General features: G+C 50.8%; 1 protein-coding gene and 2 long non-coding RNA genes across 3 annotated transcripts; 1 reads left to right on the forward strand and 2 right to left on the reverse strand.

Annotated features, from left to right (window-relative positions):
* The first annotated feature begins 19,116 nt into the window (after nucleotides 1–19,116).
* On the forward strand, nucleotides 19,117–30,197 carry LOC127493929 (uncharacterized). Its single transcript, XR_007924511.2, has 2 exons — nucleotides 19,117–22,916; nucleotides 27,919–30,197. It is a non-coding gene; the product is annotated as an uncharacterized lncRNA (long non-coding RNA).
* On the reverse strand, nucleotides 29,875–77,892 carry DCLK3 (doublecortin like kinase 3). Its single transcript, XM_070072954.1, has 5 exons — nucleotides 77,696–77,892; nucleotides 47,737–49,565; nucleotides 33,294–33,426; nucleotides 31,723–31,890; nucleotides 29,875–30,447 (listed from the first exon to the last, which is right to left on the reverse strand). The coding sequence occupies exons 1-5, from the start codon at nucleotides 77,775–77,777 to the stop codon at nucleotides 30,257–30,259; spliced, it is 2,403 nt and encodes an 800-aa protein (XP_069929055.1). The 5' UTR covers nucleotides 77,778–77,892; the 3' UTR covers nucleotides 29,875–30,256.
* Nucleotides 77,893–81,321: 3,429 nt separating this feature from the next.
* On the reverse strand, nucleotides 81,322–98,010 carry LOC138849412 (uncharacterized). Its single transcript, XR_011388274.1, has 2 exons — nucleotides 97,543–98,010; nucleotides 81,322–83,881 (listed from the first exon to the last, which is right to left on the reverse strand). It is a non-coding gene; the product is annotated as an uncharacterized lncRNA (long non-coding RNA).
* Between the last annotated feature and the right edge of the window lie 29,183 nt (nucleotides 98,011–127,193).

Genomic DNA, 127,193 nt, shown 5'->3' on the forward strand with positions numbered 1-127,193 from the left:
TTGAAAACTATTAAACATAGCTTAAGGAAATAAAAGACACAATGTTCATAAATTTGAGCACTTAGTATTTTTAAATGTTTACTTTTTTATTTATTTGAAAGAGAGAGAAATATGTTTCATCTGCAAGTTCACTCTCCAAATACCTAAAACAACTGAGGCTGGGCCAGGAGGAAGCCTGTAACTCCATCAGTATTTCCCATGTGGGCGGCAGGGACTCAAGGACTTGGGCCACCATCTGCCGCCTCCCAGGATGTATTACATTAGCAGGAGGATGGACCAACGCGGAATGCAGGCATCCCAAGCAGTGGCTTAACACACTGCACCACAGCGCCTACCCTAGAATACTTAATATTATCAAAATGTCTGTAGTCCTCAAAGTAATCTACAGTTTAATGCCATCCCTATCAAAACTGTAATGATTTTTTTTGCAGAAGTAGAAACAAAATCCTAAAATTCATATAGAATCTCAAAGAACCTGAATATCTAAAATATTCTGAGAAAGCAAAACAGAGCCTAATTCTTCCTGAATTCAAAGCACACACAAAGTTACAGTAATCAAACCATTATGGTGTTTGACAGACAGATAGGTCAAGGGGACAGAAAAGAAAGCCTGGGAATAAACTCTCCTGAATACAGTCAACTAATAGCAAGGATGCCAATACTACACAATAGAGAAAAAGTGTTCTATTTGAAATATACTTCTGAGAATTGGGTATTCACATGAAAAAACATGTGATGATGAACTCATAATCTCACACCATATACAAAAATTAACGCAAAATGGGGTAAAAGACGTAAATACAGGACCTTAAACTACAAACTCTTAGAAGAAAGCATAGGGGAACAGCTTCGTGACATCAGAATAGGCAAGAATTTACTGAATATTACAACAAAACACAGGTAACAAATGCAAAAATAGAAAAATAGAAAGACATCAAACGTAACTTGTGCAGCAAACAGAAGCACCAATATGTTGAAAAGGCAATCTATAGGAGAAAACATATGCAGATCATATATTAGCTAAGGCATTAATATATAAATACATAAATAATTCCTACAACTGAATATCAATATAAAAATCTTTTATAAATGAGCAAGAAATAGACATCAGATAGACTGGAACAGACATGTCTCCCAAGAAGGAAACTGCCACAAATGGGAAAAGATGCTCAACACTGCTAGTCATCAACGAAATAGAAATCCAAAGCACAATGAGATCCTAGTTCAGAACCACCAGAACGGCCACTATTAGGACAGGCACTTGGCAAAGCGATGATGAGAGGCCCACACCCCATATGTGGTGCCTAAATTCAAGCCCTGTTTCACTTTTGATTCCAGCTTCCCACAGATGTGCACCTTGGGAGGCAGCAGATGATGGCTCAGGTTTTAGGACCCTGCTACCTAAATGGGAATCCCAAACCGAGCTCCTGGCTCTGGCCTGACCCAGCCTTGGATGATGCAGACATTTGAGGAGTGAATGAGCATATGGGAGACCACTCTTTCTTTCCTCTCTAAACAAAATAAAGGAAATTTTTAAAAATTTTAAAAGAATGGCCATTATCAAAAAGAAAGAAAATAGCAAGTCTTGGCAAGGATGTGTAAGAACTGGATTCCATGCCGGCGCCATGGCTCACTAGGCTAATCCTCCGCCTGCGGCACCCCGGGTTCTAGTCCCAGTAGGGGTGCTGGATTCTGTCCCAGTTGCTCCTCTTCCAGTCCAGCTCTCTGCTGTGGCCTGGGAAGGCAGTAGAGGATGGCCCAGGTCCTTGGGCCCTGCACCCGCATGGGAGACCAGGAGGAAGCACCCGGCTCCTGGCTTTGGATCGGCACAGTGCACCAGCCATGGCGGCCATTTTGGGGGTGAACCAATGGAAGGAAGACCTTTCTCTCTACCTCTCTCTCTCTCACTGTCTATAACTCTACCTGTAAAAAAAAAAAAAAAAAAAAAGAATTGGGTTCCTTGTAGAATATTGGTATTGTACAATCATGTAATTTGTATAGAAAACAGCAAGGACATTCCTGAAATAATTAAAAGTCATTAGAGTGGTGCCCCTTGATTGAATCCTGGTGGCTGGATAAGAAACCACTGAGACATGGATGGACAGGCGCACTCCCTGTTCTTGCTATGTGACACTCAATGCTACCTTAGCGCTATCTGCAAGAAGGTTACAATCAGGCGAGGATCCTAGACCTTGCACCTCCAAAACTATGAGCCTAAATAAACCACTCTTCTTTACAAAGTTAGCCTGTGTCAGATGTTTCATGATGGTAATGAAAAGCTGACTAGTAAACGTGGCATATTATTCAACCTTTAAAAAGAAAAAATACTGTCATAGGCTACAATGTGGGTGAACTAAGATGACGCTAAAATATATGAAAGAAACCAATCACACAAAAAATGCTGCATAATGTCTCTTCTTATAGGCATCTAAAGTAATCAAACTCATAGAACAGAAGTAGAATTGTGGTCATCAGGGATGGAGGCAGGAGAAACTGGGGTACTGTTCAGTGGGTATAGAGTTTCAGCTATGCAAGAGATGTGCTCTACAGCAATGTGTCTACAATTAACAATATTGCAATTTACACTTAAACATCGTTCAGTTGCAGAAAACTAGAAAAAGAGCAGAATAAGCCTAAAGCAAAGGAGAAAAATAATAAAATTAAAAGATAAATCAATACCATTTAAAATAGAAAATTGATAAAGAAAAACCAATAAAAACACATTGATAAGCCTCAAAAAGAGAAATAACACAAATTTCTATTAACAAAAATGAAAGAATTAAGTAAGACATCCCTACAGAAACCATGTATATTAAAGAGATAATAAATGAAAACTATAAAAATAACTTTATACTCACAAATTTGATAACCTAAATGAAATGGACCAATTCTTTGAAAGGCATACTTATCAAAAGTCACCCACACACACAAAAAAAAGAATTGGAATAGGCTTATATCTCTTAAAGAAATTGAATCAATGATTAATAACCTTCCAGAATGTAAAGTTGCCAGAACTAAATGGGTTCAGTGGTGAATTCCACCAAATATTTAAGTAAGAAATTATACCAAGACTTTCAGAGGACAGAAACAGAGGGACTGCTTCCTAGTTCATTATATGAGGCTGCATTACCTTAACCAAAAACAGAAAAAGACATAATCAAAGAAAACTACAGACCAACATCACTCACGAATCACTCATGAACATAGACACAAAATCTTCAACAAAGTATCAGCAAATTAAATTCAATAATCCAGAAAAAGAATCTTACACCACAGCCAACTGAGATTGACCCCGTATATGCAAGCCTGACTCAACATTTAAAAACACCTGATGTAATCCATCATATAAAAAGCAAAAGAAGAAAAACGTTACATTACCACATCAACAGATGCACAAACAGCATCTGACAAAAGGCAACATCCACTCATGATTGAAAAAAACTCAATAAATGAGAAATAGAAGGAACTTCCACAACTTGAGAAGGAATAACTACAAAGAAACCTACTGTCAACATCATACTTAAAAGACAGAAAACAGAAGCATTCCAACTAAGATCAGAAACAAGTAAAGGATGGTCCCTCTAACTACTCCTTTTCAACATCATACTGAAAATCCCAATTAAAGTAACAAGACAAAAAAAAAAAAAGAAAGAAAATCTGTACTGACTGAGAAGGAAGAAATAAAACTTTGTTCCTAAAGGACATAACTGTCTATGTAGAAAATCCAAAATAATCAAAAATAATAAAAACAAAAATGCCTGGGATTAATAAACAATTATAGCAAAGTTGCAGGATACGAGACTGATATACAAAAGTCAATCACTTTCCCAGCCAGCGCTGTGGAGCAGTGGGTTAAAGCCAGCACCAGCATCCCATATGGGTGCCAGTTGAGTCCCGGCTGCTCCTCTTCCGATCCAGCTCTCTGCTGTGGCCTGGGAAAGCAGCAGAGGATGGCCCAAGCCCTTGGGCCCCTGCACCCACGTGGGAGACCGGGAAGAAGCTCCTGGCTCCTGGCTTCGGATCGGCTTAGCTCTGGTGGTTGCTACCATTTGGGGAGTGAACCAGCGGATGGAAGACTCTCTCTCTCTCTCTCTCTCTCTCTCTCTCTCTCTCAAATAAATAAAATAAATCTTTTTAAAAAGCCATTCACTTTCCAATATACCAGCAATGAACATTAAAATTTGAAATTAAAAACACAATACCATATGTATTAGCACCAAGAAAAAACACAGGTATAAATCTAACAAAATAAATACAAGATCTATGAGAGTAAACTACGAACTTCAGATGAAAGAAATCAAAGAACTAAATAAATGGAGACATAGTCCATAAAGTTTATATTGAGTGCAAAGGACTCACGGTAACAAGTGCAATAGCGAAGGAGGATTTTTACTATCTGACTTTAAGTATTCCTATAAAGCTACAGTAACCAAGACGGTGTGGTATTAGTGAGAGCAGACAAATAGATTAACGGAACAGAATAGAGAAACAGATCCACATAAATATGGTCATTTTTCAAAAGAGGAAATCCAAATGGCCAACAGGCACATGAAAAATTGTTCAAGATCACTAGCAATCAGGGAAATGCAAATCAAAACCACAATGAGGTTTCACCTCACCCCGGTTAGTATGGCTCACATGCAGAAATCTACCAACAACAGATGCTGGCGAGGATGTGGGGAAAAAGGGACACTAACCCACTGTTGGTGGGAATGCAAACTGGTCAAGCCACTATGGAAGTCAGTCTGGAGATTCCTCAGAAACCTGAAGATAACCCTACCGTTCGACCCAGCCATCCCACTCCTTGGAATTTACCCAAAGGAATTTAAATTGGCAAACAAAAAAGCGGTCTGCACCCTAATGTTTATTGCAGCTCAATTCACAATAGCCAAGACCTGGAACCAACCTAAATGCCCATCAACAGTAGACTGGATAAAGAAATTATGGGATATGTACTCTTTAGAATACTATACCGCAGTAAGAAACAATGAAATCCAGTCATTTGCAACAAAATGGAGGAATCTGGAACACATCATGCTGAGTGAAATAAGCCAGTCCCAAAGGGACAAATACCATATGTTCTCCCTGATCGGTGACAACTGACTGAACACCAAAAAGGAAACCTGTTGAAGTGAAATGGACACTATGAGAAACGGTGACTTGATCAGCATAGCCCTGACTGTTAATGAACAACTTAATACATTATCCCTCTTAGTAGTTATTTTGTCTGTTCTACTTAATATGACTGGTTTAATTCTGTAATTAATACACAGTTATTCTTAAGTGTTGAAATTTAACTGAAATGTGATCCCTGTTAAACATAAGAGTAGGAATAAGAGAGGGAAGAGATGTACAATTTGGGACATGCTCAAGCCCCAAATGGTAGAGTTAGAAACATACCAGGGGACTCCAATTTAATCCCATCAAGGTGGCATGTACCAATGCCATCTCACTAGTCCAAGTGATCAATTTCAGTTCACAATTGATCATAATGAAAGGACTGAGAGTCAAAGGAAGCACATAAACAAGTCTAGTACCTGCTAACACTAACCGATAGAATAAATAAAGGGGAGAGTGATCCAACATGGGAAGCGAGATACTCAGCAGACTCATAGAATGGCAGATGTCCTAAACAGCACTCTGGCCTCAGAATCAGCCCTAAAGGCATTCCGATCTGGCTGAAGAGCCCATGAGAGTATTTCAGGCATGGAAAGCCAAGACACTCTGGCAAAAAAAAAAAAAAAAAAAAAAACCACACACAAAAAAACACAACCAAACCAAACCAAACCCTAAATGAAAGATCTCTGTGAGTGAGATCCCAGTGGAAAGAACAGGTCTTCAAAGAAGGAGGTACCTTTCTCTGAAGGGAGGAGAGAACTTCCACTTTGACTATGACCTTGTCTAAACAAGATAAGAGTCGGTGAACTCAAAAGGCTTCCATAGCCTTGGAAACTCATGACTGGTGCATAGGGAGATTACTGACGCCATAAACAGGAGTGTCAATTGGTAAAGTCAACAACAGGAGTCACTGTGCACTTACCCCTCATGTAGGATCTCTGCCCTTAATGTGCTGTACATTGAGACTTAATGCTATAATGAGTACTCAAACAGTATATTTCGCTTTGTGTTTCTATGGGGGTGCAAACTGTTGAAATCTTTACTTAATGTATACTAAACTGATCTTCTGTAAAAAAAAAAAAGAAAGAAAGAAATTAGCAATTCCCAACTTGACTCTCACTGGGATTAAACATGACAATAGGTCTGATCTGATTTCATCAGCATTTAAAAAATCATCTATTATTTTTCTATTTATGTTTGTGTGGGAGCAAACTGTTGAAATCTTTACTTAATGTATGCTAAACTGATCTTCTGTATATAAAGAGAATCGAAAATGAATCCTGATGTGAATGGAAGGGGAGAGGGAGTGGGAAAGGGGAGGGATGCGGGTGGGAGAGACGATATGGGGGGAAGCCATTGTAATCCATAAGCCGTACTTTGGAAATTTATATTCATTAAATAAAAGTTAAAAAAAAATATGGTCAACTAATCTGTGACAAAGAAGCACACATAATACAATGGAGCAAAGACAGTCTTTTTAACAAATGGTGCTGGAAAGAAAAATGAGGGTACACACACACCTTATACTTCTCACAAAAATTAACTCGAATATTCATACATAAACTTACGAAACTGTAAAATTCTAGAAGGTAACATAGGAGAAAATCTAAACGACCTTGGGTTTGACGATGACTTTTTAGATGCGCCAAAGGCACGTCCATAAAAAAAAAAGAAAAAGAAAAAAAAGAATCGATAAGCTGGACTTCATTAAATTCAAAAGTCTCTGATGTTGAAAGATACTATCAAGAGAATGAAAAAGCAGGTCACAGACTGGAAGAAAATTATTACGAAAAATGTACCTGATAAAAAAAATGTTCAAAATATACAAAGAAGATTGACAACAGGAACACAATCTGATTTAAAAATATGACCAATACCTCACCAACAAAGAAACACTGATGGCAAATAACCACATGACAAGGTACATGAAGTCATCAGAGGAATACATCAAAACAAGAGAAGGTACCACTACAAAAGAAATCATTGTTTCAGTGGCAACAGGAACAATGGTGGTAAAGAGGTCACAGTCCAAGAACTTGTGACTCATAAGTTATTTTTCTGTAGGCATTTTAGTAAGTTCTTCTTTCTTGTAGAAATATCCAATGATTTATTTGAACTGAAAATATTCATCATAATTCCACAGCATAGACTGGTGAAAATATATTTACATATTGCTACATCACTCTTTTAGTCCTTTCTTTAAAATCCAGAAAAAATACAAAATCCAGTGGGAAAAATACAACACGATTTGATATTCTCCCAAATTATTAAATTTGGGGAAAAAATAGTAATGGGAGGGAGGAAAGCGAAATACATTTTTCTTTATTGTTTCATCCTACAGCTGCAAAACCAAACAATATTCAGCACATGAAGGATTTGATTCACCTGGCTGGTGTGCAAGACTAATTCCTGTGTCTTCCTTTCACCACTAGCATTTCTGTCAACCCTGGTCTCCCACACATTTTTGTCACCATCATCTTATTTATAACACATGTGTGCTGGACACTATCCACCTGCTCCTTTCCAGCTCCTGTCCACCCTTCTCTCTCCGGCTCTGGTACCCAGAAGGCTGGCCATTGTGCAAGGCACCACCCAGGATCTTTTGCCCTCTGACTTCTGGTTGGATTTGTCAAGTGGCGTTGCTAAAAAGTAACTGACAGAAGAGAGAAGTTCTTTTGTCCCCCAACTCCCTTCCTGCTGCACAACATTTGGACAATGTGTGTGTTTTCTGCCCAAGTACCATCTCCTTCTAGGCAAGCCCTGTCCAACAGCTACAGTCCTTGCCAAGTTCTCATCACCATTCCCACACTGTGGAAGACAATCGCTTTACTGATTTGGGTCCTGTAGTGCCTTGGAACTCTGTCTCCCCATCTACATCTCTAAATACTCCCTCATTAAATTCACCTAAATTATATTTGTATGTATCACCTGTTTCCTGCAGAACCCTAGCTAATCCACTGCAGTTAGAATGAACTGAGCACAGAGCCACTTCAACAAGTACTTGAGTTGTAAGCAATAATTTTCCTTTGATCATGAAGCAAGCCCCAATATCAGTCTCCACACTGCAAATCATGCTTCCTCATTAATCTATCACATCATTTCCAATCTGCATGAGGAAAGCTTGTGCTAAAGAGAAGCGTCTGTGTTGTGCGAGCCTGCTGCAGAGGGCAGAAGTCGTATACAGGAAGAACTATTTCAACATCCACGCAGAACGAGGACGGCAGGTGTACCTCACTGGCAGGAGTCAACCTGCAGCAGGTGGTGTCGGGGGTCAGAACCAATCATGAGAGGTTAATTTGGGTTGTTCTGAATGGTTGACCCCAAGAAGACAGTGCAAGACAGGTGACACCCATGAGCATTTAGGAGGGGGATGAGTCTCATGGTGATTAATGAAAGTCTTAGCCTCTGCCTCCCTTAAACTCACAAAGAAAATTCAATTTCCCACAGGATCCCTCCCATGCCTGGGACTGGAAAAACCTGTTGTTCATCCTCTTGGGAATGCAGGTAGGAAGAGAGTCATCACAAAAAATACAACTACCTGGGTGTCAGGGGCTGCCCGCCTGCCCTGCTCTCCAACTGCAGAGCCCAGTGCAGGCAAGCAGAAGGGAGTCACCTAGGTCTCCCAGCACGTGCTGGGCACTTCACACATTGTGCATGGTGTGAGGTGACATTCCACCTTACACAGACAGACGGGGCCCTCCCAGGCTTCTCAACCAAACACAACTCAAAAGGCAAAGCTGCTCTGGTTAACAGGCCAGGACCACAGTACAGCATCCTGTCTTTCCTAATCCATTCAACAAAGCAGAGCAAGGGAGGGCTGGAGGAGTGGAAGGAGAGACGGATGAGCAGTGAGGCACTGGGCACTGCTTAGGGTGGTGAAACTGTTCTGGATGAAGCCGTAGTGCTGGCTATGTGTCGTTGTGCATTTGTCAAAATCCACGGAACTGTACAGAGTGATCTCAGTGTAAAGTAGAGATAACAGTTCACTGGTTCATGAATGGCACTGCATGACCACACCAACACATAACACACTAACACCAAATGTTAGCAATAGGAAACCGTGCTTGGGCTGGAAAGCAGTGGGAGGATGGGGACGTGGAACTCCCTACTACAATCTGCTCCGTTATTCTCCGAGCCTAAAAAAAAACTGTAGTAAAAAATAAAATCTACTAATTCTAAGATATGCCGCCCACTGAAAACCTGCCTTTGGCTATCGCCTTGGAGTGCATCTTGCCTTCTCCCAGTGGAAGCACAGGCGCCTCGGCCTCTCCATGCTAAGCGTGGTGATGACCCAATGCCAAAGCATCCAGCCACAGCTGGGAGTCACCAGATACCAAGAATTGGGTGGGAAACTTGGGAGTGAGCCTGCTGCAGAACCTGCTCTGAACTAAGGCCAATGCCTGCAGGGGCAGGAAGACTTCCTCCTGCTAAAGCTCCTAGCCGTTGGCAGAAGCGGGGTGGGGCTGCGAAATGCTCTGTGGCTGTGTCCGCTTTGAGGAGCAGGTGCTTCCTCATGAGTAAGGGCTTCGGAGGCAGGGAAACGGCGACACTGCCCCGGCTCCCATTTTCAACAGAACAGTCACAATGACACCAAAAATACTGAAGACTCGGAACCAGACCTGCTCTGGATTTTTTTTAAGCAGTTTCAGGAACCCAAGGGACTGAGGGGGCTGAAATGGGGACTGTGTGGCCTTGGTTCCCAGCAGCAGAAAGCCTAAGACTTGGGGGCCAGCAGCTTCTTAGGGAGGTGATGCCAGGAGGCAGAAGTGAGGACAGAAGAGAGGCTGGGGAGGCAGGCAAGCCAACAGGTGTACAGTGACAGGCCCCGGAAGCTGCCCACAATCAATCTCTGTGGAGTAAGAAATGATCAGACAAGACAAAAACAAGACCACCCTGTAACCCGGCAGGACACCTAGACAAGGACGCTGTGGAGCCACAGAACGACCAACACCCCTCTTTCCCACCTGAGAGAGACAGCCCTGCTTCCCCAACCAGGGAAAAGCCAGCTACACCTTATCCTGCCTTGCAGACAAAAACTACTAAACTATGCAGTCATCACACGGCCCCAGCACCCAAGCAGAAGAAAAGAAAAATCCAACTTCCTGAAATCCGCTGCGAAATCACCAGCACAACTCCTGACCATGGACTTCCCTCGCTCTCTCAGCTCCCCAGGCACAGTGTGGGCGCTCCTTTGTGGCAGCAAATACTGGGCCTAACTTCACTGGTCTCCAGACAGGGTGCTGTGGTCTTTGGTTGATGGACACTGGCTGCAATAAAAGGTGTGTCCAGGGTTTCTTCTGTGAACAAGAGGGAATGTGTTAAACAGGAGAATGGGGTTTCTGAATTATCAGCACCTTCAGGCCATCTTTTGTGGGATCCCGTGGGACAGAAGGCATGCAAACTCTTGTTTAGTCATGGAAATCTTACAGGGAACCTACAGCAGAGAGGAAAATCCAGTGCCTCCCCTACAGGAAGCTTCATGGCCTCAATTGGCTTCTGAGATCCCTCCAAGAATACCCAAGACTTGACAGAGCTCAAAGGAAATGAAGAGTAAAAGAGAATGGGAGGGGGCTGGTGCCGCATATGCGCAACAGTTTGAGTCCTGGCTGCTCCACTTCCGATCCAGCTCCCTGCTAATGTGCCTGGGAAAGAAGAAGTCTGTCTGCAACTCTGCCTTTCAAATAAATAAATAAATCTTTAAAAAAAAAAAGAGAGAGAGAGAGAGAAAGGGAGAGGGAGGGAGGGAGGAAGGGAGGGAGAAATGGGAGATGTGAGTCCTACCCGCAGCCGACTTCCGTCAGCCTATATCCTGAGTTAGTCACGTCACCGCTCAGGTCTAGCTGCCTTCTCTATGAGATGGGGCTCCTTCTGCCCTGGGGTTCCTGTTCTCCTTCACACTCTAGAGAAAACTCTTTTCCCAACCTACCACTGAGGGTTCAGTGGGCTGGCACACAGCTCCAGTGCTGTGGACAAAAGTCATGACTCACCTCACCCTCCCAGTGCAAATCCAGCTGTTCTAATCCTTATCATGTGTTGCCAGCACTGGCTGTGACAGCCCCGCCTTTGGTTATTTACTTACTAAAACACGCTATCTTGTGTCCCATGCGTCCTACTACAATAGGTGCATGGCTAAACACAAGAGCAAGGCTAAACAAAACCATCTCCTGCTTGCAATTTCCCCTGGAAAACAAAGCAGAAGGGCAGTGAAGCTGCATGGTCAGGTGTTAAATATCGAGCGTAAACTAGAGGGTTTCAGGAGCCCAGAGATGCAGAGACAGTGGGGAACATAAAAGACAGGGAAACTTCTGTGTGGTGAAATGGAAGGATGTCTGTGATCTGCTTAAAAATCCTCCCCACACAGGGAAAAAGTACACAGGAACCACGACTGGCGAACTGTTGCTGAGACGGTTCAAACCGGGTCCCAGGGACGAGGAGCTCGTTAGTTTTTCCACTTCAGGAAAAAGCTGAAATTCTCCATTATAAAAGGGTGGGTTTTCATCGCACTGTATGTGAAGCCCACCTTCAACACTGGACACATTCTCTTGTTTAATCATTAAAAAACAGAGAGCTAAGTCAGAGAAAGTCAGTAGTTTACACAAAGAGGGGTGGAGCCAGGACTCAGCCTGGCACTGTGAAGTTTGATTCAGAAGTTTGAATTGGTTCTTGACTTCCGGGAATGTAAAGGCATTTCTGAGAGGAAGCAGCTGGGACAAAGCCGCCGAGACAAGACCCACAGGACGGAACAGCCTCTTTAAGGGGATGGTTTTGCGACTCACAAATGCATATTTTGCTCTCCAGCTAATACAAGCCGAGTGTTTCATCACCTGATTGATCCTGAGTAAGCCAGGGGAGGTGCACCCATGAGGCTAAGAACCAGCTACAGAACAGAAGAATGATGGATTGGAATAACCAGGGAGACAAAAGGAGGACTTAGGAGGATGCTATGGGGCTGGCACTGTGGCGTGGCGGGTAAAGCTGCCACCTGCAGTGCTGGCATCCATATGGGCGCCGGTTTGAGTCCCGAGTGCTCCTCTTCTGATCCAGCTCCCTGCTGTGGCCTGGGAAAGCAGTAGAAGCATGGAAGACCCAGAGGAAGCTCCTGGCTCCTGGCTCCAGATCAGTGCAATTCCGGCCACTGTAGCCATCTGGGGAGTGAACAAGTGGATGGAAGACTCTCTCTCTCTCTCTCTCTCTCTCTCTCTACCTCTCTGTAACTCTCCATTTCAAATAAATAAAGTTAAAAAGAGAGAGAGAGAGAGAGAGAGAGAGAGAGAGAGAGAGAATGCCATGAGTTGCTGTCTCAGCTGCAAGAACAAAGGAGACTGACCACACCCACAGCTCAATGAGGCAGAGGCTCCGGCTCCTCTCAGCTTCGAGGGGACCAAGGTTCCATTCTCCTTTGTTACTCCTAGCCCCTGCATTTAAAAATAAAATAAAATAAAAACATTTACTGGCCCTTCATGACATCCTCCAAGAGCTCCAAGCCCAAACCAGCAGCCAGGAAAGGTGTTCCACACCAGCAATGTAAGCTCGGAGGAGGGGTCCGCCCAGCTCCGGCTGCTTACAGAGAGCAGATCCCACATTCCGCTAGGGAGCAAGGACAGACCTTCAGGCAAACAAGAACTAGAGGGGCTCCCCGGGGAGAGGAGGGCATGTTAAGACAGAGCACTGAGGGCCCTTTAGTGGAAGGTGGTGGAGGTGGTCACAAAGGGAGACCAAGGAAAGACTGTGCACCTGATTGTCAGGCTAAAAATAAGGCAAAGCCATTGAAATTATCTGACCAATACAGAGAAGTGACCCACACCCACCATCACTGCTACCTATGTCGTGTCCCTGGCACCTACACGGGAGCCCTGGATGGGGTCCCTGGCTCCCAGCACTTGGGCGAAGCAGTGGATGGGATATCTGTTCCCCAGCCCCTTAGCTATTGTAAAAGGTTAAGATAGTATAATCCTTCAACTACCATCAATTCTGTTATTAAAAAAAATAAATAAATAAAGGAACAACTTGAACTTGATTTTCAGTCCCAAGTCCTTATCTCTTCTTCGTGACAGCTAGCTCCAGGCAGGTTTGCGCATAGCAGTCCTAAGCACTTATTGTCCCCTTGGTCCAGAAAGCAAGGCTGTTAGCCAGTGAGAGAGGACAAGCGAGCGAGCGAGAGAGAGGGTTCATTGTCCCCAGGACTGACACCCAAACCCTAACAACTCTTTCCTGCTTACAGAGACTGGGCAAAAACTGACCCGGGCGCCCTGCAAGGCTCCAGCTGGCCGCAGCCTCCCAGGAGGCCCCGTGCCCTCCCCACCCCCTTCCTGCAGAGGGGGCTGAGCTGGCATCCCGGGTAACGCAGGAAGAGATGCTCCCGTGGCTGCAGCCGCCCACGGGACACATCAGGGCAGCTGTGTGGCAAGGCCCTCCTAACCTTTAGGACATGTTTATTTGGTCTCTGTTAGCATCGACAACCAAATGGCCAAATCAACATGAGACAAGCACTCTCCCGGGCCCCAGTCAGCCCCACAGCAGCCCCATCCCCTCCCCACCCTGGGCCAGCCACTGTCTGTCTCATCCCGCCCTCTGTGAGGAGAGGGGCAGGGCTGCACGCTGCCCTTACCCCCAGGCTTTCCACTGCCCTGAGCAAGAACATCTTGTTATGATGACACAGTCCTTATCTTGTCACACAGAAATATCTCATTCTGAGAAACTAAGCCCAGCAGGGCAGAAAATGAGAAAGATACCAGACCCAGATTGTCAGGGAAAGCATTTATCAGAAGCCGGTTTAGCAGCAGTCCCTCTGGTGTGGGGTTAGGGGGCAGGATCCAGACTCTGTCACTGCATGATCAGAGCCAAGCCCACTCCCTGGGCCAGAAACGCAGGGCCCAGGTGAGAGGCCGAGGCAAGGTTGCCAACAGCGCCACCTGGTGGCTCCTGTGACATGCTCGCCTGCAGAGCCCAAAGACCCCAGCAAAAGCTGAACCAAAGGGATGTCCCCTCCAGACCAAGCTTCACTCTGCCCTCAATTCTTCCTCTCACCTGCTCTCTCTCCCTCAACTGTCAGGTTTCTCTAGTCCTGGCAACGAGCACGACAAGCAGAAGCCCAGACAAACCCCAGCTCAATCTGAAATAAAGCAATTCCCTCATTATCTCTTCTGGGGCACATTAGATACCAACTCAGCCAGAACCAGGGTGGGCAGTGGGCCAGGCTGCACTCTTCCCTCCCAGCCAGGTGGAGGAAATGACCACTTCCAGGTACACGTGTGCACAAAGTCCCGGCCCCGGTAATCCCTGACCTCAGCTGAGGAATCCCTAGACAAAGGGCACACAGAACATTCTGGAAACCCAGGGACATCATAAGCAAAGACCCTGGGACATCACAGACACCAGAATACAGCTTTTGGGCTACCAACCTCGCTTTCTCCGTGCTGTCTTTAGCTCCTGGGATTCCACCCCCTCAGCCTTTATAATTCCCTGCCTCGGGGTGCTTCCCGCAGCACAGGGCACAGAAGCACCTGGGGTGGACTCCTGTCCTTGTGCTGCCTCTGTAAAGTCCCCCTGCAGTGGAAATACTGAGTGTCCCCAGGTGTGCTGGAGAGGGGGCGTCCACGCTGACAAGGAGAGAGAGCAGGCAGAAGCTCTGGTGTCGCGAGTCATGGAACGGTATCCCAGGGAGGCCACAAGACCTCAGGGGCACACTAGCGAGCTTCGGCCCCTGACCCAGAGCACCACGGCTCCTGACTGCACCACAGACGCTGGTGCCTGCAGCTGGCTCTGTGTAGGCACCGTGGGCTGAGACTGGGTGTCAGCACCCAGTGTGGAGCCATGCCTGGAGACGATTCCTCTTTTCTCCATGAATGACCCCAGGACCTTGGCACCACCCCAGGTACAGAGATGCCCACAGTAGCATCCACGCGATTCCTGTCAGCCCACAGAACGGAGCTTCACAATGAGAAAATAAAGACGGGGGTTCCCTCCTGCACACACTACCAGGAAGACTTGCATGCACACCATCCCACGCGTGTTGGCAGGAACAGGTCTGCAAAACCTGCCCCTAGGAGTCCAGGGGTCCAGGAGGAAACAGAAAATGGAGGTTGGAGACAAAGCCTCAGGAGTAAGGAATCAAAATCTACGCGTGGAAAACTCAGCCCCACACAGACACTTAGCGACAAGACAGTCCTGGTGTTCGACCACGGCTGTCAAAGCGACTCCAGGGTCTTAGTGAGGGCGCCGGGGAATACAAGCCGCAGCCTCAGATCAGCAGCCACGACCGCTGTGTGTGCTCAGCGTGCCCTTCGGGGGGCAATACACTGGCCCGGAGCGCCTTCTCCCACAAGCCGTGCGATCCGGGGAACCGCGGGGAGGCCGGCCAGAGGCTCTCCTTCCTTGAGCAGCCAGGAGACCTGGCAGGGCCGCTAGGAGCCCAGCCTTTCTCCCGTTCCAAACAGGTCATTAAAGCAATCTTCCTCTGCCTCTGGGAGAAACCGTGTTACTCCGTCCTCCTAAGACTCAGATCTGCTGTCCACTTTTGTTCTCAGAACGCAATCACTTGATTGCCAAAGCTCAGACTGAATACTTACAATCAGTGCATTTTATTACATGTTAACTAACCCTCAGTGCAGCACAAAAAAAGCAGTGCTCGCTATGAGAGTCCCTAAAAATCAGGAAATATAGACATGTATGTGTCACCGAAGACATCTTCAATGTAAAAATATACTCTTAGCTATACATTTAAAACTCCCTAGATTTGGATTAGGATATTGGAGACTGAATACATGATAAGTCCTCAAAAAGTTCACCAAAAAACACATATTATGGGGGACAAAAAAAAAACAAACTGTGCATGGATTTCAAGTTGTTTTGCACCAAAATAAATTTATCTTTCCATGAAGACTTTGTACGCAATATGCCCATCGTAGAGCATGAATTCAGCCAGCAAACCATCAGCTACCAGGCTGGGACCAGAGCTGCTGGAATAGCCTAGGGAAAAAAAAAAAAAAAAAAACACTGTGGCCCAAGGACCAAACAGCAGCCCAGTCACCTGCCTTGTGCTGCACTGGATTAAGCCTGGCTTATTTGGCCCAGATAAATATCAGAGAGGGTTTTTGTTTTTTAACATTGACAAATGTTAACAAAGCAGCAACCCCACTGCAATGCAACACCAGCAAACTGTATCCTACAGCAAATCAATACACTCCGGCCTGCAGGCCCCGGTGACACGATTCCAAATGTCAAGAGTGCCACCTGCTGTTCAGGCTGTGAAAGGTACTCTGAGGTGGGTCTGCAGGAGCGCAAGTGGGCAGGGCTTCTGAAGCCTTCGCCAGGGTTTTGCAGATGTCTGCATTTCCGTTTTTTAAAAGTTACTCCAACCACACGCCAGTGTATCCGGTTGAGAAAGGAAAGGAAAGCCATCAAACCAGGTTCCAGGCTTTCAGTTTGCATGGTGAGAACATTGCTAGGAGTTGTGTCAGACACTGCTATTTTAAGTCAATGAATCAATGCAGGTTAATGAGACAGAACAAACGTGGACTCACTTCTTAATGAAGCATTTCTACAACCGCAGATCCACTGAGATGACAGAAAAGTGACGTGAGAATCGAGTTGTGCAGGCTCACAATGCTCCACGCCTCCCTAACTCAACAGAACCTGAGACAGACCACATGTGTCCTGCAAAAGGCACGTTAGTGAAAGTAAAGCATCATCATTCATCCCATTAAGCTGGTGTCAGTTATTGATGCAGCTTTACGTGAAGTCGGTTTGCAACTCTGCCTTGCTTCCACGGCTGAATACAAAGACAAAGGTAAGAAATGGATAGCTAGTGATGCCTGAAATATTTCAGTTACAATATATGAAACGATTTAATTCCTCTGAGCTGGTATTCCTATGTCTATCTCATCCTCGTGTGTGTGCACATGCTCGTCACTTGTTGAATGGACTGAGATCAACACGCAGGGTTTGCTGCCATCTTCTCCCTCCTAAAGGAGTGACACACACGACTCAGCCGGGTTTTGGCTGCAATAGTGTCGTTTCGTGTAGCAAACAATGCCAAAGTGCCACAGAATCACATTAACAACCTCTTTCTTTTTCCTTAATCACAGATCGACAGGTCAGACAGGCCCACTCGGCTTCAGCGCACAGGCCACGTTTAACTCCGTCTCATCTTTGCCCCAGAGTGGCACGGCACAGGCTTTCTTTCGTGGCAGCTGGCAGAAACGCTAAGGAGCCAAGCTGGACAGGCTACACATTTAAAACCTCTGTTCCCATCGTAACTGCTCATGCTCCGTTGGCTAAAACAAGCCATGTGGCTAGCAGCGACACGGTGGGAAGGTGCAGTCCTCCCGCTAAAGATGGCCACAAGGAACGGGGGAGGGCAGATTTGTGGGCAAATTATACAATCGCTCTCAGATCCGCATTGCAACATTGCTTTTCAGGAAAGGAACCATCTATGTCCCCGTCACTCCCATTAAGAAATCATACATCCTCCAGTGCAACTGGCAAACTCAATGATGCCTTGTACTGTCTTCGCCCATTTCCAAACTCTCCATCAAAATGACGAAGAAGCCTTAGAAGTAAACATTCTAAATCATAAAGTTTCATAGCAGAGAAACAGAGAAGAGCAATAATCATGTGTTTAAAATTTAAAAGCAAAAGAGTGCCCTTAACTGAGACCCACCTGCTGCACAGGTTTCTAAGAAGGACCTAGCTGGACCCCTGGAACCTGGCCTTCACCCCAGCTCGGGGCCACAGTGACTGGCGAGGGGGTGGACGGTGTCGCCTGAGCAGTGAGAAAGTTGACATCCTCGCCCTGCGGCCTGCCACCCTCTGACAGAATGGGGCTCTCTCCGGAGTGACGTTGGTCAGAGACCATCCCTGCGTGACACATGGCCAGGGTGAGCTGCACGGTCCACGGGCCCTGCCAGGAACGGCTCCTGCCACGGAGAAGGAGGGGACCCGGATCCTGCAAGGTCCGGGCTGCTGAAATGGACACGCAGGGGAAACACTCAGAGATGGCGCTCTCCTGGGTTTGTGCCTCCCTCTGGGAGTGGGAGACCTCCAGTGAACCCTCAGGGGCTTCATCCATGTCCACGCCCAATACTATGCCCATCAGAATAATCACAGGCTGGGGGCCGGCGCCGTGGGGCACTAGGTTAATCCTCTGCCTTCGGCGCCAGCATCCCATATGGCCACTGGTTCTAGTCCTGGCTGCTCCTCTTCCTGTCCCGCTCTCTGCTGTGGCCCGGGAGGGCAGTGGAGGATGGCCCAAGTGCTTGGGTCCTGCACCCCATGGGAGACCAGGGAGAAGCACCTGGCTCCTGGCTTCGGATTGGTGCAGTGCTGGCCAAAGCGGCCATTCGGGGGGTGAACCAACGGAAGGAAGACCTTTCTGTCTCTCTCTCACTGTCTAACTCTGCCTGTCAAATAAATTAAAAAAAAAAGAATGATCACAGGCTGTACAGAACAACCCCACTGTGTAAAAGACACAGCCCATAGTCATTAAAACAGTGTGGCTCCGGCACATGAGTTAACACGGTAGTTACAGACCTAACGCATAAGAAAACGTAGTGTATAATAAACGAGGAATCATTTAAAAATTTTGTTAAATTGGAAAGTAAAAAAAAAAAAAAAAAAAAAAGTGTGCGGATACCTGGCTGCTACCTGCGGAAAAGAAGTTTTAATACTCACATTCCATGTGGCTGTGGGATGTGGGAGGCACCGTGTCTACACTGGAAGCCGGGAATCAGAAAAGGAGCACGCTTCCTCGGACCGGAAGCTCACCAGGCCAGCACCGACGGGCGGCCAGAAACAGACGCGGCACTCGCGCTGGCGCTGGCACACCGCTCACTTCCCGCCCATCGCGGACCCTCATCCTAGAAGCTCCGCTTCCAACTTACGCTCCAATGAACGGGCAGCCCGTGGCCCACGTGACCCGCCACTCCAGTCAGACACAGCTGATTGGTGGGCCCTGACCCAGGCTGAGCCAATCAGAATTTCCTTCCCGGGAGCCTGGGCCTCTGCACTCTGAGGCGATGGTGCTGAGGGAGTAGCGAGCCGGCAGCCAGGGTGGGCTCCGTGACTCCCGGACATGCGAGGGGGTCAGACGTGGGAGGCCTGCTGGTGTGCGCAGGCGCAGGGGAGAGCGCGCCTGGCCTCCGAGGGGGCGTCCCGCGGGGTCTCACAGCCTTTCTCTGGGGGCGTCGGCGCCGGCCATCTTCCCGCCACGTCCTGAGGGACGGACGCAGCGTGTGGGTCACGTGGCAGGCCAAGTGCATGATGGGAAGGCAGGCGGCTGAGGAGGGCCGCTGCGTGCTGCTTCTCTGACTTTTCAAACGGGCGGTGCTCAGCCCTGCACGGTTGTTGTCAAGGCTGAAAGGGCCAGGCCGGGCATCCCGAGAGCCCGCCTCCCAGGGACACAGGTGCAAGCCCGGAGCCGCCCTTACACGGTCCCCCCAGGGAGTGTTTGAAAAGAAGCGCAATAAAACGAGTCGCCCCTGGGCAGGATTCGGGCCTTTTTTCTAAAAATAGGATCCGACTTCACTGATCTCTCCTTGAAATGTGGTCTTTAATGGTACAAAAGTGCAGAGCAGCGTGGGGCCGCCAGCAAGGAGCAGAGCCGCAAAGAAATGAGGAAAGAGGAACCAAGAGGCGGCCCGCAGGTGGTCGGCTGCCATCAATGCTGTCGTGATTTTCCTAGTGCGGAAACTGTCGAGTTGGCCAGGTTTCCATGCCCATGAATCGGAGCTGAAAAACCATTGTAATTGCCAGTGATGCTGGAGGGGTCGGCACTGTGGCCTGGCGGGTGAAGGGAGCAGCTGGGACCTCAGCACTAACTCCATGGGAGCTGATGACGAAAGGCTGTGCCCAATGACTTTGCTCTTCACAAGATGCCACACCTGTAGCCCGATGAGGAGTGACAGCTGAGACCACCACACCAGCTGGCGAGATGGGTATACGCTGATGAGGTGAGTATGCACGAAAACTTAGCTAAATTTACAGAAAAGAAAGCTGTGCAGTAATTCTTGCACACCTGTGGTTTGGGACTAATATTAGTACCTCCTACATCCAAGTAGGAAAACCAAGGCCAAAAGGTAATTAAGCAGCTTGCATTAAGATTGGCAAACATCAATTTAAACACATCCATTTAAAATGACTTTAGGAAGAATGCCTATTAAAATTATACTTTCCATTTTCAGAGCTACTTCCATGACGCTCCTACATAAATCTCTAACTGTCAAATGCTTGGAAACCTTTGGTAATCTGGAGTTACCTGCCTTCCCACCCCACCTCCCACCATAGTTCTTTTGGGAAGTTGGAGCAGAGAATGTATGTGTATGCGTTTTTCTATCAGATCAGGAGACTAAGATCTCTCAAGCGAAATTCACTTTCAGATCATGATGAAGTTATTGGCTTTCTGTTGACATAAATTACATGGGAACCACAATAGATGATACATCATTTTCTCTCTGCTGAATGGCTTTTATAATCGCAGCTGGATTTCTGACTGTAATTTCTCTTAAGGTCAGGTTTTCTTCTCCAAGTATATTCAGTGATACACTTGGAGAAGATTTGTCAGAACAAATCTAGATATATCTTTATGTTCTTATTTTATTCGATTCCAAGGTTCTATCAGGAAAATAGCCAGGGAGAAAAACAATATCCCATTAACAACGTAATAAATGTCTGATGCTACTCTATATGGTGTCTGTGTAAAACACAAAGAATACAACGCCAGAGAAAGAGAGAAATTTCTGGTATTTTTCCCAAGTATCACTTTTTTCTGGAAAACAGGTACAGAGTTTTCTCTGTAATTTATTTCCAGATTCTAGAACACCATCACTACAAGATGAATCCAAGACTTAATAGAGCTTTCAAGGGGAAAAAGAAATTATATTAAGCATCCATCATTTGTAAAATCCACTCCAAGTAAAGAAATGTGAAAATATTCATGCAATGAAAATCTCTCCTAGAAACTCAGCTGTTAGTACCTGCCACAGAGGGGTGGCCATGATGCTCCTACACTGGAATCAAAGGCAGAGTCATAAAACTTGGGATCAAGACACAGTTTTGGGAAGAGAAGCTTTCCCAGGTTGTCTAGAAAGGGTGATATGGAGGAAAAATCCATGGTCTTTGATAATTATGGGTTCGGGTGAGGTCTGGCATTTACTATCTGTGTGACCTGGAACCTCCCTTGATTTCCTTATGGTAAATTGAGGATTGCTCTATACATGCAATGCATTTACTGTGAGCCTGAATTTTTCCAGCCACTAGGACAGGCACTTGGCCTAGTGCTTAAGGAGTCAGGTAGGACACCCTTGTCCCATGTCAGGTGCCTGCCTGCCATACCTTCTGGAGCTCCTGACTCCAGCCTCCTGTTAGTGCATACTCCAGGAATCAGCACTGTTGCTACCAACATGGGAGACCTAAATTGAGGTCCTGGCTCCAGCCTCTTGTAAGTGCACACCCCAGGAGTCAGCACTGATGGCTCAACTAATTGAGCTCCTGCTACCCACATGGGAGATCTAAATTGAGGTCCTGGCTCCTAGCTTTGGCCCCAAACCATTGCAGACATTTGAGGAGATGTCTGTCTGTCTCTCTCTCTCTCTAATAAATAAATAAAAATTTTACATAAAAACATAGTTAATATTTTCTGGGCACTGTTCTAGACACTGATGATAGAGACAAGACAAAGTTCCTCTTGGAGCTTACACTCTAGGGAGGAGGAGCAGACAATCTGATGGGGGAGAAGAGAACCGAAGATGGTTCCAGGTAGGAGGACACCAAAGGAAACATGAATGAGACTTCATCTAAGGGAAGCAGCCTCTCTGAGGAGAGAGCTGAAATCTCAAAGAACTAGAAGAAAACACTTAGAGGAAATTGCTAATACAAGGGCCCCCAAAGCAAATGAGGACCATGTCTGAGAAAGCCAGAGAAGTGTTTGTGTAACTGGAGCAGAGCTGACACTGGGGAGAGCGTGGGAGAGGAAATCCGGGAGGAAGGGTGGGAGGGCCGGAGCATTCAGCTCCAGAAGGCCACTGTGAGGACTTTGGTTGTGTTCTGAAGGAAAAGGAAAGCCATTTTACACTGAGGGCAGTGTGTTAATTTATTTTTAATCCACTCTGGCTTTGGTGATTCATGCAAGAGATGATGGGGTAGGTTAAGAGTCCCTATACTGTAAGTTGTTTGGGGATTCACTGAGAAAATGTCAAGGGCCTAGCCTGGTGCCCAGCCTCTCATACATGCTGTGATACTCGTATATATGAAGTTCTGTGTACACTGCCTTCATTCCATTCATTACATTGCATTAAATTGTCAGTCTAAGGGCCCATCTCCCAGGCAAGACTGAGTGTCTTGTTAGCAGACACTGTACCATATCCAACTCCTGTATTCCCACGGCCTGGTACAGCACCTGACTCATGAAAAGCACGTGATCATATTTGATAAGTAGGAGGCTGATTGCATGAATGGATGTTCTCCAGTGACTGGGGAAGGAAACGGACATAATCCCAGCCCCTCTACTGTGTGTGTGTATTGGGAAACAGAGGGACAGGCATTTGGCACTGTGGTTAAAATGCTGCTTGGGATGCTCACATCTCCTATCCATGTATCGGGTTTGAGCCCATCTCTGCCCCAGATTTCAGCTTTCTGCTAATGTGCACCCTGGGAGACAGCAGTTGATGATTCGTGTACTTGGGTCCCTCCCACCTACATGGGAGATGTGGTTTGAGTTCCTGGCTCCTGGCCTCAGCCTGGCCCAGCATTTAGGGAGTGAAGCAGCAGAGAGAAGATACCTCCCATCTGCACATGTCTTTCAGGTAAATTAAATAAATAAATTTTAGAAAGATATGAAGACTCGGGTTTAGAAAGAGTGAATTAGTGAGGAGGATGGTTAAAGCAAGGTAAATGGTAGCCCCCAGTTGTTTATGACTTCTCCCATCAAGAGGGATTTCTCTACCTCTTGAGTCTGAGATGGCTGTGTGAATCACTTGAATCAATAAAAGGCAATGGAAGTATTGTTATAGTTCTAGGGCTAAACCTCAAGAGATCTTGTAGCTTCTGATCTTATACTGGAAACCCTTCTCCCCCATGTTGTCAAGTCTGGGTTAGCTTTCTGAAGAGTGAGCAGACAGGTGCCATGAGAGCCCATCCATCCCACCTCTTCCAGCCAAAAACAGCAGAGCACAGGCTAGACCAGGGCTACTCAGCTGAGCCCAGCCCACAACCTATCCCACAGAACCATGAGAAACAGTAAGTTATTGTTTGAAATGGCTAAGCTTGCTTTTGTGCAGCTGACCTTGAGTACAGACAGAAGCAAATCAGCAGAGAAAGACCAGTTTGAAAAAGAGAACATCAAAGGCTGTGAAGAAGAAGGCATGAATCGGGACACTCCAGAATGCCGATGGCATGCCACTTGAAAGAGTCTAGAAAGGGGGAGGCCCTCATAATCTGCTGGTCTGCTGACGTGCCTAAAGCACTTCTGTCACTGCCAGTGACTGGTTCAGTTTGCCACATTTCTTCCCGCTCCATGAAAGCGTTCTTCCCGTCCCTACTTGTCCTTCCATACCAGACTAAACTGAAGCAATCCTAAGGTATCTAACGATGGCACTCACCTTCATCACCCACAATGAGTACAGCTCCCCTGCACAGCTAAGTTGCAAGCAACAGAAGTTATCATGTCTCCAAGTTCTGCAAATCTTTCTCCAAAGAACATCCAGGCAGAGCTGTCACCAAAACAGTTCCCCTGCAGGAAGTCCGCATGCCTCTGAGTCTGCACTCCTCTGCTGAAGTCGGCTTCTGAACCCAGAGTGGAAAGATTTAACAGTATATTCTGAAGCAACCCTCAATGGCCACAAGCCTCACTATAACTCCAAGCATCCTAAAATCTACCCAGAGTTACTTTGATCCAGTTTCCTGTCCTCTTTGATATTTTTTTTACAATGCCCCTGCCCTCCCCCAGAGGACTGGAGACTCTCAGTACCAATACAAGTAGTACTGCTCCTCTGTTCCCCAATCTAATGCCAACAATGTTCTACTTACCGAAGTGTGATGTCACCCTCTAAAACCCCATCAGCCACCCAGGGACACCTGCACAAGGCTGCTCAGTGCCTACAGCTTCCTCTAACTCGTCCTGAAGCCATTGCCTTCAGGCTGTGGAAGCCTCCATGGCCCAGCACAGGCCAAAAGTGGCAGAGATTTAACACACCCATAGAAGCTCTCAGACAACGAAGGAGAGGAGTTGGATAAAATCCCAGCTTGCTTGCCCAGTGGTGGGACATTGCTGAGGCATGTTCCACAGCCTCTTCTGCAGCTTCTGGTGGTCCTCATGCATGAATGCACCCACCCTTCCTTGGCTTTCCTCCCTTCCTGGGCTCACTTCCTCACTCCCTCACCACCCTTCTGGGATGACCTCCCAAGTAAATTAACCCCGCTATGTTTTTGTCTCCGTCTACTTAGAGGCATGCCAGATCCTCTGAATTGTCCCGAGTAGGCTGAGTTTCCTCCCATCCTGGCCAGAAGCATCCGGTACAACCTGCATGTGCTTTCTCCATTCCTTACCAGTCCCAGGGACAGATTGTAGGGACTCACGCAAGCACAATTGCTAGAGTTTGTTCTGATCCCCCTCCTTAAGTAAAGGAAACCAGAGTTCATCATGCACCCCCTCTCTGAGGTTGCTGGTTCCCTGATCTTATGACCCATCCTTCAGCTTCCTCAGAGCCACCAAGGTCCACTCACCAAGAATCCCTGGAAGCAGAGCCATGTTGTGCCCAGTCCCCTGGGAGTAGTCTTAGTCAGTGAATCCAAGCCATCAGCAGGCCCATTCCAGATGTGAGGAGGCCCAGTCAAGGGGAGGAGCTGAAGAAGGCCCCCTGGGTGCTGTTGACTCCCACTGATTCTACGTGGATGTGAGAAGTTCACAGGCTGGTTTTCTTGGAAAGCTGGCACTGAGAAACATCCGTGCAAGGAAGGTTACTGGGAATTGTTCTCATTAGCAACACCTGTTGGGTAATGGGGTATAAATACTATAGGACTGGGCAGGAGGAGGAGCTAACTGTGGTGTAGTATCTGATCCCACAAAGAGACATGGGCTGGTGATGCAGAGCTCTCCTAAGTTGAGGCAAGGGGATTGGCTCTTTGTAACCCATGTTGACAAGCCATGGGGTGTGAGCTTCCTTAAAAAGGATCATCACTTTGAGCAACAATACTCAGATCAACCAAGGGTAAGACCAGGAGAGTGGGTGCTTCAGGGATGTACAAGCCAACCACAAGCATCCACCACCTCAGTAGCAGGAGTTCGTAAGGGAGAGAGAATCAGAAATCTCTTCACCACCTGGAGCAAGTAAGGACATGAAGCAGTTGCCCCCAAAATGCCCAACTCAGGAGGGGCTGGGGATAAGCCCTAAGCAAGTGACTTGACAGCCACCAGAGCTTCTTCAGTGAAGGTGTCTCTTCTGGGAGGACCAGCTGTGGCTCCGAAGCCACCTCCTCATCCATCATGAATGCCCAACCAGTCTGCAGCTGAGGGGGTTGCATGAGGTACCCCACACCCTGCAGTACTAACCACTGGTCTCAAACACAGTCTTCTGTGAAGAAAAAGTGTAATGGATATCACCTAAGAGTTCACAGTGAGGCCATAGCCTCCTGAATATTGAACATGGCTGTGGTCCTGCTTCTGCCTAAGCAGGCTTTGTGAAGGCATATCTTCCTAAATGGAATGTGCCTGCAGTAAGCAGAAGGTTTGGGTAACGTGGAAATCCATGGAAGAAACTTTCATGGCTCTGGGGAGAAACAATTGATTCAAATCGAGTTGGGAGTCCCTGGTCAAGTTCCAAATGTTCTCTGCGTAAGAAGGGGAACTCTCGGCCGGCGCCGCGGCTCACTAGGCTAATCCTCCGCCTTGCGGCGCCGGCACACCGGGTTCTAGTCCCGGGCGGGGCGCCGGATTCTTTCCCCGTTGCCCCTCTTCCAGGCCAGCTCTCTGCTGTGGCCAGGGAGTGCAGTGGAGGATGGCCCAAGTGCTTGGGCCCTGCACCCCATGGGAGACCAGAATAAGCACCTGGCTCCTGCCATCGGATCAGCGTGGTGCGCCGGCCGCAGCGCGCCAGCCTCCGCAGCCATTGGAATTGGAGGGTGAACCAACGGCAAAAGGAAGACCTTTCTCTCTCTCTCTCTCACTGTCCACTCTGCCTGTCAAAAAAAAAAAAAAAAAAAAGAGGAACTCTCTGAAGTGTGCACAAGGGATGTGTACACAATGACTTAGTGAGAAACAGCCTGATTATCCATCAGGAGAGAAGCTAAGGAAAGTGGGTAAATCCAAACAACACTGAGGAAGGCAAATCAACAGGGAGGGAGTGGATTCAAGGCCAGAAGCTGGGGTATCATGGCTGATACCTGTGTTTTGAACTTGTTCAACAGGACTATTGCCCAAGATAAAGAGCAGTGGGAGAGGATCAGGTTTGGGAGGGATGACTGTGCATTCTACCGTGGAAAACTGATGTCCACACTTGGGTATGTCATGTGGACAGGTGAACAGATGGCCTGGGAGTTAGAAGCCATCGATGGATCATCTGCAAAGACTAAGAAGAAACTGCCAAGGGGGAGAACACAGAGTCAGAGGGTCTAAGACTGGTCTTCTGGGATCTACAACTAGTTTTGTTTTTGTTTTGTTTTTATTTTGTTTTGTTTTGTTTTGTTTTGTTTTGTTTTGTTTTTGACAGGCGGAGTGGACAGTGAGAGAGAGACAGAGAGAAAGGTCTTCCTTTGCCGATGGTTTACCCTCCAATGGCCGCCGCGGCCGGAGCACTGTGGACGGCGCACCACGCTGATCTGATGGCAGGAGTCAGGTGCTTCTCCTGGTCTCCCATGGGGTGCAGGGCCCAAGCACTTGGGCCATCCTCCACTGTACTCCCGGGCCACAGCAGAGAGCTGGCCTGGAAGAGGGGCAACCGGGACAGAATCCGGCACCCCGACTGGGACTAGAACCCGGTGTGCCAGCGCCTACAACTATATTATAACAACTCTATGGTTTCATAAAGTATAATCAACACAAGATAAACTGTACATTTCAAAAATGCAGTTTGATAAGTATTAATAAATATACGTGCACAAGTCCATTATCACATTCAGGAAAGTGAATATACCCACCATCCTCCAAGTTACTAGGTGTTCGTTTCTTTGGTTTCCCTCTCTCCTCCTTTTCCCCATTTCTGTTCCCCAGGCAAACTCTGATCTGTTTCCTGTCAGTGTAGATTGGTTGGTATTTTCTAGAATACTATGTAAATGGAATCATCCGAATGTAGTCTTTTCTTTTGTCTGACTTCTCTTGTCCAACCTAATTATTTGAAGGTTAATTCATGTTGCTCCTGTGTCTATAATTCATTCCTTCTCCATGGCTGAAAAACTGTCCATTGATGAACATACCAGAATGTGCTTATCTACCCACCAACTGATGGACATTTGGGCTGCCTCCACTTTTAGGCTAGTGCAAATAAAGTACCTATGAATATTATTAAGTCTGTTGAGGAGATGTGCTTTAATTTCTCCCAGGTAAATTCTTAAGAGTGGAACCGCCAGATCTTATGGGAAGTGTTTGGCTTTTAAAAGAACTGTCAAACTGTATCCCAAAGATGGAGCACCATTTTACATTCCCACCAGCAGGGTGTAGCAGTCCCAGTAGTTCTAGTCCTCACTAGTCCTTGGTATGGTAGGTTGTTTCATTATAGCCATTTAACTTTAGCCATTTAATGGGTGTATAGCAGGATTTCATTGTGAATTAGATTGCATTTCCCTGATGATTTAATAATGGAACTACAATTTCAGCAACTGGAAGAAGACTGAACCTAAACAACAGGCCCAACAGAGTGGACAAGGATGTAGAAGGAAAACCAGAAAAAGGTGGCATCCTCAAAGTCAACATGAGAATGACTCAGAGAGAATGATCCATCAGGTGATGCTAATGGGAAGACTGAAATTCTCTTTTGGACTTAGAGGCATGGAGGTCACTGGTGTCTTCATCAAAAGATGTTCCAAGAGCAACTGGATCCAGCTTCTGGCCTCTGCACATTCTCACAATGAGAACCACTGCACTGCCTGCTGGACAGCACCCCCTCCTCAATGGCCTGAGGTCCAGCTCCACAGGACCCCTGCTCCAAGCTCCTGAAGCCAAAGTGCCCCTGCTAACTCTCTACGGTGGTTGCAAGTTTCTAGAACTGTCATGTCAAGCCAACTCCAAGCTCCCAAAGAACATGCAAAAGGATTGTTGGGGCGTGGTCTCAGGGTCTCCACTTCTGGAAGTGAAGGAGCAGGATTACAGCAGGGAGACACTGGGCTGTGGTAGAGGCTTAGCCAACCGTCGTGAGGCACTCTGAGGCTGGATGGCCCTTCAGCCTTGTCCCCGCCTTCATACCCACAGGCCTCTGGGGGTGCCTGCTGCAGGAGGGGCTGTGAAGCGACCCTTCCCAATTGGGGGGAATTCCAACAGAAGGCTGAAAGCTGGGGTTGTTCTTTTCAGTGTTGAAAGAGGAGCTTGGTGGTGCAAGGAGTCTCTCCCTTGCTCCAAGCTTCTGGGTTCTGATGGCCCCAGATTCTTCCCTTGATTCTCCACCTACGAATGCAAGCCACTTCCCAGTTACCGCCTCTAGGTTGCCCTGACCCCCCTTTGTGTTTCTTCCATTCTCCAGCACCTCCAGTCGGTTCTCTGGTGCCATTCCTGCTCTGCTGTTTCACTCCTCCACCTACACGACGCCACAGCTGACAGGGAAGGGAGAGTAAGGGAGAGAAACCCACCTTTCCGACTGGGTCTGTGACCTCCTGACCAAGTCACACAGAACCTGAACAAGTCAGTTTGGGCAGTATCAGGAAAGGTCTTGCTTTCAAGCTCACAGATACTCCCAGAGGTATCCAGAGAGACCAACATTGCAGCACAGAAACCTTGAGTGTGTTCTGCGCCCCTGTATGTGCTCTGCAGCTGGGAATGTACCCAAGCTCTGGCTCCTTTGAGCCCCAGTATAATCCATTTGCTGCATTTCTGAGGTAGTGAAGCACTACATGGCTCCTAGTGATCTGAAAACATTAGCATAGTCACAGGCTGAAGCCCCAGCGTCATGTAGAAGTGACTCAGGCTCAGGCATAATTGGGCCACCAAAAAAAAATTAAAAATAAAAAGAGGTGTAACTAGGTATGCAGTGGTAAAGGATTTCTTCTTTTCTAACTGCACCAAATCCAACTTTGGTCAAACTGAAGCTGCAGACCAAGATGGTTACTTACTAAAAATGAACATATCTTATCGAGTACTCAAGTGCTCATCTCGTTTAGATGTACTCAGTTCAGCTATAAGTGAAATAATTACAGTCTGAACAATTATCTAATTCCTCAGCTCTCGTTCCAGCATTAAGAAATAATTGGAAGGGGTCAGCATTGTGGTATAGCAGGTGGGGCCACCACCTGCGATGCCAGCATCCCATATCACCACCAGTTTGTGTCCAGGCTGTTCTACTTATGATCCAGCTCCCTGCTAGTGCACCTGGGAAGGCAGCGGAACACGGTCTGAGTGCTTGAGGCCCTGTACCCATGTGAGAGACCCAGATGGAGCTCCTGGCTCCTGGCTTCAGCCAGGCCCAGCCCTGGCCATTGCTGCCATTTGGGGAATGAAACAGTGGGTGGAAGTTTGCTCCCTCTCTCTCTCTTTCTCTCTCTCTCTCTCTCTCTCCCCCCCATAACTGCCTTTCAAATAAATAAATGAGATTTAAGAACATAATAATTAGAATGCAGTCCCACTTCTGTTATCCAGAGCATGTTTTATTAGCACAGAAAGGCAAGGATACACCTTGTTCATTTCATGGGGAAGTGTAGTCCCTAGTGAGCACCACTGGAGTAGTACACCACAAACTTAACTACAAGGAGGAAGCATGACACGTGGTTATTAACAAAACTCCTCACTGATGACAGGTCTTACCAAAAAGAGCAAGTATTAAAGGCTTCAGATGTACAAATCTGAAAATATGTTACAACATTTACCACTCAGACTCAGTTGACTTGTTTCTAAAATATACTGAGCGTCTCTCCTAACTGTGCGATGAGAGGCCGCTTTTCTCTGCTTCAGTCTGATGCTGTCCTTGACTGTCCTTGAGCAGAGCAGACGCCGCACAGGTGCTCGGGGCTACGACGCCTGCTCTGCAGTCCTCTTGTGCTGGCTCCAGAAGTGACCCTCACCGCTGGGGGATGCCTCCTTCTGTAGGTTTGCCGTGGCCTTCCCAGCTGTTTCAATCCAGGGGTGCTGAAGAACCTGGTGGGCCGTGTAGCGCTTTTTGGGGTCTACCACCAGCAACCGACTCACCAGATCTTTGGCAGCTGTTCGAGCGAGAGAAAGAGAGACACGCGTGATGAAAGCCGGTGGTTCTGAATTTTCCTTCCCCACACATGAACTCCTCTATGCTAGCACCAAAGGCCGGCTAAGAGGCTCTCAGACCCCAGAGAAAACGGAAACATCTTCCATCCACAGGATCCACTCGGGACTGGGAGAGGTGGGGGGCCATGGGAAATGTGGCTACAAAGACTTTTATTTGATTTACTATTAACCTACACTAAGTGTAAACAGCCCTGTGGGCCAGGGGCTGCCATGTGGGACAGTACTGCTCTAGAAGACATCTGCTCATTTCTCTGGAATTGCGTGGCCAGGCCCACCCCTAACATCCACAGCTTCCTGCACAGGGAAACCACGGGAGCCATGTTCCACATGCCTCCTAGATGCCTTCGAGCTGTAAATCAAGCAATCAAGTTGTTAATAAAATATATTCACTCCTCCTAAGGCAACCAATACACCTCTGTGTTGACAAAACAAAAACACGTGTCGTGAAGAGTGCTGCAGCATTTCACTTCTGCCCAAGACCACGGCTGGTCCTAGTGGGTCGTGGTAACACCTGGTGAGCCAGGCAGCAGGCAGGAGCAGAAGAGACTTCGCTGCTTTTCCAGGAAGAAAACACCTGCTTTTTTATTTTCTTTATTGAAGGATGCCTCTTGCTCAAGTTGAGGGGCTCACCCCCTGTCCAGGCTCCTCTCCTGGTTAGTCTGTTCTATTTACTGCCCACTCGCTTTCACAAGGACAGTGAGCAGTACAGACAAATCAGCAGAGACAAAGGGAGCAATTCCATCTGGAATCAGACCGGAAGTGAGGACCAAATGGGAGGAGCCCCATGCACACTTCAAGGTCCTTCAGAAATAACCTCCACCCCTCTCCCTGCAGAGCCCCCTCTGCTCCAAGTCCACTTTTCAGGAGTAAAATAAGCATTTTCAGTCTGTTCCACTCACAAGCACTCTTTCCTATACAATGGTCTTTCTCTTTCCAAGTGGTAGTTAAGTTCTTTCTGGTATTTTTTGGTTCTGAGGTTGTTCCGTTGCCTTAAGAGAAACTGCAGCTGGTGGTTAGACTTTTTCATTAAATTCCACGAGTCGTGTTTTTGCAATGTGGCACCAGAAGTGGCTGAGGCTCCTGAGGTGGGCCCTCTGCGTGTCTTAATGCACACTGCACGTCCCACCCTGAAACCTGCTTTGCCGTCAGAACCCAGAAGGCGGCCCAGCCCCGCCTCCCCTCCTCTCTCTGGTTCGTGCGGAAGGCCCAGCTCTCACCGTCAGAGATGCTGTCCCAGTAAGGGGCGAGGAACTCGAAGTGGCCCAGCTGGATGATGTTAAAGAGCTCGTCCTGGTCCCTCTCCGGGCTGCGGAACGGGGGGAAGCCACACAGCAGAATGTACAGGATCACGCCGGCGGCCCACATGTCCACCTCCAGGCCGTAACCTGTGCAGACCGGGGCAGAGATGAAGTTAAGCAGTGGGGAATCAGTTCTGAGTCCAGGGGACCTCAGCTCTCCGGAAACGACAGGGATGGCTTCCCTCGCTGCCCCACCACAAACAAGGTGTCCACACCAGTGCTACACTGGACTGCAAATTTTACAAGCTGGTACCCCACCAGAGAGTAATGCCACCAGTTTTTCTTTCCTATCTACTCATGGCCTTCTCTCTCAATTAAAAAAATAGATCACATGGTCTGACATAGCAAGTTAGGACCACTTAGGACATCAGCGGAGAGTGCTGGTTTGAGTCCTGGCTACTTTGCTTCCAATCCAGCTTCCTGCTAATGTACCTGGAAAAGCAGTGGAAGATGGATCAAGTACTTGGGCCCCTGCCTCCCACATGGGAGACCCTAATGGAGTTCCGGGCTCCTGGCTTCCACCTGGCCCAGTCTTAACCATCGAGGCCACATAGAGAGTAAACCAACAGATGGAAGATCTGTCTGTCTGTCTCCCCCTCTCCCAACCCTGTTGTTGCTTTCTCTTTTTCTCTTTCTCTCTCTCTCTCTCTGTCGCTCTGCCTTTCAAATAAATAAATAAATAAATCTTTAAAAATAAATTTTAAAAATATTATTTACTGACCTTTAAAATGATTTTTTGGTATCTTTTTAAAATATTTTATTTGAGAAGCAGAGCTACGGGGTGGGGGGTAGAAGGAGAGGGGGAGAGGGAAAGAGAGACTTTTGGACTGTTCCGTTCAAAAAAAAAAAAAAAAGGACCTGAATGAAAGATCTCTGTGAGTGAGATCCCAGTGGAAAGAACAGGTCTTCAAAGAAGGAGGTACCTTTCTCTGAAGGGAGGATAGAACTTCCACTTTGACTATGACCTTGTGTAAATATGATCAGAGTTGGTGAACTCAAGAGGCTTCCATAGCCTTGGAAACTCATGACTGGAGCATAGGGAGATTACTGATGCCATAAACAGGAGTGTCAATTTGTAAAGTCAACAACAGGAGTCACTGTGCACTTACTCCTCATGTAGGATCTCTGTCCTTAATGTGCTGTACATTGAGATTTAATGCTATAACAAGTACTCAAACAGTATTTTTCACTTTGTGTTTCTATGTGGGTGCAAACTGTTGAAATCTTTACTTAATGTATACTAAACTGATCTTCTATATATATAGAAAATTGAAAATGAATCTTGATATGAATGGAAGGGGAGAGAGAGCGGGAAAAGGGGAGGGTTGCGGGTGGGAGGGAAGTCATGGGGTGGGGAGCCAATGTAATCTATAAGCTGTACTTTGGAAATCTATATTCATTAAATAAAAGTTAAAAAAAAAGAGAAGTCTTAAAAATAAAAGATGATTGTCAATGAGCCAGAGTCCCTGAGAGCAAAGCGTGACACTCACCCTGCTCAGAAAGAATCTCAGGAGCCACGTAAGTCGGAGTCCCACACACGGTGAACAGCGGCCTCACCACGTGCTTCGCGAGGCCAAAATCAGCCAGTTTCAAGGTAGTAGATTTGTCCTCATTTCGCTGAACCTGTAAGAAACCAAAATCCCCAAACCAGCAAAACCATGATGAGAAAACAGAAGGGAGCAACAAGTAGGCAATCCTACTGATTGCCAAGATTGTCAAGATAAGCAATGAACAGACCCGTACAAGCCGACAGCTCTGACCTCTGTGACCCACGCCCCCGTCTGCAACTAAAGAACCCGTGAGTTAATTCACTGCACCATCCAATATGGCAGCACCATACTGTCAGCAGATGGCTGTTGAAATTCATTCATTAAAACTAACACACTTCATGGGCCTAGCAGGCCCCTGGGACTAGTGACTCCCCACTGAACAAGCGCAGGGAGCATTTCCCACTTCCATCTCACAGCAAGTTCTGCTGGACAGCACCGAGTTAGAACAAGGATCCATGACACCTTAGCACATGAGAACCAGAAACATCTGTGGGTAACGCCAAGGCCGGGCAGTGGGGAAAGACAAGGGGGAATCAAATGAAGAAGCAGACAAATACGCAGGAGGCAGATGTTAAATACAGACCCTAACTGGCCAGAGCGAGCAATGAAGAACCCAACAGGCCAGGAGTCTTTGCAAAACACCAAGACTTGTACCTGGGTGGCCTTGGATGACTTTTTCACTCATTTGAGTCTCCATTCCTCATATATATATATATATATATATATATATATATATATATTTTACAGGCAGAGTGGACAGTGAGAGAGAGAGACAGAGAGAAAGGTCTTCCTTTTACCATTGGTTCACCTTCCAATGGCCGCTGTGGCCGGTGCACCGCGCTGATCTGAAGGCAGGAGCCAGGAGTCTCTCCTGGTCTCCCATGCAGGTGCAGGGCCCAAGGACTTGGGCCATCCTCCACTGCACTCCCGGGTCACAGCAGAGAGCTGCACTGGAAGAGGGGCAACTGGGACTAGACCCCGGTGTGCTGGCGCTGCAGGCAGAGGATTAGCCTATTGAGTCGCGGCGCCGGCCCTCCATTCCTCTTTCATTTGAAGGCTTGTAGGGTGATAATTCCCAGCACACAGGCCCATGTCAGGAGTGCCACTCAGTAAAGTGTTAGCCCTACATGGCCAATAGTCCCAGTTTGCCTTGAACTTTTAGGGGATTTTAAAGAAGGTCAAATAAATCATTTTTAAAAACCGAGAAAATAGGCCAGTGCCGCGGCTCATTAGGCTAATCCTCCACCTGCGGCGCCAGCACTCCGGGGTTCTGTCCTGGTTGCTCCTCTTCCAGGCCAGCTCTCTGCTGTGGCCCAGGAGGGCAGTGAAGGATGGCCCAAGTGCTTGGGCCCTGCACCCGCATGGGAGACCAAGAGGAGGCACCTGGCTCCTGGCTTCGGATGGGTGCAGCGTGCCTGCCGTAGCAGCCATTTGGGGGGTGAACCAATGAAAGGAAGACTGACTCTCTCTCTCTAACTTTGGCTGTCAAAACAAACAAACAAAAACAGAGAAAATATACAGCTACCCTCACTCTACATGAATAGAAAGGCTCAATTCCATGGGGCTGGCGCTGTGGCAGGTTAAGCCACTGCCTGCAGCACCAGCATCCCATATGGGCACAAGTTCGAGTCCTGGATGCTCCACTTCTGATCCAGCTCCCTGCTAATGCACCTAGGAAAGCAGCGAGAGATGGTGCAAATCCCCGGGCCCCTGCACCCATGTGGGAGACCCAAAAGAAGCTCCTGACTCCTGGCTCCTGGCTTTGGTCTGGCCCAGTCCTGGTCATTACAGCCATTTGGAGAGTGAACCAGCAAATGGAAGATCTCTCAACTCTGTCTCTCCTTTCCCTGAAATTTTGCCTTTGAAATAAATAAATATTTTAGAAAAGAAAGACTCAGTTGCTGCCACCTGTCCCCATCAACATGCATCCACGTGAGTTTCACTCAAACAAGTCCAGGCAATTGGCTTTCTAATCTCTGGTAAAACAATTCCCACACAACGGTATTTGCATAGAAGATGATGAGTGTTTGGTAACACTGAGTCATTCCAGGAAAGTTCATCTCAAGAGGTAAGTGTAACAGGCATTTAGGTCACTCTGCAAGAAACAATAAAACGAGAGAGAGAGAGAGAACAATAAAAAAAAAAAAAAACAATGGGGAGCAAGGCAGCCTGTGCTGCAGCAATTATGAGTTACACTGGTACCCTGTAAGCCATGGAAGCCGTTTTCCACTGCAGACAGAGGTTAAGTAATTGAGCACCCATCAAAACGCTGTCCTCCTTCAATACTCCATGGTGCTCACAAAAGTAAATGTGAGGAGCAGCTATCCTGTGTCCCATCAACGACGACGGCTGATCAGACCAAAGGCTAAGCAGGTGGCTAGTTAGGCCACTACAGAGACACACCTGGGCAGTCCCAGCTGAGTAAGAAGTCGCACCAGTGCCACCAGAGCTGTCGGCACCCTCACCTCTCCACCAGAACTGGGCACAGGTTCCTAACACTCGGACTGGCCACTGGAGGCAGTAGGGCCTTGGGGGAACTCTGGTTCTTCCTGTGCCCCATGGAGCCACGGGAACTCCTGGAAATGCAAGATGGAGCAGCCACCCCTGGTCTCTCCAGACCAGAATACATTTCTCACTCTTGCTTCGGTTCCCGTCAAAGGCCTTGCATCTCCATAGCAGCGTGTCCTTGAGCCTGAGTTACCCACAATCTCACCAACAGCTCCACAAGTAACCTAACCAAATGCAAAGTCATAGACTTAGAACCAAAAGACAAGTCTGTTTGGTTTGCCAACAGAGACAGATGTAGCCCAAAGAAGGACAACAGAATGACGCAGGCCAGAAAATCCCATTTGGAAGGGAGGGAAAACAAGATAGCGTGGTGCCTAGAATTACCAGCTGGAACATCTACGTTCATCACACTGGCTGGGTAATTACTGGGAAAAAAAAAAATATGTCCCTCACAACTATTTTGTAAATATTCCCAGTTAAATGATCAGCCTTAAAACCGTTTGGCTGATGGAGCCCACAAAACTAAGCTGTGTGTTCCCACCATGAAATACTGGAAATATTCCCTTCCACGTGGAAATCCCAAAGCCAAAGCCGGGCTCCACGGACCACTAACAGAATCCACGTCAGACTCTCGCTGTGAAAGTGTGCTTGGCCAACATCCAGCTACTGCGGGCACGTGCTTCAGAACGCCACATCTGAGGGGGTTGTCCCTTAGTTACCGTTCAGCCTTCTCTGACGCAACACTAGGCCTCCTCTTGTCACATCCTCATCGCAGGAGCACCCACTAGCAAGCACAGACCCGGGGGTAGTTCTGGTGGTCGCTGTTTGTCCCTGCTTATACAGTGGCCCCAGGCTGCTTAGGTTTGATAAATATATATATGATTGACTGATAGATTTGAGAGGCAGAGTTACAGAGAGGAGACAGGGAGGGAGAGCTGCCATGCTCCTATCTTGCTCCTTGTCATTAAGTGAGCCACGTCCTCCTGGACGCAGTGGGACTCCTGAGACCAGCCAACTCAAACTTCTGCCCGGCGGGAAACGTATCTGAAACACCTCGCTGTGAGATGACCGTTCGCTTGCATGGAGCCTGCCATGGGGCAGCATCGTGGCAGAGCAGGTGAAGCCAACACCCATCACACCAGCATCACTCGGCTGAGATGCTGGTTCAAGTCCCGGCTGCTCCACTCCTGATCCAGCCCCCTGCAAATGCACCTGCAGGGCCGGCACTGTGGCATAGCAGGTAAAGCTTCTGCCTGCAGTGCCAGCATCCCATATGGGCATCAGTTCGAGTCCTGGCTGCTCCATTTCCAATCCAGCTCTCTGCTATGGCCTGGGAAAGCAGTAGAAGATGGCCCAAGTCCTTGGATCCCTGCACCCACATGGGAGACCAGGAGGAAGCTCCTGGCTTCTGATCGGCACAGCTCTGACCATTGTAGCCAATTGGGGAGTGAACCAGCGGATGGAAGACCTCTCTCCCTCTCTGCCTCCCCTTCTCTCTCTGTGTAACTCTTTCAAATAAATGAATAAATCTCTTTTTAAAAATGTACCTGCAAAAGCAGTGGAGGATGGCCCAAGTGCTTGGGCCCCTGCACCCACACAGGAGACCCAGTTGGAGTTCCAGGCTCCTGGCTTCAGCCTGGCCCAACTCTGGCTGATGTGGCCCTTCAGGGAGTGAACCAGCAGATAGAGGATCTCTTTACCTCTCTCTCTCTATCTAATTCTGCATTCCAAATAAATAAATCTTGTTTTAAAAAAAGAAACCTCGCCACAACACAGCCCAGCAGCTGCAGGCATCAGTCCATCCTCTGCCAGTTGACGTGGGAGGAGTCACCCCCGTGTGGATTCAGAATGTGCCCCCTAACCACCTGTTTTCTAAATCTGGCCCCTGGGATGACACGGATGGACACATCCCTTCCAAAGATGGAGAGCAAGGGCCCTGACTCCCCTGCTGGCCTGCTGGCTCCTCCAAGTTAGCATCGTAGGACCCCCCAGCTCACCCCCACAGGCTCCAGGCTCCTGACCAGCCCCTCCCCTTGCTCCTCCCTGCTCTAAGTGCAGCCCCTGACCCCTGACCAGCACCCCCCGCAGCCCTGGCGGTCCCCACGTCACTGGCACTCCTGTGGAAGAAGGCCCAGATTGGAGCACCACACAGCAGGTGCGATTCCGCCAGCATCACAGAGCTCAGGAGTCTCAGCTAACAGCAGCTCTGTGTGGCCATTAAGGCAGCCAAAGACCCCTTGAACCACCTACCCAGAAAGCCTCCCCTGGCACACGGCGCCCACGCCTCTGCCTCTGGTCTAAACTCACCGCTCACTTTCCTGCTGAGGCTGTCTCCAACGGCCCCCTGGCTGCAGGTCATCAGCGCCCCCACGTCCATCACCCCCTTTCCCGGCCACGCCAAAGGGCTCTGCTTTGAATCCAGGTGGCCTGCATTACTTCCATGGCATCCAGCTAACCCTCCGGGTGATCCCAGGCCCCAAGAGGACTGAACCCCTAGTCTCCCTGTCTTCCAACAGGACACAGATTAAAATGGGATCTTGCAATTTTCATCTCTGAACACAAGATGGCAGCAGAGTACAGCCCCAAAAGCAAACACACCCTTAAAAATGAAAGCAGCAGCAAAGTGTTTTTATCTTTGCCAACTGCTCACTTCACCCGTCACGGCTCTTTTGATTTTTCCCTCCAAGGTCCAGTTCCTTTTTTTTTTTTTTTCTAATTTAAGGTTTGTTTGTTTTAAAAGGCAGAGAGACGTAGAAAAGAGCAACAAAGAGATCTTCCATTTGCTAATTCACTCCCCAAATGGCCACAAAAGCCTTGTCTGGACCAGGCTGAAGCCAGGAACCAGGAACTCCATCCGGGTCTCCCAAGAGGGTGGCAGGGGCCCAAGCACTTGGGCCACCGTCTGCTGCTTTCCCAGGTGCATTAGCAGGGAGCTGGATCAGAAGTGGAGCAGCCAGGACTCAACCCTGTGTTCTGATATAGGATGCCAGCATTGGCCCGACGACAGCCCTGAGGTCCATTTCCAACTGCCTTGAGGACTGACATGACCCTAGAAACCAATCCACAGTAAAACGCCAATGCCTAAAGTCAGTTTACACTTCATCAGCAAAAGACACAGTAACACAGAAGAATGAAAAAAACAGTGGGACGAAAGCCTCCCTCGGGACCTGTCACACACCTGCACAATGTGTCAACACTTATATTCCTTCAACAGTGTGAATGATATGGCTAGAATGTCCAAGGCGCCATCCCGGTATTAGGAACCCAGCAGTGAGCAAAACAGATAAACCTGGCTCCATGATACCTCCATCCTACGAACAAGCATTGTGCAAGCAAACACAAAGGGTCAGAGAGCAACGGGTATCATGCAACAAGAAAAGTGAGATAAAGGCTGTGCTGGCTCTTACGGTGTCCACGAACCACACGTGGCTACTTATCCTTAAATAAGACGACGCTCATTTTTTCCGACACCTAAGGTCTGTTTCAAGTGCTCCTGTTTCTAGCAGCTACCATATCGGGCAGTGTGGATACAGAACATCTCCACCGCCCCAGGAAGTTCTGCGGGACGGTGCTGGTAGGGACCAAGCAGGGTTGGTGCTCTAAGGAAGGGCTCACCGAGGTGGCCGCGTATGAAGGAAGTCAGGAGGAGCCACGTGTTTCCTGAGGAGCAAGTTCTCGGGTGGAGGAGGCAGCAAGCGCAAAGGCACAGGGGTTCAGGCAGCACAGCGTGGGAGCAGCCGGCAAGAGCAAGGGTGGACTGAGAGGCAGGGCGTGGCTGCAGAGGAAGGCGGGCCCATCACACAGGCCCTCCCAGGCCATAGACATGAACTCGGCTTTCATCCTGAACGTGGCAGGAAGCCAGCTCGGTACACACGTTGCTAGGATGCACCCAGCACTGACTCACAGCGGGGCAGCTCGGCTGATGGAGGAATGTCCGCTCAGCTGCAGGTGTTTCCTGGATCCAATCTCCCATGTCACAACACACGTCCGTCACCACCTGCCTATCACCTGGCTGACTGGATGGGCAGCTCTAACTCATTGTGCTTGTCCCTGACCCTGCTCTTCTCCCAGAGTTTCCCCACCCAGAGAATGGCTCTGTATCACCTAAGGGTACTGTCATCTCTCCCAACATAAACACCACAACCTTCGCTTCCTCTACATGCCGCTTCAGCTAGTGCCCAGTCCCTACAATCTCAACAATACGTACGCGTGCACACACACACACACACACACGTGCACACACACACATGCACACACACACTTGAAAAATGTATCTGCGGTGCCGGTGCTGTGGTGTAGTGGGTTAAGCCTCCACCTGCAGTGCCAGCATCCCACATGGACGCCAGTTCAAATCCTGGCTGCTCCACTCCCAGTCTGCTCCCTGCAGGTGCACCTGGGAAAGCGGAAGATGGCCCAAGTCCTTGGGCCCCTGCACCTATGTGGGAGACCCAGATGAAGCTCCTGGCATCAGTCTGACCCAGCTCCAGCTGTTGCAACCATTTGGGGAGTGAACCAGTGCTTGGAAGATTCTCTCTCTCTCTCTGCCTTTCAAATAAAATAAATAAATCTTTTTAAAAAGAAAGAAAAGGAAGGAAAGAAAGAGAGATCTATGCACAGCACCTACAGCTTTCCATCGCTGTGGCTTGTTCCCTCCTAGTCGGTGGAAACTTCACCGCAGGGGTGACAGCACTGAGGGGAGAGGTCTCTGAGAGGCCATTAGGCAGCGAAGGCTCCACCCTCAAGGTGGGATTAGCTCCTTTATAAAAGGCCGACGTTGGTCTCCGCTGCCATTCCACCTCCCACCACGCGGTGGCAGCAAGCAGACGCTCCCTAGACGTGCATGGAGACTTGCCAGCCAGCCTCCAGAGCTGTGAGAAAATGAATTTCTGCTCATTCCCACCTAGGCAGTCTCCAGTATGGTGACCCAGCAGCACAAGACAGCCCCAGACAGCCATCCTCCATTCTATCCCGAGCTCAGCCTGGCTGCCATCCCCATACCTGCACGGCTGCAGCCCTCCTCCGTCAGAAAGGCGAGGCCACAACCGACCCAGCTGCAGGTCGGAAGCACCCGTCACCCTCGAGGCCTCTCTCCTGATCTGCCGTGTTGGATCCATCGCAGGTCTGGTCTTCTCCTGCAGGATGACGGCCTCGTGCACCGTCCACTGCAGCCCCCAAGGCCGAGCCCCATCAGCTCTTGCTGGGCCTGCGCCAGGCCCCTCACCCTCTCCACAGCCCTCACAGCCTCCGATGGATGGGACGTCCAGGAGGAGAAACCTGGCGAGCCTGTGTTATCACATTGGCACAACTAGACCTCAAACCCCAGAAACTTCCTGACGAGCCTCCCTCAGCGGCTTCCTCAGACTGAGGATATTTCGAAAAGAGAGACAAGGCAAGTGTGGAATGCCCCGCCCCATATCAGAGAGCCTGGGCTCAGACACCAGCTTCCTGCTAACACAGACCCTCAGAGGCAGCTGGGACGCTCAAGTGGTTGGGTTCCTGCCACCCCATGGGAGACCCAGATGGAGCTCCAGGCTCCTGGATTTGGCCTGGCCCAGCCCCGGCTGTTGCAGGCATTTGGGGAGTAAACCAGTGGATGGAAGATCTCTCTCCCTGCCTTCCAAATATATAGAAAATAAATTTCTCAAGGAAATACAAAGAGTTTTAAGAAATACACTCTCAGATCCTCAAGGACAGTCTCTCAGAGAGGAGCCACCGCCGACACATGAACCCAGCTCCCGAGAGGGCGACAGGAGTTGTTACTCTGCGTGGCTGAATGATCTGAACTTGGGTACCCCTCGCAGAAATGACGTCACCGCTCCGGAAGAGATTCGCCAAGTTTAACACACACGAATGATGCTTTCCAGTTGCCCTGAGGTTGACGTCAGAACTGCCAGACAGCTGTCTCTTAGAGGCTGCTTCCGAAGGCACAAACAGGAAGAGTCTGGCCCTGCAGTGAGACGCCGCCAGGACCCCGGCAATGAACATCAGAGTGCCCGGGTCTGATGCTTCTCCAGCCGTAAACTCCTGCTTCCTGCTAACCCAGATCCTGGAGTAGCAGCAGGTGGCCCAGGAATTCTGTTGTTGCCACCCCAAACGGGAGACCGGGCTGTGTTCTCAGCTCCCAGCTTCCACCCAGCCTGGCCCCAGCAGCTGTGGGCATTTGGGGAGTGAACAGCGGATGAGGCGAGCTCTCCCTCTCCCCCTCCCTCTCCCTCTCCCTCTCCCTCTCCCTCTCCCTCTCTCCCTCTCTCCCTCTCTCCCTCTCTCCCTCTCTTCCTCTCTCCCTCTCTCTCTCCCTCTGTGTGTGTGTGTGTGTGTGTGTCTGCCTTTCAAATTAACTTTTTTTAAAGACATTTACAGAAGGCAGAAAAATCTTAATCACCAAATGACCCAATATCTAGAATTTTGAAGACTTTAAGAAATTTCCCGAAACCTCTGGCTGGGCAGCCAAAGCCTGGACAATTGGGTTCAGAGAACTCCATTTTCCTGCTAACTGCTGAACTGGACGTTGACAGCCACTCTCACTGGCTCAAGCCTACAGTCGTGACGGCAGCGTTTTCTGAACAGCAGCAGCCTGGGTTCTTGAGATGAGCTCTCGCTCACACACCCTGGTCGTCTCACTCCTCCGATCAAAATCTATCAAAACCGCCCAGTGACCTCAAAGCCCGCCTCACCCTCTCTCTCTCTAGCGATTTCCCATCAAGGCTGAAACCCACATTTCCTGATTTCACTAAGCACACCCTGCTGAGGCACACTGCATGGTTGTCCTGGCCTCTAATTCACGTGGTTGCGGTAGGAAGCATCTGTGATACGTGGAGTGCGGAGAGAAGACACAGACGCCTCCGTCTCAGAGATCACGGCGGGGCTGACAGAAGCGGAGCCCTGCTGTCCAGGCACACACCTGCCACACAACCTGGCACACAACCGAACCAGCGCCCAGCACAGCCGGCGCCACCAAGTCTTTCCTGTACGTCCAAGGACAAGTGGGAAAAGAGCTTAGGGAATCATATTCAACAAAACGACTGACCAGGTTGACTCTACAGGGACAAGGGGCAAAGAGTATCAGGTGACCATGGCCAACCCTGGGGACATCGCTGACTACCCTGAGCTAGTCACAGTCGGTAGAAAAATCTACAACAAAGATTGTAGACAAAGATTGTTGCTTCCTAGAACCGACCAAGGGCCACAAAGAGGGTGCAACATTGCTCCCAGCCCAGCTGGGACTTGTCCCCTGTTCCTACCACCCCACCCTCACTTCTCCCCCAATTCTGAGGGTCTCAGCCTCAAGTCTCCAGAGCTCAGCCCCTGGGCTGGGGGCATCAGGGAGGGTTGGGGCAATGAGCATCACACAGATGAGCCAGGGTGCCTCCCACCTGCTCCCTTGTAGCCCCGTTTCCAGGGCAGGAACCCACCCTTCTCTTCTCTTCCTCTGGGAGAAATTCTCTCCCATGATCCTGCTGAGGTCTGACAGCACCTCAGTGCCTCCCCCAACCCCCGTCACCCCAACCTCCCATCTGGGACACTTGCTGCAGATGGCCTGGCCCGTCCACACCCACGCTGGCTGGGGCAAGTCTGATCATCACTTCACCGGCCCCTCCATCCCTAGGGCCCAGCCAACAGCATCCAACACAGTCCCCCACCCCCTCCTGGGGAGCACACGCTGGCAGAAGAAGCAATTAACACTGATATTTCTGCAAGCTGGAAATCCTCATAATTAAAATTTCTCAGCAAGATCTCAGGAGTCTGAAACCCTACAGGCAGACGAGCACTAGCATCGCACCAGGAAAAGCGATCAGGAGAACTGGGGGAATGCAGGCCTCAAAGGCGACTCCAGGGCCGTTATCAGCGCTAAACACCTCTGTGGCTAGAACAACAGAGCAAGCACGCTCTCTGCACTGAGATCTCTCGGCACATCAGAAAGTCTGCAGAAGCTGTGTCATCGAAAGTCACTTCTCACACAGTCACCTTCCTAAGCTTAGCAAAGCGTGGGTCTCCATAGAGACAGACGCCACCCATTGCAGGGAGAAGCAATTAGTTTGACAATGCAAAGCTTAGCACAGCACAAAACACCGAATTAAAGGCAACTGAAGAACATTAATTGATGGACAGTAATCACCATGGTGATATTAATATTGGTCTTAGAATACAAAGCAAATTTGCAATGTAATTATTATAGCAGCAAGTGTAGCAATGTCAGCTTTCACAACCTGGATGGTGAGCCCATTGTCAAGTCCAAGATTATCTTCACCTCAGTGTGCAAAACTGAAAAACGCCAGCATCAGGCAACCTTGAGGCTTCTGATAATGCTATCCTGAATTTAACCACCCAGAGAAAGAACATGTTTTATAAAAATGCAACAGGTGTGTCTAGTTGTACAAATGCAAGCTGACAAATTATCCACAGGAGAGCAAATACATTAGCCTATTCCACAAAAGATAGTTCCAATACTCAAATATCTACCTTTCATTATTTTTTAAGAGAGATGCATTTATTTATTTGAAAGACAGCGACAGAGAGATCTTCCATCTGCTGGCTCATCCCTCAACAGCCACAACGGCCAGGGCTGGGCCAGGCAGAAGCCAGGAGCCACGAACTCCATCCCAGTCCTCCATGTGAGTGGCCTGGGCACAAGCACTTGGGTCATTTTCTGCTGCATTCCCAGGCACATTACCAGGGAGCTGGATCAGAAGAGAAGCAGCTGGGACTCGAACCAGTGCCCATATGGGATGCCGGCATCGCAGGTGGTAGTTTAACCCAATGATGCGGTGTCGGTGTCCCGTATGGGCGCTGGCTTGTGTCCCAGCTGCTCCACTTCCAATCCAGCTCTCTGCTGGCCACGAATACATAGCTTTCTAAGTTTCTCAGGCAGCCCTGCTATCATCAAAAAAAAAAAAAGTTTTCAATCTAAAAAATACAATGAATGGGCTTTTTCCAAGATCAGAAAGGAGAAAAGAGTCGATATATCAGTTGTGATCAACAGCAATAGCCAACAGCTCATGGATGTCGACTGAAATGTGACATTACTGGGGCCAGTGTCGTGGTGGAGTGGGTGAAGCTGTGGCTTGTGACACCAGCATCCCACACCAGAGCACCCGTTCCAGTCCTGGCTACTCTGTGCTTCCAACCCGGATCCTTGCTAATATACCTGGGTCAGCACTGGACAATGACCTACGTACCTGGACCCCTGCCACCCCCATGAGAGACCTGGATGGAGTTCTTGACTCCTGGTTTTCCTGACCCAGCCCAGTCTGTTGTAGCCATTTGGTGAGTGAACCACCGGATCTCTCTCTCTCTCTCTCTCTCTCTCCCCCCATCTCTGCCTTTCAAATTAAATATTTTAAAAAAAAAATTATAATCCCTGCATTTTGCCCCTTCTCTCTCCTATCCTTCTCTCTCTCTCTCACTCTCTCTCTCTCTCTCCACACACACACTCTTTTGGCCCAAAGCACTAACAGCACATAAGTACTGACATTTAACTCCAGGAATGACTTCTCAGGGACAATTAACTCATCCACACTAAATGCATTCCTTGCAGGTTGTTGTTGTTTTTAACTTCCTCGAGCAAACCGCTCCGCTCAATCCAAACCAGTGCTGACTCCGTCCATTCTAAGATAGCGCTGACACGTAAGTCCCTTCCCACAAGCCAGAGCCTCTGCTGCCCAAGAAAGGGGCTGACTCAAACCTTGTTAGAGAAGGCAGTCTGAGCTAATTTGTCCCCAAAAGAAAATGGCCCCGCAGGCAAATGACCTCCTTGCACGCGTCAGAGAACAAACACGTGCCCAAAATGCTCAGCTCATGGGATCCACCGGGCTTCGAATCAGAATCTCCCCTGCTTGGACAATTCAGGCCCCGAAGACAGAAACAACCAAAAAAGTAAGGGGATAAAGGACAGGGACGGGGCCAGTGCTGTGGTGCAGTGGGCTAAGCCTCCCCTGTGGTGCCAGCGTCCCGTATGGGCGCTGGCTTGTGTCCCAGCTGCTCCACTTCCAATCCAGCTCTCTGCTGTGGCCTGGGAAAGCAGTAGAAGATGGCCCAAGTGCTTGGGCCCCTGCACCCACGTGGGAGACCCGGAAGAAGCTCCTGGCTCCTGGCTTCAGAGTAGCTCAGCTCCAGCCTTTGCGGCCATTCGTGGAGTGAACCAGCAGATGGAAGACCTTTCTCTGTGTCTCTCTCCCTCTCTCTCTGTAAAACTACCTCTCAAATAAACAAATCTTTAAAAAAAGGAAAAAGAAAGCTTCTGGGGAATGAACTAGCAGATAGGATCTGACTTTGTGTCTTCTCTGTGTTTGTGTGCACCCCTCTCAAATAATCAAGACAATAATTTTAAGAAATGGTTTTGGTACTCCTCAAATTTGGTAAAAGCAAGGCTGTTTGACATGACGGCCAAGGTAGACCTCACTTCAGCAGATAATGAGCCCAACGCTCTGCTTGTGGGAGCCGTTTGCAGACAGGTGAATGCAGAGGCAATGCTTCCGGGAGCGGGCCAAAGCCATGGGAATTCAATGAAACAGGCTAAATCCATGCACCCCCCCGTCCAGCCCCTTCCCGAAACATGGCCTACGAAGGTCACTCTGCACTCTTGCATTCCTTTACCCGCAGCTCTGGGCACCATGGCTCGCTCAGCAGCAGCGTTGTTTCAACGTCGCAGCCGTGAGCGTGGCCGCCCCTGACGCAACCCTCCCTCCCTGCCAGGCAGCACACCAGTCTCCACTCATCATCCAATCAGTACTGAGGAAGCGCCTACCATGTAGAAGACTGGCCCGGCTCACAGAGCAGGGTCTGACCAACACAACCTCACCGTCGGGAATCGTCTCTCCATAAGAGGAGGAAGACAGAGAAGTAAACGTGGAGTACTTCAGGGGGTGGCAGGGGCTATGAGAGGGGGCGGGGGCGGGGGTTGGATAGAGCGAGGTTCCCTGTCCTCACAAAGACCGCCGGGAATGCACAGGGCTCAAGCACAGCAGGCCACGCAGGGGCATGCACACCGCTGGGATCCAGGCTCTAAGTAAGATGGTGATGAAGAACTCAGGGCTGCAGGAGGCTTCTGCTCTAGACTGGACAGAGTGGCCAGTGGAGGTGACCCCAGGCTGCGTGAAGGCGGGCAGACTGAGCCAAGCCAGTAGCTCCCAGTGGCCGAGAGGGAGCCCTCTTTGTGTCTGGATTTTATCACTGAGGGGCTCGCTCTCACCTCGGGCACCACGGTCACAAAGCCCCTGGCACCCACAAGAGAATGTGTGGCAGCACAGGGAGGGGCTGCCGGGGGCCGCTTTCTCCCCCCCATGCCCAGCCTGCACGCAAGCTTCCGGAGTAAGCACCCTAACTTCCTCTCTCCCATAAATGAGGACACCAAGGCCAGACAAGTACAGGACTTCCCCTAGGGTAAGAAAGCCCGGACTCAAACTCAGGGCGGCTGATGCCGGAGCCAGTCTCTGATGCCCATCCCACCCACACAGACCCCCACCCAGCCGCTCCTTTTGAGCTCCTTGACCAAGCGTTATCTTCAAAGGGGCCAGAGGGGTGTCTCTCTGCGAGAGGGCCTCAGGGTGGACACTACGGCTTGATGGGCAGCTGCTGCCGGCAGACACCCCAATACGTAGCCAGAGAACGTGCAAATCCCCAAGGAATCGAGTGTACGTGGTCACTGTGAACAAGGGAGAAACAGTGCCCTTTTATTTAAACTAGAAGGTGACGTCATGAAAACCAACTCATCCCAGCCACTTAGGACCTCCAACCAGAGTTTTAAATACTGGAAAAAGCAAGCTAGTACCATAGCAGTGATACTCTAGGGTATGCAAGCAACAGGGAACAAAGCAATTAATATCACTTTATCCTGTATGCCCAAAATCACCCTCTCCCCCATAGCTGCAGGGCTTACCAGAAGGTTCTCTGGCTTCAGGTCCCGGTGGACGACATTCTTGTCGTGCATGTGGACGAGAGCCTTGCACAAGTCCAGGATCAGGAGGGCAGCGTCGGGCTCCGGGAACTTCACGCTCTCCACGATGGCGTCGAAGAGGTCCCCTCCGCGCACGTACTCCATGATCAGGAACATCTCCGTCTCGGTCTCGTACACCTCGTGCAGCTTCACGATGTTGGGGTGACACAGGCTCTGCATGATGGCGATCTCACTGTCCACCATGTCCTCCTTACCCTGCAGTCGGGTCTTGTCGATGATCTTCATGGCATAGGCCAGCCTGCTCTCGCGGTGCCTGCACTCCTTCACCACGGCAAAATTGCCGTCCCCAACCACGCGGCCGGCCTCATAGTGCTTCTCCACGCTGGCCATGATGATGCCCGCGGGCCGTGGCTTCCGGCCGCCGGGCCGCTCCGGCTTCTTCTCCTCCAGCCTCGTCCTGGGCTCCTTCTCCGCCCGGGCGGGCGGCTCATCTCTGAGCATCGTCTTCCTCCCCGCCGACACACTTGCCTTTTTCTCCTGCTCAGAGCCGGCCTGGTGCTCTCCCCGGGGCCAGCCGCCAGGCTTGGCGCCGCAGAGGAGCCTGGATTCCCTCTTCACCTCTCGCAGCCCCTCCTCTGTGGCCGCGGGAACTTCCTTGGCGTCCTTCTGCGCCCTGGCTGCTACGGGAGCACGGCTGTCCTGGCCCCCTGCGCCCCTGTCCTCCTCCTTGTCTGGGCTCTTGCCCGGTCGCCTCTGCTCCCGAGGGCCGTCCTTGGGGCTGCTCCCATGGCTCTCGTCCTTGCGCACGCCCTCCCCACGGGCGGGGATGGCCTCGGGTGACCGCCTGCAGCTGCGTGTCCTCGCCAGCTTCTCCGAGCCGTACCTGTGGCACTGCCCCAGGTCCAGCTCGCTGGTGCCCACCGACAGCCGCTCCCTGTGCAGGCTCTGCTGCAGCTCCCTCTCTCTCTTGCACTTCTCGCACCTGATCAGTTCACCGGGGGTCTTCTCGCTCTCGGCCCCCGGAGGCTTCTCTGCACTCGCGTGTCTCTCCTCAGCAGTGGCTTCCTTGGGCAGCTTGCTACCTGCTTCAGGCTCCCGTCTCCCTCTCACCCATTTCTTCCAGGTCCTGGGCCTGTCCTCGGGAGCCCCAGGCTCCACGGGGCTCTTGCCCTGGTGCCCGGCGGCCGCCTTGCACCGGGGAGCCTCGCCACAGCTCTTGGCGCTCTCGGGCTCCCCGACTTTCAGAGCCTTGCTGTAAAGCCTGTGTCTCAGCCTTGGCGAAGGGACCCGGCTGTGCTGGGTCAAGGTCAGGGCCCGGGCTTTGTGGGGGTACAGTTCTTCCATAGCCACCTGGATGCTTTTCAACGTCAACGGCTCTTTGCCCATGGCTATGAAAGCATCGCCCTCCCGGAAGAAATCAGAGACGCTCCTGATCTCCCTGCCCTTGAGGTTAAACAGCTTCCGCACGCGATCGTGCTTCCAGCGTGGGAAGCCCAAGGCTTCCGAGATGTCTGTGATGAGCTGCTCGAAGGTCTGCACGGACCGCCTGCTGAGAAGCAGGGTCACCTTGCGCAGAGGCTGCCCGCCCAGCTTCACCACGGTCACCACCCGGGGCTTCGGCGGGCCGTTCTCAGCAGGCGCCGGGTGGGGGCTGTTCTGGGGGCTGAACACGGGCACGGCCGAGCCCCGCGGCCCCACCAAGGGCTTCTCCAGCCGGCCCCGGCCCGCGGGCAGCCAGCCGCCCTGCAGCTTCCGCTCCGTGATTTTTGAGCTTAAATATTTTAGGGAGTGCTCACAGAGGCCTCGACGTCCTGCAACAGGAAAGGAGGAGAAAGAATCAGTCAAGAGGAGTCAAGAGGGCTCCGGGCTTCACCAGAATGCTCCGACAGCCGCTGCTCCTGGTCGGAGTGGTCTCCCAGGGACCTGTCAGGTCATGTCCCGGGACTCCTCTGTGAGAAAACAAGAGTGCAGGACAGTCTGCACGGGGCCGAGATGACCCCTCTAGAACCCCCATGATGGACGAGGCTGAGGGAGCCCCTTCCAGGCGAGCCCTGGCTCTGGGCACGCAGCTCCTGCTACCCCAAAGGGAGCTGGCATCCTAGGATCGGTGACTGAGGTGAAAGGCCCAAGGCTGGTTTCCCAGGAAACACCAACAAGAAACCAGAACGTCCTGCAACTGTGGGGGGCTCAAATCTTACCGATCTCTGAGGCCGGCGCTGTGCCGTACTTGGTTAAGCCTCCACCTGCAGCACCAGTATCCCATCTGGGTGCCGGTTCGAGTCTCAGCTGCTCCATTTCCAATCTAGCTCTCTGCTGAAGGCCTGGGAAAGCTTTGGAAGATGGCCCAAGTGCTTGGATCCCTGCCCCCGCGTGGGAGACCCAGAAGACACTTCTGGCTTCAAATCAGCCCAGCTCCCGCCACTGCGGCCATCTGGGGAGTGAACCAGCAGATGGAAGACCTTGCCCTCTCTCTGTCTGTAACTCTGCCTCTGAAATAAATAAATAAATAAATAACTTACCCACTTCTTTGTTAGGAGTAGTTCTCTAAGCGTGACTTTCAACTCAGAGTGAGGCAATGTGGGAAGGAAGGTTCTTTTCTTTCTTTACATTCATTTATTTGAAAGGCAGAGTGACTGAGAGACAAAGAGAGATCTTCCATCTGCAGATGGCTGCAACAGCCGAGGCTGGGCCAGACTGAAGCCAGGAGCCTGAAACTCCATCCTGGTCACCCACAAGGGTGGCAGGTACTTAGGCCTTCACCCACTGCCTTTCCGGGTACCATTAGCAGGGAACTGGATAGGAAGCCGAGCAGTCAGGACTCAAACCAGCACTCCAATGAGGGACGCTGCTGTCGTAGACAGAGGCTTAACCTGCTGCACCACAACACCACCAGATCACAGGGTCTTGAGATAGACCCTAAATTCTAATGCTGGAATGACCACTGACTATTCATGTGAACTTGGGCAAATTACTTGTGCTTCAGTTTTTTCATCTACAAAATGGAATAACGCCTTCCTCCCAGGGCTATTGTGAATGAAGTGATTACAGCTCACTGACCAGCACGCTTGCCATGCAGTAAGGCACGGTAATGGCCGGTTCCAACACTGTGTGCAGGATCCTGTGTCCGGCTTGTAGAACCTCACCCGTTAGTAATGCCATCACCCACTGAGGAAGAGGAAGTGAACCGCTCCCAGCTTCCCTGGCATCACAAGACCCGACACAGCAACCCCTCTAGGGGGCACCACTTCAGTGAGACCCTCTGGCTTCCCAGGTTAGCGTAAGAAGGGCAGAGTTCCAAGCTAGGTACTGAAACTTCCTTCCCAGGATTTTTTTCCTTCCCTCTCTCCTTCTTTAAAAAAAAAAAAATTTTTTTTCAAAGAAACCGAGGTCATATTAATGCCCAAAACTTAAATAATGACAATATCTTTGAATTAAGCAAGATTGTATCCAACTAGAACAAAGCAGTTGAAGCAAAAGTGGCTCCATTTTCACAATTTCTATCCAAGCCAGGAAAAGCAACTGGAACAGAGTCACAGAATGTGTAACGCATTAGACCATGGGGTGGGCTGAGAATCATGGAGGTTCCCCATCACAATCAGTGCGTCACGCCCTACGTAGGGGTCTGCGTCCTTCAAGAGCAGCTGGAAGTAATGATTTCTAAGCGTGTTTGAGTCAAGTGTAGCAGAACTTCCAGTTGCGCCAGGATGGGCAGCGTGGCCCAGCCTATCCCGACAGAGTTCTTTTCTGTTTTGAGTTCTAGCACACAGTCTGTTCCGAGGCGAGCGCCATCTCGACACGGGTGTCTGCCCAGATGACAAGGTGGTAGCTGGCGCTGCTCTTCCCACACACCACGCCTTCATGAGCCCCACAGCCACACTTTCGGTTAAACGACTTATTTACAGACATCTGTCAGCCCTTCTCTGCACGCAGCCTCTCTCCTCGCTCTGCCTCCGGTTTTGTCAGAGGTAGCCAGGAGAAAGAGAGAGGGAGACTGCATTTCCTGCGCGGGGGAACTGAGGCAGGATGACAAGGCAAGGGACTGTCAAATGCGTGTGTGCAAAGGGACCAGAGTTCTTGTTTGTTTTCCTTCTGATGCCCTACACAGACTAGGACCTGTGACAGACATTTGCAGGACTGAGTAAATGGATCCCGATTATCTTCTCAGAAGAGTCAGTGCAGAACAAAGAGAGGGATCTTAGCCTATATCCTACACTGCGGCTTTTCCAAGTAGAGGTGGGGGACAGGAAAACTCAGAAGAATCAACCACTGGCCGAGGTCAGAAGAGGGAAAATCCACCAGGAAAACTGAGAGTTAGCAAGAGGCAGCTGAAATGGAAGTCCCAGGAGAAGGATCACCAAAGGGCTCACAGCACAGACGGTGCACTTGGCATTGAACACTCGACGAGAAACCACCCAGCTGAGTAGACAAGGAACCCTCCTGTGGGGCTGGCCAGCTTATCCACATGGCCACTGGGGTCATCGCAGGTGAAAGCAAGCCCAGGGTGGAGAGGAAGATACTCGTAAAATGGAGCAATGAAGAGGCAGCCGTGATTCGGCAGTGCCAGTGCCAAAGGTGTACCGTCAGCAGGTGACAGAAGCCTCAACCGAGGAAGGAAAAATAGCCAAGAGAGGAAAAATCACAGCTCTGAGCAGCCCGGGGAGCTGGACTCTGGGCCCTGCCTTCGAAGTCCACAGCTCCTGGAAAAGAAGCATTCTCTGTTTTGGGGGAAGAAAAAGGAGAGGGATCCTCAGGGAGACCAGGAGGGCAGGGGCACTGGGAGACTGCAGGGGATGCGGGAGCACTTAGCAGAGGAGGGGCTCAGGAGAGCTGCAGAGAAAGGCCTGGGTTGGCTGTCAGGAAGGCACAAAGCAGCACTCACGGAACAGGACACACACTCAGCCAGCGAGTGCAACCTAGGGCTGCAAGGATGCAACTCACGATGAGACGCAGGGTCCAGGTGTGCCGGCGGATAACTGCGACAGCAACGCCGGAGCCGGAGAGGCAGGACAGGAGGACGTGCTCTCTGGGACGGCCATGCTCAGCCAGCTTCAGCAGACCCCACCTCAAAACTTTCCTGGAGAACAACCCGGAAACACCTCTCCCTGGACCAGGACGGGGCCCGGAACAGCTCAGCCTCCATCACACACCACCCCCAGGCAGGCTCTGTCCACCTCCCAGGCCGCCCACCGCGCCTTCAGGAGCTCCATGATGGGGGGCAGGGACTGGGAGGATTTTCTACTCTCCCTTCCAGAGCCTTCCTTCCATCTTTTAAACTTCTTGGCTTGTGGTGCAGCAAGTCAAGCTGACCCTTGCCACACCGGCATCCCAGCACTGGTTTGAGTCCCAGCTGCTCCCCTTCTGATCCAGCTCCCTGCCACTGTCCACTGTGCCTGGGAAAGCAGTGGGAGATGGCCCAAGCACTTGGGCCCCTGGCACCCATGGGGGAGACCAGGATGCATTCTGGGCTCCTGGCTTCAGCCTGGCCCAGCCCTGGCCATTGCAGCTATCTGGTGTGAATGGAAGATCTCTCTCTCTCTCTCTCTCTTTCCCCTCCACCCTTCTGCCTCTGCCTCTCTATAACTCTGCCTTTCAAATAAATAAATAAATCTAAAAAAATAAATAAAACAGACCAGTAGAAAATTACCAATAGTTCTACCAACTCTGACCTACAAAAGAGAACCCTCACACGGCTCAATCTGAATAGAATCTAGGGTGAGAATTCACTTTCTGTCCCTAGAATCCATAGCAAATAGCTCAGAAGCTGTAGAAGGTGTAGAAGGTAAAAACTGAGCAGCCTAATTCCCGGACCTCGGCCTCCAAGCTAGGAGCGTCCCAGGAAGTGACACACAAAAAGGTGCACTTGTAACATCCCACTGTTCTATTAACTGCCTACAGCAGCAATATTTGGTCTGGTAACATCGCTGCTTTTGCCTCATACCCTCCAAATACTAACAGAACTTCACACACACAGTACAATAAGCACTTCATTGGCTGAGCCACTCCTCTGCTCTGATTACCATCCCCAAGGGCCAAACCCAAACTCAGCTCCATACTCAAGACCCCCCATGACCCCAGGTCCCCACCACCCCCACACCCCCAGCCTCACCATCTTGGTCCAGGACCCACATCTACCTTCCGCTGAGCTCCCAGATTCACAGAGATGCCTCCTTTCTCTGAAGTCTTTTGCATTGAGTGAACCAAGAGTTGGCACGAACGCTTGAGCTGCAAGCCCAGCACCTGCCTGCGTGCAGAGCGCCTGGTCTCACCTGCTTGCTACTTCATCTTAGTGGTATAAATATTGTTCCTCCTAACTGCAAGGGCAGAGACCAAGACGTACGCACAGAGTGAGACTCGAGTCTTGGGGAACGCGTTCTCAACCCTGACACCAAACACAAACTCCCAGTCGGTCTCCCAGAGCTCAGTGCAAAAGAACTGAGTTCTACTGCGTGCGGCACCAGTGCACACCTCACAACAGACCTCCTACACAAATCAAGTAAACAGGTTACAAGAAAACACAATCAGACTCCATGTAACACAAGGAATTTTGCCAAGGCAGCATATGTAAAGAACAAGCAGTATAAGTGGTGGAGAAAAAATCTGAGACAGCTTCGCTTTGGAGTTGCACCAAGAACACTGAGCATGCAGTCAGAAGGTCTCCTCTGGGGGCCGGCTCTCGCAGGCTCTGATTAGCCCTGGGCACTTGGGAATGTTACATAACCCCTCTGAACCTCCGTTTCTCCACCTGCCACACAACATTAGTGCCTTACCCACGGCGGGCGTGCCCAGGGCACTCCAGCTGTGCCTCATTTGCCCCCCACTTCTGAAGAATATAGCTCTCAAAGTCTGGAGTTTCTCCCAAATCCAGCTACATCTCAAGGCCAAAGAGAATACAACTCTGGCTGTGTCGCTCGTATGGTGACTGGAAGAGAAAGCCAGGAGGGACGGCACCATAGAAAGAAATGGTCCAGCCTCCTGGGGAGATAAGCCATCGGCCCACTCAGGGACCCTGAGAAGCCTGCCTCTCACGTGAGCCGGTACACTCAGTAACTGCGCCCACGTGGTACACCATGGCACCATGGCTGCCCCGAGGGGCTGACTCCCTCTGCTGTTTGCTGCTACAGCTCAAACACTTCAGCATGACCACATTCCCCAAAGCCCAGCCCCACGCCTTCCCCCACTGCAGAAGTCACTGTGACCCAATTTCCTGTCTAATCACTTATAATTACTTATTTTTTTAATTTTTTATTTATTTATTTTTTTGACAGGCAGAGTGGACAGTGAGAGAGAGAGACAGAGAGAAAGGTCTTCCTTTGCCGTTGGGTCACCCTCCAATGGCTGCCGTGGCCGGCACGCTGCAACTGGCACACCGCGCTGACCCGATGGCAGGAGCCAGGTACTTATCCTGGTCTCCCATGGGGTGCAGGGCCCAAGCACTTGGGCCATCCTCCACTGCACTCCCAGGCCACAGCAGAGAGCTGGCCTGGAAGAGGGGCAACCGGGACAGAATCCGGCGCCCCGACCGGGACTAGAACCCGGTGTGCCGGCGCCGCTAGGCGGAGGATTAGCCTAGTGAGCCGCGGCGCCGGCCTATAATTACTTATTTAAGTCACAAAAGATCAAGGGGGAAAAATGAACACAAGATCTACATTTTTTTTTGCTTGTTTGTTAAAGATTTATTTATTTATTTGAAAGGCAGAGGTACAGAAAGAAGGAGAGACAGAGAGGTCTTCCATCCACTGGTTCACTTCCCAAATGGCTACATGGCCTGTGCCAAAGCCAGGAACCAGGAGCTTCTTCCAGGTCTCCCATGTAGGTGCAGGGGCCCAAACTCTTGGGCCATCCTCCACTGCTTTCCCAGACACATTAGCAGGGAGCTGGATCAGAAGTGGAGCAGCCAGGACTTGAACCAGTGCCTATATGGGATGCCGGTGCTTAAGGCCAAGGTTTTAACATGCTGTGCCACAGCAAGCACCGGCCCCCAAGATCTGTCTTTTACATTGCTTTTTTTTTTAATCACAAAGATCACCTCTTCCAAGTCCTTTTTTAATTATAATCCATGTGCCTAATTAAAATGCAAAGAAAGAGGCCGGTGCTGTGACGAAGTGGGTTAACACACTGGCCTGAAGCACTGGCATCCCATCTCGGCACTGGTTCTAGACCCAGCTGCTCCTCTTCCGATCCAGCTCTCTGCTATGGCCTGGGATAGCAGTAGTAGATGGCCCAAGTCCTTGGGCCCTGCACCAGTGTGGGAGACCCGGAGGAATCTCCTGGCTCCTGGCATCGGACCGGTGCAGCTCCAGCCGTTTTTGGCCATCTGGGGAGTGAACCAACAGATGGAAGACCTCTCTCTCTCTTCCTCCCTCTCTCTTTGCCTTTCCTCTCTCTGTGTAACTATGATTTTCAAATAATAAATAAAATAAATCTTAAAAAAAAAAAACAGAGAAAAATGATGTCTGTGAATGGTATTAACTTGGAATTCTTGCCTTGGTTTCCAAAAACTGCAGTAACATACATAAGTCATACACACGCCGTCTTCAAGCACTGATAAATCACAGGAACTAAAAGAAATGGAAATTGATCTTTTTTAAAACACCTGGTGAAATCCAATACAACAACAACAAAGAATGCCTGGAAAAGAAAACTCAACACATTGAAGAGTATGTGGTTCCTGGCAGGGAAGGCTTCCTCCGAACACCGGCCCATCACCAGCTGTGCACTTGCTGGTGCCTCCAGCAGATTAACCGTCGTGTCCTCAGCACGCAGCACTGAGAGACGTCGCTCCGATCCATCTGCGGGAGACGGAGGGACTGGCACCTTCCGTGGATTAATCATTCGTCCTGGGCATTTTCCAGGGGCTGTTTGGGGACAAACTCGTTTTGCTCATATGCAGAGAGGAGGCAGGAGAAACATTCGCAAGCTTCCATTTGATTACGCAAAACAACCCGAGGAGGGTTTTTAAATGAACAGAAAACTGGAAAGCAGCCTCTCGCTAAGACTCAATGTCGCCCAGTATTCTGTCACTGGGCAGTCTGGCCAGCACCTGCATGGATCCACGCTGGAGACATTAGGAAGGGTAAGGAAACAGCATGACACTGCCTTGCTACTTATCCGCCATCATCGCTGATGACACTCCAATCACTCCCCACTTTTGTCACCAACCTGACATGGACTGAGACATCATCAACACAGTAATCACCATGAAAGTGCTCCCGTTCTGGGTTGGCTTTTATCTGCCGACCTGCTCATACCAAGTTCTCTCCTGGCACAGAGCCCCGTGTAGTCTCCGTCCTGTTCTACACTGCCTGGGAGATGCCTGTGTTATGGAAAGAATGTACTGCCCCAGTCTCTCTGTAGTCATCATGAGTTTTATGTACTGCTTGGATTGTTTACAAGATTATGTTTTAAATATTTATTATTTACTTATTTGAAAGGCAGAGTTACAGAGAGAAAGAGGGAGAGACAGAGAAAGAGATCTTCCCTCTGCTGGTTCACTCCCCAAATGGCTGCAATGGCCAGGAGTCTAAAACTCCATCCTGGTCTCCCACATGGGTGCAGGGACCCAAGTACTCGGGCCATCTTCTGCTGCTTCCTCAGGCAGATTAACAGGGAGCTGGATCCAAAGTGGAGCAACCAGGACTTGAACCGGTGCCCATACAGGATTCCAGCACTGCAGGAGACAGCTTAACCTGCTACACCACAACGCTGGCCCCTACAAGAATATTTTTAAGTGAACATTCCTCTCCTTAATTTAAACACTCATCCTTGTTCCCTTCAGTAGTTCTCCTAGTCACCCTGGTCTGGGCCCACATACGCACCCATGTTATCATCTCACCACCTCTGCTGGCTGTGTGGTGTTGAAAACACCCTCGTGCCCCATGCACAAGCATTCTCCCGTCTTCCCAGGGGCCCCAGGACACTGAGTCACACCCTACAGAGAATCAGGGAATGAACTGTCGCCTGCCGTCACCAACCTGCTAAAGTGGCTTAACCAGCTGCTCCCTTTTCCAATTTACCGTATTCTGTAATTCTACGTAATGGGGCTTCTCAAATGTCAACATGTGTACAAATCTCCTGGGAACCTTGGAAAAGGGCGGTGCATCTGGGATATGGCCCAAGAGCCTGCTGCTGGCAGTCCCTGGAACACACTTTGAGGAGCAAGCCACAGAATGAAATTCCTGAGTATTTCCTAGGAGTTCTGGTCATCTGTAAGTGACTGAGTAACTTATGTTATCAAAACATGGCATCCCTACCACAATGAAACGAAAACCCCAGCCACGGTTCCCTTGCCAACGAGTTTTCTTTGCAGTACAACAGAAATGACACAGAGAAGGATCTAGAATTTGGACTACCATTGGTGAGAGAAAATCTTTTTCCTGTATTCTCTCAGGTGCACTGATTGGAAAGCTGCAAAATAAACTGACAATAAACAGACTGACAAGGAGAAAAGGTTTACTTCATATGCACATGGGAGCTTTTAATAAAGAGAAAACCTGAAAAGGTAGTAAGACTAGGGAAATCTATACCACTTTAACAAAGGGTGATAAATCTCCAGTGACAAAGGAAAAGGGTTTTTAGCTTCTGGGGGCACTAACAGGTAACTAGGCAGGGAGAAGCAGTAAAGTCTGTAGGCAGATCCCCCCGGTGCCGCCTCTGGGCTGATGACAGCCTAGAGTCCTCGCCACAGTATTAAGAGCCTCCTGCCTGCCAGGTACAAGAGAAACGACAGGGACAACTTCGCGAAGAATAGCTTCTGTCCTACTTTCAGGAAATAAGAGGAGCCTATTCAGCATCTGTTGTTTCTTAATAACCGTCACCCAAAAGAGTCCTATGACGAAGTGGCCTAAGAAGAAATGGAATATCCCCTTCACCACCTGCAGTAGGCCACCAGCACCAATAGTACCTGGAAGCTTCTTAGAGATCGGAATTTTGAGGCCAACTCTGTGTCTTAATGGGTTAAGCTGCTGCCTGCAATGCCAGCATCCCATATGGATCCCTGCTGCTCCACTTCTGATCCAGCTCCCTGCTAAAGGTCCAGGAAAGCAGAGAAAGATGGCCCAAGTCCTTGGACCCCTGCACCCATATGGGAGACCCAGATGAAGCTCCTGGCTTCAAAATGACCAAGCCCTGGCCATTGTGGCAATTTGGGGAGTGAACCAGCAGATGGAAGATATCTCCATCTCTCTCTCTCTCCCTCTCTCTCTATATCTATCTACCTATTTCTCTCTCTCTCTCTCTCTCTCTCTATATATATATATATATATATATATATATAAAACTGTGTCTTCAAAATAAATTTAAAAACAAAAAAAAAACCAGAAATGCAGCACTGCAGGTCCCACCCCAGACCTGTGGAATTGGATTCTGCATCTCAGCGAGACCTCAGGTGGTGTGACACACTGGTCTGAGACGCACAGCTGTACGATATCGTTGCCTTTGCAAAGTGATTGGTGGACGCCAAGTACGCTATCACAACAGGAGAGATCTGAGGCCCCCGGCTAGCACCTGGCCACTTGCTGCATGCTGAAAGTGTGGCAGCAGGACCCAGGAAATCCAGACTGGGGTCCTGGGCCGTCTGCGGCCCAGGGATGGTTTATGTCTCCAAGATAACTTGCACTGGTGACCAAAAGGACAGGTAAGGGGCTGAGCAGAAGGAGAGAAAAGAGGAGGCGTCTGTACACAGGTGTCTCTGGACACCCAGGCCGACACAGCCTGGGGGGAAGGACACAAGAGGGGGGAGCGTGGCGTCTGCCCGGTGCTCCGATTCCAGAGTACTGGCAGAGCCCTTCTGGAGCTCGGGGTTAGCAGAGGTGCCGCAGGAGTTGCGCTGCAATCGCCAGTGGGAGCCTCTGGGCACCAGGCGGGTGTGGCAGGAAAAGGCACCGTCTGCCCCAGCTCACTGCCTGCCCACCCGCAGGCAGCCTCAGTCAGAGGAGGGCAGGGAGGGGTCTCAGGGAGACAGCACAGGGAGGGCACAGAAATGCATAACAAGTGGTGGCAGAGCAGTACTGAGCACAGGCGACCTGAGGGTACTGGCAGAGGCCTGGGGGGAGGCGGCTGGCACTCGTCAGCTGGGCATCCATATGAAGCCAGACTCCCTTGCTCCCAGGGCTGGGGACCTCCGATGTGCCTGCACTTGGAACAATACCCTCTCTCTCCCCGATCCTAGGCTCTTCCTCCCCACAGCTGCCTGCTCCCTGAAGCTCCCCTTCCCCGACAGGGTCCCCTTCCCCGGTGGCTCTCTGTGCCAGCGTTCGGGGGGCCTCTCCAGATGCTGCCCACCCTGGCCCCCACGCGTCCATCCCTGAGCCATCCGGTGCAGGTGCACTGTGACCACAGCTCTCCCTGGGGACAGCTGCTCTTTCAGTCTCACTCCAGGCTCCGTGTTTCCTCCCAGCTCACCCAGGGCTGCATCACACACTCAGTAAAATTCCGAGAGGGCACGGCTCCCAGGCCCGGCTGTCATTCCCTGCAACCTGGATTACCCAGCCGAGCTGTCAGCTACGGCAACCTCACTGTGGGCTGAGCTGTGCTCTCCTGGGTGCTGCTGGGGTGTTGGGGGGGGGGGTATGAAAGCTCGGCCCTCCTGGGGACCACGTCCCCTGCAGGTAACTAGACAGGTGCCCGACTTCCAGCTGCCTTTTCTGTCTGCTACACCCGCCAGGGGCCTTCATCAGCCCGCTCGTCTCCAGTGAGCCGTGTCATAAACCACCTGGGCGGGACAGCAGCGACCACGCACAGAACAAATGCTTTCCTCTTCCCTCTTCCCCGGGGAGACCGGGCACAGCTGCCTCATTTTCCTACCTTGAGGAAGGGAGACTCCTTGCACGCAGACACCTGGGACGTCTGAGCCAGCTCTCGGGGCCTGGGCCCAAAGACTGCCTCGTCATCCCGCAGACGCGCACCGGAGAGACGGGAGAAACCCCCTCACTGTACAGGATGGTGGAGGCAAACAGCCTGCAGACCCTTTGACAAGTGGTTCCCTAAGGACTTGGACTTCTTGATAAGGCAACCTCCAAATACGACACATAACTAAGTTAGAAGCAAGTAAAATAAGACGAAATGATGTCACCCACTTCTCTCCTATCTGCCAGATGTTACATTTGGAAAACACGGCTGTGAGTAGGGACTAATCATAAGAAAATGTAATGAATAGCTTTATGCCAATAAATAAGACAAGTGAAATGGATGAAATCCAAAAAGCCACATCTGACCATCAAAGTTCACACGTGAAGACAACCTAAGTAGCTCCACCGTGCTGCTTATCTGAGCTTCAGGTACATCGGACTGAGGGAGAACATTCCAGAAACAGTCAACTCCTGGTCACCTACATGATCTGCTGGATTTGCAGGTAAAAAATGCTCGCCAGTTGCTTCTGCCGAAATACAAATCCTTGGTAAACAAAAGGAATGCCGTGGCCTATCAACAGACACCAAGGCCGTGCGAACCTTTGCCAGTGAGGACTGACAAGACAGCATCTCCAACTGCCAGACGCGACAGCACACCAGAGAAAGAAGGCCATTAGCCCAGGCCACACAGCTGGTTAGCGAGCCCTGAAGCCATCCGCCCACAGGCCCCGAGCCTTGGAACACTGGGTCTGACAGGCTTGGGACTGTCATTTACAGCCAGGAAAAAATGCGAAACCCGTGGGGTCATTTGGAGGAAACAGAGCAGGACCGAGAGCCATCAGCCTATGCAGAACAGTCGCTGGCTCTGCCCTAGTTGTTAAACCAGCATTGCAGACAGACACAGTCACCCTGTGTTCCCACAGCAGGCAGCCGACGGACAAGCTTCTCCCCAAGTCCTGGGAGACAGGGTGAGCTACAGAAGCAACTCCCCAATGCGCATTAAGATTCCGAACAGAGGCCGGCGCCATGGCTCACTAGGCTAATCCTCCGCCTGCAGCGCCGGCACACCTGGTCCTAGTCCCGGTCAGGGCGCCAGATTCTGTCCCGGTTGCCCCTCTTCCAGGCCAGCTCTCTGCTGTGGCCAGGGAGTGCAGTGGAGGATGGCCCAAGTGCTTGGGCCCTGCACCCCATGGGAGACCAGGAGAAGCACCTGGCTCCTGCCTTCAGATCAGCGCGGTGTGCTGGCCACAGCGGCCATTGGGGGATGAACCAACGGCAAAGGAAGACCTTTCTCTCTGTCTCTCTCTCTCACTGTCCACTCTGCCTGTCCAAATAAATAAATAAATAAATAAAAGATTCCGAACACAGAAGAGTGACATGGGATAAAGCAGATTAAGGTGCAAGCTTTTCTTCCATGGGTTTGGTTTTCCTCTAACTTAACAGGCGGGAAGGGGTGAGGGAAGGGGTGGCCACTTGGCGTGGCAGGGAAGACGCCACTTGGGATGCCCGCGTCCCCTATCAGAGGGCCTGGTTCCTGTCCTGACTCCAGCCCCTGCCAGTGTACACTCTGGAGAGACAGTACACGTGGCTCAAGTAGCTGCCTCCCTGACACCCACACGGGAGACCCAGACTGAGCCCCGGGCTACTGACTTCAACCTGGCCCAGCACTGGCTGCGGTAGGCATTTGAGGAGTGAACGAATGGATGGAAGATTGACCTCTCTCTCTCTCTCTCTCTCTCCCTCTGCTTTTCAAATAAAATGAAAATGAAAAGTTAACAGTAGAGGCCGGCGCCGCAGCTCACGAGGCTAATCCTCCGCCTGCAGCACTGGTCAGGGCGCCGGATTCTGTCCTGGTTGCCCCTCTTCCAGGCCAGCTCTCTGCTGTGGCCCGGGAAGGCAGTGGAGGATGGCCCAAGTACTTGGGCCCTGCACCCCATGGGAGACCAGGATAAGTACCTGGCTCCTGGCTTCGGATCAGCGCAGCGCACCGGCCGTGGCGGCCATTGGAGGGTGAACCAACGGCAAAGGAAGACCTTTCTCTCTGTCTCTCTCTCTCACTGTCCACTCTGCCTGTCCAAAAATAAAAAAAAAAAAAGTTAACAGTAGAGAAGGCCTGGTGCCAACACCCTGAGCGTAGCAGGCATCTGTCGGACTCCAGAAAGCTCCAGCAGCGGTGCCACAGCCACCCCAAGTCCCAGAGCCAAGAGGGGCTTCCCCCATGTCTCTGCTGGTGACAGATCCTGCGCGGCCACCACCAACCCAGTCTCCTGCCAGCCGCAAGGAGTGCAGCAAGGTGACAGGCAGAGGGTCCCAGGCACGCGGACAGCAGCACCATCACACTGACAACCGTGGCACCGGGACAACACTGCTCCCCTGCCGAGAGGCCTGCACAGCTCCCTCAGGCGGCCCACGTGTTGTGTCGCAGCCTCTGGCCAGTCTTGCAAATGTGCTGCCACACACTGCTGCTCTCAGAGCACCAGCGATCGGGGTCTACCCTGCCAACCTCTGGCTTCTCCGGTTGCAGTTAAGCTTCTTCAGGATTCCCTACAACGCTGTCTCTGGGCACCTGCCAAAACTGTGTGATTTGTAAGCATGGAGCCGACTGAATACACGGGTCTTCCTTGCAGAGTCCAGATGCGCAGGCACAGGACAGGTAGGTGGAAGGCTGGCAACGAACAGGTGTCACCCGGCAGAACCCAATAAACCCACGGAAAGTGTGTTAGTGCTCCTGTCAGTGTTACTGTTACGGAGTCATTGCAATGTGCTGGTGATGCAAGCGATCAGGTACTGGGGATTTGCTCATCTGTTTCTGCCCCTGAATCTTTTTTTTTTTTTTTAAGATTTATTTATTTATTTGCAAGTCAGAGTTACACAGAGAGAGGAAAGGCAGAGAGAGAGAGAGAGGAGAGGGAGACGGAGAGGGAGAGAGAGAGGAGAGGGAGAGGGAGAGGGAGAGAGAGAGGGAGAAGAGGAGGTCTTCCATCCACTGGTTCACTCCCCAGCTTGCCACAATGGCCGGAGCTGTGCCGACCCGGAGCCAGGAGCCAGGAGCCAGGAGCCAGGAGCTTCCTCCAGGTCTCCCACACGGGTGCAGGGGCCCAAGGACTTGGGCCATCTTCCACTGCTTTTCCAGGTGCATTAGCAGGGAGCTGGATTGGAAGTGGAGCAGCCAGGTCTGGAATCAGCGCCCATATGGGATGTGGGAGCTTCAGGCCAGGGAGTTAACCCGCTGTGCCACAGCACCGGCCCCTCCTGAATCTATCGTAAGTCATTCGCCCATCAGCTTCCTTAGGGCCAGCACAGCGTCATGGACTCACCCCCGGCAACCAGCAGCTCCTGCTCGCATTGGTGGCTGCTGAACTCACCCTCAAGTCACTACCCCACACTGCCTGAAGCTGCTGCACCCAGGGGGCTCCGCACCCAGCTTTGCCTTCACAGGGGCAGCCTGTAATCCATGACTAACCGACAAGCAACAGGAAGGGCTAAGACAGACCCACCTCCTGCCCCAAAGTGGGGCACCTCTGGGGTGAACGCTCATTCCAGAGCTGCCCAGGGGCTTGGGCTGAGCCCTGACTCCAGCTGAGCCCCAGGCCTTGCTTATAGCTCCACCCCCTCACCCTCCACCCCGATCTCTAATGCCCTCCCCTCAAAGGCTTTCCCCCAATAATCACACGCTCAGGGTTCCACACCTCAGGTTCTGGTTCCAGGGAAACCAAGGCCCAAATCTACCAAAGCCCTTTAACTTTTAAAACAAGGATGCGCACTGACTCTTCTGCGGCGCCCTGGGGACGCAGGAGCAGAGACCTTTCTTGTCTCCCACTGCATCAAAAAGTCGCAGGCAAACAGCTCCCCAGAGGTGGCCATGGAGCCTCCAAGGGGTTTCTCCCAGGTGCGTCTCCCTGCCCGTGTTGGGGTCTGCAGCGGATCATCTCCCACTGCCCAGGAGGACTCCCCTGGAGGCACCAGTCGGCCCTTGCCCCTCACTCAGCCAACCTGCTCCTCTCCTCAGCCTCGATCTGATGTTACACTGCCTACCGCCTCCCCGAGCCTCCAGCCCTCACGGTCTGACACCACAGCTGCTGGCTGTACGGGGCTATTTTCAATTTCAATTTCAATTAACTAAAATGACGGTGCCTGCCCCAGAGGCATTCAGCAGGTACTCAATAAATAGATGTGTGTGAATGAAGGAACGGTTCATGGTAATCAGCAATGATTTCCCCGGTTTCTAATTTTATAGCTTTTACACTAAAAACTGATATTGTCGAGGGCAGGAAAAGAACTGTAAGAACATTTCGGAGAAAAAAAATTTCTTAAAAAGCTATGAAAGGATGTGACAATTACTGGCTGCAATTTTAGCAGATGGCAGTTAATTGTGGGTTAAGAAAACACACTGGCAACCTCCGATGGAGTCAGCCAGGGAGCCGGAGACTTCGGTAAGTCCCTGACAGTTACTCAGGCAGTGTGGGAAACGCAAAACTCTCCTTTCTCCCCAGGATGGACAGACATGGAAGGCCCACCCCTCCACCCCACGGAACAAAAAGCCACGGTGTGTGTCTTGTCTGTGATGGTTAACATGCTCACCGGAGACTGCCGAGCGCCCACGTGTGTGTGGACACGTGAACACACAGAGCGCAAGGCAGAGGGACAGCTGCCCCCCGCCCTGTGCCCTCTAACCCAGCCCCCTACACCTCGACAAAAACCAACACTCAGCTCTCCTCTCTGGGAAAACCGCTTAGCAAAGTCTTTGCAACAAGAGGGGGAATGCACAAACACCTAAGCACAAAGAGACCCAGGCAGCCACTGCTGTCCTTGCTTTGTAACACAGCAAAGCGTCTGGGGAAAAAAGGAAGCAGCTAGCGAATGTTCCCGGGAGCACAGGGCCTGCAGGGGTCTCGCAAGCGATTCTGGGATTCTTTACTGGCTCCCTGTCTCCTCCTTTTGTGTGCGTGTGCACTCTGTTTTCCCTGCTTGCTGCAGAATGTCTTTGAAAACACCATCTTCAAAGCTAGTGGAACATGTTCAGTTCAACAGTCCTTCTAGAAATGATCGTTGGAACTCGAGTTAGTATGACCAGCATTAAGGAAAAGGCATGACAAGTTTCCAGGGCGTAGTGTGTGCCCCTGCACCTGGAGCACCCATGCCAATCAGACTCCCCTGAGAGCTGCACCCTTATTTATTTATTTATTTATTTATTTATTTTTGACAGGCAGAGTAGACAGTGAGAGAGAGAGACAGAGAAAGGTCTTCCTTTGCTGTTGGTTCACCCTCCAATGGCCGCCGAGGACGGCGCACTGCGCTGATCCGATGGCGGGAGCCAGGTACTTATCCTGGTCTCCCATGGGGTGCAGGGCCCAAGTACTTGGGCCATCCTCCACTGCACTCCCAGGCCACAGCAGAGAGCTGGCCTGGAAGAGGGGCAACCGGGACAGAATCCGGTGCCCCGACCGGGACTAGAACCCGGTGTGCCGGCGCCGCAAGGCGGAGGATTAGCCTAGTGAGCCGCGGCACCAGCTAGATCTGCATCCTTGGGCAGCAGCTGACCCCAAGCTCCAAACAGAAAAGGGAGCCTCGGTCTCATGCACCTGATGTTTTTGTTTCTCTTTTTAAGTTAACAAATCTAGGGGGTTGGGAGGTCTGTACTGTGGCACAGCAGGTTAAGCCACTGCCTGCAATGCTGGCATCCCATATCAGCATGCCAGTTCTAGTTCCAGCTGCTCCACTTCCAACCCAGCTCCCCACTCACGCACCTGGGAAGCAGTGGAAGTGGACTCAAGTGCTTTGGCCTCTGCACCCACATGGGAGATTGAAAGAAGCTCCTGGCTTCAGCCTGGCCCAGCCCTGGTTACTGTGGTCATCCGGGGAGTGAACCAGCAGATGCAAGATTGATCTCTCTCTCTCTCTCTCTCCATGTCACTCTGCCTTTCAAATAAATAAAAATAATTTTTTCAAGAAAATTAACAAATCCAGCGCTTTGGGTTTTCTGAATTCATACTCAAGCTGAGACCCTGCTCAGAGACATGGAGGCCTTTCCCTTAGCTTTGTGCTAACCAGCCTGACGGGTCAGTCTTTAGCGTCACCGTGGCCGTGGTGGCCTCTGACATCATCTCTTATCACCCAGACTCAGAGCTAACAAGCAGGCCTCTTATTACTGGCAAGAGCCCTCTGCCCGCGAGGAAGGTCTGAAGTCTGGGCTGGTCATATCTAGGACCAGCCAGACACTAACAGGTAAGCTCGCGGGCAGGCGAGATTATGTCTCAGACACACACATGAGCCCAAGCTGCTGGTTTTCCCAGCACCTGTAACTCTGCACTTGGCGGGTGGAGTGAGGTCCTACAGTTCCTACCGCCCGCCAGCTCCTCTGTGGATCCTCCCCCAGGGTAGCCCCCCTCCCTCGAGAGTGTCTTTCAGTTCCAGGACATGTGCGCTTACTCTGGGATACTTGGACCATGTGTGCCTACTCTGGGATACTTGGAACATGTGTGCCTACTCTGGGATACTTAGAACATGTGTGCTTCCTCTGGGATACTTAGAACATGTGTGCTTCCTCTGGGATACTTGGACCATGTGTGCCTACTCTGGGATACTTGGACCATGTGTGCCTACTCTGGGATACTTGGAAACACAATCAGAGTTCATAGACTCTCATGAAAGAGCTTCAGACATTTTTACTCTCAAATATAATTCGAGGGGCCAGCGAGAGGCCACCACCTGAAGTGCAGCATCCCATATGGGCTCCAGTTCGAGTCCTGGCTGCTCCACTTCCCATCCAGCTCTCTGCTATGGCCTGGGAAAGCAGTGGAAGATGGCCCAAGTCCTTGGGTCCCTCCACCCACACAGGAGACCTGGAGGAAGCTCCTGGCTCCTGGCTTCAGATTGGCACAGCTCCAGCCATTGTAGCCATTTGGGAAGTGAATCAGTGGCTGGAAGACCTCTTCTCTGCCCGTGCCTCTCCGTAACTCTGCCTTTCAATAAAAATCTTTTTTTTCTTTTTCTTTTTTAACTTTTATTTAATAAATATAAATTTCCAAAGTACAACTTTTGGATTATAGTGGCTTTCACCCCATAACCACCCTCCCACCCACAACCATCCCATCTCCCACTCCATCTCCCATCCCATTCTTCACCAAGATTCATTTTCTAAAATAAAAATCTTTAAATATATATATAATTAGCAAGAAGTGAGCTGTAAGATTAAAACTGTTAACTACATATACTAACATTAATTACAGTCACTCCTCCCCCAGTAGGGGATTTGTTCTAGGACCCCTACGGCTACCAAAGCCAGTAGATGATGAAGCCCTTAGTACAAAGCAACATAGCATTTGCATAGAACCTACACATCCTCCTGCACACTCTACATGGTCTCTAGATTAAATAATCCCTAATACGATGCAAATGCTAAGTCAACAGTTGTTCCACTGCCTCTGTTTCAGGAATCACTAAAAAGGTCTGGATGTATCCCATACAGAAGCAACATCTTTCTCATGCTTTTGATCTGCAGTTGGTCGAATCTGAGGATGCAAAATCTACAGACATTGGGGCCGGGGTTGTGGCGCAGTGAGTGAAACTGGGGTCCCTTACTGGAGGGCCAGTTAAAAGTCCTGCTGCTCCGCTTCCCACCCAGCTCCCTGCACTGTGCCTTAGGAGGCCGCAGAGGATGCACCAAGTACTTGACCTTGTCACCCATGTGGGAGACCTACACGGGCTTCCGGGCTCCTGGCTTCAGCCTGGCCCACCCGAGGCTGTTGTATTTAGGGAGTGAACCAGCAGATGGAAGATCTCTCTGTGTCTCTCTCTGCCTTTCAAATAAACCAATAAATCTTAGGGGGTGAAAGCCTGTGGATATACGGGGTGAACAGTACTCTAGTTTTCTGTATGCATAGCAGCACACATATGCTCACAAACACACACACACACACACACAGTCCCCCACATAACTGCAAGAAGCTGGAAAACACCATGAAAAAGTAGCACTATTTATAAAAATCAACAGGAATAACTTTCACAATACACCTATGATCAACACAAGAAAAACTATAAGACTGGGACAGGAATCCAAAAAGCCACATAAATGACTCCACTCCGGAACGTGCAGTGCTGAAAAGTTAAACACATCGGCTCTCCCCAGTTCCTACCGGAGGATGTGATGCAGTTTAAGCATTAACACAATCTTCCAGGGAAGACGAGTAATGAGTAACGAACGCAGTGAAATGTATTCCCGAGCTACAGTCACGGCGTCTTGGTACTTGCACAAGAATTCAAGGAGACACCAAAATGCCAGCCCCCAGATAGATAATAGCGCACCTGAGAATTTCATGTACAATAAAAGACGATTACACACCAATCAAGAAGGCAGTTCGTTAGTCATTTGAACGTAACGTTGTATGACTTCTGTAATAATCCCACAATAACTTGCAGATGAATTGAAAACCAGGGAAAACCTGTAAACGTTGCTTTACTATTAATCAAAGTGTGAAAAAGGAAAGGAGTTTGAAAATGGAAGCACTGAAGGACATCACAGGTCAAAGACTCAGAACCCACGGACGTGCACCTGATGACATGGCTGACGCTATGGACCAGATGGGAGCCACGGAGCTGGGGGCTGCCACAGGCAGGTTCCTTGCACATCGGGATTCCAGTGTGGACTGAGCAGCCTCCTGCATCAGCTCCTCCATTGGAGGCACGCGGCCTCCAAGGCAGCAGACAGACACAGCAGCGGTGCCCTGGCTCCCAACTGCCTCACGGGACAAGTGACACGCGGTGTCACTCCGGTGGCCGGAGCTCATCACATGACCCCAACCAACCCAAAGAGTCTTGGGCTGGACTCTCCAAAAGCAGAGCCAGGCGCGAGGTCTGAGTTTGATGTGGGAGGCGATTCCAGGCGGTGCTGATGGGGATTCCAGGCGGAGGCTAGGCAGTGGCAGGAAGGAGCAGGTGAGTGCTGCCGGCACCCTGGCCTCGGTTTTGCAGGGACCTCTGGGGAGACCTGAGCTGTGAGCGAGTAGGGGCCTCAGGTCTCATTAGGGTCCTCAGGGGCTGTACCCTGAAGACGATGCCTGTACTGAGACTGAGGGAGTGAGGGAGTAGAGGTTTGTCATGAAACAGAACAGGATGGTAAAAGCCACTCGCAGCAGTCTGTTCTAGGTGCTTCCACTGGCAGGTGCACTGGGTTACTCATTTATACCAAGAGGAAACACTGGGGCCGGCACTGGGCCCAGCAGGTTAGGCTACCACCTGCGATGCTGCCACCATCCCACGACGAAGCACCGGTTCAAGTCCCAGCTTCTCCATTTCCCATTCCGCTCCCTGCACCTGGGAAAAGCAGCAGCAAATGGCCCAAGTACTTGGGCTCCTACCACCCACATGGGAGACCTGGATGGAGCTCCAGGCTCCTGGCTTCAGCCTGGTCCACTCATGGCTGTTACAGTCATTTGGAGAGTAAACCACCAGATGGAAGACTGCTCTCTGTCTCTCCATTCTCTTTTTCTGCTTTTCAAATAAATAAATCTGGAAGGAAGGAGGGTAGAAAGGAAGAGAGGGAGGGAACACTAATTTCCATTTTAAAATATTTCATCCTGCAAACTCGATTGACACCAGACTTCACTCCAGCAGCCACCAGGACTTATTTCCGGGTGGGCTCCCTTCATGCACGTGTCTGCATGGCTCCCGGCGCTCTGCCTGTCTCTTCACTCAAGTGTGGAGTTTCCATTTTCCTTGCTGGGCCATTACCTAGGGATCACTTCGCCTGCAGCATATCTGCTCGCTCCTGAGACAGCTCTGAGCCTCTGTGCCCCAAAACACAGAGAGTGGAGAGTTGGTGGATTGCGCTCCTCAAAACTAGAGACACATAACTGACTTCACGTTACCCGGATGACAGCTTCTAGCTCAGAGCCACGCACAGTCTTCTCAGTTTTCTCACTGTCTTTGAACGCATGAAAGGGAGAAGTATGTGCCCAATTAGGGGAAGTGCTGGCGGGGCCCACACCAGCAGGTCAGAGCAGCAGGCACAGGAAGAACACACAGAAAGCCACTGGAATCATACTGATGAGCACTGATAACTGTCCCGCTGAAGAACGAGCAGACACCGCAAGACGCGGCAGCTGCTTAGAAATCGGCTCGGAGCACGCACGGGAGGAAGGACAGGTGAAGCAGGCTCTGGTCTCCACCTCCTCTCCGCTGGCTGTGGACACCTGGGGTCCTCACCCTGGTCGGTGAGGTCAGCAACCTGACAACAGGGTCACCCGGCTCCTCCTCCCTTCCATCACTCAGCCTCCAAGTCCTGCGGATCCCGGCTCTAAACGCCTCTCAAATCCAGCGCTCCAGGGTCGGCCACCTCTAACCTCCCTCTCCCGCTCTGCTGCTCCCACACACCCTGCACAAAGTGAGGTCTCTGAACCACGAAGCCCACCTTCTCTCCCCACTCCAGTCACCCCTAGTGGCCACTACCTGCTTCTCAAACCCGGAGGCACCCCAGACACCTCCTAGAGCATCCACAGGTCCTCAAAAGTTGTTCTTTGTTGAACACCACGCTTTCACTTTCATGACAAATCTTTGAAAATATATATGTGTTGGCCAATGCCACGGCTCAATAGGCTAATCCTCCACCTAGCAGCACCGGCACACTGGGTTCTAGTCCTGGTCGGGGCGCCGAATTCTGTCCCGGTTGCCCCTCTTCCAGGCCAGCTCTCTGCTGTGGCCAGGGAGTGCAGTGGAGGATGGCCCAAGTGCTTGGGCCTGCACCCCATGGGAGACCAGGAAAAGCACCTGGCTCCTGGCTCCTACCATCGGATCAGCGCAGTGCACCGGCCACAGCACGCCGGCCGTGGCGGCCATTGGAGGGTGAACCAACGGCAAAAGGAAGACCTTTCTCTCTGTCTCTCTCTCTCGCTGTCCACTCTGCCTGTCAAAAAAAAAAAAAAAAAAAAGAATATATATGTGTGCATATAATATTTAGCTTTATATAATATATAATTTATGGATTATACAATACATACTTTATATATATTTTTATAAATATATGTTTTATTTATCTGAAAGGTAGAGTGACAGAGAGAGAGAGAGGGAGAGAGAGAGAGGGAGAGAGAGATCTTTCATTTTCTGGTTCATGCTCCAAATCCCAAGGGTCACAGCAGCCCAGGCTGGTCCAGGCTGAAGCCAGGAGCCTGGAACTCCATCTGGGTCTCCCCACGCACCTGGGCCATCTTCTGCTGCCTTCCTAGGTGCATCAGTAGTAGGGAACTGAGTTAGCAGCTGGGACTGGAACTGGCACTCTGATATGGGATACCAGTGTCACAGGCGGCAGCTAACCCACTGAGCCACAGTGTTGGCCCCTAAAACTATTTTTCAATCAATAAAAACACATTCTGGGTCATCTGAAAGACTATACCATCACCAAGTTTTAACACATAGTTTCACTGTATATTTCCTTTTTTTTTTAAGATTTACTTATTTATTTGAGAAGTAGAGTTACAGACAGTAAGAGGGAGAGACAGGGAGAGAAAGGTCTTCATTCACTGGTTCACTCCTCAAATGGCAGCAACCAGGCAAAGCTGTGCCAATCTGAAGCAAGGAGCCAAGAGCTTTCTCCAGGTCTCCCACGTGGGTGCAGAGGCCCAAGGACTAAGGCCATCTTCTACTGCTTTCCCAGGCCATAGCAGAGAGCTGGATCAGAAGAGGAACAGCCGGGACTAGAACTGGTTCCCATATGGGATGCTGGCACCGCAGGCAGAGGATTAACCCACAACGCCACAGCGCTGCCCATTTGCTATATATTTTCTTGCATTATCAGTGTGTGTTCACATTACACAATACTATTTCAGTTATCACAGCCCCCTAGTATCAGGGGCTGGCTGGCACTGTGGCTTAATGGGTAAAGCCACCACCTGCAGTGCCAAAATCCAATACAGGTGCCAGTTCAAGCCCCTGCTGCTCACTTCCAATCCAGCTCCCTGCTAATGTGCCTGGGAAAGCAGCAGACGATGGCCCAAGTGCTTGGACCCTTGCACCAATGTGGGAGACCAAGAAGAAGCTCTGGGTCAGTCCAGCTCTGGCCGCTGTGGCCATTTAGGGAGTGAACCAGCAGATGAAAGATTTCTCTCACTGTCTCTGCCTTTCAAATACAATAAATAAATCTTTTTTTAAAAGATGCAAGAAAGAAAAGAACACATCAGATTTAATAGGAAACTGGTGAGAGAGTTGAGCCTTCACAACGCCGGGGCCTGGCACTCGGCACAGCATATTCATGGGGACCTTAACCACTCTCAGACAGACACAGCGGGAGGCAGCCCTGTGGCTCACCAGGTAAGCCCACTACTTGCTTACCCTGAGCAAGCCAGACAAGGTTAAACCTGCTACTTGTAACACCGGCAAACCTTACTAGAGCGCTGGTTCAAATCCAAGCTGCTCCACTCCCCACCCAGCTCCCTGATAACGTGCAACAGGAGACAACAGCCCGAGAACTTGGGGCCCCTGCCACCCACTTGGGAGACCCAGATGGAGTTTCTGGCTCCTGACTTCAGCCTGGCCTACCCTGGCTGTGGTGGCCATTTGAGGAGTAAACCAGCGAATGGAATATCTCTTTTGTCTCTGTCTCTCTCTCTCTGCTACTTTATATTTCAAATAAATAAAATAAATCTTGGGGAAAAAAAAAGAAACAGAAATGTGATTCAGTTTTAGCAAAAATAACTTCATCCATCACATTAAATTTATGGTGTTAGTCCGAACGTATAACATCTGATATTTTATTTATACAGGCATATAGAATTATTTAATGCTACCATCTATTTGAATTACATTGTAATAAAAGTGATTTAAGTCAACACTAGGAATCTACGAGGTTTTTTCTTTTTTAAAGGAACACACATCTTACTCCCCTGCGAGCAGCTCTGGCCACAGAACAGACAACTGCGGAACAGACAACGGCGGCCCTGAACTTTCTTGTCATTCGCTGCCCCAACTGCAAGGCCCCCACAGCCAGGCCTGGCCAATGGCCGCAGGCATGAGCAACAGTGCAACCCCCCACTCTTCGCAGTGGGGGAAGCGCACCCCCTGGTGCTCCGCTGACCTGTGAGGGGCACGCGGCGTGAGTGACAGGCAACCTTTCTCAGGGTGCACTGATTTGTGGCAGGACCAGAGCCTGCCCCGACCTATTCAGCTTCACAGGCCAGGCCCTGCCCCCTTCCCCAAGCCCTTCCCTCCCTACTCCCCACACCAAAGGACTCTGGCTCCAATGACACACACACATCGCACTGTCCCAAGGCACCCTACCTGTGCACACGCTGCTCCCTAACTCCACATCGCCATTCCCCCCCCTCTTCTGCCCTCCTCCTCCAGGCAGCCACCACAACACGACATTGGAAACCCAGCTCAGTCACCCCCACGAAGCTTTGCTCTCTTTTCCAGCGCCCTCACTGCCTTCTCCAGCACCCACGGGCCCGACAGAGCTCCTCTCCAGCCACCCCTTGGTCACACGTTGGGGTCTTAGCTCACAGCACTCACTCTACCCATCACACACTGACATGGCCATGGCTCCCTCTGCCCTGTGTCCTCAAGGCTGGCCGGCAAAAGTAGGCAGCGTTTGGCCCCTCCCCTGGGGGACTGGTCCCAGGGTGTTTGGGGGAAAGTGGCTGAGATCCAAGACCCCAGAGGTTCCCGGAGGCTCCACGCCAGCCTGCCCAGGAGGCCTGAACTCTCCCCAGGGTCGCCCCAAACAGCGTTTGCTCTTGGGCGAAAGATTCGGACTTCACCTGGGAAGCAGTGGCCTGGGGCCTTGTACTCAAACAAGCCACACCTGCAAGGAGCCAGGAGCCAGCAGGAGCAGCAGAATCTCAGGTTCCACCTCTGAATCAAAGTCTACATCTTGGCCGGCGCCGCAGCTCACTAGGCTAATCCTCCGCCTTGCGGCGCCGGACACTGGGTTCTAGGCCCGGTCGGGGCGCTGGATTCTGTCCCGGTTGCCCCTCTTCCAGGCCAGCTCTCTACTGTGGCCATGGAGTGCAGTGGAGGATGGCCCAAGTGCTTGGGCCCTGCACCCCATGGGAGACCAGGAGAAGCACCTGGCTCCTGCCATCGGATCAGCGCGGTGTGCTGGCCGCAGCGCACTGGCTGCGGCAGCCATTGGAGGGTGAACCAACGGCACTCTGCCTGTCAAAAAAAAATGTTTTTAAAAGTCTACATCTTAACAAGCGCCCAGATGATTCAAATGCCCAGTCGTCTTTGAAAAGCACCGGCCCAAGGCAGCCAAACAGAATCTCTTCCACCTGAAAGATACCTTTAACTACAGCACTTCTCGTGTGCAATGTGAGGTCAGTGCGCTGCAGCCCTCAGTCCTCAGAGCAATTGGAACGTGCCCATTGTACCACTAAGGACACTGAGGTTCAGAGTGGCTTGCCCATGATCGCAGGGCAGTAAAGCGAGAGAGCCAACGTTCGAAGGCGGTTCCAACGGAGTACGGAGCCCAGCCTCGAGCCCAGCCCCAGCAGCCCTGGGAACCTCGCTGTGCTGGTCCCACTCTCGACGCCATCACTCACTGTCCACATCACGGTGCCTCTGCTACCCCCAAGAGACTGCCAGTTTCCCCAGGGAAGGACTTTATGGGCTTGCACAGTAAGTGGCTGCCGAGTCACGGAAAGCATTTGCCCTCTGATCATGGAACAGCGCTCTGAGGTCAGCTGGACAAGGGTTATTAACTCAAGAGGGATGCAGCAAGTGCGGTTCCCAGGAGTTCAGTGACTGCCTGGGTGCTCAGGAGGCCTCAGCCCTCCCCCGAAGGAGAACCCAGCTCCCCTCTCGTGCTCCCAGTACAGCTGTCTTTCCCCCACCCTTTCCCTCTGCTGACCCACGCCACCAGGCAGCTAATGCAAACGCCCTCGCAAAGCACCCCCCACCCCAGGCCTCTCCGACAGGGGCTCAGCTCCACCAACCACTAGGTCCAATGTAGGCACTGTCACATGGCCACCACCGACAAAAGGTGGAGAAATTCAAAATACCAGCTACAGGGGATGCTGGGCCAGGGAGCAAGAGCCCCCAGCTGAAGCAGCCCACCTCTCTACAATGACCCCAGCACGAAGGCCAGGCTGCGGGAGAGCCGAGCCCCCTGCCTGCCCAGACTCAGCACTCCCGCGGTGTGTAGCGGGTTGTGACACCACAGGCAAGCAGCCCTTCCCTTTCCTTTGATTAGCCTTAGGAAGAAGCTAAGACCTTTACCCAGCTCGTCCCAAGAAAAGCAAAACACCAGCCTGAAAACATGGGGAGGGGGGGCATTCCCATTGAACCAGGAAAAAGCCTAAGAGAAGCCGAGAAATGAGATTTTGGGACAACTGAGGTTCTGCCCATTTTGGTTCTGCTCTAAGCAGCACGCCCAGGCACCATGCCACAGCATGCCACGGGGGGACTCGCGGCCGCTGAACCCCTGCCTGCAGTCCTGGCGAGATGGCGCCACCTTTTATAAGTTCATGTCCAGGCACCCTACAGGCTAGCAGAGGGCAGCCGCTACTGACAATTAAAGTCCTGCCCGGATTCTAGGAGGGAAAGCGTGTTGAGAGTGGCAGGGGTCCGTGCTTTTGTCTGGCTTCCTCAGAATCCGATCGGCAGTAGAATTCCTAGGCGAGTGCATCGGGAGGCTTTGCCGGGAAAACTGGGAGGGCGTGAAGGAGCGGCTGAGAAACAAGTAGAACACAGGCCAACAAACAAGTGGAGCGGAAGCCAACAGCGCCCCAGTGACGCTCTGCAGACACAGCTCGTCCAGTTCCCAGGCCTCAGTCTCCCCACCAAGGGCCAGGGAGCTGGGGCAAAGCAGGCTCCTGCAGCCCGGGCGTCACCCTCCAACAAAGAAAGAGACGGCCTGGCAGTGGGCAGCCAGAGCACCCCGGGCAGCAAAGTGCAAGCAGACGGCCACGCTCAGCAGGAAGGAACCTGGCTACGGTGCCAAGCCCTCCAAGCGCTTCTCAGAGTCACTTTCTGCCTCCTCCTTCCACTCTGCCTTTCAACAGTGAAGCGTTTTATGGCACCACCAGTCCAGGTATTCAATCATAAAAGCTTTCTTTCCCAAAGCTGGGCTGTCGGGCAAGCCCAGCACTCCTCTCCCAGGACCCCTGCCTAGGATAAGCACAAGCCTGCCTATTGCTCTAGGGGCCTGACCCTCGGGATCCTTGCATGACACAGCCAACAGATCAGATCACTGGGTTCACAGCTCCCAGCACCAGCAAGGCCAGATGTGCCGTGAGCGACAACAGCCGCGAAGGTGGGACCCGGCTTCAGTCTGACAGCTGTCAGCTTGGGCAAGAAGACATCAAGGATGGGAAAGAGAATGGAATGCACTGGGAGGACAAAGGCCAAGGGGTGACCGACCAACTGTCCCCTCCACGACCCTCTCACCCCACTCCCAGCAGGTGCACACTCAGGAAGATGTCCCAGCGCTCTGCCCAGCACGGGACAGTCTGCCACCTTCTCACCACGCCTGGCCCCAGAGCCGGACAGCAGGGGGAGCGCCCACGCGGTCTAAGGAGCAGTCTATTTCCAAGGGCTCTCCCTGCTGCGTTGTCCCTAATTGTCTTTAGTCCCCTTGTGACCTCTCACCCGGTTCTAAGGAGCTTCCTCTCCTAGAGGGGTCTCAGCTCTGGAGACCAAGGTTCAACTTCCAGCTCCGCCGCTGTTAAGCCAGGCAACCCTGGGCAAGGCACGAGCCCGGGGAGTCAGCGTTTTCTCGTCCGAGAAGTGGGGGAGTCCCACCTTTCTTACAGGTTCGTGGAGGGGATGCCAAGAGGTCTAAGCTAGGTGGGGCGCCAAGCGCTGGAGATACTCGACGGATACCAGCTCCCTCCCAGCCCCTTCCCTCTCCTGCAGCCGGGGCACCTGCAAAGCTGCTCCGTGCGTCTCCCAGGGAGGGTCCTCCAGGCGCCAAGCAAGGGGACAACAGCCCGCAAGCGAGTTGCCGCGGGTGTGCACTCACGCGCGCACGCGCTCCGGGCAGCCCCGCGGGCTCTGGCACCACTGCCCCCGTCCCGCACGGAGCCGGCTGCGGAGCTGGGGCGTCCGAAGCGCCAGAACCTGCCGGGGGGCATGCAGGCTGGGTCGGCGCCGGGGCGCAGGGTGCTTACCCGGGGCAGGCAGCGCTGGGCAGCCGGGGGCGGGCCGGGCCGGGGGCGGCGGCGGGCGCGGGGCCGGCTCGGCGGCGGGCATGGTGCGGCGGCAGCGGGCTCCGGGCAGGCGGCGCGGGGACGAGGCTCGACGGCCGAGCGGGCGCGGCGCGCAGCTCCCGGCCCGCGCCGCCCTTCCCCGCGTCTCGGCCTGCGCCGCGCCGGGCGGCGGCCGCCACCGGGAACGTCTCCGGGGGCGCGGGGCTTAGCAACCGCGCTCGCGGCAGCCGCCCTCCCTGCGCGGGCCCCGCCGCGCGCGCCTGGCCCTGGAGGCCGGGCGGGGCCGGGCTTTGAACTCGCGCCCACGCCCCCTCCCCGCCCGCGGGGCTCGGCCTCGCCGCGCTCCTCCTCCTCCCGCACGCAGCGGGCTGTGCGCGCCCAGGAGCCAGGTCCGCCGCGCCCCCAAGCGTGGGGGGCCCTGGCTCTGCGGGGGACAGCCCAGGAGTACCTCCCTCCCCTGCCCCGCAAGCCTCACCCGCCCCGCGGTGCAGGGCGAGACTCCCCACGCCTCCCCCTTGCTCCTGCCGCCCTCCAGCTGCTCCCGGGCGCAGGACAGCGGCCCCAGCCTGCTAGCTGGCCCCTCCCCCGGTCAGACACCTGCCCACGCCCTGTCCACAGCCTAGGTTGCAAAGCGTTTCTCTAGCATCACACACCTGACCCTCAGGTGTGCAGGTGCCGCGGGTCTGCAGCCATTGCCCATGTCCTGGGGCCCAGGGCCTCCTGGGAAATGAATGTGCGGCCAGGCAGGTCACTGGGGCAAATGACTCCCGCCCAGCAGAACACCCAGGCCAGCCCCGCAGGTCGGGGACCTCTTTCTCTGTGTCGCACCTAAGAAGCCTCGAAGAAATCCACTCCGTGATGGCCAGCTGCGCGGGTGACCTGAAGGACCGTCTCTTTCCAGGCTCCCCTGTGGCCCCATCGACAGACTGCCGTCTCTCACACTGGGTGCCTCAGGGTCACAAAATGGTTGCGACAGCCCCATGAAGCCACCATGAGTAGGTTTGTTGGCCAGAAAACCAAAGTCCTGGTCAAAATCTGTTGTGGGGGTGGGGAATCCAGGTTATGTTGTGTGGAGCTCTGGCACCCTGGCTGGGCTCTGAGGGACCCCCAGCCAGCTTAGGCTGGGTTCTTGTTTTCCTGTATGTAAGAATACACCTTGGGGGGGGGGGCGGCGCCATGGCTCACTAGCTTAATCCTCCGCCTGCGGCACCGGCATCCCATATGGGCACTGGGTTCTAGTCCCGGTTGCTCCTCTTCCAGTCCAGCTCTCTGCTGTGGCCAGGGAGTGCAGTGGAGGATGGCCCAAGTGATTGGGCCCTGCACCCCATGGGAGACCAGGAGAAGCACCTGGGTCCTGGCTTCAGATTGGCACAAAGCCACCTGAATTGGTGGCCATTTGGGGAGTGAACCAATGGAAGGAAGACCTCTCTCTCTCTCTCTCTCTCTCTACAACTCTACTTGTCAAATTTAAAAAAAAATACACCTGGGACCTGTGGGTAGAAGGGAACAGAGGAGCGGGATTTGTTGAAAGGCCAGAGCATAGTACATTCTCGGTGAGTGTGGGCAACCTCAGGAGAGGACTGTTCCCTACCAGAGCCGGGATCATCCCTTTATAGGAATTTGCGGTGAGGCTACAATGCACGTGGTGGCGTCCAGGAAGGTGGCACGGCGTCCGGAGCATGATGGGAGGTGAGACTCAGCTGCGTGAGGAAGAGGGGGTGCGCCGAGTCCTCAGCCATGGAAGATGGCGGCACTGGGCAGTGCTCACGGCTGCGGTGTTGGCCTTCCGCGGCTCCTTGTCCCCCCCCCCCCGGCCCCCTGCCTCGCCCAGGTCAGGGCCACCTCAGCAATCCAGTTCACCAACAGTGAGCGAAGTGACACAGGGTCCCGCCTTCACGACGTTCCTTTTCGTCCGAGGGAGACTGATGACAAAACCGCCGAGTTTGCTGATGGAGAAAGACGAAGTGAGGAGGTGGGATGTGCCGCTGTTTGGGGGGGAGCACCCCGAGATGCTAAAATACTTTGTTTTCAGGGGCCTTTAACGGCCACTCCTCTGGCCCTGTCATTTCTCTTTTGGAGAGAAATAGAAGCTAAATAAGCTGTGTTTTGGAAGCAGGTTACCTTTTGTGAAGGAGAAATCAGACGGCCCGCGCTTTCTTCCTGGAGGAAGCATCAGTCCGGCGGTTACCGGCCGTACGGTGCTCGTTGGATGTGAATTAGATGTGCACGAGCAGCAGCCACAGTGGACGCCTTGACCAAGTCAGGATCCCCTGCAACAGCAAGGGATAAACGTGGTGCGGCCTGTTGAACATGGGTGAGGGAGGTTCCGGGCTTCTCCCCGGTGCCACTGTCTCCTGACCCGGGGACAGAACCCGGCTTTGAGCTAGGCAGGCTGACACCTGCGCGGGAGAGGACACTGCTCAGCGCTGCGTGCCTGCAGGACTGGCTGTGTGAAGCTTTGGCCGGTGAGGTGTGACTGCAAGTTTCCGGGGACTTTCAGATGGGCTCCTTAGGGATGTGGCTTTGTTTTTGTTTTTTTTTTTTTTTTTTTTTATTTTATTTTATTTTTTTTTTTTTGACAGGCAGAGTGGACAGAGAGAGAGAGACAGAGAGAAAGGTCTTCCTTTGCCGTTGGTTCACCCTCCAATGGCCGCCGCGGCCAGCGCGATGCGGCCGGCGCACCGCGCTGATCCGATGGCAGGAGCCAGGAGCCAGGTGCTTTTCCTGGTCTCCCATGGGGTGCAGGGCCCAAGCACCTGGGCCATCCTCCACTGCACTCCCGGGCCACAGCAGAGGGCTGGCCTGGAAGAGGGGCAACCGGGACAGAATCCGGCGCCCCGACCGGGACTAGAACCCGGTGTGCCGGCGCCGCTAGGCGGAGGATTAGCCTAGTGAGCCGCGGCGCCGGCCCGGGGATGTGGCTTTGTGATGCGGTCCTTCATCCCTCTCGCCCCTGCCTTCCTCCCGGGACTCACATGGCGTCTGTGGTGTGCTGGCCTGCAATCCTTTACCTCACCCCTCAGGAGAATCAGATAACCCACCGATGAGGGTACATGTGTATACCACCATGTCTTGGCCGTCTTTGGCCAGTGGGAACAGAGGCTTGGAGTATGGCCCCGTGGTTTAGTTTGTTCTTAGGTGTTCCTACCAATAATCCAGGTAGGTAATAGTTGAGGAAATCATGCAGGTTAAGCCTCAACCCCGTCCCTGTGTGAAACCAACCTGCAGCTACCCTGAACAGATCTGTAGACCTCGGAGTGAGACAAATAAATGCCTGTTGTAAGCTCCTAAGTCTTGGGCTGGTTTGTTAATCAGGACCATCGAAGCAAAAGTTAGCTAATGTGATAAGTGATGAGGGCTGGAGCTGCAGCAGCCTTGTTTGCTCATGTGGTGACCTTGAAGGTGGAAGGCAAGCTCTAAGGCGTGCAAAGACTAGAAGAGGCCCTTAAAGCACCGTGACATGACCACACTACCCCTGAACTGTCAGTTGTAGACTTCCCCTTTAAGAGCACACAAGGCTTTGTGTGCTCAAACCAATACACAGGCAGTTTCATGTTATTAGGCTTGCATTAGATAGTTTGTATCAATTACCTTTAAAAGGAAAACACTTTATTTTCACCTTGAGAAGCATTGAATATGCATACTAAATATGAATAATTGGTATATTAAACTAAATACAAAGAATCGATACTTTAACCTAAATAGAAATAATTGATACATTAAACACCAAAACAGCAGACAGCAAAGGAACATTTTGCTTGTAGTGAGCCTCGGAACCGGAAGCTCATTTGGCATCGCTGAAGAGAATGGAACCACGGCCCTGGTGGTGTGGCCAAGGTGTCGGCGTGGGTGCTGCGAGGAAAATAGAATTGAATGAAATCTGGGGTGCAAAAAGATGAACTCCATGCACAGATTTGCATACCGCATTTTGTATGAACTTCTTGGAGCAGCCTCCTGTTTTGATTGCAGGCCTCTCAGACGCACTCAGGCAGCTCTGGTGGCCGGAAGCGCGAGGCACGGAGCCCCTAGCTGAAGAACTCCCAGACACACAAAAGCCCACTGGCAGCCTCGCCGGATGGTACTCTCCAGTGGCCCCCACAACTGCTCTGCCTCAGAATCCAAGGAGAAAACATCCTCGGCTCAGTTCATTTGTCCGGACAGGCCACTTGGACCGCTGGCCGCTTGCTGGCCTGGCTGCTTTGGGATTGGTTTCCACCCCTGGTCACATCCGTGGGTCACAAGGAAGGAAAGGGGGGCTGAGGGGTGGGAGAATGGTCTCTCGGAGGCAGGGCAGAGGGCGCTTCAGCAGGAGGGGGGCTACCTAGGCAGTCCAGCGGGCTGACACATCCAGGACAACAGACCAGCTCAGTCCAGGAGTCACTTCCAGGTCGGCCACGGTATCTGATGAGTGGCAAGGACAGCCTTGGCAGAGATGATGACGCCACCAAGAGAAACGTCCCTCTCACAGCGTCACCCAAGCTGACTGCAGACTGAAAGCATTAAAACCCAGAATCTCCCAGATTTCACCATTTGCGCACATTTGCAAAGTGTGTTCCTCCGTCTCCGCATCCTGTTGACAGAACATGTTTGTGTGGCTCCCCTCCCCCAACTGTCTTCATCTCTCTCCTTCCCTCCTCCCTAGAGTGATGACTCCATCTTCCCACCATCCTCCCCCTCTGCAGGCTCTTCAGACCCGCTGCCGCTCAGCTGGCTGCCCTGTCCCCTGCCTTGCAGCTGTGACCGCATCTGGAGCTCCATCCAGGTCTCCCCCCTGGGCGCCAGCGGCTGAGCACCTGAGCCATCTTCTGCCGCTTTCCCGGATGCACGGGTAAGGAGCTGGATTGGAAGTGGAGCAGCTGGGGCTCGAACCCAGGTGTCCCAGGGCATTTTATACTGAAAATCTGAGGCAAAGAAAACGGACTGCTTCCACGGACTGAGACAGACCAGAGGAGAGCAGCAGGACAGCAGGGAGTGGACGCAGGCCGTGAAGATGTGTTTGCCGCGTCTCGGTTGGCTGCGCCGTGTGCAGGATGCGATGTCACCTTGGTGGCTCATCTTCCGCGTACAGGGAAGGACTGTGGAGCAGTTTCTTTGTTTGCTCGGGGAGTTGGCCTCAAGCTCTCGGCTGATGTAGACCCGTCTTACCTCTTTCTAGTTTCCATCTTCCAGCCTGTGACTGACTCTAGGACGTCTCAGAGTTTGTGTCCCCAGGAATTAACGTCACCAGATGCTCTGCTCTCTCCTCCTCTGCCTCCCCACGGTGGCTTTGTTCAGCTCCCGTTAGAGCCCATCCAGCCTCCCAGCCACCGCCTTCCTTACGTTGCTGCATCCTCTCCATCCTTCCTGGAGTCCAGGGAACGTTCCTCCATACTGATCTACATGATTTCATAATTTCTCCATTAAAAATACTCTCTGGAGGGTTTAACTATAAACCCCTGAGTGTGACCTTCAAGGCTCGTCAACCTTGGGTCCAGTCTGCCACTCAGCCTTCATCTCCTGCCAACCCCCCCTCTGGCCCCAGCTAGTGCAGGTCCCTTGCTTGGTCTCGGCGGCCACCTCTTGCCCCGCGCTGCTCTTCAGCCCCGAGCGTCCTCTCCTGTCAGTAAGTTAACTGCCGCTCCACGGCTCGAGCCCGCGGTGTCCACCTGTAACTCTGTCCCTCCTTCCACACCGCAGAAGGGTATTCCGGAAGGCAGAGTGGGCCCGTGTGCTTGACATCGTGGCCAATCTGCCCCTCCCCGATGCTGACACTGGCCCAGTCCGTGGTGCGTGCACACAGCCTGTCTCTCTCACCTACCTGGGAGCCGCCCCAGTTCTTCAGTCTGCTTTGGCAGACTCGTGTCTGAGCTGGTCCACGCTAGTGAAAGGTTTCCAAGAGGAATAAATCAGAGCTGCTGCCCAAGATAAAACACGAACTCTCCTGTGGATGTTGGTGATACACGTCCTCTCTCTGACTTGCGTGCAGATAGCTCTGTGCTGGCCGTGTGTAGGCATGATGCAAGGATTATAACTGAACTGTGTTTTCACTCTCTCTGGAATCAAGCTTTTTAAAAGATCAGTTTATTTCCAGTGAGTGGTGAGGTTGCCATCTGGACTCTCCTGATGCCAGTGAACAGTGCTATGAAGGCAAGATGTGGACCCTTGTTTCTGTATTAAAAAAGAAAAACAAAGTCATTTGCAAAACCATTAATCAATTTTCCAATGTGGAATGATCGTAAAAGGAAACTCCAAAATACTCTCAAGTCCTTACAGTAGAGTATAAAAATAAATTCCGGGCAAAGCTTCAACTATCATCTTACACAATAGTTTTAAAACTTGATCGGGGCCAGCACTATGGCGCTGCAGGTTAAAGCCCCAGCCTGCAGCGTCGGCATCCCATATGGGCACTGGTTCAAGTCCCGGCTGCTCCTCTATGATCCAGCTCTCTGCTATGGCCTGGGAAAGCAGATGTTGGGCCCATGTCCTTGTACCCCTGCACCTGCGTGGGACACCCGGAAGAAGTCCTGGCTCCTGGCTTCCGAAAGAAGCCGCAGCTCCAGCCATTGTGGCCAGCTGGGGAGTGAACCAGCGGATGGAAGACCCCCCCCCCTCTCTGCTTCTCCTTCTTTCTCTGTGTAACTCAGACTTTCAAATAAATGAATCTTTTTTCAAAAAAAGATTGATATGAATCCCATCATAGTATCTCCTAAGTCCAAGTCTATAAAAATTATGAGTGACCACATCCTTATTCAAGGTGGTTCCATGATTTTATTTTACTGGACAGTCCGGTGCTGATTAGACTGTAACCCTAAAGGCTTTGCATGATGTGTAGAAGAGTGCTATGATGTCAGAGAAGGTTCCTGGCTCGTAAAATTTGAAAGAATTTCTCAACAATTTTTCATGTAACTAGATCATCTTTGAATTTGTAACACTACAATAGCAGATGTAACTGGTGCTGTGGTGGCATGACTGATCACATGCAATCACTCTGCTGCAGTCTCACTTGGATGTCAAATTTTTTTTTTTTTTTTTGACAGGCAGAGTGGACAGTGAGAGACACAGAGAGAAAGGTCTTCCTTTTCTGTTGGTTCACCCCGCAATGGCCGCTGCAGCCAGCGCACCACACTGATCCAAAGTCAGGAACCAGGTGCTTCCTCCTGGTCTCCCATGCAGGTGCAGGGCCCAAGCACTTGGGCCATCCTCCACTGCCTTCCCGGGCCACAGCAGAGAGCTGGCATGGAAAAGGAGCAACCGGGACAGAATCCAGTACCCGATCCAGGACTAGAACCCAGTGTGGAGGATTAACCTATTGAGCCGCGGTGCTGGCCGTGTGTCATTATTTTTCAGTATGATCTTGAGCAATCTTTTCTTGCTGAAAAATTACAAGTTCACTCTACAGTCTGGATAGAACATCCTAAATTTCCAACAATCAGCTCTGGTTACTTAAGGGGTGATTTTTATTAATTATTTCCACTGAATTTTCATAGCTATCTGAAGCCTTTCATAAAAAAAACCTCCAGCTGCCTAAAAAGGAGTAAAGGAAAGCGCTTATAAGCACTGAAACTCTAAATATTTTTTATTTTATTATTATTTTCTGATAGGCAGAGTGGACAGTGAGAGAGACAGACAGAGAGAAAGGTCTTCCTTTTGCCGTTGGTTCACCCTCCAATGGCTGCCGCAGCTGGCGCACCGCGCTGATCCGAAGCTAGGAGCCAGGTGCTTCTCCTGGTCTCCCATGGGGTGCAGGGCCCAAGCACTTGGGCCATCCTCCACTGCCCTCCCGGGCCACAGCAGAGAGCTGGCCTGGAAGAGGGGCAACCGGGACAGAATCCGGCGCCCCGACCGGGACTAGAACCTGGTGTGCCGGCACCGCAAGGCGGAGGATTAGCCTAGTGAGCCACGGCGCCGGCCTCTAAATAATTTTTAAAGGTAAAGAGTGAAGGTAAAGAGTGACAAAGATCCAACAGAAGTAGCAAATGTAAATCTGCCTATGGGGGCAGAATGAGTGATGGCAGGAACCGGTGTGTGCCTTCACAGTCGTAGAGGGTTTTGTTTGTCTTAAGCAAAGAAGAGGTTCAACAGTGAAAATGTAAAACTTGGAAAGTATCGTTATGCTGTCAAAACTGTATATATGAAATATATGAAATGTGTTCCCTTCATGTACATTAAAAAAATTTAAAGAAAAGGTAAACTTTGATCTCAGTGGATCAGCAACCTACTGAACCCTAAGTTTCAAGAGTTGTTTGAGACTCTGCACAAAAATGGTAAGAAGTCACGTACACTTTCATCCATTTCGAACTAAGCACAGTGACAGAGCCACAGTTCTAGAGAAACCAGTGGCCCCCCTACCCCCAGAATAAATCATGTGTTCCAGTATGAAACGGATAAGTAATCGTTAGTGGCTGGTGAAAAGACTAAAGCTACAGGTGCATTACTCCAAACTGCACTCTTCACAGTAAAAACAGGAGCATCTTGTAAAATCCATCACACGTCATGACAAAATCACACCTGCCAAGAAACCAAGAAAAGGCTATTGGCGAGAGCCTTTCCAAATGACACTATGGGTAGCCATGTCAAATCAGGGGGACACAAAAGGAAAGAACAACTTGCTTTGTGTACGTGTGGTGCAAGTTACTTCAGCTTAGATTTGGGCAAAGCACTGCTGAATATATTCCAATTCTTAAAAAAAAAGATTGATTGATTGATTGATTGATTTAAAAGGCAGAGTTACAGAGAGAAAGGGAGACAGAAAGAAAGAGGTTTTCCATCTATTGGATCACTCCCCAGATGGCCACAACAGCCAGCTCTGAGCCAGGTTGAAGCCAGGAACCTAGAACTCTATCTGGTCTCCCATGTGGGTACAGGAGACCAAGCACTTAGGCCACCTTCCACTGCTTTCCCAGGTGCATTGGCAGGGAGCTGGATTGGAAGTGGAGCAGTGGGGACTTGAACCTGTGCTCATATGGGACGCTGGTGTTGAAGGCAGAAGTTTAACCTGCTGTACCCAGGGCCAGTCCCTAATCCAACTCTTGACCCTCGCATGGCACAATGTGACTGATGCCGAATGGCTTCTGTATTCCAAATGAAGAGGTTGGGGAGCTGTGCTGCGAACAGGAACACAAACGTTGGAGTCATTTGCTGCGTCAGCCACCTGTGAAACAAAACCAATACTCTGTACAGTTAAGAGCCTGCTCCTGCAGGCTGGCCCACACCCAGCTTCATGGGCAGAGAGCAGTCGGGGATCAATAATGCACCCTCTGGTCGTGGTGCCATGTCAAGGAGCCAGCAAAAATCACAGCAACACAGGCCTGCCTTCCCAGCATGCCACGAGAGAAGCAGGCAGAACAGCTCTGTCCTCCTCCCACTCACGTAGGTATAGACAAGGAGACGCAGGCTTACATGAATCATGGAATCATGGAGATGAAGAGACTGGGAAAATGTCACTGATCTGTATGAAAAAAAATAGGGGCCAGCGCTGTGACACAGCGGGTTAACACCTTGGCCTGAAGTGCCGGCATCCCATATGGGCGCCAGTTCGAGACCCAGCTGCTCCACTTCCAATCCAGCTCTCTGCTGTGGCCTGGGAAAACAGTAGAAGATGGTCCAAGTCCTTGGGCCCCTGCACCCACGTGGGAGACTCGGAAGAAGCTCCTGGCTCCTGGCTTTGGATCAGCACAACTTGGGCCATTGTGGCCAGTTGGGGAGGGAACCATCAAGTGGAAGACCTCTGTCTTTCTCTGCCTCTCCTCCCTCTGTGTAACTCTTTCAAATAAATAAATCTTTTTTTTTAAAAAAGACCCCTTTTAAGATTCCAAGTGATACTGATTCAGCGTCTTAGGTTAAGTTTATAACTTCTAGGCTAACATATCACAATTATAAATATCAAAGATAAGACAGCAGAATTTCATGAAGAGGTTGACTGTGGTATAGATGACTATTGCTGAGTAGGATTTTCCCCCAACACTTGATTTTCTTTGTTCATCACAGAAAGAAGCCCAGCATGCTTACAGGTCACACTCAAACACTGGCCCAGGCCATGAAGACATTCCTCCCGGGCCTAATACACAAAGCACAGGAGAGCAGTGCCCATAGCTTTGTCTTCCAGGTTCCCACACTCACTCTCCTGGGGTCTGAATGCGATGGAGCTGCAGACCTGACAGATTCTGAATGCAGCTCTTCAGTGTGAAATGGCTCCCTAATCTCTGTGTAGCAGTAACACAGTCCCCATATCCAAACCAACTAGCCAGGCCAGCAAACACTGGCACCCCGAGCACCTGAGGTGTAGTGGAGTAAGGAGTGAGAGAGCACAGGACAGAGGCAGGAGGTACAGACACTCCAGCAACAGCAGCAAAGCGCTCTTCCTCTCCATGATGGGAAGCTGTGGTGGCAGCGGGCTTACAATACCGTGTGTCACACTCGTTTAAAACAGCAAAGTTTTTAACCTAAAGTTGTTGAGTTTCATGTCCAAACCCCCACAAATGTCCTAAATAAGCAGGTTACAACCAAAGGCGACTGCAGCACCGCTCTGCGTGCGATCTGGGAGCGGAGCAGCCGCGGCTTGCGCTCTCCTAACGAGGCTTCCTGGTTTGAAATTTCAGGAATTTTGCAAGCGTTCCACCAGTCTTCAACCATCCCACTTACCCTGCGAGTGGGTGGAGAACGAGAGACCCAGAGCAAAGCAGCGGCCTCTTCTGTGTCGAGAAGAGAGTGGAAACAATACCCTGCTTCACTTGCAATCATGTCGTCTCTCGCGTCATCTTAGCGACAAGAAGATGGGGCACGCCCCCTCAAATTATCCCGAAGTCAGAGAAGGTAGCAAATGGAGATTTTTCTTTGGAGAGGGGGAAGCTATTTTCAGGAAAGCATTTAAAAAGCACAATTATCTAACAGCAAAACTGATAATTATATAATTGCACAGCCTTTGGCAGCACGATAGCTTTTGTTCAAAGGAATAGGTGGGGTTCATTTGATGCATTTAAGTCTATAAAACTGTGTCTCAGATCTCTAAAGACGTCCAGATTACCATCCATCAAATGTCTTGCCTGGATAGGTACTACCTGTCTGGTCTAGAGAAATACAAGTTGAAAGTGCAAATGGAAGTAGCCAGAAATGAAAACAGTCAGGATATGATTTAAAGAACCTTTTCGCTGACAACACACAATCAGTGCAGAAGCCTTGATTCCCAGAAAAACAGCTCCTCCCACACCCTGAACTCTTAGAAGGTCACACGGGCGTGCGCGTTCAGCCTAATGCTTAGGATGCCCGCACCCCACATCAGAGTACCTACCTGGGTTTGACTGCTGGCTCTGGCCCCTGGCTCCAGCTTCCTGCTAATGAGACCCTGGGAGGGATCCCTGTTATCCCATGATGGCTTGGATAGAAATCCCAACTGCCAGCTTCACCCCCAGCCCAGCCCCAGATGTTGCAGGCATTTAGGGAGGACCACCAGCTGGGAACTCTCTCTCTCTCTCTCTCTCTCTCTCTCTCTCTCTCTCTCTTTCTGTGTGTGTGTGTGTGTATGTCTGTCTCCCTCTCACATAATTTTTTTAAGTGATACCCTGGTCCTTAGCCCAGACCCTCAAGTAGGGAACATTCGTTGTGTGCTAGACGCTGGTTGCTAGCTTGGAAGGAATTTTCATTTACCCCAACCTGTGTGTGGAAACTGGTATGCCCATTTCAAAAACAAAGCAGGGGAAGTGACTTCTAAGACCACCCAACAAGCAACAAAGGCAAGATCTGAACCCAGGTCTGTCTCATAGCAGTCTGAGAGAAGTACATCCACTGGTTTCTGCTGGGTAACAAACACTCACAAAACTTACTGACGTAAAATCAGGAGCGTGGGATGGGCATTTAGCCAAGCAGCTAGCACACTGGTGAAGACAGCTACGTCCCGTGGTGCTGTGCCCGGGTTCCACTCCTGTCTGCGGCTCCTGCCTCCAGCTCCCTGCCAATGCTGAGCTGGTAGGCAGCAGCCACAGCTCAGCTGATCAGATCCCCAGCAGCTGTGTCCTGGTGGTTACTGGCACGTGGGGAGTGAATCAGAGAATAGGAGCTCAGTCTCTCTGCCTCACTTCCTCTCAAATAAAAACACACAAAAGAACAGAGCACTGGTTGGGCTCGTGATTTGCGAGTTGATCGAGGCTGGGATCCGGGGAGCAGCTCCGCTGGTGCTGGCTGGGCTCACTCTCGCACCACGGTCAGCTGAGAGGTCCGCTGGGCCCTGGCTGTCGGGCTTGTCTTTGTCCCTGGCCGTCTCTGGTCCTCTGACAGGGTAACTAGGCAGCGTCCCAGGAGGCCCCGCAGCAGTGCGTCAGACCTTTGGAGAACTCAGAATCAGCCTTGCCATCACATTGCACAGCCCACAGCAAGTATCAAATCCAGCCCAGGCTCAAGAGGAAAGATACAGACTTGACCTCTTGAAGGCAGGCGCTGCAATCCCCCCCGCACACCACCTCTGTGGCTGTCTTCCCACAGCCTGCAAGAACAGCAGAGAAACTGAAACTGGATAGTTCACCAGGTTCCCGACAAGGGCTCCTGCACAGTGCCAAGGTCGAGAAGGACTGTGGAGTCGCTGCAGATTGAAGAAGAAGCCCCAGCCAGGTGACAGCTAACTGCAACACTGGGTCTGGGCTGAATTCTGAAAGGGAGGAAGGGCATGTTCAGACAGTCTAGTCAAGTCCCCACAAACGCGGTAGTTTCATTAAAATGAGTTCCCATGCTATTCCTGACCTTAAAGAGAATGTTTACATTATAATGGAATATATGACATTTATGTAGGTTAAAGAAATTCCTGTCTATTCTTAGTTTGCATAATAAATGTGTGCTGAATTTTAGAAAGTGCTTTTTCTGTATCTACTGGAACAGTCATATGGTTTTCATCCCTTGATGTGCTAATACTTAACCATATGCTAACTTATAGTTGGTTTCCTAGAATTGAGACGATCTTGTATTGTTACAGTAAACTAACTGGATCATGAAGTACTGCATTTTTAATACAGCACTGAATTTGGTTTGATATTTTCTGTAGGAAGTTTGCATCTCTATTTAGGAGTAGGAGTGGCCTTTAATTTAACTTATTCATCCTCTTCTTGTAAGATATTTATAGCAAGATTATGCTAGCTTGCCTTTTAAAATGAATGGAAGTATTGTATTTCTTATATTGTCTAAATAGTAGACTTAGGATTAAAGTTTAGCTGTCCTTTCTTTTTTAAAAAATTTTATTTATTTGAAAGGCAGAGAGAAGCAGACAGACACAGAGACAGATCTCAGCGGCTGGGACTGAGCTGGGCTGGACCCAGCAGATGGGACCCAATTCAGGTCTTCCACGTGGGTGTCAGGAACCCAAGTACCAGAGCCATCCGCCACTTCTCTAGATCTGCATCAGTAGGGAGCTGAATCAGCAGCTGGAGGGGGGCACTGAACCCATGGCCTCCAATATGGATGCAGGTGTCCCAACTGTTAGCCTAAATGCCAACTGCTATCTCTTCTTTGCTTCCCAAAACTTGCCAATAAAGCCATCTGGGCATAGTGTTGTCTCTGTGGGTAGATTTTGAGTACTTGATTCAATCTATTATAAAACGTCATAATTTTGTTTCAAAGTTGTTTTTTTTTTTTTAATATTTATTTGAGAAGCAGAATTATTTAGAGAGAGGGGTAAACAGAGAGAAATGTCTTCAACCCTCTGGTTCACTCCCTAAATGGCCGCAACGGCCAGAGCTGGGCCAGGCCAAAGCCTGGAGCCAGGAGCTTCTTCCAGTTCTCCCACATGGGTACAGGGGCCCAAGCACTTGGGCCATCTTCTGCTGCCTTCCCAGACCATTAGCAGGGGGCTGGATTGGAAGTAGAGCAGCCGGGACTCAAACCGGAGCCCATACAGGATGCCAGCGCCATGGGTGAAGGCTTAACCTACTATGCCATAGCACCAGCCCCTCAAAGTTGGTTTTTGTGAGTTGTGTTTCCTTAACAATTTGGTGATCCATCTAATTCTTAAAATTATTGGCATAGAGTAATTCATAATATTAATTTTGTTTAATCTCTACAAAGCTATAATTATATTCTTGTCTTTGAATCTTCTGCTGGCCTTCTCTCGTTTCTTACATATCTCATTAGTTAAAAAGGTAATTTTTGGCTTGGTCAACATCTATTGTATGATCACTTAATATTTCATTAATTTCTGCACCTCTTTTTTCTTTACTGTTTTTTCCTTTCTTGTGTTTAGCTTGTATTTTCTTTACCTGTCTTTTGAATTTGGAGATTTTCTTTCTTTCTAAGGTAAGTACTTTAAGATTATATATCTTCTAAATACTACTCACAAGTTCTGTTCAATTCCAAGTTTTTAAAATTTACATTATGATTTCAGGTTTAACCCAGAAATTGTTTTAGAATACAAGTTTTTAAAATTTTTCCGAACATATATTTTGCAAGTTATTTTTATTATTAATGTCTACCTTAATTAAATACAAAGGGTCTTCAAAACTTCAAGGAAAGTGTGTGTTACAAAAAATTATGCATGGATTTCAATTTTTTTTGCATTAAATAAGCTTATTCTTCTGGGTCTCCCACATGGGTGCAGGGCCCCAAGCACTTGGGGCATCCTCCGAAGCTTTCCCAGGCACATCAGCAGGAAGCAGCGTCTCGCACTGGCACCCATAAGGGAATGCCAGCTTCGAAGGTGGCGGTTTTACCTGCTAAGCCCCAGTGCTGGCCTCAAATAAACTTATTCTTTCATTGAACTTTTTCTTGAACTGCTTGAAGTAGCTTCCTGCAGACATAATACCAATGCTCTGAAAAATTGTTGAAGTTAGCTTTACAGCCTAGCATGCGATCAATTTTATAACATGTTCTATTTGTCCTTGAAAAGAATGGACAGGCCGGCGCCGCGGCTCACTAGGCTAATCCTCCCCCTGTGGCACTGGCATACCAGGTTCTAGTCCCGGTCGGGGCACCAGATTCTGTCCCGGTTGCCCCTCTTCCAGGCCAGCTCTCTGCTGTGGCCAGGGAGTGCAGTGGAGGATGGCCCAAGTGCTTGGGCCCTGCACCCCATGGGAGACCAAGATAAGTACCTGGCTCCTGCCATTGGATCAGCGTGGTGTGCCGGCCGCGGCGGCCACTGGAGGGTGAACCAACAGTGAAGGAAGACCTTTCTCTCTGTCTCTCTCTCTCACTGTCCACTCTGCCTGTCAAAAAAAAAAAAAAATGGACATTCACCAACTCCTGAATAAAATGCTGAGTGCCCTCTAAGTATCAATACTGTTAATTGTCTTTTCCAAATTTCTATGCCTTAGTGCTTATTTACTGCTCAATCTATTAATGATTGAGAATTATCTTTTCTTAAATGCCTCACCTTGATAGATTCTTATTTATCATTTTTTGGTCAATTTTTACTTTATACTTTCTGAGACCAGTTGTATAAAGTTACTAGCTTCATCAAAGCTTTTTTTTTTTTTTTTTTTTTTTTTTTTTTTTTTAATTTTTTTATTATTTTTGACAGGCAGAGTGGACAGTGAGAGAGAGAGAGACAGAGAGAAAGGTCTTCCTTTTGCCGCTGGTTCACCCTCCAATGGCCGCCGCTGCAGCCGGCGCACCGCGCTGATCCTGGCAGGAGCCAGGAGCCAGGTGCTTTTCCTGGTCTCCCATGGGGTGCAGGGCCCAAGCACCTGGGCCATCCTCCACTGCACTCCCTGGCCATAGCAGAGAGCTGGCCTGGAAGAGGGGCAACCGGGACAGAATCCGGCGCCCCGACCGGGACTAGAACCCGGTGTGCCGGCGCCGCAAGGTGGAGGATTAGCCTATTGAGCCACGGCGCCGGCTCTCATCAAAGCTTTAAATTATGATATTTTTCTGGTGAATTAAACATTTTTTTTGACAGGCAGAGTTAGACAGTGAGAGAGAGAGACAGAGAGGAAGGTCTTCCTTTTCCGTAGGTTCACCCCACAATGGCTGCAGCGGCGGACGCCCGCGCTGATCCGAAGCCAGGAGCCAGGTGCTTCCTCCTGGACTCCCATGCAGGTGCAGGGCCCAAGCACTTGGGCCATCCTCCACTGCACTCCCTGGCCACAGCAGAGAGCTGGCCTGGAAGAGGGGCAACCGGGACAGAATCCAGCGCCCTGACCAGGACTAGAACCCGGTGTGCCGGCGCCGCAGGCAGAGGATTAGCCTATTGAGCCGCGGCGCCAGCCAAACATTTTTATCATATAGTGATTTTCTTTATCTGTAGTATAGCTTTTGAAGCTGTAGTTTTGCCTGATATTAATGTTACTGCCTATTTCTTTTGGTCAACATTTGCTTTCTGCTATCCTCAACTTTAATCACTTTTATATTTAAATCTATTTCTGTTTTCTCATAACGTGTTTTATTGTCTGTTTTTCCCTCCTTTCCTGCCCTATTTGGATTGAATTCTTTCCTTTTTCTTGCTGCATTTTCCTGAACTTGTTAGTAAGTTGTTTGTTCTATGTTTATACTTAGTTTTAACTTTAATCCTTGGGGTCGACACTGCAGCATAGCAGCAGGTAAAGCCACTGCCTGCAGTGCCGGCATCCCATACTGCACCAGTTTGACTCCCAGCTGCTCCACTTCCAGTCCCGCTTACTGCTATGGCCTGGGAAAGCAGTAGAAGATGGCCCGAGTGCTTGGGCCCCTGCACCCGTGTGGGAGACCCAGAAGAAGCTCCTCGCTCCTGGCTCCTGGCTTTGGATCAGCCCAGCTCCGGCCGTTGCGGCCATTTAGGGAGTGAACGAGAGGGTCAAACCACCCCCCCCCCCGGCCTCTGCCTCTTTGTAATTCTGTCTTTCAAATACATAAATAAATCTTTAAAAAAAATTTAATCCTTGTAACTTGAATATGCCTGTTCTTTTTTCAAAGTCTAAATCTAATCAATACCTTTGAAAAATGTAATACTCTGTTTTTTTATTTATTTTTTATTTATTTATTTATTTATTTTTTTGGACAGGCAGAGTGGATAGTGAGAGAGAAACAGAGAGAAAGGTCTTCCTTTTGCTGTTGGTTCACCCTCCAATGGCTGCCACGGCTGACGCGCTGCGGCCGGTGTACCACGCTGATCCGAAGGCAGGAGCCAGGTGCTTCCTCCTGGTCTCCCATGGGGTGCAGGGCCCAAGCACTTGGGCCATCCTCCACTGTACTCGCGGGCCACAGCAGAGAGCTGGCCTGGAAGAGGGGCAACCAGGAAAGAATCCAGCGCCCCGACCAGGACTAGAACCCGGTGTGCCGGCGCCGCTAGATGGAGGATTAGCCTATTGAGCCGCGGTGCCGGCCTAAAAAATGTAATACTCTTTGAAAAAATGTAATTTGTTAGAAAGTGTTCTAAGTTAACATCCTCAATCTCAGGTGCCTCCAGCTTCAGTTCACTTCCCCAGTCTCTTTGCCTTCCTCTTCCTCAGCAGGGAGAAGGCCCGTAACTGTGGATGAGCAATAATGTGAAGCCTAAGTAATATGGCAGAAAAGAAGTAACAAATTAGCAACACACATCAGAAATTCATCATGAGTTGGAGGGAAAATCTGAACAAATGCTTGCCCATCCTATCAATCAAACTGAAGAATCTATGAACTTTGTACACAGAGGCTCAGGAATGCATGATGGTATAATAGAAAAAAGTACAAAAAGAAATCTGGCAGATTATAGGAGAGAAATGAAAGTGGAAACTAAAGGATTTCTGAAAATCAGCCATTTTAGAAGCAGTAGAAACAATGGACAGACGTTAATGGAAACATCTAAGCATGAAGAATTCTGCTAGATGAGAGTTGAACAAAAAGTCGGTTTAGACAGTTAGAAAACTATAAGCAATAAACCCATTCATCAGAAATCTACTATGAAAATATTTACAACTCTGAAGAGAACTGAAGTAGCGAATCAAGAAAACAGCATCCAGAGAGATATTAGAGAAGACAAATTTCCTATGTGAAAAATGACAAATCTTCAGATTGACAGATCTCGGAATGACCGACACTGGGCCATAGCTCAGCCCAGCTGTGGCTTTTGCAGGCACGGGAGGAGTGAACCAGTGGATGAAAGGTTTGGCTCTGGGCCTTTCAAACAAAATGAGAACAATTGTTTTTTATGTTAAATCAAACACTGGGGAAGCACTGCGGTACAACAGGTGAAGCTATCACTTGGGATGCCTGAATCCTTTATCAGAACGCGTAGGATTCAGTCTTGCCTCGACTTCCACCCAGCCTCCTTCTAAGGCACCTGGGAGGCAGCAGTGCTGGTTCAAGTGCTTGGTCCCTGCCACCCACGTGGGAGACCAGGATGGAGTTCCTGCTCCCAGCTTCAGTTGTCCCTGCCTCGACTGTTACTGGCATTCGGGGAGTAAACCAGTTGCTTGAAAATTGTGTGTTTGTGTGTGTGTGTGTGTGTGTGACTCTGCTCTTTAAATAAATAACTATTCTTTACAAATCAGACACTCCAAGGGGTTAAATGACTTCTCCAAGATAATTCAGCTAAATCAGAAGTGGGTCTGGAAATCGGGGTCAAGGTCTTTCGATGGCAAAGACTTTTTTTTCTGTTTTTTTTTTTTTTTTTTTTGAGAGGCAGAGTTAGACAGTGAGAGAGAGAGAGAGAGAGAGAGAGTTATAGACAGTGAGAGAGACAGAGAGAAAGATCTTCCTTCCGTTGGTTCACTCCCCTAATGGCCGCCACTGCGCAGAACCGAAGCCAGGAGCCAGGTGCTTCCTCCTGGTCTCCCATGCTGGTGCAGGGTCCCAAGCACTTGTGCCATCCTCCACTGCCTTCCTGGGCCACAGCAGAGAGCTGGACTGGAAGAAGGGCAGCTGGGACTAGAACCCGGCGCCCATATGGGATGCCGGCGCCGCAGGCGGAGGAGTAACCAAGTGAGCCACGGCGCCAGCCCCGAGACTGTTTTGAGTAACAGCACATTTTGGAGTGAGAGCTGATGGCAGGTAAGCTACTGTATGAGGACAAGGGTCCAGGAGGCAGGGGAGCTCAGAAGTGTACCAGGCGTGTAGAGGCTGTGAGAAGAAGCCAGCATTGTCCAGCAATTGTACAGCATCCCATATTGGAGTCTGGCTCCGGTCCCAGCTGCTCCATTTCCCATCCCAACTTCCTGCTCATGTGCCTGGGAAGGCAGCGCATGCTGGCCCAAGGATCTGAGTCCTTACCAGTCATATGGGAGGCCTGGTTAGAATTCCTGGTCCCTGGTTTCAGCTGGGCCCAGCCCTAGCTGCTGCAGCCATGTGGGGAGTGAGCGAGCTGGTAGATGGAAGATCTCTCTCCCTCTCTCTGTCTTTCCTACTCTCTGTGTAGCTCTGGCTTATATAAATAGACCTTTAAAAAATAAATAAAGGATATGGGGGAAATGCTCAGCGGAAGCAGCTATCAAAGCAACACGATACAGCGAGAACAAAACCCCGCAGCAGCAGTGAGCACTTCTTTTGCTCATAGCACTCCATGCTGCCGCCAAGCGAGGAAATGGACGCTTGCAAGCTTTTCTTTTTAGGGAGTAACTAGCGTTAAGATTTTGAAAAAAATACTTGCACACTTTTCTCAATACGTTTCTAAGAAAGACTCTGTCCTGGGGAAATACACTTAGATACAAAAGACGCAAGAAACTAATGTTTGCTGCTAGACATACATTAGGCATTTCTCACCTTGAAAAATCATGGGTCAGAAATGAAATAGAGGTTAGGACTCCCATTCTACGGGCCTGAGTAACCGAGTTCTCATCTTTGACTACAGCCTAGTCCAGCTCTAATTCTGGAGACCATGAGTTTTGACCTTGAAATTTCTTAGTATTCAAGAACTCGTAGTCAGAGGACCATCCTTCTCCACCTCTCTTGGTTTCCTTCGCTCTTACCTGGAGTCATAACGGCTGTGACAAGTCAGATGGGGACTGGAGGATTTAAGAGACACAGCTTCAGCCCACAGCTGGAGCCTGCTGCTTAGATCCCAAGCAGCCGCCATCGGATCAGATGTGCCCGATATGTCCAGGAAATGGCTGGAAGAAAACATCTGCACCAGACAGGAAGTCGCGAAGAACCCAAGAGCGCAAGGGTGGGAGTGCATTGTAAACAGCCCGGTTCTCAACGAAAAATTCCATTTTCCAGGGCTGCAAAGACAATGTCAGTGCACCATGGGAATTGCTTCGAGAAATTAGCTCAATGGAAAAAGGAACGCGTTCCAGAAACACGAAGCTGATGGCACGCTGTGAATAGACTCCAACGGCTCCCGGGAGGCCTACATCCCGGAGCTTGCAAATGCCCTGGGGAGCCTCAGAGAGCAGCTCCCAAGGCCTCTGCTCTCCGCTCAGCCTGCGGAGCCTGACGAGGCCCCTGGGGCTGGTGTGCTCCGAGTGGCCGGGTCAGGTGACAGGAGCCCCCTCCAAGAAAAGGAGGAAAAAATTCATCCGTGGAGCTATGGCGCCACGTTCTCCACTCCTCACGGACAAGAGCCCCGCGAGTGATGGCCGACATCCACCATGCTGGTCTAGGGACCGAGGCCCAAGGTCACTGAAGAGCCTGCTTCTTCCCATGTTGAAAACCAAGGGGAGGCCGGTGCTGTGGCGTAGCAGGTAAAATTGCCGCCTGCAGTGCCAGCATCCCATATGGGCGCTGGTTCAAGTCCTGGCTGCTCCACTTCCGATCCAGCTCTCTGCTGTGGCCTGGGAAAGCAGTAGAAGATGGGACTTGGGCCCTGCACCCATGTGGGAGACCCAGAAGAGGCTCCTGGCTCCTGGCTTCGGATCAGCACAGCTCTGGCTGTTGTGGCCAACTGGGGAGTGGACCAGTGGATAGAAGACCTCTCTCTCTCTCTCTCTTTGTCTCTCTGTAACTCTGCCTTTCAAATAAATAAATCTTAAAAAAGAAAGACAGAAAGAAAACCAAGGCCACAACCGGGTACAATGCCCTGGTTAGTCCGGCTTTATACCTTGGAAGGAAATGGCAATTTTTGGCTTTTCTAAAATAATTAAAAATATGAAAGAATGTGCAGGCCCCTCGTGGCCATCACCTCTTGGAGTTCCTGCCGCTGTTTCTCCCTGGTTTGTCACACTTCCCCTCCCGGCTTCTCGGGCCTCAGGTGGGCTCCCAGCCCCTGCCAGCCAGGGGGTGGGGCTTTCTGGTGTGCTTCTGGATCCCTATAACATTGCGTTCTTCCCAAAAGCTGCCCAGAGCAAAGCCACAGGAGGCTCGGTCTTTAAATGCCTGCCCCACCTGCCCGCCAGCAGTCTGGAAGGGGCCCCACGCTACAGAGAATGCGCGCACCATCAGGTAGTATTCACCTGCGTCCTCAAGCATTGCACTCTGGAGTCATCTGCAACTTCAGAATGCAGAGACCTAGAGAACAAGAAAGAAAGTCAAATCACACATGAATAATAAAAAGGTCAGATGCAATTAGCATATTCAATGTGTTTCTTTTTTCCGATTACAATCGTCTTCTCCTTTGAAAGCAACAAAAACCAATCTCTTAAAAAATATGTGCAACAATAGTAAACCTGAAACACAGAGCCCAAAGAAATAGGAGTTCAGTGGGAATGTTAGAGCCGTGGTTTTTATACCTCCTACCCACTCAGCCCCTGCATCTGATCCATCACCAAGTCCTGTCACGTCACCTCCAGATGGCTCGCAGATCCATCTACACCTTCCCAGCTCACCGCCCGGCACTCAGGTTATCACACCCTGCCTCCGCCAGCACCACCATCTCCTACTTGGACCCCTGCTTGCATGCCTGCCCTTCCGCCGTCTGTCTCCTGCCCACCAGCAGCCAAGGGCCCGTCTCAGATTGCAAGTATGACCTTGTCATGCTCTTGCACAAAAGTCCTCAATACCAGCAAGCTGTTGAAAAGAAAGTCCCTGTCTACTCCCTAGAAAAGTAAAAATTAAGCCCACAGTGAAATTCCTCTGAAAAATAACCAGAAAAGCTAAAATGCGTGAAAGCAAGTTACTCAGTGTAGGTAAATATGTGGAGGCTAAAACGGTCGCACCTTGCATGGAACATGGCGCCACCCCTTTGGAAAACGAGGTTACAGCATCTGCTGGAGTTGAGCACACGATGGTCCCGTGAGCCCTTTGTGCTGGCAAATACACGTGCACATGAACACGGATGCACACGTATCTAGACATGCTCCCAGATCTCAGAGTAGCACGGTTTATAACGCCCCAAATTAGAAGATTCCCAAATGCTCATCCACATTCAAATGGATGCACGAGTTGTATATTTATTCGGTGAGAATGAACACTCTGTAATTACAGTTAGATGCATCTCAGACACTAGACTGGCTGAAAGCAGCCAGACTCCAGAATACATCCTGAATAATTCCATCTACGTCAAGTTCAGAAACGGACAAACAGACCCGTGTGGTGGAATGGCAGACGGTGCTGATGCCGACGGAAGACCATGCAAGCGCAGCCTCTCAGGGTCTGACAGTGGGGACTGGACACGTGGGCGTGCAGCCGGAGAAAATTCAGCAGGCTGTGTGTGTCTGTGCACTGTTCTGGGTGTGTGGCCAGTTAAATAAGCATTTGAATTAGGCGTCAGCTTTCGTTAAGGTAAAGTCCCAAGGCCTGAACATGGACTGTGGGGGCATTAGCACTGCCCACAGCCCTCTCCTCCCTTTGCTAAGCCGCTCGCTTCAAAACCCCAGCCACACTGGCTTGAAGCTCTTCCTCGATTCCACCTCCTCCCTCCCCACCTCAGTGCCTTTGCAGCTGATGTTCCTCAGCCTGGAATAGTCGTCGGCAAAATATGGCGCACAGACCTTTCCCGCCTGCCACTCAGCCTGTAAGGCTAAGCCTGCTCATCGGCACGGGGTCTGCAGTTGCTTTGGTACTATAACCGCAACAGCAATCCTGTGACCTACAAAACTGAAGATATTTACTACCCAGCCTTCTATAAAAAGACTTTGCCAAGCTCTGGTCTAGAACATTCTCACATGCCTACTCTACTCCCATCTGTCTAACTCCTACTCACCTTTCAGAATTCAGAAAAAAAATCCTTTGTTCAAGGAAGCTGATGTCTAAATATTACATTCTCCCAGGCCTTTCTCCCAGGGCTCCCTGCCTCAGAGCCTCAAGACTGCCCTTGGTCTCAGGGTCAACGCCAGACTCCTCACAGCCCAGGCGCCCCAGCAGGACGCGGCCTGCTCTGTGCCCCACCGCCGGCCTTTTCTCCCGTGCTGGTTCCTTTGATCTGACACCTGGGCCTCGTTCTGAGACCTACAAGTTCTTCCACACCCCGGGGCCTTTGCCCAGGCTGCACCCTCTGCCTTGCCAGTTCCTTCGCTGTTCCCCACCTAGCCAGCATCTGCTCATTCCTCACGGGTCAGACTGGGGAGGGCTCTGCACAGAGACCCCGCCCCCTTCCACCTCACAGGGGCTGCCAGGTCCCCAGACACCAACAAGGCCTCACGTGAGAGCCGGCCACAGGCTCCTCAGAAGGGCTGTTTCCTGGGCCCTCCCCCAGCGCATGACCTTGGCAGAAGTAGCTCTCCTAATATCTGTTGCTCTTGGCCGCCGGCCAGAACCGACTATGCAGCGGGTGGAGTTGATCCAGGAAGGGGCTGGCATCTCAGATGTGGAGGCCAGGGCCCGGGGCCCCCTTGAGGAGAGCTTGCTGCCTCCAGTGGCTGGTCCTTCAGCTGCAAAGAACAGCCTCACAGGCAGCCAGACCCGCATCACGATGGAGTGGGGCCAGGGCACTGAGCCCTAGGCAGTCCAGTCCACCCCAGGACAACTCTGGGGGTAAAACTCACCCTAGATGCCCCGCTCCGTTGCCCAAGGCCTCGGCAGGCACACACTGCAGCTGGACTTCCGTCTGCCCAGTCTTGCTTCCTCCCTTCTTCCCTTTCTGAGTGTGATCAGGAAGTAAAATCTGAGCAAGACTCATTTAGTGCAGCAGACGCACAGGTAAGGGACCTTACCCAAGGCGTCAGGCTCAGCTGGCGTTTAGTGAGTCAGGTCACAATCCCCCCAGCACGATCTTCTGCCATCAGCTACCTGGGAAAAAGCAGCACTGTACGGAAGTCAGGAATCCATCGAAACGGCAGAGCGCCTGCAGGAAACGCGCCACTCGGAGACCACCAGGCGAAGACGCCTTTCAGGTGGTCGACTGCCTCGCACGGGTGTAAAGAGGATCCATGTAGAGGGACTCAGAAGACTGCTGGACAGCTCTGCAACAGGAGCCGGTTCTCCCCAAGTCCACACAGCAACCCCTTGGAGCACACGCTCCTTCAGCGCTCTTCCGGAAATGGGTTCAATGAAGGGGAATTACAAGAACAGAACAGGGCCGGCCCCGTGGCTCACTAGGCTAATCCTCCGCCTTGTGGCACCGGCACACCGGGTTCTAGTCCCGGTCGGGGCGCCGGATTCTGTCCCAGTTAGCCCTCTTCCAGGCCAGCTCTCTGCTGTGGCCAGGGAGTGCAGTGGAGGATGGCCCAAGTGCTTGGGCCCTGCACCCCATGGGAGACCAGGAGAAGCACCTGGCTCCTGCCATCAGATCAGCATGGTGCGCCAGCCACGGCGGCCATTGGAGGGTGAACCAACAGCAAAGGAAGACCTTTCTCTCTGTCCTCTCTCTCACTGTCCACTCTGCCTGTCAAAAAAAAAAAAAAAAAAAAAAAAACAGAATCAGCTCTCAGAACAAAGGACCACCCCGCATGGATTTCTGATAAAACTTTTTAAGAAACCTAACTTATTGGGGTTGGCACTGTGGCATAGCCAGTAAAGCTGCCACTTGCATTGCTGGCATCCCATAAGGGCAACGGTTCAAGTCCTGGCCGCTCCACTTCTGATCCAACGCTCTGCTATGGCCTGGGAAAGCAGTAGAAGATGGCTGAAGCCCTTGGGCCCCTGCAGCTGTGTGAGAGACCTGGAAGAAGCTCCTGGCTCCTGGCTTTGGATCAGCACAGCTCCAGCTGTTGTGGCCAACTGGGGAGTGAACCAGTGGATGGAAAACCTCTCTCTCTCTCTCTCGCTCTCGCTCTCGCTCTCTGTCTCTCCTCTCTCTGTAACTCTTTCAAATAAATAAATTAATTAAAACCCTAATGTACAAAAAACAGTAGCAATACAAGCACTTTGGAAAACCATTTGGCAATGTCTGCTACAAATGAACATATACTACCATATGACAAGGCACTGTGACAGAAATGTGTACACATGTCAACCAGAAGGGACACACCGAAACACATGTGGTAGCCCTGCACTGGTCCCAACTGTAATCTACCCAAATGTCTATCAGTGATGGAATACATTAAATAAATAGGGCTAGAAAAAAATCACACAGTGAAATATCACGCAAAGAAAATGAGGGATTTAAAACTGTAAGCATGGCCAGCGCCGCGGCTCACTAGGCTAATCCTCCACCTGCAGTGCTGGCATCCCATATGGACACCGGGTTCTAGTCCTGGTTGCTCCTCTTCCAGTCCAGCTCTCTGCTGTGGCCCTGGAAGGCAGTGGAGGATGGCCCAAGTGCTTGGGCCCTGCACCCACATGGGAGACCAGGAGGAAGCACCTGGCTCCTGGCTTTGGATCGGCGCAGCATGCCAGCCGCAATGTTCCGGCCATAGCGGCCACTTGGGGGGTGAACCAACGGAAGGAAGACCTTTCTCTCTGTCTCTCTCTCTCACTGTCTAATTCTGCCTGTCAAAAAAAAAAAAAAAAAAAAAAAAAAAAAAAAAAAAAAAGAAGAAAAGAAAAAACTGTAAGCAATAAGATGGATAAATCTCACAAATACAATGTTGAGTAACATTCAAAATATGTAAGAAACTCCAACAATTCAATAACAAGAAAACACATTGGTTATTTTTTTAATGGGCTAAGCATCTCTCAAAGGAAGACATACAATGGCCACCAGGTAAACCAAAAAATGCTTCAAGGTCATTGATTATAAGGGACGTGCAAATTAAAATGTCAATGAGACAGCCCCTCCCACCTGACAGAATGAGTGAAGAGAGGGCAGGTGTGTGGCTGGGGTTTAGATCCATCTGGGACGCCCGCATAGCATATCGGGGAGCTCTCGCTGTACCTGTTGCCCTTGCTCCCTGTTTTCCAACACCAGCTTCCTGTACATGCAGCTCTCTAGAGGCCGCAGGTGATGGCTCAAGGACTTGGGACCCTGTCACCCACGTGGGAGGGTAGAATTGAGCTCCTAGAACCTGACTTTGGCCTGGCCTAGTCACAGCGGTTGCAGGCATCTGGGAGGTGAATCAGCAGATGGAAGCTCTTTCTCTGTGTCTCTCTACCTCTCAGATAAATAAAAAAATTTTTTTTTATTTTTTGACAGGCAGAGTGGACAGTGAGAGAGAGAGACAGAGAGAAAGGTCTTCCTTTGCTGTTGGTTCACCCTCCAATGGCTGCCGCAGCCGGCGCACAGCGCTGAACCGAAGGCAGGAGCCAGGTGCTTCTCCTGGTCTCCCATGGGGTGCAGGGCCCAAGCACTTGGGCCATCCTTCACTGCACTCCCTGGCCACAGCAGAGAGCTGGCCTGTAAGAGGGGCAACCGGGACAGAATCCGGCACCCCGACCTGGACTAGAACCCGGTGCCCCGACCGGAACTAGAACCCGGTGTGCCGGTGCCGCAAGGTGGAGGATTAGCCTAGTGAGCCGCGGTGCCGGCCTAATAAATATTTTTAAAAGGCAGCAGATTCATAACAAATGTTGATGAAGATATGGAGAAAAGGAAACTTTGCACACTGCTGCTGGGAATACACCACACACACACACACACACATACACACACACAGTCTTTGTGGAAAATAATATGGAAAAAGCCTCAAAAAGTGAGAAAGAGAATGAACTTACCCCAGGACTGGGTATAGACATATTAAGCAAATGAGGTCAGTTTACCGAAGAAATGACACCCTCATGTTTATTGCAGTGCTATTGTCAACAGCCAAGATCTGGGCTCAAATCAAGTGTCCATCAACAGAAGAATAAAGAATATGTGAGAAATGTAAGAAATGAAAGAAACCTGCCATTGTGACGAACCTGGGTGAACCTGCTGGACGTGATATTAAGTGAAATAAGCCAGGCGCACACAAGCAACTACAAGATCTCATGTACGTGTGGAGCGTAAAGAAGTCAGACTGAGCAGTGGAGAGTAGAATGGTGGTTTGGGCGAGACAGGAAGAGTAAGCTCGAAAGGTCTGTGGTACACAGTGACTCTAAGGCAACTCTTACATATGAAGGTACTGCAGTCTGTGGAAAAGTGCGATTCAAAGGTAGTGCACATTTATCACGACTTTTTTGAATTTCCATCATACTTTAGAATTGCTGAGAGTAGATATTCAAAGTTCTTATCACAAGAAGTACACGTGCTGGGGCCGGCACTGTGGCGTAGCAGGTAAAGCCACCGCCTGAAGCGCCAGCATCCCATAGATTAGCACAGCCCCAGCCGTTGTGGCCATCTGGGGAGTGAACCAGTGGATGGAAGACCTCTCTCTTTCTCTCTCTCTCTCTCTCTCTCTCTGCCTCTGCCTCTCTGTAACTCTGCCTTTCAAATAAATAAATAAATCTTTAAAAATGATAAAAAATAAACAAATGGTAAATGTACTGGCCTGACTCTAAGGAAAATTATAAAAAAGTGTACGTGCCGATTAGTTTGATTCAACCAATGCATATATACACCAGAACACCATGTTGTACATGATAAATATATTCCTTTTGTCAATTAAAAATACAGAAACAAACACAATCTTGGACAAAAGAAGCTGGATACCAAAGGCTTCACACTATACAAATCCAATTATGTCAAGAACAAAAACAGGCAACAAATACAGTATGTTCGAAGTCAGGGTAGTAATTACCCTTGGGAGGAGCTGTGTAGGTTTTGGGGTGCTGACGTCATGATGGACTCAGTGTGTGGACATCTCTCTAGTTGTCCTCTGATGCATTCACTTCTCCCTAGGGTAGGTTCACAATTTGCCCCATTCCTACATAAGCAAAAATTGGGATACATCTTGTGGGAAATAAAGTACCATTCATGCTAGCAGCAGTAATTCTCAAGAATCAGCAGGCTACAATAGAGAATGACCACGTTTCTTGCAAAGAAAATTTTACAGCTCTACTAAAGAACGTAAAGAACTGATTAAATGGGGAGCGACACAAACTTTATGACTAGGATGACTCATCTGTGGAAAAGCTGTCCGTTCTCACCCAATGAATAAATGCAACCGAATACTTAGAGCAGCGATTCTGAAGAGCGTCCCATAGAGCATGGTCCCCAGTTTTTGACGTGCATCAGAATCGCCTGCAGATAGCTGGGTTCCCCCACAACGTTTCTGATTCAGCACTTCTCAGGTGAGGCTGCTCACCGGGCAGCTCTGGAATTCAGCCCCTCCCCCGCACCACCTGCCAGAAAACCCGCCTCCTGCAGGTGCACCTATACTCATGTTTCTTTGTGAGAGCTGCTCTCCATGGCCTCCAAGTGAAGAAGGTCGTGTCCTTATCAAAACACTGATTTGTCCGGGAGTGCGGGGAGGATTAGCCATTTCCAGATTTTTCTGTTTTTCCAACATATTTCTCTGCTGTTCTGCTGAAGCGACTCCTGCTAAGGGTCCCATGGCTGTACTGGAATGAAATCTCTCAGCCCCGGTAACACACTCCCTGCAGTTGAGCCTGGGGACCCCTCCCACGTCCTACAGAGGCGCCACCCCACTACCTTTGTTGGCCTCTGCCTTTCTGCTGCTGTGGGGTAACCAGGGAGGGAGTCAGTTAGGTCCAGGTAAGCTGGAATGTTTGCCAGTCTACACTACAACTTCATCCCTTCAGCTGTCAGTCTAACACCCACATTCCCAGGGTGCACCTGTATCTCATCCAGGACCAGGACAAAGAAGACACCATGCTGACCACAGGGAAGGTAAATTCCACGTGGAGTTGCCGTAAAAATCCCAGAAGTCTTCACACATGCTAGGACCCCACCCCGTTTGCCTATTCAGTCAAGGCGCCATCCCCTACCTCACAGCAGGGACCAGGGGAGAGCCCCTCTGTTGCCCTGGATCAGGCCTGCGGACCCGTTTCTGGCTTCTCTGTCTCCTCACAGGCACTCTCTCTGTGTAGGGTGGCCCATACTCACACGTGAGTGTATGTTCACGCTCTCACCTTTAGATAAATCCTGCTTTCACTTGCACGCTCGGTGTCAGCCTCTGCTTAGAATTCTTCTCTTGGCTGGCGCTGCGGCTCACTAGGCTAATCCTCTGCCTTGCGGCGCCGGCACACCGGGTTCTAGTCCCGCTCGGGGCGCCGAATTCTGTCCCGGTTGCCCCTCTTCCAGGCCAGCTCTCTGCTGTGGCCAGGGAGTGCAGTGGAGGATGGCCCAGGTGCTTGGGCCCTGCACCCCATGGGAGACCTGGAGAAGCACCTGGCTCCTGCCTTCAGATCGGCGCAGTGCGCCGGCCACAGCGCGCCAACCGCGGCGGCCATTGGAGGGTGAACCAACAGCAAAGGAAGACCTTTCTCTCTGTCTCTCTCTCTCACTGTCCACTCTGCCTGTCAAAAAAAAAAAAAAAAAAAAAAAAAAAAAAAAAAAAAAAGAATTCTTCTCTCTGGGGGGGCAAGAACCTGGAATTTAGATCAGCAGCCCGCAGCGTGGTCGCCTTCCTCTACCTCCTTCACAGGATCACCTCCCTCCCACCTCCTCCCCTCACGGGATGCGCACCTGCAGCTTTATCACCCAGAGCTGGCACCTGGGTGCCACACGCGCCTCAGCAATGCAGCTCCTGCCCCGGTGCTCCCTGGCTCAGGGAAGGCAGTAACATCAAACCCGTTGCCCAAATGAACAACCTGGCAGTCAACTTTGACCCTTCTCTCTCTCTTAGCCCCCAGTGTACTGATTGCTCACCTGTGAATCTTTGCCCAGTGGTCCTCATTAGGGAATCTCTGCCCCCCACCTGAGCCTCCTCACATGTCACTCAGACTCATCCTATTAAGATTTAGCCTCGTCAGCCCACCACCAAGACCACCCCCAACAGCCTCCTACTCTGCACCCCTGATCCCCAGTCCCCATGGATGCCTGCGCACTCACTTCGGGGAATATAGCTGCCTCTTTTTTTGAAGATTTATTTGTTTATTTGAAAGTCAGAGTTACATAGAGAAAAGCAGAGGCAGAGAGAGGTCTTCCTTCCGCTGATCCACTCTCCAACTGGCCGCAATGGCTGGAGCTGTGCCGATCCAAATCCAGGAGCCAGGAGCTTCTTTCAGGCATCCCACATGGGTACAGGGGGACTCAAGGACCTGGGCCATCCTCCACTGCTTTCCCAGACCACAGCAGAGAGCTGAATCGGAAGTGGAGCAGCCAGGACTTGAACCGACGCCCATGTGGGATGCCAGCACTGCAGGTGGCGCCTTCACCCACTACACTACAGTGCCAGCCCCAAGGAGGCCACCTTGCAGTGCCAGCCACACCCAGACCAGACCACAGCAGCAGCACACCACACACACACACACACACACACGCACACACACACACGCACGCACCGTGTTCAGCATCGAACAGTCTGCACCATCTCAGGAAAAGGAGCAACCTGGGGCAGGAGCAGCGGAAGGGCTCTGTCAGAGAGCACTGTGGCCTTGTCCAGAGGCCCACGTGGCCCCAGGATTCGCTTCCCTTCCCCACTGGGTCTTCTTTTCCATTGGGTCCACGTTTTCCCGTACCCGTGATCCTCATCCGTTCTCTAAATTCAGTGGCCACGCCTGCTCCCGCAGTCCAAGAACTCCCTCTCCCCCAGAAGGAGGAAGCCCTGCGTCTTGCAAACGACCCCCAGGCCTCACGCAGTGCTCAGTGTAACAGGAGGAGGCTGTGCTCCCAACAGGAGGGCAAAGGTGGGTGCTCCCCACCCAGGACAGCAGCGCCCAGCTTCCCAAAGAGCACTTGGACCACACGTCTTCCCTGAAAAGGCGAGGGTGGCGTCCCCAGCCCAGCCTCATCTGAGCAGTTGCCTCCTCCCCTTCCTCTCCTGCTGGCCCTGAATTCCCTGTGTTTTAGGACATTGTGATGGACACTGCGATGTCCTCCCAGGGCCCCTCCAGGGAATGACCTGGTGCCCCATCGGCTGGGAAGGCAGGCAGTGGGCAGTCCTGAGCCATCAGCCCCTTCGGGTACTGCCTCAGCTAGAGTCCGTGTGTCAAAGGTCACGCGCTTCCTGGCATGGCCATGGTCAAGACTAATCAAAGCAGGGAGTAAAGGCCTGGCCACCTGGGCCAGACTCAGGACAGCTCTGATGCAGCGTTTGAATAATGGGGTCAGCCAAGCTACCAGCGGCCTGCGTGGGAGAGCGTGGGAGACCCACGACTGTGGATCCCAAGAGCACCACAGGTAAACCCCCGGGAGTCGGAACTTCACCTGAGTCCGTCCGTCACGAGACATGAGCTCTGGAAACTACTGACGCCTGCACGTACGCAGGTCCAAGGTCTTTCCCTCTCTCTCCCCTCCCTGTCACTCAAACCAAGACCACCCAACGGCGAGTTTTCACCTTCACAAGGATTTCTCCACCGTGACTCTGCCACACTTTGGGCCTGAAGCTGTGGAGGCAGGTGTAGGGGGTTAGACTGCACCCCTGCTTTCCCTTGGTGCCGAGAGCTTCTATCCAGCTGTGACAATCAGAAACAGCCCACACGGCCGGTGGCCCCTGGGGACGAAGCCACCCTCTCCCGAAACCTTCTGATGTGGAGGGAGCCTCCCAGAGGCAGGTGGCGAGAGCGTGGAGAAGCAGTGGGCCTTGGCACACATGTGTTCCACTCCGTCGGTACACAACATCTCTTCGGAGACCCTTGCCAGCAACCCCACCCCCAGCCGTCCTCTCAGACCTGCCTGTCGAAAGCGCAGCGCAGAGGACAGATCCTGAGAAGCTGGCCCGAGCAGCCCGTCAGTTCCCCACGCCTATGACTCTCTTCATCTCTTCCTCTGCAATAACTCAGACCCAAGAAAACAGCACGCCTGGATCACGCTCCCTCAGTGAGAAGCAATAGTACATTGTTTAATAAGCTGGTTTCACAATTTGATTTTATGTTGGAAAGATTTATTTATTATTTATTCGTGAATTTCTTATTTATTCATTATTTATTTTCAATTGCTAACCAGGTTTTCACTAAAAATTCATGTTACATAAGGTTATTAAAAGTAAGAAATAAGTCCAATCAATTAATGGTAATCACATAAAAAGAGTAATATTTTTTGAACCAACCTGCTACCAGGATTACTTTATTTTTCTGCCTTGCTGTATATGCTATATATGTTATATGTATGTACATGCTGTATGCCATGCTTACATGGTAAAAATGCCTGAAGAGCTGTGTTTTAACAGCTCCTGGCTTCGGCCTGGCCCAGCCCTGGCCACTGTGGCCATCTGGAGAGTGAACCTTCGGATAGAAGAGCTCTCTGTGTCTCTCCCTCTCGCTCTGTAACTCTGATTTTCAATAAATAAGTAAATCTTTAAAAATTATTACTTATGGAAAATGAGATGTTAGACAAGCATAGTCATTATAGTTGACACAACATTTTTACGTGGTCGTAGTTACATCTGTATTTTTACCCTCTTGAACATCTAACAGATACAAATATAATCCTGTCTGGTCAGCAAACCCAGGCACAAACATATGCTAACAGTTTTGAAGGCATCTTTATTTTATTTTACCAAGAAATTAAAATAGCTTATTTATGGGGCCTGCGCTGTGGCGTAGCAGGTAAAGCCGCTGCCTGCAGTGCCCGCGTCTCATATGGGTGCCGGTTCGAGTCCCAGAAGCTCTACTTCTGATCCAGCTCTCTGCTGTGGCCTGGGAAAGCAGTAGGAGATGGCCCAAGTCCTTGGGCCCCTGCACCCATGTGGGAGACTGGGAAGAAGCTCCTGGCTCCTGGCTTGGGATTGACACAGCTCTGGCCATTGCGGCCAATTGGGGAGTGAACCAGCGGATGGAAGACTTTTCTCTCTCTCTCTCTCTCTCTCTCTCTCTTTCTCTCTCTCTCTCTCTCTGTCTCTCCTCTCTCTGTGTAACTCTGACTTACAACTAAATAAATAAATCTTAAAAAAAAAAAAAGCTGTAGAGGGTCTGTAAAAGATGAATCTTGTGTGGAGTCAGATTGGCAGGGTTAAGAGGAAATTATTTACCTAAGTTGTCTAAAAATTGAACTTGAATATCCAAATTACACTGACGTGAAGTGAAATGTGGTCCTGTGTGCTAAAGCAGCAGGACCTGCGTAGGCACTGGAACGTCAGTGAACACTTACAGGAGGTTTCCATCGTCAGTCCTGAATGCGTTTGTCAGCAGCTTCAACCTTCTTCTGAAGCAGCCTCTCCCTCCTCCCGGCGTCCAGGTGCCTGACGCTCTTTCCCTCAAGTTTCTACTCCGCTCTTCTCAGCTCTTCTCCCCTCTCTGGTTCTGCCTTGTCGAAACCTGACGCTAAAAATGTTTCCCTTCGAAGCCCAGGATGCCAAGATAACTTGACTCTTCGCTCCTGGCTTCTCGTGGTATATTCCATCACTCCACGTAGTCGGGTGCCTGCCTGTGCTTTTCCCCCAAGAGTTAGGTGCTCACGGTTTCCTTCTTCGTGGTCTTTCCTAAGTGAAGCCGACTCGTTCTTTTAGACACAGACTCTTCTGATGTCTAATTAAATTCGAGCACTTGTCCATCAGCTTTGGCTTCCAGGTTTCCTGGATGAACTTTCTGTAAGGAGAAACAAACACACTACAAGAGATTTGTCTTCACTTTCAGAAAACTGACCAAGGGAACAAACATTTTGTGCTCTGTCACGATAATCTCTTATATTCTTGGCTGTCTTTGTTGGGTTTTGAGTGTTGCCAAAACTGAGTCATAAGAGCTAAGTTTTCTTTACATCTATTCTTTAAAAATATGTGAGTGACCACTTTATAACTGTAATCAGGTCTGTTCTATAACTCTGGTTGAATCATCCTGACTAGAGAAATGATTATTATTTTTCACAGGGATCAGGAATCCTATTTTGACCAAATGTTTTGATAGCTTTTGATATCTTTGACAAGTTTTCTCAGCATCACAGTTTCAAAATTAAGTGTTTTGACATTGAGATTCCCTGTTGAGCTCCTGGAAATCCTCAAAGGAGGTACCTCTCATCTTGCAGAGATAATGAGTAATGATTGCAGTATTAAATATAGGTAACAGGTAATAGATAGTGATGAGGCTTCTTGCAGTGTGTTCAAGTATTGTCAGGTTGTGAAGGCATGCTAAATTTTAAGTCACATTTTTATAGATATGTAATTGATGTTCAATTTTTCTTTTCTTTTCTTTTTTTTTTAAAGATTTACTTATTTAAAAAAGACGAAGTTACAGAGAGAGGTAGAGACAGAGAGAGAGGTCTTCCATCTCCTGGTTCACTCCCCAAATGGCTGCAACAGCTGCAGCTGTGCCAATCCGAAGGCATGAGCCAGGGGCTTCTTCCTGGTCTTCCACAAGGGTGTTTGGGCCATCTTCTACTGCTATCCCAGGCCATAGCAGAGAGCTGGATTGGAAGTGGAGCAGCCGGGACTCGAACCGGTGCCCTTGTGGGATGCCGGCACTGATGCTAAGCCACAGACCCGGCCCCGGCCCCATAATGTGATTATTTGCATAAATTTTTAATACTCTGCTGCCTTATTCATAGAATACAATTTGAAACATTGACATATCTAATATATACACAAACTTCTGACTTCAAGAGCTCCCAGCCTTACACTGAGTAAATAAAATTGTCACTACTTAGCAGATCCTTAAATTTCAAAATATGAAGTCCTATGGTTAAAGCCTTGGTTAGGCTTTGCAACTTTGAGAGTTTTCTAAATCTGAGTTTGCTATATGGTAAATCGACTTTTCTTGTTGTACCTACGCGAATACGCATTTTTCATATAACTGCCATTAGATTGTGACTGTCCCTTTAAGAGGCAAACTGGATTTGTCATGGTTTATTTTGTTTTTTCCCTTTTGAGCTTTACGCCTGTTGCCTGTCAGAATTCCACTGCCTGCAAGATAGCGCGAGACTTCGAGATGCGGCTTCTCTCCGACAAACCTGATAAAGCTCAGCTTCACAGGGGACACCAGGTAAAGTTGGCCGAGCGCCCCTCCTGCTAAAACCCCTTTGTTGCACAAGTGTGGCTAGAAGACGCTGGACTCTCGGCTGTCAATCATTCTCCCTCCCTCCTAACGTGGGACCAGATCGGACCAACAGCCAAGGGCAAGTCTCCTCTGGAAACAAGGACAAACAGAATCAGCTACACCATGACTGACCCACAGTGTTTTCAGAACAAGAGGACGAGGGAGGGAGATGAAACCTGAGCTGGAGTTGCTGGTTTCAACCCTAAACTCAAATCCACGAAGCAAGAGGTTGCGAAGGAATGGATCTTATGCGCGAGTACCCGAGAGCACAGCATCACTGAAGACTGCCGGGGCTACAACCTCTGCAGGGGCCGCGACTTCAAAAACGAGAGGCAGCCAGACACGACGCTTGGTGTTCTCCCTCCCAGCGCTAAACCCACGCTCAGCGCCCACGCTGTGCTAAGCTCTTCGACCTCTGTACGTGAAAGGCAAGCACTGGAAACTGGAAATACTGTCTCAGAGCTTGGAAGACGAACAGCGGAAACTGTTAATGCGCTTACAAACTTGTAAAAGTCCCTCGACCTCTAGCCAAGGTGGCCTCACATGGTGGAGTCTGTATAGTGGCCAATCCTTTCTGCGGTTCCCACATTAACACCTCACCCCAGGTAGAAATGGGTTTTGATGAAAACTGCGAAATAGGCCACTGGCTCCAACAGACTCTGAATCATCAAACCCCCTCCTGCCAAGGATTTGGAGATGGGTTTTCAAATTTATTCTCCTGGGGCCAGCAGTGTGGCATAGCGGATAAAGCCGCTGTCTGCAGTGCCAACATCCATTATGGGTGCTGGTTCAAGTCCTAGCTGCTCCACTTCTGATCCAGCTCCCTGCTATGGACTAGGAAAGCAGTAGAAGATGGCTAAAGTGCTTGGGACCCTGTACCCTCTATGGGAGACCCAGAAGAAGCTCCTGGCTCCTGGCTTCAGATCAGCCCAGCTCCAGACATGCGGCCATTTGGGGAGTGAACTAGCAGATGGAAAATCTCTCTCTTTCTCCCTCTCTCTCCTTCTCTCTCCCTCTCCCTCTCCCTACCTCTGCCTGCCTGTAACTCTGCCTTTCAAATACATAAATAAATCTTTAAAAAATTTATTCTCCTGTATACCATCTGGAATCAAGACTCTTTGAAGAAATTTTAAAATTAATATTAACACTCCTAAGAATGGTATCAGGAATTTTCCTTGGGGCTTAATGTCTGGATAAAGAAACTTTGTAAACAAACACCAAAACTAACAGCTAAACAAATGTCTTTGACCTGCTCCCCTTTAAGGGGAGAACTAAAGAAGACGCATCTCACCGTGCCAAAGCCTTCCATTCCAAAAATCCCCTGGCCTTGCCTTCAATCAGCAGGAAGTGGTCAGGATGAAGTCGACCACGCCCTCTTCCAGAGATAGGCAATGAAGGATTGACAGCAGGGGATCTGTAACCCAACAAGGAACACACCTTCCCTTCCCTTCCCGTTTCCTAATCACGTAACTATCCACACAGGCACAGCTGGAGGTGGAACACACCTTCCTTCCCCTTCCACACGCTGATGAACAAAGCCAACGCGGATGCTGTGGCTAATTAGAAGGTCTGCTCAATTCAAAAAATTACGCCTGCTTAAACATTCCAGAAACTGGTCTTGAAAGATCCAGCTAAGTATGGGACGAAATCTGGCTCGCTGCAGTCAGTGTGACCGGAGGACTGGACTGATGATTGCAAGATGAGCATTGTCCATGACTGCCTGAGTGCCTGAGGCCAAATGCAGCTGGCAGCTGCCCTATCCTTTGTCCCCCCCACCCCACCCCGTTCCTGACATGCCCTTTACCTCTTCTTTCTCTTTTTCTTTGTTTATTTGAAATGCAGAGTTACAGAGAGGCAGAGACACAGAGAGAGAGAGAGTGAGAGAGAGAGAGCGAAAGAGGTCTTCTATCTGCTGGTTCACCCCCCAAATGGCCGCAATGGCCAGAGCTGTGCTGATCTGAAGCCAGGAGCCAGGAGCTTCTTCCAGGTCTCCCACACGGATGCAGGGGCCCAAGCAGAGAGCTGGATTGGAAGTGGAGCAGCCAGGACTCGAACCAGTGCCCACACAGGATGCTGGCACTGCTGGCAGCAGCTTTACCCACTATGCCATGACGCTGGCCCCTCCTTTCTCCTTTTAGAAGCCCACCTGCTGACTTGCACGCTGGGAGATTGAAGACTTCTGCTTTTCCGCCAGGACTGCTAGTCTCTTGAACAAATCTGTTTCCTTGCATCAACTCTTGTCTCTGGTAAATTGGCAGTTTGAATTTTTAGCGTGTGCATACATTATTGTCTCAAAAAACTTTTTAAAATGAGTGTTTTAAAGTCATATGGAGTTTTCTTTTTCCTTTCTTTCCTCTTCCAGTCACTTCCTTTCCTTCCTGGATTACATCCAAAGCTGTTACATGGAGCCAAACAAGATCCGAGTCTGCAGGTAAGCGGGGAAGTCGGGCTCATTGCTGCACAAAGAGGCATGGAGGTCCAGCCGGATGAAGAGGAAGTTCGTGTGCATTTGGGGGGCAAGGGTAGGACCTGGCTTGGTGCTCAGAGTGCAAAGGGTGTCCGCACGGGGGTGGGGGGTGCCGGAAGGAGAAGCCCAGTGCAGGAGTCGGAGCTGGGAGGAGAGGCCGTGCACCCTGGGAGCAAGCGGCTCACTGTGGGCTCACACGGGGCTCACATGGGGCTCACACGGGGCTCACATGGGGCTCACACGGGGGTCACACGGGGCTCACATGGGGCTCACACGGGGCTCACACGGGGCTCACGTGGGGCTCACACGGGGCGGGAGGCCATCTGAACGGGTTGGTGGCAGCAACAGGAGCTGCGTGCGTGCGTTACAAACAGGAGGATTGACTCAGAAAGTAAACACAACGAAGAGAAGCAGCGCCTAATTTCCCCTGTCGGAGAAGAGAAGAGAACGAGCGAGAACCCTGTGGAGACTGATCACAACTGGAGAGACTGTTAAGTTGTAGGGATACAGAAACAGATGGAACTTGTGCATATGTGTGTACACCCCACCCCAACAAATGTGCACACGTGAAATTTCTTGGCTCTGCTTCCCGAGAGGGCCTGGAAGAAGCAGTGACCCCGTGACAGCGATGAGCGGACACGGCACCCAGCTGTGGCTTCCACACACTGTCCTCTTCTGGAAGAACTAGGTCTTCCAAAGGCAAGGGCTGGGTCCTCGGGTGAGGGCGGGACACAGGAAGCTGAGCTGGACCATCTTGTTATATCAGAGAAGGAGGAAATACTCCAATGATAGGCACTCGTCCAGAGGACACAGGAGCCAGCCTGAAGGGCCTGCCACTGATCATATCTGGGCCGATTTGAGCAGCTCAGTGAATAACAAGAGAATGGTTATGGTCCATTAGATGAAATGGGAACCCATGAGTTCTTGTTGATATAAATAAATAAGTTAAATTGATAGTTTGATGAGAAAAAGGATTTTACCTAATTTCAAAGAGCACCCATATAAAATATTTATTAATTACAAAGGTAAAAAATAACTTTACAGTGGAAAAAAGATGAGACAATACTTTAATCCAGTTAACATTACCGGTAGCAAAGTTAACATCACCAGCAACGGGGCCAATCCAAACCAAGTGCCCGCTGACAGGACGCAGTGAGAAGTCAACGGCAGCCCTCTGAGACAGTGCTGCCAAGACACGTACCGAGAGTGAGCTTGAGGTGGCTCCAGACGCACCCACACTTAGGGACATTCTTCAAAGTCAGTGCCCTACGATCTTCAAGTGTCAAGTTCAGAAGGTCAAGAGAAGACGGGAGATCTTCCCAGATTAAATGAGACTAAAACGGTGACAGCTAAACGAAAGACATGACTCCGAGCTGGATTTGTTAGATCATCATTGATAGTTGACGATTTTTTATGCATAACTGCCTTATGGAAAATATAATTTATTTGATGTTTGCTTTAATGCTGCCTGGTGTGCATACACTGCACGTACATCATGTTGTCTTTTAATGAGTAAACTATGTGTGTGCTTGTACGTATGCTTGAGGGTAAATGAGAGGAATGGGCTGTCAGCCAACAGTGGGCTAATTAACTCCAGGGATCAAAGCATTATTCAATTTTTTATAAAGCCCAACATAAATTATTCAATTAAACCAGTCCATTCTCGTTTGTCAGACTGACTTCCAGAATATAACTTTTGATGATGTAAGATCTGAAGATTATATCGTAGTGATTTACCACTTTAATTTTCCAGTTTTGATGGCTGGATTTTGGTTGTGTAGGGAAACATCCTCATTTGTGGCAAATACACACAAATGCTTCTGATGGGCCGATAGGTCAGCACTTACTGTCAAATGGTTTACAAGAATTTATACAGCTAGTGCAACTCTTCTGTTAAGTTAGAGATGGTTCAAAATAAAAAGCATTAAAAATAAAACCAAGATAAGGAAGGGTAGGAAAAAGAACTCAGCATGCTGATTTATAAAAAGATTAAAAGACCAGATCTGCTCCCCGAGGTCGTCTCTGCAGTCAGTAGCCTTGAGACAGGATAGAAACAGGACTCTCAAAGCCAATCCCCTCTAATCTGACCGAGTCATTCCACCCAGGCGCAAACCAATCACAGGCAACCACAGAAGACCCCTCTACTGCCCTGTTAGGGACTCCCCCTCCCCCTCCATTCCCAGCGTAGCCCCGTTCGGCGGATGATGACCCTCCCGGCGGGCAGCGGACAGCAACACTGCCATTGCCAGTGTATCGTGTGCAAAAGCAGCAGCCACAGCTGCACAGAACAGCGAGCCAGGTGCAGACTAAAGCGTTGTGTGCGGAAGGGGAGGAGCCAGAGACCAGCAGGATACAGCCACACCTCCCGAGCCGTATAAAACGCTTGTTCAGCCAGCACAGAACCAGCTGATGGAGCTTCCTTGCGTTGTGCTGTCTGCCTTGTGCTCAAGCGTAAGCACCAAACAAGCTTTGGGCTGAGCAGTTGACCACTGGCCAATCTCTGTCCCAAAGGAGTCAAGAACCTTGGGTCAGTATCAGTTTGAAATGTAAATCCAGATGGATTACATTAATTCAGTCATATGACAGATGCCATGTCCCGGTGTCCTCTTTGGCAATGCTGTGCACTGGGTGCTACAAAAGTGAGCAAGACAGGCGTGACCACCAATCCACAAAAGTCAGTGGGCTAACTGGAGACACAGAGAAGTCACTGGCAATATTTTGGCCTTTTTAAAATTTTTTTTATTTATTTTATTTTGACAGGCAGAGTGGACAGTGAGAGAGAGAGAGTCAGAGAGAAAGGTCTTCCTTTTGCTGTTGGTTCACCCTCCAATGGCCTCCACAGCCGGCGCACTGCGGCCGGCGCACCGCGCTGATCCGATGGCAGGAGCCAGGTGCTTATCCTGGTCTCCCATGGGACTTGGGCCATCCTCCACTGCACTCCCGGGCCACAGCAGAGAGCTGGCCTGGAAGAGGGGCAACCGGGACAGAATCTGGCGCCCCGACCGGGACTAGAACCTGGTGTGCCGGCGCCGCAGGCGGAGGATTAGCCTAGTGAGCCGCAGCGCCGGCGTATTTTGGCCTGTTTAACGGGTGCTCAAATGCAGAATGCATGTACCCAAAGGTTAAGATCCAACCAGCAACTGAGGAAAACTCAGACAGGAGGGCGATTCGAAGTGTTCACAAGTATATCCTCAAGCATGTTTTCTGTGTTAGCAGCCCCCAGACTCCCGGGGTGGTCAATGCTAAAACCCAAGTGGCTCCTGGAGTCATCATCACTCTGACCTGGCAAGTGTGTGACCAGAGCAAGAACGCTTCTTTTAGAGACATCTCTGCAAATGCTGCAGGTTAATGCGCACCCCGCCCCACTCCTATGTTGAAACCGAATCCCCCCCATGTGAACGTTCTAGGTGATGCTGGTGTAGGACAATAGACTAGCAGGGGGTGTTCCCGTAGAGCCCCCAGAGCTGGGTCCACTCACCAATGCGCACATCAGGGTGGTGGAAGAAGGTAGGGATGGATTGCAAAGCACAGAGCAAGGAGCGGGGCAGCTAACACTGAGGGGTCGGGTGGGGAAGGTTCTTGAGAATGAAATCAGGGGTGAGAGCGCCCAGCTCCTGTCCAGGCTCCTGGTTGGTCAGTGGTGCTCACGACCTTCCTTCCGCCGGTCGCTGATGCCATGCCGATAGGGCATTCCTGATGGCCAGGTGGGCTGCGGCTGGTTACCTCTGCTCCAGACCTGAAATTTCCCCGCCTGGACCCGGAGTCCCCTTAAGCAAAGCCCCTCCAGACACAACGGGCCCCCAGGCTTTTATCTACTGGAGAACCAATGGCTGCTTGTGTTGGGTGATTAGACGCTCACAGGCCAGCTAGGTCACTCCCTCAATCCAGTGACTTCCTCTTGGACAGCCGGGGCCACCTTGGGCTAACGTGAGAGGCTGGGTCCTGCCTTTACGCTGCAGGAGTTTGGTCTCAAACCCTTTGGGAGGTGATTAGCGGGCTCTGGAAGTGGGTCCTGTTGTACTAGTGACCTCACGAAAGACACCCCAGAGTGTCCCCCACCCCACCCACAGCAAGGGTGCCGTGAGGGCCATGTCTGAGCCAGGCAGCTGGCCCTCATCAGATAACAAATCAGAAAGCATCCTGACCCTGGACTTCCCAGCCCCCAGAACCGTAAGAAAGAACTTTCTGTGGTGCATAAGCCCCCCAGGCCAGGCCACTCCGCTCGCTGCAGAGGACCGGCCTCAGACACAGGCATTGTTCCTCTCTCAGCGACGCAGGCTCGCTCTACCTTCCCACCCCGTGGTGGGGAAGGGCCCGGCTGTTAGACTGAAAATCATCTTCCAAAGATGACACAGCAGTGCTCTGGAGACTTCTCTGTGATGGCGCACAGACAGTTGCTATGACAACAACAAAACAAGGCAGTTCCGGAACCTGCGCTTCCCACAGGCTCTCCCAGAGCCAGACCCCCCTAATGGCTGCCCCCGGGAGGCCGGGCTGTAATCTGACGATTGGGCTGAGAGTCTCCTTGGGTTGGAATCGAAAGAAGAGAAAAAGGAAGACCCAGGGAACTGGAGAAAGAACTGAGGCCGATAAAGGAAGCAGCTTTTGTCTTAGAGCAACAGGTCAAAGCTCCGGGAGTCCGAGGCGTCCCTGGGCGTGAAGCAGCACAAAGTCGGGATTTGAGCCGGGCACCTGCTTTTTGGAGTCACCACCCAGTTTCTTCACGGAGCGTGCCCAGTGCAGCCCCGGGGACATGGCCACATTTAGCATAAGCAGACAGAGGCTACTGTAGCCTACGTGACCTTCACCACCTGCAGTTCCGGCATCCCATATGGGTGCTGGTTCGAGACCTGGCTGCTCCTCTTCCGATCCAGCTCTCTGCTACGGCCTGGGAAAGCAGCGGAGGATGGCCCAAGTCCTTGGGCCCCTGTACCCATGTGGGAGACCTGGAAGAAGCTCCTCGCTCCTGGCTTCGGATCGGCACAGCTCCAACTGTTGCGGCCAGTTGACAGAGTTAGCAGCCTACTTCCTGGGCCTCTGAGAGAGGATGGAAACACTTCTTCAACGGCTGCTGTGTTTCTTGTTACGGCAGTGTAGGACTGGGTCCTCCGGGGCCAGCTGAAGAGCAGCTTACACAGGCAACAATGGTCAAGCAGCCTCCATCACAGTCCCTGAGACAAGCCGAGGTGTGATAGACCCTCGAGTCCCTTGGAGGCCAGAGGAGAGACGGCCCTTCCTTTTCTCCCAAGAGTGATCAGGGTGCCCGCTTGCCCGGTTTTGTTCAGGAAGGGCCTGGAAGGCTGTTTGAGCGAGAGACCAGATAGCGCCTAGTGGAGGTTAAGACGGACGTTGCAGGTTAAGACGCCTGGTTAGCCAGGGCTTGAGGGGCTGGCATGACAGTCGGGCACTCGATCCTCTGCGGGCCCATGTGTGGGAACGTGTGCGTGACCACCGGGTCTGGACCCAGTGTGTCCCAGGGGAAGTGTGGCTGGGAATGTTAGCAAAGCGGGCTCGGTGAACACCCAGCACAGAGCTGTGTTCACCGCCAGTGTGTGTGTCTCGGGCCAACGGGTCGGCTGTCCTGGCCAATCCAGACTTCCCTGCCCAGCTGGTGCCCCCTCCCAGGCTCCTCCTCCTCCTCTTACCTTACAGGGCCTCTCGTCTGGCAGCCTGGATGATCCAGGCTCACCCCACACACAGGAAAAGAGGGAGACCAGCAGGCCAGCCCTAGGGGGCCCTGACGCCACCCCTGTACCTCCAGGAGCCTTATTCTCGTTCATTCTCTCATTCATTCAAAAAATCGTCAGTGAGATCCTATGGTCAGCACTTGAAGGTCTTAAAAAAAAAAAGACTGATTTTGTTTATTTGAAAGGCAGAGTAACGGGGTGGGGGGTGAAAAGAGAGAGGGAGAGAGAGATTTTTCCATCCACTGGTTCACTCTCCCAAATGGCTGCAACAGCCAGGAGCCAGGAGCGGTCTGGGTCTTCCACAGGGGCGGCAGGGGCCCAAGGGCTTGCAGCAGCATCTGCTGCTCTCCCGGGCGGCAGGCAAGAAGCTGGATTGGAAACAGAGCAGCCAAGACGTGAACAAGCACTGCAATATGGGACGCCAGCATTGCACGTGGCCGCTGAACTCCTGCTGGGCACAACGCCAGCCCCGGCAGATAAATTCCTGCCTTTACAGTCTGGTGGGAGAAAACAAGGACAAATAAGCCAGCCAGCTAATTTAGAACCGTGGCGACTGCTCTACTGCGGATAAAGCGGAAAGCTGCGGCACAGGGTGGCTGAGGGCCAGCCAGTCCGCACCTCTAATTGCTGTGGCCCAGCTGAGGACAGCCTTCGGCATTCTCCAGGGGAAGGCAACAGCACCAGGGCGGGGGGAGCAGGAGCAGGATGGGGGCGGATCCCTGTCATTCCAGCAGAATGTTGCCATGGAGCTCTGTTGCCAGGCAACGCAGCCACACCACAGGCCAACCTGGCAGAGCTTTGAAGCCAGGTAAGCAAAGCCAATTTCTGCTAAGCAGGAGAGCACTCACCCAGAGCATCTTGGTGCCTGGAAGTTCTCGCCCAACAGCTGAGAGAGAGAGAGAGAGAGAGAGAGAGAGAGAGAGAGAGGCGAAGCACTTGGGAAGAGACAGCGTTGGCATTATAACTTCAGGTATGGGGAAGAAGACAAGACTGAGACATCCCTCCATTGGAGACACTGCCAACGGCAGCCACGCCAACACCCGGCTACAGAGATCACGGGAGGTCTCACTTGTGCACACCCTCTCTTTCAGCTGACGGGTCGCGTGTCTTCACGGGGCTCCCTGCCTGCACACCCTGCCGGTCACAGAAGCACCTGGCAGAAGGGGTCTCCCTGGGTGGTCCCGAAGTGAGCCGGAGGGAGGGATTCCTTCCCTGACACCCTCGCCCGCCCGGAGCATCTGAGGTTTCTTTCCCCACCCTGATAAACAACCAACATCCTGGCGCAGCCTGCCTTGCCGGCCCGCCTCTGGGTGCCGTGGATGGCTGCTGCGTGAGACTGCACAGCCAGCCCCCCTGGTCTCCAGAACTGTTGCGGTGTGCAAGCAGCAGGGAGCTAAAGAGAACACCGGGCAGGAACCCAGAGAAAACACACGGCAGGTGAGGACAGCAGCCCGAGCCGGGTCCAGGAGAACCTGCTATAAACCGTCCTTTTGGCACCCTTGTGGGTCCAGGGACAAAACAGAGTCTGGAGTCCATGAAGCGGGAGGTCGCCAGTGGATTCCCACACCTTGGGACTCTAAAGGCTATGTCCCAGGTGGAAGGTGAACCGGAAGTGCACAGAAGTCATCTGGAAGGTCCAGAAAATCTGTGTCCGACTATGGATAAGACGATCTTGGATTCTCTGTGCCCCAAGTACACAAGCTGAATTTCAATCCAGCCCTTCGCTTAGCTCTTACTCACAGGAAAATTTCTCCTCCATCTAGTGTCTGCACATGGGTTTTCTAGCGAGTGTCTGGCACAGAGAGACTGCTCAGTAAGTTCGTGCTATCTGCAGAAATAAGTCAGCCCACAGCCTCCCTGCACTGCCTTGCACCTGAACCTGCAGAGGTCCAGCCCCTCTGGAGGGCTCTGTGGCCAGCACACACACTCACTACCATCCCTCCCACCTGAGCCCGCCCAGCCGCCCTCTCCACCTGCCTGCTGGTCCCTTTTCCCCCCTTAGGACAATGACCTGGTTCATCACCCTCTGACTCCTTTTGTTTGCATTGTACTAGCACGTTTTCCAGTCAGTGCCAAGTTTTTTGAGATTTACTGACAAACCTGGATGTCTGGCTTTTCTTAATCAACCCATGCAGCTGGAATCAGCATTTGAGTTTAGAACTTGGCTTTGCATTTTAAAGTAAAACCTTTTCCAATCCAAAGAATGCCCTAATTTTCCAAGGCAGCAAAACCCCACTTGCCTTCTTGATAAACCAAGAAAAAATAAATATCCCTATTAGCTTCCATGGTACAAGCTATCCTCTGCACGGAAGGGCCTATGGCGCACTGGTATTGTGGCATAATGGGTTAAGCCGCTGCCTGCACCACAGGCATCCCATGTGGGCATTGGTTTGAATCCCGGATGCTCCATTCCCAATCCAGCTCCCTGCTAATGTGCCTAGGAAAGCAGAAGCTGGCCCAAGTGCTTGGGCCCCTGCACCCACATGGGAGACCTAGAAGAAGCCCTTGGCTTCTGGCTTCGGCCTGGCCCAGTCCTAGCAGTGTGGCCATTTGGGGAGTGAACCAGCAGATGGAAGATCTTGTTCTTTACCTCTCCTTTGCTCTCTCTCTGTAATTCTGCCTTTCAATAAATAAAATAAATCTTAAGAAGAAGGGTCCATGAGAGAGCCCAGTAAAGGCGGAGTGTGGGCTCATCTCGCAAGGCCCGCACTGCGGGATGGCGGGGTGATGGCGTTCTTCGACAGGAGGCACCGGAGACAAGTCTCGACGAACGTGTCCGTTAACAAGCAAGCACACCTTTCAAAGGGCAGGCAGAGAGGGCGTGGCTAGTTCAGGATGACACTAATTCTATAGGATAGAGCCGATATTGGCGCCGTTATGCTTCTCAATCAGCTTGGAGGTCATGTAGGCTGCGGTAGCCTTCCTGATGGGCCTGGGCCACACCCGGGAGCGGTATACCTGATTGGGGGTGGGGGAATGTGCCCGGGGCCCCCGCTGTCTGCCAGCAGTCAGGTTAACCTCCTGCTTGGGCTAGGCAGGCGGTCTTGCAGGATCACCCACGGCTGAAAGTTTGAATTCGGTACAACCACTGAGAGCAGGGGCCAGGTGTTTGGCTCAGTAGTTAAGGCACACTTGGGACGTCCACAGCCCCCATCCGAGATCCTGGTTTGAGTCTTGGCTCTGTTTCTATTTCCAGCTTCCTGGCCATGTGCACCCTGGGAAGCAGCAGGTGGCTGCTCAAGTTGTTGGGCTCCTGCCACCCACGTGGAAAACAGACTGAGCTCCAGGCTCCACTTCTGCCTCACCCAGCCCTGGCAGTTGTAGGCATTTGGGGAATGAATCAGTAGATGCAAAGATACCTCTCTCTCTCTGCCTTTCAAATAGATAGAAAATACAATAAAACAAAAAATAGAAAATAAATAAATTTTAAAATACATTGAAAAGTAGCTTTGCCTGTGACACATAACTTTAAAGAACTTTTTTTAAAGATTTATTTTATTTGAAAGTCAGAGTTACACACAAAGAGGAGAGCCAGAGAGAGGAGAAGCAGAGAGAGAGAGAGAGAGAGAGGTCTTCCATCCGCTGGTTCACTCCCCAATTGGCCGCAGCAGCCAAAGCTGCGCTGATCTGAAGCCAGAAGCTAGGTGCTTCTTCCAGGTCTCCACGTGGGTGCAGGGGCCCAAGGAATTGGGTCATCTTCTATTGCTTTCCCAGGCCATAGTAGAGAGTTGGACGGGAAGCAGAGCAGCCGGGACTTGAACTGGCGCCCCTATGGGATGCCGGCACTGCAGGTGGCAGCTTTACCTGCTATGCCACAGCGCCAGCCCCTAAAGGACATTCAAGAAAACTAAGAAGCCTCTTTTACTCTTTCCTGGAAGACGAACATAGGCAGCTCAGCACCAGTGAGACACTCCGCATGGCGGGCCTCCAGTTTCTTTGTTTCTAGAACTTGATCGTGCGTGTCCTCCCTTCCGGTGCCACTCTGTGGTCCAAGGTAGTCCATTTGCCTCTAGTTGTCAACTCCACATCCCAGACAGGAGGAAAAGAACACCATGCCTTTCTCTCAAGTATTTCCCAGGAGCTGAACACAACAATCCTATCTCCATCCAGCCCCGAGTAGAACAGAACCACTTGGCGACCCCTAGCTAGGAGGAAGGCATACGTAGACTCTGTAGTAGCTGTGTCCATCTGACTAGCTAAACACCAGGGATTCTACTTCTACAATAGAAGAGTGGCGCTACACATTGACTGCCTGTCCACCTGAACTACGAGGAGTTTGCCCCAGCGATTCCAAGAGGGTGGACACTCAATCCAATTATGACATTTACAGGTGGGGCCTTTGAGAAGTGATCTGCTTGGAGGAGGTGTTAGGAAGGAGTGGGGTGATGGGATCTTGTTGGCTTTATAACGAGAGTGAGACCACGCTGATGCAGACTTATGGGCTCCCTGGCTGTCACCATGTGATGCCACCTTGAGACTCCGCTAGCAAGGACACCATCACTGGAGGCTGAACCCTGGGGGCACCCAAGCTCGGACTGTGAACCGCCACAACTGTGAGTCAAGATAAACTTCTCTGTAAAGTGAGGCTGCCATAGGTTCTTCTCTGTAGTAACAAAAAGCCAACCAACGCCAGCAGATACTGAGGAATCATTTGTAGTCTCCGATGCTCCAGGAAACAAAGATAGAGATGAACTCAGGAATGCGCTGTCTCAGGACGATTTTCACTTGCTCCAAAGCTCCAGCTCCCCATGCGGCTCCCCGGGATCCTTCCTACGAAGCGCTGGGAGTCACTCAGTGTTGCTGCAGACCCAACATACACAGAACTCTAAACATGGACACACTCTCCGGAGAAAGTGGGAGAAAATGAGAAAAACAGGTCGAATTTTGCTACTAGCCTAGTTGGGACATGGGCTTAAGTTGTTGTACAGAAAATAAAAGTTCTATTTTTCTGTAGTTTTTATTTAAAGACAGAGACACAGATGGAGACGGATCTTCATCCACCGGTTCACTCCCCAAATGCTCACCACAGCCAGGACTGGAACAGGCTGAAGCCAGGAGCGCAGAACTTGACCCGGGTCTTCCATGTGGGTGGCAGGGACCCAGACACTTGAACTATGAGCTGCTGCCTCCCAGCACGCATGTTAGCAGGAAGCTGCATCTAAGTCAGACAGCCGAGCAAATGCGATCACGTACCGCAAATATGTATGCAGACTTTCTAGTTTGATTGTTTTCATTTTACCTTGCAGAATTTTATTTCTTCTCAATTCTTTATTCTTCCTGTTTTCCATATTCCCTTTTTGCTTCTTCCAAATTGGCTTATACTCAAATGTCTATGATTGATAAATATTATGTATATTTTCTGGGTTTTGATATGTTTTTCATCTTATGTTGTTTTTTGATAGTTTCTTCCTTGCATTTTTATATTTATTTTAAAAGGAGTGTTATTTCTATTCATCTTTTTATTTTAGGTCAAATATTTGGTCACAGTTCATGTTTGTTCCATGAGAACATGCTTCCAGTGTGTCTTCTTTATCATCTAGCTATTTTAGTGTTGTTTTGAGATTATTTATTTAAAAGGCAGGTTGATGGAATTCAAGAGGGAGAGAGAGCTTCCATCCTCTGGTTCACTCCCCAAATTCTTGCAACAGCCAGGGCTGGGCCAGGTCAAAGCCAGGAGCCAGGAGCTTCATCCAGGTCTCCCATATGCGCGCAGGGGCCCAAGTGGTTGGGCCATCTTCCGCTGCTTTCCCAGGCTGGATTAGAAGTGGAGCAGCCGGATGCGGATCCGGCTGAAAAGCCCATGAGAGTATTTCAGGCATGGAAAGCCAAGACACTCTGGGGGTGGGGTGGGGGGACCTAAATGAAAGATCTCCATGAGTGAGATCCCAGTGGAAAGAACAGGTCATCAAAGAAAGAGGTACCTTTCTCTGAAGGGAGGAGAGAACTTCCACTTTGACCATGGCCTTGTCTAAATATGATCAGAGTCGGTGAACTCAAGGGACTTCCATAGCCTTGGCAGCTCATGACAAGAGCCTAGGGTGATTACTGATGCCATAAACAAGAGTGTCAATTTGTTAAGTCAACAACAGGAGTCACTGTGCACTTACTCCTCATGTAGGATCTTTGTCCTTAGTGTGCTGTACATTGAGATTTAATGCTATAACTAGTACTCACACAGTATTTTTCACTTTATGTTTCTGTGTGGGAGCAAACTGTTGAAATCTTTACTTAATGTATGCTAAACTGATCTTCTGTATATAAAGAG

This window comes from Oryctolagus cuniculus, chromosome 4, assembly GCF_964237555.1.
Source record: "Oryctolagus cuniculus chromosome 4, mOryCun1.1, whole genome shotgun sequence".
In the NCBI taxonomy this organism is placed as follows: Eukaryota; Metazoa; Chordata; class Mammalia; order Lagomorpha; family Leporidae; genus Oryctolagus; species Oryctolagus cuniculus.

Excerpts from the sequence above, each read along its gene's own strand:
- DCLK3 (XM_070072954.1), bottom strand. The coding sequence starts at position 77,777 with ATGCCCGCCGCCGAGCCGGCCCCGCGCCCGCCGCCGCCCCCGGCCCGG. Across the intron at positions 33,427-47,736 it reads TGAAGCCAGAGAACCTTCTG|GTTCAGCGAAATGAGGACAA; the intron begins GTAAGCCCTGCA and ends GGTTTCTTACAG. Across the intron at positions 30,448-31,722 it reads CTGGGACAGCATCTCTGACG|CTGCCAAAGATCTGGTGAGT; the intron begins GTGAGAGCTGGG and ends TCGCTCGAACAG.